This window comes from Tauraco erythrolophus, chromosome 4, assembly GCF_009769465.1.
Source record: "Tauraco erythrolophus isolate bTauEry1 chromosome 4, bTauEry1.pri, whole genome shotgun sequence".
NCBI classification, from domain to species: Eukaryota; Metazoa; Chordata; class Aves; order Musophagiformes; family Musophagidae; genus Tauraco; species Tauraco erythrolophus.
Window position 1 is genome coordinate 76,914,885 of NC_141468.1, and position 118,555 is coordinate 77,033,439.

The 118,555-nt window shown below is 43.1% G+C and overlaps 2 protein-coding genes across 4 annotated transcripts; both read right to left on the reverse strand.

Moving 5' to 3' along the window:
• Positions 1-21,637: 21,637 nt before the first annotated feature.
• PARVG (parvin gamma) lies at positions 21,638-46,939 on the reverse strand. Its single transcript, XM_086611211.1, has 13 exons — positions 46,774-46,939; positions 39,951-40,049; positions 39,382-39,446; positions 36,304-36,406; positions 35,088-35,228; positions 34,555-34,670; positions 32,730-32,785; positions 31,838-31,860; positions 29,809-29,870; positions 29,627-29,695; positions 28,393-28,494; positions 23,731-23,803; positions 21,638-21,879 (listed from the first exon to the last, which is right to left on the reverse strand). The coding sequence occupies exons 2-13, from the start codon at positions 40,024-40,026 to the stop codon at positions 21,800-21,802; spliced, it is 966 nt and encodes a 321-aa protein (XP_086467337.1). The 5' UTR covers positions 40,027-40,049; positions 46,774-46,939; the 3' UTR covers positions 21,638-21,799.
• Positions 46,940-52,340: 5,401 nt separating this feature from the next.
• Positions 52,341-113,475, reverse strand: PARVB (parvin beta). 3 transcript variants are annotated; one of them, XM_086611207.1, is made up of 13 exons: positions 113,353-113,475; positions 90,051-90,140; positions 87,327-87,397; positions 76,320-76,422; positions 73,506-73,646; positions 72,513-72,628; positions 66,890-66,948; positions 64,966-64,985; positions 63,211-63,272; positions 61,424-61,492; positions 59,114-59,215; positions 55,672-55,744; positions 52,341-52,494 (listed from the first exon to the last, which is right to left on the reverse strand). In XM_086611207.1, exons 1-13 carry the CDS (start codon positions 113,465-113,467, stop codon positions 52,418-52,420), a joined length of 1,098 nt encoding a protein of 365 aa, XP_086467333.1. In that variant the 5' UTR covers positions 113,468-113,475; the 3' UTR covers positions 52,341-52,417. The 3 variants fall into 3 exon arrangements, with proteins under 3 accessions (XP_086467333.1, XP_086467334.1, XP_086467335.1); XM_086611208.1 differs by lacking the exon at positions 113,353-113,475 and adding an exon at positions 99,947-100,051; XM_086611209.1 differs by lacking the exon at positions 113,353-113,475 and adding an exon at positions 91,478-91,498.
• Positions 113,476-118,555: the final 5,080 nt, after the last annotated feature.

Below are 118,555 nucleotides of genomic sequence, written 5' to 3' on the forward strand. Positions count from 1 at the left end.
TTCATTTTGTTTTCCACAACTTCAGATAATACACATGAACATACTAAAAAAGATATTCTAAAAATCAAAGAAGCAGGCAGCCTTCAGTTGGCATGTGTAAAATTGAAGGCATAGAGGGAAATCTGAATTCACCTCCCTTATACATATACATGAATACACAGTCTTTAAATACCTGATCACACACAGGTTTTCCACAGGCTGCCTCTGGAGGCCTCCCTACACAGGACACCCAGCACGGGCAGCCCTTCTGCTTCCACTGCCTCTGCCCCTGGCTCTGTTCACTGCCCACTGCTCACAGTTTCTTCTGCAACCAGAGCAATTAGCTTTCCTGTAGGCTCTCTGTGACATTATTGCCAATGGTACTGTATCTATTTTTAAATAAATAGCCTCTACCCAGTGAACGAATAAAAAAATTAATATACGCACAGACTCCAGCTATGCTCAGTGTGTCTGCAAATTCAGATACCAGGGTCTCAGATCTGGATGCAATTAGTGATCACCCTTGAAAAGCTGGCTTTACATGACCAAGTATCAGATAGGAATAGATTTGGGCAAGGATCAGCTGTTTGTTCGTGGTATTATTATTATTACTACCACTACTACTACTATGATGCCTTAGTGGCCAGAGCTAGGTTTTCCATAGATATAGATCAATATTATTTTGCTTATCCAATAAAGAAATACAAAATTTTTCAACATGAAAAAATTAATTTCCAGTCAACTTGCACTATTTCTTTCAGATAGAAACAGCCTATTTAATTTTCTATCAGGACAGTTATTTTACAGACCTTTTAAATATCATTTAGGATATGTCAATTTTAAAATGGAAATACCATTTCATATTAAGAAGTCAGTAAGTTTAATTTCAGAAATCATGGAAACAAAGCTCTTACAGGATTTTGCCATGAAAAAGGCCAGAACTCTATCTCCAGGGCAGAACCACCACCCTGTCCTGATTAGGCAATCATCTGTTCATTCACCGCCCGAAAAATGCACCAGGGTCACGAAAACCGTAACTTCTTTTGCTGAAGTTCTATGGCAAGCGGAAAAATGTTTATCTGTAGTTTGTACACATGTTAATTGGGCGAGATTTCTCAGCAAATCCCTTACTTCAAAGATTTAAGAGCTTTTCTTCTTAATCCCATTTTGGTGCATATGTTGCTCTCCCCTGTAAATTGCAGCTTTCTGATGAATTCTGCTGTTTCTCATAAAAAGTCTTGGCTAGTTCTGTTTTGAAGCAATTTTTTATTTTATGGGCAACATCTAAATATTAAACTCTCAGAACAGAAGAAAAAAACATATCACAGTTCTCAATAAAGCCACAGCACAAGACGGCAGCATATCTTGATGTTTCCATCAAAGCAGGCTCCACAACTTTCAGCACGGGTTTCTGATACTCAGACTCTCTTCCGTGCCTCAGGTGACCACAGACTCGGTGCAAAGGTGGTCTGATGCAACTATAAAAACTGAAGTCAAAAGACTCTACATTCTACCGACCTGAATTTCACTGCCTCTTTTTGAACCCCTGTTCCAAAATTTCACTACTTTCACAGATTTTTTTCAGAAAAAAAACCCACATTGATTTTATATATAAAATATCAATTTTATGTATTTACACACACATATGTATAAAATATATATATGTGTAAAATACAAGCATGTATGTATAAATAAATAAACAAATACAAATCCATGTCTGATCACACACAAATCGCATGAAGGGCATGCCGTGGATTAAGTGTCACGTTCACCCCAACCTCTAAATTAGGAACGTGGTCACCTGAATGACTGTCAGGATTCACCAAACAGACCATCACAGTGATCACAAGTGCCTGAGATTTCTACCGATCATTACAGCTGTGAGGAGACCCTGAAAAAAAGACCCCAGAGCCATTTTCTGATGTCTGGGCCTCCCGGTTTAGGAGTTTCTGAGATTACAATGACATTTGCCAGTATTAAAAAATTTCATTCCTCCTTTCAAGCCGTTTCTACACAAAACTGCGTCAGAATAGAGCGCTAAACCAAGATATTATTTCTGCAGCATACTTATAAATACTCAGTTCCGTAAGAGAGCAGATTCAGAAAGCATTCCAAAGGATTGTCCTCATTAAGACATAAAACATCATCGTGGAAATATGCCTGTTGCTGTTAAAGTGATTTCCCTGGATTACAACTGAGCATACGCCAACGAGTTGGAAGGGTTCCCACAGCATGGGAGTGAAGTGTTTGAGGCATGCAAAGTTACGCTTTAGCACATGTTCCTGCCTAAATATACTCAAAAGGGAGTCCTTTTGGAGATGGAGAGAAAGCGTTATTGATACTACTGCAGAGACAGTAAGAAATCATCATTTGTTGAATACCAGCAATAGCTCTCACTCTTATTCAAGTTATATGTAAATTAGAAACCTACAATCAAACAAAAAGTTAATTGAATGCAAATGGTTTCTGATGTTACCTGAAAAATCTTCAAAAAAAAAGTCAAAAGTAGTAACTTGAACTGCTAAGATCCTTCTGAAGGTTTATCAGTGCATCTATTTTACAAGATAAGCAAACTGAAGTACCTGGGTTTTTTCACTAATTTCCTGCAAATTAGCAAAGAACTCAGAAAGAGCTCGGTCCCTGGGCCCTTGAGAGTTAACAGGAACTGAGAAAGGATTTTTTTTTTATTATATCTTTCTCACTATAGAGGCTGAGCACCAGACCAGTCAGGCAGCATCCTCAGATAATTGGCTTTGATCGTGTTTGGATTCTTTTTACATTCACCTCTGCTAATGCTGTAGTCAATAAGCGTAGAAGTCTGTTTTAAGCAGGTATTGGAGAAAATATCTATTTGCATGATAAATTTGGTGAAGTATAATGATTAGCTCAGCTATAATAAATGATTGCGATTCCAGGCACATTTCAGCCTCACTGCCAGGGTGATTTCACTCTATAGAACAGATTTAGTCTTCTGCTGCACTAACAAAGAAAACAGAATAGAAATGAGTAGAGGATTAAGCCACTGTAAGGCCTCAAGGTGTCTTATAGCAATCCACTTCAAAAATCCCATTTCCAGCTAAATTAGCTCTAATTTCATAATTAAATAGTCAATCACAGAATTTCATTAACAACAAACATCCCCTGAAACCCTTTTTTTTTTTTTTCTTTCTTTTTAACACTCCCAATTGTTTCTCTTGCATTTATGGGTTCTCCTCCATCGGTTGGCAGGTGGCAGTATCACATGCAGGATTTGAATTTCTTTCCCGCTGTGCAAAGTCCTTAGCATCACATCCATGTGCAAATTTGACCCACACAACCAGCTTATGTACCACAAGGGGCTGTTTGTCTTCTATTGCACAACCCAAAACCCTCTCATGGGTATCTGGGTGCAACACATGAGTATTCAACATGGTGCTCGCAGCTCCCTTGATCTGTACTGCAACATGCCACCGAAAACAGTTCTATCAGAGCAATTCTTGTCCCATGATATAATTTAATAATTCCAGTTACTCTTTGCTATTCTGAGAATACATGTTTTATAGCTCCTCACCTCTTAGACGTCTCACTTGAAGTACAAAGTCTCCTGTGAAGTATCAATGAAATCATAGCAACAAAGTTTTGGAGAAAGGGGCAATAGTAAGTTAAAGTCCTGACAGGACTGGTTTCTTAAGAAAAATTAAGCCAGCTAAATGTGTCGGGCTTGACCCAAGAAAACCTAAAAAGCGTGTAAAGTAACATTAAAGACAAACAGCGGAGAACTGCAAAGAGGAAGTGGAATGGAAGTAGGTAAAAAAAATTTTGATAAAATGTCAGATTAAAAGAGAACAATGGTGTAACTTACCCCATGGAATGGCATTGCCCCCCTGCCTCAAACATTTAGCACAGAGCAGCTCAACAGGCTGTGTCAAAGAACAATTCTGTTGTGGTAGGGTAAAATGTGAATACATATGTGTATATACATATAGGGGATTTGTATAATTTTGTGTTCTGTGGTGAAATCCTCTAAGCAGGACACATTCAGAGCTGAAAAGCCCTACAATAAGCTCAGTGAGTAGAAGATAGGTGCTCTTAGCATCGTTACTTAAAAAATGTTGGGTAGGGTACACAATCAGTGTAACCTGAATAAAAAGTAGATGGAGAAGTAAACACAATAACCCTCTGTCTTCAACAGGTTCCTAATAAATAACATGGACATAATATCCATGACCTACCTTACAGAAAAACTCTGCAGATCAGCTAACTGGCATTTCTGAAGCACTTCAGGGGTCTCAGAAAAATGAAATTCGTTACGTAAAATGCTTGTGTTTGGGAATTACTAAACAAATATAAAAGGTAATAGCGAGTTTGGCAGCGGTTATCCACTCCAGGGAGTCCTCCATCCTTGCCATTTGGATACTGAAAATAAGGACTGTAAATGGGAGCAAATGAACACACTTGTAACAGAAAAGGAAAATGCACATGGTAATGAGCCAGAAAAGCCTCAGCAAAGCCAAAGGGAGCAGCAATGTGTGGCTTGGTGACTGCCACAGCATGGCTGAAAAATTGGCCTCATACTGTGCCAGGAGGAACCAACTCTCTGGAGCTGCCATGGGCCCCAGAAAAAGGAGAGTGTTGCTGACTAATTAATAGAGTCGGCTCTCATTCCAGAAGGAGGATTTGAACTGGTAGGGGAAGCTCTTTGAGTCCTCAGCAAACCTCCAGCAGTAAAATGTGCCAAAAGAAGAGATTCTGCAATTCCTTGCTGGAAGGAAGTTGTTCTTTGGGATTTTTCCCTCTATCCAGCAAGGCATTGAGTCATAGTCATCTTCCTTTGTCCGTGGGCTCAGGAATCTGACCCTGAAACAGGTATGCAGAGCAAAACTGCCTTTTCTGCTGCTCTTGACAAAGGTAAGCCAAACAAACATGAGAAAGCCTAACGCAAACAGGGCGATCGGACTGCACCTTCTCTGCACTTCATCATCACCGTGCCCACTTGGCACGGCTGCTCCTCAGCATCAGCTGTCCCTCAGCCCTACAGACAAACTGTGGCCCACCACTTCACTGTGACTTGCCTGAGCAGGCTGTCCTCGCTGACCATCCTCACTCCGGTGGGGATGTTCCAGCAGCTGTGGAAGCACCACCTTTCCCAGGACACGTTGCAGACTGTTCTGATGATTCACCTGTTGATAAAAACGACGCTTGCTCAGAAAAGTCCCTAAAGTAGGGCTTTAGCAAGCTGTAAGTAAAAACAGTTTCGAGCACATAGCCATTTTCTTTCCAGCCCAGGAGACTTTGGGCCACCAGCACGCCACTCACCAGGTGGCAGAAGACTGTCTTCCCGTGCTTCCGCCCACTTGTTTCCACTCTGTGCTACGCAGATCCAGCAGTAATTGGCTTACTCTTGGTCACGGAGAGTGACACTGGTGCAGCTGAGGTGGCCCGAGTTCCCTACACAGTGCAATCAGCTCTTATTCCTCAGTTCTATAGAAGAATAAGGCAATAAAGAGGAACACCATTAGGCTATAGTCCCTTGTCCGTAGTCTTTTAGGAGCGTTAAGCCACCTAGAAGGCAGTTCACCTTCCAGGCTGCACAGGAGGGTCTGAACAAGCACTCCAGCACTGCCCAAGCTTCAACACTATGTGGTCCATCCAGGGAGTGCGGACAAACACAAGGGAAAATCGGGACTCCGTGTACTACCTGGCTCTCCCGCACTCCCGGTGTTAGCGCAGGGTCTGCCCTTCACATGTGGGCCCTGCGAAGGAAGTTGGCGTCTCCACCACACCGCTGGTTTTCACCAGAAGCCTCTGGTTTTTTAAATGAAGAACAGTCGCAACTGAGTCACATTCATCCTGCCTGTCCTCCTAACACCCTTCTCTTCTGGAGCACCAGGTTTTCATATCACCAAGCTGCAAAAGCCTCAAAGTCTAGTAGAAGCAAGAAGACCCCCCCCCCACCTAAGCCTGAGTCTCCTTTTCCTGCTTTGAAGTCTCCTTCTGCAATGCCACGGCTCCACTGTGCTGGACCATTCGGTTCAGATATGTGCATCCAGGCAAGACCCTTGCTCTTGTCTCCTCGGATCTACAGCCCTCTCTCCCTCTCCTACTTTTTTTGCTTCATCAGCAAAGAACAACTGTGTGTTTACTGGCTGTCTGCATCATTTCTTCCAGGAGCAGCAGCCTCCCAGCCCCTTCCTCAGGCATCACCAGCCATTGCTCATGTTTCTGCTCCCCCTCAATACTTGTCAGTTGCCAAGACCCTTCAGAGAAGCTGAGAAATCAAACATGGTCCCTCCATGTTGCCCTTTCGCTACTGGAATTGGCCCAGAAATATTAATTTTCAGCACAAAAATCCCCTTTAGAAAAATTTTTGACCAAGAGTTTAAGAGCACTTTAAAAAGAAATTCTTTGTTTAGAGGGGGTTGCAAATCAGTTCCCTTTATTGAACACCTGGGTCATGAAGGGAACAGGCAGCGAGAGAAGGGTTTTTTATTGAAAGAAAGTGGAAGAGCAGGGGGTGGAGGGGAAGGAGAGGAAGGAGACAAATGATCAAAGGTAAAAATAAAGCTATTTCACATGATTTTACATTACTTTTCCTTTAATAGGCAAACAGCATTTCGAAGTAAGTTCTCCTTCAGGAGCCTTCATTGAGAGTGCTCACATTTCTGTGACACTACCTGTAAACAGGTTTTTTTCTTTTCCAGTGATTTATAGCTAGTTTATTTATTTGCGATATAGCAGTTTAGTTGCTCACTTAAACTGGCTTATGGCTTCGTTCTTTTAGTTTTTATTGCTCTAGCATCAACTGATCTAGAAATTTGCAACGGGAGGGCAAAAGCAGCAAGTTACAGCCTAAAAAGAAGCCAAATAAACCATTTAATATCCACTCATAAATACGAGAATATCCTTCCTTTCCACACCCCTGCTATAAAATGGAAATATTCCTTACTAGCAGCTATTGACCATAAAAGGTGCACTTTGGGTTCAGGCTTCCTGCTTTTCTGAAGTATTAACATGACAGTATCCTTTCGCTTCACCACATCCATTTGTGCACCAGACCTCTGGCAGAGCACTCGTTTTTCTGATTCAGAAACAATTTTCCAGCGTAATTACAAGATGTTCTCCATTAGAAAGATATATGTGTATGACCAGTTCCAGATACATTGGCTTTTCTTCTTATGTGTAAACAAAATCGCTTTGCGGCCAGCCATCCTCTGAAGCTTGATGCACAAAGCATTACTCACCACTGCTTTCTAAGAGACACAGGCAGATGTTTTAGACTTTGGCCAACTTGAGAGAAAAAAAAAAAAAAGTAGGCACATGGGAAGAGGGCTGCTAGGTCAATGTGTGCTACACTGCTTCTGTTGTGGCTGAAGTTTGTGTATCTACTGCTTTCCTTTGCACGGAGACTCTGGCACTTCCGTGTTGTGAAACGTTAATCCCATGTTGATCTCTCTCTCTCGTAGGATTTTCACTCTGCGGGGCAATGCTGCGATCCACATGCTTCCCAGAAAGAAATCAGTAACAATAAGCAAGGCCTCTGGTGCTGTCTATGAAATGTTGGGCGCTGCCCTGACATCTGTGTGTGGTCAGGACTTGGGTAAAGGAGGTAAACTTCATATGCATTTCCTTCTGAAAAAGGCTGCTTCATCATAAGATGTCTTTGTCCATCTTAACTGATGACAGTTTTGCAGAAGAAACAGATATCAATGCAGACGTAATTTTGACCTCGTGGTAGAGGTCAGGAAGCACAGTTGGACATCCCATGTGTTTAATGCAGTGGAAATATTCCTCTAGGATGTGAACCACAGCAGCAAAAAAAACCCCGTCATGCTTTGGCAACACCTGGCTAACACAGTTGAATTCTTTTTTAACTAAACAGTTGCTTACCAGGAAGAACTACTGATAACAGGGTCCACCTCAAGGCAGTGAGTACCTTTAGGAGTCTTCAAATAAGGCAGTAACTGCATTAAATTACAAGTGCTTCTGTCCTTCCTGGATAATAAAGTGCAAATCTCTTCCAGCTGAATCTTCTCTCACCTTCAGATGTAGGGAAGAAAAGTTGCAGATCATCTTCCAGCAGTCTGAAGAAGAAAAATATTTGTGGAAAAATAATAACACCACGCATCTCTGCCCTAAAACTAGGGATAAGTCTAAAGAAGCCTAGTTCTAGTCAAACCACCTGTTGCTGACCCAAGGCACAAATTGATAGGAATCAAAATCTGGGGTCTTTAATGGAGTTGGTACCAACACACGACCATCCAGTGCAGAACAGCCATGTGATGCACTTGTGATGAGACTCTCAGCCGAAGCTGTAGGCTGTCCTGTTCCTTGTGCCATGTAAGCAGTGCCGGAGGCTAGGAAGAATTCCCTTGGAGGATGTACACTGGACAGCTACAATTTTGGTTGTTGTGCTCTCGCAAAGACTGGTGTGTGCACAGCGCCAGGGCTCACCTCAAGCACCGAGACTGGGTCCTGTGCCCAGTGTGGATACCAACACACCTACATCCTTCTACGAAGTTATTTGAGGTATCATTACCAGAGGATTGTCTCCTAAAAAAATAGAGGCAGAAGTTCTCAGGAAGTCCTTTCACATCTTCTCATCATGTTTGAGCTCTTATAGCACCTAGAGTGGTTTCCAATACTGGGAAGTTTGAATTATCATACTGAGGCTAGATCTTGCACCCACAACTTGCACAGAGCATTATGCAGCTGGGTTGTTGGACTACAAAATACTAACTTAGACCTCGCTGGTGCTCTTCTTGATTTATGGAAAATTTTTACGTTACGTCACTCCCCAGTGTGAGTGCTAAAACAAGGCGGTTTGTTTCAGTGTTTTACACCTTAGCTGCTCAGTACCAATAAGACACAAAACCTCAGCCTTTCATCTGCAAAGACTTCCTTAGCAAAGCTGCAAGTTACAAAGCTCCCATTGCCCGTCTTAACCATTCTCTTGCGTGATTTTTTGGTGATGAACTATCTTCAGATTATTTATAAAGACGTTTCATTTACCAAGTCCATTTCCCCCAAGCAAAGAAATGTTAACAGAGAGCCGGGATGAGAGCAGAGGAACAGAAACCCTCGTTCTAGCATCACCACAGCACCTGGGGTTGAAATAGCTCTGAGGGAGGGACAATTCTCCCTCTAAAATACTGACAGAGGCACAAAGGAGGCGAGGTGCCTCTCTTCAGCCCCACAGAAGCTCTGGGAGAAATTCAGGACCACAGCTGCAATATCAGAGATCCCTCTTTTTGCATCACCGCTTCTTTCTTCCTCTGCCCCCAGCCCCCCATAGCACCAGAGAGGGAAGGACAAGGCAAAGCCAGGCAAAATTTAAAAATCTGTAGCCAGCTTCCATACCTTAGTGTATTCATTGGAAGTATGTAGGATTAGATGCAAAGCTTAAAGTGGGAAAAAAACCCAAACTCCAGGAAAAAAAAAAAAAAGAGGGAAAATGGCACACAAATAACTTTATAACGGCATTAGACTCTGAGTGGGAAAGAAAGGTTAGCAGCTTTTTTCCCCTCCACACCTTTTTTTTTCCCTTTTTAAAAAGTATCAAGCCAGTGGAGTATCCTTTGAAAGCAAGTAAGCCTGGATATTTCCATCAGGAATTACTGGGAGCAAGTTGCTAATGCTATTATATTTTCTAGACTCATTATCTGAGATTCGCTCTCTCTTGCCCCCTCACCTACTTGAGGCAATCGTTGAAGAACGTTACTGAAAAAAATAAAATTCAATCACCACTTCAAAGGCTTTTTCTTGTCTTTTTTTTTTTTAAAAAAAAAGAGAATACAAAGGTACCACTATCACAATGGCTCTCCCCATGGAAATTATTAGAAATATACTTCAGAAATTGGAATCTGCAAAACAGAAGAAAGAAAAAGTGTGACCACTGTGCCTCAAAAAAAAAAAATCTGTAATTGTGTCAATGGGCTTGCTTAGACTTCACAGTATTTCCAGCCTTATGATTTTCCCAAGCTTAAAAGCATTTATCTCAGCAGGTTGCAGATCTTTCCGCTTCTGTCTTTATTATGTGTAGTTGGACTGTCTTCATTTCTTGTTTGCAAGAGGTTGTTTTCATAGTCTGGAAGTCTGGAGAGGGACTTTTTACAAGGGTGTGTAGTGATAGGACAAGGGGCAATGGATTTAAACTGAAAGAGGGCAGATTTAGGTTAGATATAAGAAAGAAATCCTTTACATTTAGGGTGGTGACGTACTGGAACAGGTTGCCCAGAGAAGTTGTGGATGCCCCATCCCTGGAAGTGTTCAAGGCCAGGTTGGATGAGCCTTTATCTTTACGGTAAACTTGGTATTTCTCCCCCACCCTCAAGAAAAAATTTTTAATTTAGCCTGTGTTTGTTCAGATTCTTGCTTCACATATCAGAAAACGATTACTGAAATTTCTTATTTACTGGATTATTCACAGTTTAGTCATTATGTCCATTTAGACACTTTAAAATGGAATTTTGTACAAGATTTAGCATACAGAAAGCCACGTGAGCTCACATACACACACCCTCCATGCACAGTGTCAGACCCTAGAGATACCCAAAGAAAGAGCATTTTTAAATGAAAATTAAGAGAGCCTAAAAAAACTGAAAAAGAAGTTATTTGACCTGGTTCTGTGCGCACCCATCAAGACTCCCGAGCTGGTGGATGTCCCCCACACTGTGTACCAGGAAAACTCCCATCCAGATACACTCCAGCTGGCTGGCTCCCCAGGAGCACGCTCAAAGTGCAGACCCACGGCGGTTCTGTCTAGGAGAGCTGGTTATGTTTGGAAACTGCTCCATGTTCAGTGAGCTCCGTGGATGCGCCTGAGGCTTTATAACAGATGCCTTTACTCCGGCTGAGCCTCGGGAAACGTCCCTCCCTCGGCAGCCGCTCACTGCAGAGCAAAACAAAGCACACGGGCTTGTGTGCCGGAGGTAGAGACTTTTGGAAAAATTAAGAAAAAAAAACAAAACAAAACAAAAACAAAACAAGGAGAAAACAAGATGCAATAACTTTAAGAACGGTTTTAGCAGCCAGGGAAGAGAGTTGCAGGGTTTCATTCCAGGTCTCCGAAGCAGCAGAGCTGCTCCCCGGCGCAAGCAGGCGTCGCAGAGCGCTGGGCTGAGCCCAGCGTCTTCCCTACAAGCCGACCCAACAATGTTAATCACATTTGTCAGTTCCTGAGTCAGGAAGCCACATCAGGTCACCCAGCCAAAATCGAGCAAGGACTCGGGCAGCGCACTGCCCAAGGGATACGGTAACCACACTCACGCCTCTCCAGCCGCTCTCGCCCCAGCACCTGTCCTCTGCCCCCATCCGCTTGTACAGTCAGGCCCACAGGGACCCCCAAGAGCAGCAGCATTTCCCTGGAGTCACCTTCCCCCTGCCACGGGGCCATCAGGGCACGCTTTCCTGCAGAGACCACCGCCAGCCATACCCACCAGCAGCACATGGCAGCTCCTCACCATCACTGCTGGGCAGGACACGAAAACCGCCTTGTCGAGAAACAGCGGGTTTCCTTGCTGTGGGATCAATCTTGTCTGAAAAGCACCTTATTTTTGAAAAAATAAACAAAAATCCTCATCGGGGGCAGCAAGCCAAAGCAAGCATTAAGACACATCATCACAGAAAGACAAAGATGAAATTAATTCACAGCAATTGGTTTACCAGAGCTGTCAAATCACAGAAAGAATAATTTCAGAGGTGCGTACTTCCAGCTATTAGTAAATTTTCCACTACACTAAGTCAGGCTATTTGATGATGGATTTTGCCATTTTTGATTATCAATCAGTTAAAACCCACTCCCTTTCCTTGGGAAGTACTTGTTGTCCACAGTCATTTCTCAAAAAATAATGCGAGCGGGATTTCCATAAACTGTTTGCTTCAGCTCCCTGATAGACAATTAATTCTTAAACCACTAATACTGGATTTGCTTCTGTGCTCGGATGAGAGGAAATCCGAGATATCAGAAAGTAATAAGAAAATATCCTTGTTCATGCTCAAATACCCTTCGCTACATGCAAATACGGCTAAGTATGCAAAGAGGCTGCCGCTGAAAAGTCAGCACAAATGTCTGCAGTTAATCAAAAATAGCTTATGAGCAAAATTGAAGCGAACATTTCATGCTGCTACTAGGATTGCAAAGGAGCGTTTCTCGATTGGACTGGCTCCAGGCCAGCAACAAATGGATTTTCTAGAGCCACCAAGTTTATAATAGATTTTGTTCCAGAGGAAAGTTGTGAGCGGGAGGTGGGTCACCTCCAACACGCATGTCCATAGCTCCCCCCATAGCAGGTCAGCACTCGGGTGCCCACGCTCATCCCACCCTTCCTTCCATTTGCGTCCCATGGGTGAAGTCTGTCACTCTCACAAGCACTTACGATGACCCTGCTTGACCTGGGAGCTGCTCTGGAAGGTGTCCAGCCAACATCCCCTGAATGGCAGACTACCTATTTTGAAAAGGCTTTTCTGAAGTGCTCTTAAAATTTGGCTTAACTCCCACTGAATTCACAGCCCAGTCAATGGTGAGCGTCTTGAAAAAAAACCACCCACGGGACCCAGAAAGTACAAAGTTTGGACAGTGTCAATGCTTCCTCTTGGCAGAGGGAGGAGGAGGGAAGGCATTGCCTACTCCAGCACCCGGTCCACCTCTCCTCACACACAGTTGTCTCTGAGAGACCTTCTTCTCTTATGTCCTCAGTACTGCATGGTCACTTACTCCTGTGCAAAGCCGCCTGTGCAGTACCACCGTTATGTGCTGGCAGCACTTCAAACCACCCAGTTTCAGTAGGAATAAACTAATAAGGAGCAAGGCAGTGAGAAGTCATCAGAGAATAGTTTTCCAGTATGCTCAAGTAAGGTTATTTACTGATGGTTTTCTATATGCTTGATTACCAATCAATTAAAAAATTTCTTTGGAAATACTGGTTGCTCCTCATCATTTCCCCAAATGATATTGTCGTGAGCACATTATTTAAGTGCCAGCTTATATACGGGTAGGACCCTGGCAAAGACTCAGGTCTGAGACCACCTTACTCAGGCTCTACGCCAGCAGAAGCAGTAAAAAATCAAGACCTTAGTTGCTGGTATAAACTGACATTAGAGCAGACTGTGCTCAGCCTGCCGGTCACTAAACTCATTCCTCTAAGGGATCCAAACTGGAAGGTTCCCAAGCCCCCGGCTTGCTTCTGCTAGGTCTAGGTTTGGGAAGATTTCTTGCCTGTGCTACTGTGTCCTCCTGCGGTCACCATCTCCTTTGAAGATAAGACATGAAGAACTGTGACATTGCTGAGAAAATACGGATCTTCCCTGTGCACCTTCCAACCTTCCCCTTTCAGTCCCAGACAAGCATTTTCCTCCTCCAGGCCACCTGTGTCCCCTTACTCACCTCCTCCAGGTAACACGTTCCCCTGTGATGTCTGGTAGCCCTTCAGCCCACTTGCCCCATTACCGTGCCACGACTCATGTCTGTCACGTCTGCTCCTCACAGAGATGCTGATTACCCCCCCCTCACTCACAGAACCAGAATCGGCAGTCAGGCTCAGCTAGAGAAAACTGGCAAACCATGATTAATAACGAAGTCATAATAAAACCATGCCAGCTGGCAACAGCATCGTCTGTCGGTGGGCTGGATTTGCGGGGAGGGAACCTGCTGTCGTCTGTGTCTTGAAAAACTCGGAGTCCTGTAGGAATTGTGTATGGTGAGGACGCCAGCGCACCTCCTCCTTCCCCCACCCTTGTCCTTGCCAACACAAGTCTTACCTTGCACCTACAGACAAGTCACAGCATCTGACACAGTGCTGGCCACCAATTTGGCCAAGGTGGTGACTGGACTAGTGGTCTGCAGAAGAAAAAACATGAGCTTTTAGGGCTCACGCTGAAGAACTCAGCAATACTACTGATTCTCATCCTCAGAGTTTGGCACAGATGGGTACACTGAAGACACACCTTGGCAAGTGGATTTCACATGCAAGATGTGCAATGAGGCAATAAAATGTGAAACATGTATAGTGATTCACAGCTACAGATTATGATATTTTTTAAAGAAATTGTCCATTTTAAAGATGCTACCACCACTTGGAATCACATACAACCACAGTCTGCAGGACCTTAAGCTCTTCAGATATCATCTGTAGACACTATACTGCGACCCGCTCTTTGGGATGCCCAATACATTAGCTCAGCTTTATAGCAAGCAGGTAACTTGACAATAGTTTCATGTTGTCACCCAACCAACGAAACTAGAAGAGAATTGCAAGAACAAGTCACTTCAATGTAAAGCCTCAACCTGCTTGTTGAGGTCCAGATGACAGCCCACTCCACAAAGTACTTTTGCTGGGATTACTCTATGATGTCTTCGAGAAACTGTTTCAGAGAAGAGAAAAACATGCAATGACAGACAGAGACACTTAAAGAAGCTAGTCCTCCCAAGGATCCCTTTGTAATATAATCATAATGCTTAATATGATCAAACTGTACACAGATATCTTTATTAGTACTTTAACATCCATGTTTGTGTATGGTCAGTTCTTATCAGATTAAACAATACTTCGGTTTACTGAATCTGTCTGATTACAGCCGGTACCAAATCTAACAGACGACTATGTGTAGATGTTAAAAGTTGGTAGAAATCGTATTTTTCTGCAATAGATTCTGGGACTTCTGTGTTTCTCTCATTCGAAAATAAAGAGAGGAATTATTTCAAAAAGTATATGAAAAAGAATGAAAATATAATTTTGTACCAACTGGAAGGAGATTGTGGCTTTGGAACATTAATCAGTTTCATGGATTTCAGATTGCTTTTTCTACTCACACATTCAAGACTCCTTTCCCCACCTCCGCTCAAGAGAACAAGTAGGGACACAACTTCTAACATATTTTTCTTATTTAAGAAAACTTTTGGTATAGCAGATGACATAAAATGTGTTAGCTGCCTACTTTTGCAGAGATGCACAGTGAACTTCAGTAACATGCTATGAGCTGAATTAAATTGTCTGCCAAAAGCAAGCAAACTTTTCTAGACAATCTGTTATTTGACACACTGCAACCAGTAAAGCCTGTTGTACCATCTGCTCTGTATAAAGTGCACGGTACGTGTTTTACATGGTTTCTAAACTTAGCAGTGAGCCAGAGTCAACATTTCTGCAGAGGGGATCCCCTATAAGAAATTCTGTCAACAGCTCTTGCCCTTTCGGCTTCACGTCCAAGATCCTAGAAAATCCCTTTCCATATAGACTTTGTTGCCCCTCCAGATGGAGTCCACACCCGCAGGAGAACTAAAAGACTTCTCAAAGTGTATCTCACTGGTGATCCAACAAATAACTTTAAGGACTTAAGAAAGCACTGAGACCAAACTTGTGGCTCTTCGAGTTCCATAGAATTACCAGGATGCAAGGTTTACAGGTATTTACATATAGAGATTGCATGTTTAGACTTCTCTTACCTAAGATAAACGAATTTGGAAGAGTCTTGGGTGTGAGAGCTGTACTCCTCTTGTCTGTGGTGTAATTGCCCCAAAAACAATCTCCGAGCTTCGCCTTCAGAGTTGCCCAGCCTTCTGTCACTGCTTGCCATTGATGAAGGCCATCAACATGGCGAGATTTCTTACAGAGAAGTATGTGCACAAAACCTGCTGAGCACACGGAGAGCAAACCTGAGGTGTCACAACTATGAGGTATGTCCTACACATACCTAATTATCCCTGCACACTGCAAACCTGACATGTCCGGGAGAAGTTACGCTACTAGACATGACAATAGAGCAGAGGGCACATTCCCACCAGTGAGAACTGGGAGACTGGTACCCAGAAATCCCACGCACAACCACAAAAAATCCCAGCATATAATGACTGCCTCAGAGGACTCTTCTGCTGGAGTTCTCAAACATTCAGAAATTTTCAAAACCTCTCTATTCAACATTATCCTGCCAAAAAGGGAACACATCCAGGAAAACTATACACACGCACAAACACACATATATATATATATCTCCTAGCTGCTTTGCATCAAAAGGTAAAATGGGGATGGAAAATTAGCTCATTAGTGTGATCTGGACGTATCTCTGCAACCCTAACATACTGGGCCAGTCAAAATGCTGCCTTCTGACTTTTTTTTATTTTTTTATGTTGGAGAAAAGACAAAGGAATTCTTGCATACCACTGAGAAACATTTAAAATTCTTATACACAGCAGCCAGCTGGTGTTTCCAGATTTTTTTCACAGCTTTTTTGCATTGCAAATACGACTTCTCTAGAAGATACCCTCCCAGCTCTGAGCACGAATAGGGGAAGGAGCAGGCGCTGCCGAAAGGCAGCTGTTTGACCACCTGGACCAGCAGCACCAGGAGAGCACAAGAGGGAGGAAAATTTGGGGAGCAAGGAGTCAGAATGCCAAAATACTGAAACAGGGGAAGAACACATAGAAAAGTCAGATGCTAGAAGGAGGCTATAATTTGAGGTTGATTCCTTTTTTGCATAATTTTAGTTGGTGTGTCTGTAGAATAACCTGACAAAACACATACATCTGGTTCCACTGAGACTTCCTTATATTGCTAGGACAGCATCGTAACTTAACGTGGTCCAAACTATCTAAACTCTTTTCTCTCACGTAACAGAAGTGCATTCTTTAGATGCATTTAAGGTCATGCGATATGCTTGCATGTATTTCTACCAAAAACATCCATGCTAAGAACTACTTTGAAACTTGTGGCATTTTTACTGTATACTTTTTATTTTTCCTGGCTTTTGGTCCCTAAAAGTCTGGCTAGTGCTATGATTACAGACTTTAAAATATTTATTATGTTCTCTGGCCTGGGGTTGGCAACCGGATTATGGGACAGGTGGTCCTGAAAGATATCCAAGCCCAGGGACAAACTGATCCACATCACCACCCTGGACATTTCACTGAAAGTACACACTGCAGTTTAGGATTCTGAGACACAGACTGCCTTGGTATGAGTGATCACTGAATGTGATGGTTGACAATTTTCATTACAATAAAACGCTTCCCCAATGGGAAAATCTGGCTTCAGAAAGAAAAAAAGGGGGAGAGGGGGAGTTAAACAGGGAAAAGATGAAAAAAAGATGGAAAAAGAATATACTCACATTACAGTGTAGACATTTCAGTCCATATATTTCATTTACCATCACGGGCACAACTCCGCAGTCAGGCTCCATTTCCCAAAAGAAACTAAATCACCCAGCTGCCGTGGAGCACGTGCTCCCTACAGCGTAAAGAAGAGCCCAGCGCAGGCTGCAGCCCTCTTGCAGGAGATAAAGCCTGGGGGGCACCTGGGATACAGGTGAAGGGGACAACATGATGCACCTGAACTACAATTCCCCGGCATTTCATGACAGCAAGATTTTAGGACCTACGTTTAGATAGTTCCCACCCAGGCATTCAGCCTCTGTTCTACAGTTAAAATTAACCAGTTTTTGGCCAAGCTCCTCCCTTCCCCTCTAACATTTATCTGTTATTTCATATTATTTTATTGGTTTCTTGCCAAGGTGTGTGAAATTCAGTGACTACAACCTGAGCGAGGACATGAGTGGAGAAAGTCCTTAAAAACATCAATTCTAGACAGTGGCTGGAGCAGAATGGCTGATGGGACTCCAGTTGTAATGGAATGACGTGGCAGGGAAAGGGTTAGAAATCTGGAGGTGCTAAGGGCAAAAGTCAATGGCAAAGGTGCCCTGATGCACTTTGTTCAAATCTGAATGACAAAGAATTAGAGGTGGTTTGTTGTGAGTTTTTCATTTTAATATTCCAGAAAGTACAACTGGCTGATGGAGAGGACAGGGGGTACAGGGATGTTCCAGTCTACAATACTGCCCCTTTGATTTCACTATCTCTAGTCTCAAAGCTCACCTCTCTATATATTACTCTTTGTGTCCTGCTCACCTTGCCACCATCCTAGAAGATTTTGAGTAGCAAACCCATCCACCCACACAACAAGCAGAAGGACTCATACACACTATTTTGTTTCCGCCAAAGAAATGCTTTCATCTATTCTTTATTACAATATTAATTGACTAGAAAAAAAATAAAAATCACTTGTATAAAGACTCACAATGGCTTTTATTCTTCAGGGAAATTTTAGAAGCCTGAAAGAGAAAGAACTGCAAGATCCCTTCACACAGACACAAACATACACATACGCCCTTCAAGCTCATGGAGAGGAAGAATTTGAATTAGCTGCTTTCATGGCTTGAAAGCCTAATTGCCAAGGAGACTTTTGGGAGGGACTGTGGGGATGTCTCCCTGCAAGAAGCAATAGAATAGAAACCATAGGAAAAGAGGGAAGGGAAGGGGGAAGGGGAAAGGGACTAAGAATAGGCTCCACCTCAGGGGAGTACAGGTGCCGCTCCCACTCATCAAGCACATTTGGGGTGCCAGCATTTTCCCTCTGGAGTTTAAGTGGCCAGTTCCCAGAGAGGCACACCAGCAAGGTCCTGGTTAGAAGACCGTAGCCAAACAAAGGCATGAAAAAACAGCAATGTAATCCTCCTCCCGAGGAGGAGAAAGGGTTTTGACAGCAGGCACAGATCCCCAGTTTGCTTTCCGAGGCTTTACAGCCAGTACCTGTCTCAGTCTCTTAATCCCACTAACAAAACTTTCATGCATCTGCTGCGTCCCTTAAAGTCATGGTGGTAACTCTGCACCTTCCACCTGCGAATCTCTCTACGGACCCTTGCCGCTCAACGTCTGGAAAGACATCTTTATAGTTACGAGGCCGTGTATTTGGGAAAGACAGGACAACAGAACAATGACAGCAAGCAGGAGTTAGAAACACCTCAGATCTGTTGCACGTCCCAGCTGTTGCCTTGCCACAAAGCCACTGCGCCACCAATCTTGGAGGCAAGATGACAACAGAAGCTCCTGGAGGGCTCTTCTCTGGCTCAGAAATCCTTGGGCCATGTATTGGTTATTTAAAAGATAAACAGACTGCATGTTCTTCCTTGGAAACAGAGTATGATGCAGTCAGTCAGTGACTTCTCTGGAAACCTGAGCAGTCATCGCAGTTAAATTTGCACAGCTGCACAGCACCATAAAAAAACCAACACCTTGTCAGTCCACCACACTTTTCCATCACAAACAGCTTACTATCTAGGATTTAAATATGAAAACTGTAAACTTAATTATGTGTCAATGAACAGGTTTGCACAAAGAGAGTTTAGTTTATTCAGAATATCATAGTTAATTTGCCAGTTTAAACAGTAAGTGGCTTTGGTTTTCATTAACTTATATTTATAAGAGAAAAGGGCAACAGGTTATCTTGATGCAAGGCAAAAGTGACATCTGAGAACAATAATATACATTTCTTTTTTCCCCAGTTTCATACTGTTGGAATATTCTTTTTAGCTCTGTCACTTTATATTTACTATGAAAACTATGCCAAGTCTGTGACTACATCTCAAATGTAAATAGCACACTTGTATATTCTACACCAATACATGGAGTGGGTGCCTGTATGATGGATTCGTAAAATTCTGTAGCACGTTTTAGAAATCAAACGCAGGCTCTTTATCAAAGTGTTCAGAGACATCAAGCATGTTACAAACTGGCTCGCAGCATAAAAAACAGATTAAAACATTTGGTTTTGGTCTCACTGTATTTTTGATTCAAGTACATTAGCTGTCATATTTCCCCCTGTATGTTTTCAAAAGAATAACTTGTTCATAACAGGTTTAGGCAAGCTGGTGTTGAGAAGGGAATATGATCTTTTCTTTTATTAAATATCAAGAACTAGACTTCCCCTAGCAGGAATCTGCAGAAGTACAAGCACCAGATTTACTTATGCCGGAGGCGCGGACCACAAAACTCAGAACCATTTCTATAAGCAGCCATAACCATCCACCCACGGCAGCACCAGCTAATCCTCCCACCACTTACTTGTTCATAGCCTCTAGGTTATGCCTAAAGCCACGCACTGGAAATGACTTCTGGTCACCAGCACCAGGGAAGAGATTCAAGTTGGCTTCCTTGATGGCAAAGGCCACGCTGCCACTGTGTCACCACCAAACGCCCTCCTGCCCCCTCGCCCCAGCTCTCCACAACCCACATCCTGGTTTTATCTGCTCATTAATGATTAATTTTACAATCTGCTTGCCATGTTACAGCAAGGGCAGCAGGGATCTGTAAAGCATGAACAAACTTCTCAGGTCTTCCAGTCAATTGTTCGAAGCACTTAAGGAATAAAGCAAGATATCTACGGAAACTTGCACATGAAAAAACAACTTATTTTGTTACTTAAATCGTTCAAAACGGCACACGCAACTAACACTTGCTAGGGAAGAAAGCTGATCGTCTTGTAGCGCACTGGCACCACACATTGGATTTTTCTCTGTAAAAACATAACAACAAGGTAACTATCGGTGCAGAAAGGATTAGGCTCAGGGCAGTTTGCAGATCTCTTTCCTCCAGCAGCTGTGCAGTATTACCATTTTCAAAGGCAGGACCAGAAGACTTATCAGCATTTCTATCTAAGGATCTTTCTTAGGCTGTGTGATCCAGAAGTAGACACAACAAATTCTCATCTGTAAATGTCAGCACTTGCACTACACGAGCTCTGGTTTCCCCTTAACACACAGATGGAGGACCAGAGCAGAGATCAAATGTCACAGTCACTGACGACAGGAAATTAAACCAGTTTAGATGGAAGTCAAAATAATATCAAAACATCTTTTTTTTTTTTTAATTAGATCTCACGCTTTATGCAACACAAACATGACATAATTTTAAAGTCAAGATGGAGGTTTTGAAGGAGTTCTGACTCAAAACCTCTGCGAAAGACCGAGTATGACAGGCTAACATAAATTGTGGCTAGCCTCAGTGCATCCAGAGGGAGCTGCTGCGATGCTTGGGGATGGTGGCTGGATAAGTTCAGATAAGACAGCCTCCAAGGGCTTCGAGAGTCCCTGCAGCATGGGCACCCACAATGGCCTCTACTTCTACTCTTACCTCTCTCCAGAGGTAAGAGTACCTACTATCCACCTCTTACCGGAGAGAAAGCGCAGTCGTGTTAGTCACTCCTATAACCTGCCTGACACAGGAATCGGCATTCCCGCTGGGCAGACGTTATGTTAGGGTTGCAACAGGCTGGAGTTGGCCACAGTTTGGCATTAGCTCTGCAAGGGCAACTTTCCACAGCTGTGCAGGAGGCCCCTCTGTTACGGCACAGTCTCATGCCACCATGTTATTCTGAGTTCCTTTCCCATATTCGAGCAGGCAAATGGCAAAGCTTTTATCAAATGCTTGATAAGTTCAGATTGCATTTCAGCTACCTATTCATTTGGTATTCATTTGGTGCCCAGTTCACATCCTCTTGTGTGACAATAGCTGGCCACCTGTGTAAAGAAGGTTTTGAACTTGAGCTTCAAGTGTGTCTGTAATCTTCCCAGATGGGTCTTTCACCTTTCTAGTTTCCAGAGTGAATCAGAAGCAGGGAGGCTGCAATAACAGCTTCCAAATTCGTCTCCAGAAGCAAAGAATGCAGAGTCTAGAATAAGCACAGATTGCACTTCTTTGCAGCATTAGGGGGGCTCAGAGAGGACAAGAGACGGGGCTGGAGGGAGAGCTACAGCCACAGAATTACACAGTACGCTGGCCTTGGGCACTGACATACTTATAGCTACTTGTAACAGAAACCTTGCACGGACACGTACTTGCACATACAACGTTAACACAACATTAACACAAGCATCAAACACAAGCACATGCAGATGAACAGTGGCAAACAGAGCTGGGAATCCAGAAATCAGTCCATGACATGCTAGGGGGGAAAAAAAAAAAAAAAAGAAGAAAGAAAAAATAATAATTAAAAAAAAAAGCCCAAGCTCTTGGCCTTGCTCTTCATGTTTCTTTGGTCTTGTATTTGGAATACAAGCAATAAAGAATCCGCATTGTAGCCTTCACATCTCCGTTCACAATATCTGTGGATATACAAGAAACAACAAAACCAGATGTGAAGTATTAGCAAATCCTGGAATAGAAAGACACTGCAACTGCCAAAGACAATCTTCCACCTTTCCCCAATTATAACGTGAACTTAAACAATCTAATTGTAACAAGAAGCAACTCAGAAACTACAGAGTTAGCAAATGATTTATTTATTAATAGAACTTATGGAAAAGGGACCTTCACTTCACTTCCATCTTGCTGAAAGACAGGATAAATAATGCATAGTAAGAAACAATTCTTCACTAGCAGAGAACAGAGCAGATAATTTAACAGGACTTTACAGGTTTAGTTCTTTATTCTACAGCAGGAATCATGTTGGGAATTACCTGACACTTAAAATTTTTTGGTTGTAATGCTTCCATCATGTTTCGCTGCTGTTGGCTGTTTTATTTTTCTCATTTAGTTTTCAACTTCCGTGTTCTTGGCTAAACAAACTGCTCTTGTATTTAATAATTGTAATGGAAGAGGGTAACTGATTTAGAGGGTTTACTGCTCTTCTTACAGTGCTGCAAATCACCAGGAGAAAGACTAACAATGAAGCACCAGTAAATGAGATCCTTGAGCAGTCTAAATAGTATAGCTCTAATAAGTACCCCTAAATCATATTAAACTCAATCACTAGCTGAGGATTTTCCCAGTGAAGCTGAAGGACCTGCAGATGTTGGCACCAATATTTCTTATACTGATTAACTCTGTATTCGAAGCAGTGCAGAATAGGGAAGGAAAGAAAGCACAGGCTTAACTCCTTTCATACAAAAGGTGGATCTCAGCATGGAGACCTGAGCTCACGCAGATTACTCTTTTCAAAGTTAACATAAATAGCTTTCCAAACTCCTAGCTCTATGATGTATGGCAAGAATCCCACAATTCATGCATGCCTGTTATGCAAACTGCCAACATCACCAAAGCGTCAGTGGAAAAAGAAAAGAAAAAACAGAGAAAGTCTTAAATTGTACCCTTCCCTCTCCATCATGACATGGGTTACGTACTAAACACATGCACCCACTTGCTTATGAATAACTAATGGGGGAAGAGAGAATGCTTACTATTTTTAATAAAGATTCTATTTCCTTATTCAACAACATGCTTTTGACAGGGAGAGGTTACGCGTCCTGCACTTTGCAAGGGGTCAGGCTAAGCAGTCACAGGACCATGCGTTAATGTAGCCATATCCCTCACTCCACCAGGAGCTGGTCAGTTTTTTAATTGTAAAATTGGACTAATACAAAGGAAACTTTTTTTTTTTTGTGGTGAGGCAAGAGTGCAGAACACAAATGAACATTAACTCAGCGATGAAAGCAGTTCGAACTAGGCAGAACAGCAACTTAAAACCTATCTATTTCACATAGGGGTGAAGACTGACCCACCAGCTCTTCTGGGTTTGAATAGAGCCTTCAGCATTTCTGATTTTCAGGACATACTCTGCAAGGTGTCTTCCCAGATGAAACAAGCTTTTTCCTAAAAGCACTAAAACTTTTTATGAGACAGGAAAATAGATTTCCCTCCAGCTCAGCTTCTGTAATTTCCCTAGGAGCCGCCACGGTTTTAAATCTTTAACAAATACTGACTTATTAAACAGTTTAAGTTCAGTGTAAAGTTACTAAACTTCTAACAATCCAGCATTTTTGCTATAGAAATAAATATCATTCAAAACAATTCTCGGCTTTATTGCTATTCATTCTGAATAAGGAGCTATGGGGCGGCCATTAAATGAAGTGTTTCCGTGTCACACTGCAGAACCTACTTCCTTCAATCACCCTAGCTTTTGCTAAGCCAGGATATCAGCAATTCTATTCCAGACAAGTTTGCGTGCCATGACTCACCTTCAGAGTTCACGGAAAAATTCAGAAGACCTCCATCTTTCAGCAAGTCCAACGCAAGGTTAACGTTGTGAAGCTGTTGGTGAGAGAGAGAGAGATCAATATGACAGAAAATTCGAGGGAGGTGACTCTGCCCCTCTACTCTGCTCTTGTGAGACCCCACCTGGAATACTGCATTCAGCAATGTGGTCCCCAGCACAAGAAGGACATGGAGCTGCTGGAGCGGGTCCAGAGGAGGGCCACGAAGATGATCCGAGGGCTGGAGCACCACTGCTATGAAGACAGGCTGAGAGAGTTGGGGCTGTTCAGCCTGGAGAAGGCTCCGGGGTGATCTTATTGCAGCCTTCCAGTACTTAAAGGGGGCCTACAGGAAAGCTGGAGAGGGGCTTTTTACAAGGGCGTGTAGTGACAGGACAAGGGGCAACGGATTTAAACTGAAAGAGGGGAGATTTAGATTAGATATAAGGAAGAAATTTTTCACTCAGAGGGTGGTGAGGCAGTGGAACAGGTTGCCCAGAGAAGTTGTAGATGCCCCATCCCTGGAAGTGTTCAAGGCCAGGTTGGATGAGGCATTGGGCAACCTTGTGTAGTGGAGGGTTCCCCTGCCCATGGCAGGGGGGTTGGAACTAGGTGATCTTTGAGGTCCCTTCCAACCCTAACTATTCTATGATTCTATGAAAATACTCTCCATCCAACGGTGCAATGGCCAGGAGCTTTTTAAAAGCGTTTCTCTAGGAGCTGAAGATACTGATTCATAAATATGTACTCTATTCATCTCCTTAGTTTTGATGGAGTGCTCTTCAGAATTTCTACCAATTATCATATAAAATCGGATGTAAAAATCCATCTCCAGCAAAACATATCCCAGGAGGTGGGCAGAAGAATTCATTTATTTAAAAACAGACCTTGCGTGTGAAAGTATTGTGTTAATCGATGTTTCCATGGGGAAAACAGGCTAGATTCATAACTGGATCTAATAGACACATGGAATTTATTTCTTTTTTTTTTTAAAAAAAAAAACCAACGACCATATGCTTACCACATTTAGAACAAAAAAAAAATACCTAAGGAAAAAGTTGTCTATATTCCATTCAGAATTACAAAGATTGGAAATATTTTGATCAGCTGTATTTGTGAGCTAGAAGTTTATGCTTTAACATATGAAGATGTCCATACACAACAAAAGTAGTGGTGACAATCTTAATATTACTCATGAGAAGTTAAGCACTAGTCTACGAATGAAGGCTGAGGTTTTTCTCTGATTTTTCCTCTGTTTTTTCTCTCCCTTCCCCACATAAAAGCAGCGTCACACACATATGCAGCAGTCATGAATGTTTTTTTAAAGTAACATAACATCCCATTACTAGCTTCTAGCAGCTTAAGGCCAGCTGTTTACTTGCCTGGTTATTAGCAATCTCCCTTCCTCTAATGAAGTAACAAGACCTGAAGGAACTTCAAATCGTCTCTTTATACACTCCTCAGGCTACCAAGCAATTTAGCCTTTGGGAGACACATGGTAACTGCTGCCGTGCCGTTCCCTGTTATCTCCTGACAACAAGCACAGGGGTGCCCCATGCATAAGCCAAGCAAAAAACTGCGTGCTCTGAAGTGAAGCAATAGATTTGTGGTTTACCTGGTTCTTCTGGTTTACAAGTAACTGAGACTGGCAGTTTGGATTCGGGCTTGTTTTCTTCCTCTGCCAGTCAGTAGCCAGGAGAGCTTAAGCTCATACAGATGTACACAATTTTCTGATTGGAATTAATAAATCAAACGCTTTCTTAATGAACAAGCATATGTAAAAGGGGCACAATTACCTCTCTGTAATGCATATGAGATTTGCCAGGAAAGATAACATGCACATTTCAAAATAAATCTTCAGACAGAAATACTGATAATTACCAAAGGCAACCTAGAAAAATAAGTTGTTTCATCCAGCTGTGCTTCCAGACTCAAAAGAGCTGGACAACAGGACAAGGATAAGACAAGGGGCAATGGCTTTAAACTGAAAGAGGGTAGATTTAGATTAGATCTAAAGAAGAAATTCTTTGCTCTGACAGTGGTGAAGCACTGGAGCAGGTTGCCCAGAGAAGTTATGTATGTCCCATCCCTGCAAGTGTTCAAGGCCAGGTTGGATGAGGCTTTGAGCAACCTGGTGTAGTGGAAGATGTCCCTGCCCATGGCAGGGGGGGTTAGAACTAGATGATCTTTAAGGTCGCTTCCAACCGTAACCATTCTATGATTCCACGATACAATTCTCTAGGAATCACAATCAGACAGAGGTCAAGACCTTTGGGGTATTTCAGCTCTGGGCCTCTTTTGGCAAAAGTAGTGAATTCCCACAGTTTTGATAAGCACAGGGGACATCACCCATCACCCGACTGCACAAAGTTCACTCCTAATTTCACCCTTACCTATTTTGTGATTATATTCTTGGTCTCAGAATACACACCCTTCTACACACGAGTGCCCAGAGATGGATTTTTCTTAACAGTTACTCTTAAGCATCATTTTTTGTAACAAACATCAAAAAACCCTCCAACCAACCTACCCATATGCAGTGTTGTCTTCTTGCACCTGTAGGTGAGTCAGCTTCCAAATTTCTGCTCATGCATTCTTCATCCCTCCTGTCCCCCTAACGCGGGCTCCTGTCCTCCCTATTTCTTGTTTCTATCTCCTCCTCAGTATCACTGCTTCCATCCCAATCTCCCCTCCTTGTGATTCATGAGGTGTACGAACCAGCTTTGAACCACAAGCTTCGAGCTTGAACGAAAGTTGACGCACCGCACCAATCATAGGGGACGTTCCTATGATTGTGGTTGTCACCATTTTTATAACACAAACGACGTGTTTTAAATCTCAGCAAAGGTTACATCTTCATACTTTACTGTACCAATTAATGTCTAAAATGACAGGGAGGTAGAAAGCACAGGGGAATTGAAAGACTTATTTTTATGTACAAATGACAGTTGAACTATGGTCGCTCAATATTTTTAGTTATCATGTCATCCCGCTTTTCATCTTGTAATGAACAACAGAGGAGAAACAAACAGTAAATACCACTTTGGCAAACTGCTCAACACTAAGTCCAGTACTTGAAAGAAACTTTGCTAAAATGAAATTACTAGCATGTAGAGAATTGTACTGAACCAGTACTCAACTCCATTAGATTCTCCTCTGAGGCCAGTGACCAGCACTTCCAGGGTAAGAACTAGAAAGTCTGAGCCCTGATTTGTATCCGAAATGTAGGGGTATCTCATTTCTCGAAAGAGATCTGCGAGGCTTGAATAGGTTCTCTATGAAATTTTAAATTAAAAAAAAAAATATATTCATTGACTTCCTCTGAATAAAGTTAATGGAAATGTTAAAAATTTATTTCCAAGTCAATGGGACCGGAGCAAACAATTTTGAAAACTGAGTGAAGGAGAAGAAAGAGAAGAAAAACAACTGCAAGGAAATGCATTGATTTTGTTTGATTCAATGCTTCAAAAGATATTTTCCCCATTCTGAATCATCTTATATTACAAAGATCTGAATTTTCCTAATACCTTAAACAGTCATCAACTGATAGCAATGAATTTTTGACAAAATTTGCAATTGAGTCTCAGATAATTGTGCTTTTAAACATTTTGAGGAAAAGCTCCACAGGAGTATCTGTTAATTAACATGGGACCTCTGAGAATTTTCATTACAGACAAACATTGCCCAGGGAGATTAACCACAGTGAGGTGAGGAATTAGAGGAAAGCCCTGTCTGTGCAGGGAAGCTGTAAAGCAAACCACTAGAGGAGAGATTCCCTTCTCAGGCAGCTCTCAAGCAAAAAGATTCTGACATGTTTCACCTTCAGAGATGTAATTGAATATAACCCAGGAAAAATTGCTACGGTTTCAAGATTTTCAAAGCTACTCAGTGACCCAAGCGAAAAATCCCTACCCACACCAGAGACAATTTGAAAAATAACTCAAATATCTCAAAACTTATCAACATCCTAGATCTGAGGAGGGGGCATTTACACCAGCAGCCCAGCGCATGCTACCTTCTGGCTGACGCCATGTTCTTCTTTTAAAGTACCGATAAAATCTGCCTGGTAGAGGTTGAAAAAGGAGTCGAGCAAGTCTAGTGGGGTAGGTTACAGCTCCCAGCTTTGGGGGAGGAAAAGATATAAATTCTGAAGAGCTTCCTAAGCACAGAAGGGGCCTTCAAAATGTCCTGGTCATGTCTTGATTAAGGTATAATTTTAGGAGAGCTTGAAGAAACCTATAGAGATGCAGTTCTGCTATGCAAGAGGTGTCATCCACTTAAAAATGTTGTTTGCAGGACAGACTTGTAGGAGAGAGCGTACCAGTGCCCCACCACACAGACCCTCTGTATTTCACCAGAAGACTTCAGAAGCATGTACCTGCCAAGCAAATGCAAGTAACAATAGTTTGCCTCCCATGAGGAACAAACTAATTTTGAAGAAGACACCGATCTGTTCCAAGGTATTTTAACAGCACCGAGTGCGTACATTTGTACTGTCCCAAACCACTATCCTGCAAACACTGTCCACGCATATGGCTTCACACACAGCAGCAACAGTTAAAGCAAGAGTCAGAGCTCTTCACTGACATACAGAAGCACTAAATACACAAGACGTTTGAAGCCTCAAGCTTCAATACAACAACCTACCATCTCCGTGGTGCTGGCTGGAGTCAGGAAGAAATCTCTTAAATTCAGAAAGTAGCCCTCCAGTTGTCCAATTAACAGAAGTAGGATAACTCCATCTGCAAACTAGATTAAGAATGGTCTGAATATTATTTATTACATTGACTTTAGTAAACCGCTCCGATAAATGCCATTCTAGCAATAAAGGAATTTAAATGATACTCTGGCAAGCAGGCAGCCTAATGACTCAGCTCCTTCAACCCCTTCTACAGGGAACTTTGTATATAGTTACATAAGGCTCCCAAATTCATATTAGTAAAAATACGACCTTGTAAAAGGACAGCTATTAAAATAAACTATTTCAGATGTGAAGAGACTTCAGACGACCACGAGCGACAAACGCGTAGCCATAAATAAAAGAAAATGGTGCCCAGCACCTGAGATTTACAGCAAAACACTTGCAAATGTTCCTTTCTCACAGTTGCCCACCAGGAAAACCCGAAAGAGCACCGGAGCACAGCTCTGCTTTTCATCCGCGTGGTATAAATCTCAGGGACTGCCGTTGCACTGAGGTTTTGAGCGCCTGGAGCACAGCAAGAGCTGTGGGCTGATCTCCCCCGCGGTTATCGCGTACGCGTCTGCAGAAGTGGGGAAAGAAAAAGCCACGAGGGATGTCCCACAGCTCATTTGCCATCGCTGGCTCGCTCCCCAGAGAGGCATGGGGAGGATGCTGCATCCCCCTGGCTCCGAGCGAGCCATCGTCTGCCCTCCCCGGAGGCTTCCGCAGAGGAGGAGGACAACCGAGGTCCGGTTGTGCCTCTCTTCACCGGTGCCCGGGAGAGTGATCCTGAGGTGCCTAACAAGCACTTCTCTTGCAATTTCATGGACTCTGAAGAAGGTCGACGTTCAGAGGATGAGACTTTGAAATGTAATGAAAATCAGGCCTTCCCACCATGAAGCAAATCCGGCATTAAAAATCACTAAGCACCAGCAATCAACTTGGCTTTCAGTTGAAGTGTCAGAACACCTTTATTTCCACCCCGACAGAAAAGAGCATCCACAGGAGTTGGGCAGACTCTGAACATTACTCCCTGTAGCATTACAAGGGCAGCATTCAATACAAAGCTATATTTTTTCATTACTTATTAGCTTCAGAAACTTCAGCCCACTATCTTAACCCAAAGCTAGAAATAATTGTGAGAGGAAACACTCAAATGTCTGACAAAACATGGTTACCATGCAGCTTAGAGCAGGCTACCTGAGATTCAATGTCTTTCACATTTAATCCTAATTTTCCGACGTGCTGGTTGACAAATTGCAAAAATACCTAAAGAAAACAGAAGGGGAGGAGAGGGTGGAAGAAAAGAGAACTTTTTTCAGTGAAATAATGAATTACATTTTACCTTACAAATTTTGATGTCTATCTAGAAAGTAAATTACCTTTTTTACAGCATCCAGTTTATCTGGAGCACGGCTAAATAATTCATCAAAGGCATCATCTTCTGTATCAAAACAACATTAATTGGTATTATTTGCAATAACTGTAAAATCAGAGGTTTAAAGTAGCTCCAGAAGGAGAAAGGTGTTCACACTCCACAAGCCAAGGAGAAAAAGAGTGGTAGGGAGATGGGGAAGAATCCTGCTTTTGTATTTATCAGAGGACAGGGTGACAGGCTTCCCTTCAGCTTGACTACCTTAGAGAAAACAATTTACCGCATTCAGCTCTGTAATTTTCGCCTGCAGACGTTCTCAAGATTTGTGCTGCCACCAGTCTGAGCAATGGCCGAGTTTCACATCTCTACAGTTTATCTCTTTTCAGTTACGTTTTTTTAACTCTGAACCTCTGTGATAAAATACTGTACACAGAGAAGAAGAGCTATACGTTTTACTGCTCTCCCCCAACAGAATTGTCCGTTACACCAAATTTGCAGAAAAACAGCCACCTTCCTTTAAAAAAAAACACAAACTAGATACTGGGTTTGGAGACACTGCCCTTCCTCTGAAAACTCATAGACCTCAAAACTGACCAGTGCTGCCATGCAGTTCAAACGCAGGCACCGAGCCGGTGCCAGCAGCGCCGCACCAGGCAACTTGCACAAGTTTAAAGATTTCCAAGGAAATGAGATTCATCCAAGTCCCTGTGAACACCCACCCTCACCTCCATTTTCTGCCCAGGTTCAGTGAGAACGGGATACACCTCCTCACGGTAACCCAGCCACAAGATTGCTCTGGTTCAAGCATGGACAAAGCATTTGAAACACCTTTAAAAATCAGGGGCACTCTGGCAGCATAACTAAATGGAGAACCGATTCCTACTGTGCAGGAAAGGAAAGGCAGCTTTGCTTAAGGAAGATTCCTCCCAAAAGCCAGCGCCAGAGAAGCCTCCGCTGTGAAAGGGTTTCCTGGGGTCTCTCCGTTCTCCCTGTTAGGAGGCTGCTGCAGAAGCAATGCCAGGGAATAGGTGAACCCATCAAACAAGTGACTGAGCAAGCCTGAAACCTGCCACGGTCTGGCAAACTAGAGAGCCCTCTTCAGGAGCCATGCTTTGGGATTTCTCCCCTTGTTAAGCAAGCGGAGTCAAAAATAGAGCGACCGAGCATTTGGAAGAGTGAAATGCAGATTTCTCCTCCCAGCAGAACCAGCCCACTGGAAGAAACATCTGATTACAAAGGGTTGTTTGGAGTTTTTTTTCACAATTTCAGCCCACGTTAGAGACCACTCAGTGGAATAAGTGATAAATACGTATTAAGTGACCTAGTTTGCACCTCTGTGAAAGATGAAAACGCTAACATAAAGGGCACAGCAGAGAATTAAAACAGTTGTCTTGATTCACAGGGGATGCAACGTGCTCCTTTGGAGCAAAGAAGAGCAGCTCACGTTGAAGCCTGAGCAGTACCTAGACCTTCTGCAGGCTCTGCGCCCGTGGACACTTTTCACCTCAAGTTTTTCACTTCCCTCAAAAACCCTAAGGGTAAAAACTCTGGGGATGTTGGTTTTACTGATCAGACATCTATAATCAAGTACCAGTAGATTTCAAAATCTCATTTGCAAACTGCAGAAAGGAAACTACACTGAAACTAGTAGCAATAAGAAGCCCAATTCTCAAGCCATTATGCTCATAAATAGTTCCAACAGTGAATGACATCAACGCATAAATCCAAGACATGCTTTGCCCCCAGCCAGGTCTTCTCTGTTGGGTTATCAATGCACTTTGCATTTCTTGTCTCATCTCCCATCTGTTGCACGTAGTCCATGGGCAAAGTGACCATACAGTTTCCAAACTATATTGTGTTGATACGAATGCACATTGACAGAAGACATTTGGAGAAAAACACTAGGAGAAATCCATGAATCTCCATTAACTCCAGTGGGAGCATACTGATTTTATCATGAGGTAAGAACGCATCAGAACACGGCGCACAACAGCATATAACAGTGAAACGCTGAACTCTGTGACGCCAGTACTTACTTGACTGCGCTTCCAAATTCTCTCTGAAAGTGCAATAAAAAGCAAGAATTAGAAAAAACCACTCAGCAGAACTAATCTTAGGAATAAGCAAAGATTATTCGGGCCATCAGCTATCTTGCAAAGCAGGACATGTAGGACAAAGCACTATTAACTTTATGTCAGGGTAACTTTCTGACACACATTTAAGTACACAGTCTATCTGCATAGGTCTTGGAAGTATATGAGATTGTAACTGGCCCACAGACAAATGAACATTTATTTTACAAGCCAAATCTATAATATCCTCTTCCAATAAGCTGCTAATAATATTACAGTTCAAAGATGTTCTACCTTATAAAAGATGATAGTAGGAAAATCTGTTTCTAGTTCTTGGAACGATACTCAAATTTTCTCAATATATAAATAGTATCCTACTCCTGAACTCCTTTAATAATGACAGTACTGAGTACAAACTCAGCAAGCTCAAACCTTTCTTTCACAGTAAAATAAGAAAAGAACTGTCCCTCTTTAATGACACAACAACAATAAATTAAAAGTAGATTTAAATTGCTGTGGCTTTAGAAAATTTCCAGTTTAATTTTTTGTACTCAATTTTTATTATTATATTTGTTATTATATTCCATGGCAATGACAAACACTAAGCCTCAGAAATAGTCATACACATTATTTTAGAGAAGTTTATATACAGAGTAAAGAAGTGTATTATACCATAATACTGCATCTGAAGAGGAAAACAAAAAAGAAACCAGACAAATACTTTGCATGCATATGCATGCCTGGGTTTATGCTTTTTGTCATCGTCATGATCTCAGCTATTTTGTCTAAGGGGGAAAACACCCACAATATTTCCTTTCTGACTGACAGTGTAAAAACCAGATATATCCCCTCTTACTTGTTTTCTGTGATATATTCCACCGCATTTGCTGTCTTTAATCCTCTGGAGGTGTTCTGTTAAAAAGATAATAAATATTTTTCGGTTTTTTTTACACACAAAAAAAAATCCATAAGCATTAATGAGGCTTTCATGACCTGTTTACTGCCTTAAATTATCACCAGAGGGCATTTATTCAAGAAGTCCAGTACAATTAGTACAGGCACTTTGAGAGGTTGCTGCTCCCTTCTGCTCTCTTCTACCACAAGTTATCTACTTCCCCATCAGAGGAAGCCAAAGGAGAAGCACAAGGTCTCTCAGCTGGTGAAGTTCAGAGGCTGGCATGTTCACCAGGAGACTTGATGAACGCATCAAGCTGCCTTGGGCAGGCAACTATTTCCTTACACACCTCACTGCTTTAAGGAATCTTCAGTTTTACAGCACTGGAGGTGGTCACCTCTGCCTTGTAACAACCTCACACCATGGCCTGCCACTCATCGACGAAGCTCCCTGCAGAGGACTTATGTTTTATGGGTTGCTTAGATTTAGGTTGGCAATTCTTACTACTTCTGAAGCCACCTGGGATCTTGGCTTATGTCCTTGTATCTTTGTTCCTCTATATAAATCTTAGTACTTCACAATATATCCAAAAAATGGTGTTTCAACCCAACCGACAGTCTGAAGAGACAGGAGAAGACAGGCATGCCCACTGCTTTACTGAGACATCTGGCAAACATCTCTTATCACAGAAAAGCCTTCAGTCTTTGCTGCTCTCCCCTTTTAGGCACTGAAACACGCCCTCTGTTTCCATACTGAGTCAACTTATTGCTGAAGAGGAGCCCACCCAGCCTCACCGGGGCAGAAGCAGGTCCTTCCTGAAGGCACGTGTGGCAGAAAGGCCACCTTTGGGCTTCCTCGACATTTCCCCCTTCCTGCCCTCCACCCCTCTTCTGAGCTGTGCCTTCAGGGGCTTTCCTCACTTTTCACCTAATGATTACCATTCCCATCGGGGGCACCAATTAGACACCAGAGAGACCACTCCTCTGCTGGAGCGCTCCGCTGGGACGGGACCACAACAGCTACCTTTGCAGAACCAAGCCCCAGAAGAAGCTGTCCCTCCAAGGCACTTTTAAACCTCCTGAGTGACACACGTAGCTCAAGGGCATGCTTCATTTCAGCTCCAGTTATGATCCTTCAAAGAGGGAAGAGTGCTGGGTCGTGCCATACAGACCGCGTGCTGGGCTCCCAACACCGCTGAATTGCAAACTCTCTGTTAAAACTGTAACACAGCGGTGCTAATTTTTGCAATTATACCCCTAACTGTGAGATATTTTATGTTCTCTTGAAGTCCCAGAGTTGACTATAAGAAACAAAACAGAGGAAGAAAGTATGCAGATTCAGCTTGTAAAGAAAAAATGCCAAAATGTGACCCCAACAGAAGGGGAGTAAAAACTCCCTTCCCCTAAAGAAATAAATTCTCAGCATTAAGCCAGTGTCATGATTTATGAGTGCAGGCTTCTATTTTAAAACACTTAGAGATAGTAGCAGCAGAATTTCTTCTTTTTATTCTTTACAGAGATAACAGCTGTTTTCAGTTTGAACCATTCCTTTTTTTCATCAAGGAGAAAAAACAGCATAGTGTTTCTACCCTTTTAAAGATACAGCATCTGAACTGAGAATAAAATGATAGTCTAGTCCTACAAACTCAGAAATTAAAAAGCACAGTTCACAGAAAATACAAGTATCTCTTTCACAGCTGCTCACAGGTTTCTCCTGAATGCTAAGCAAATTAGTCTCGTGAAAGGTCTCTAGGATCTACTGTAACAAATACTGAAGCTATAATTACCTCAATGGTGATTGTTTCCACTTGAACATTTGAAGGCATGGCCAGATTGGGTTCAAAGTGCTTTGCTATTGCAACCAGAAGATGCAGCGTGCTCAGTAAGTCCTTTGTCAAGATAGCTATTCCATGTAAAGAAAGAAAACAACGCTTAGTGTGCAAAACAAGTAAACCTCACTCTAATACCATAAATCCTCCCTGTGCAGAGGATCCCAAAGTCATGGAGGGCCATAACACAGGTGGGACATCAGATTGGGGTTTATGTAATATCACAATTCAGCAACATCACATCTTAAAAGTTCTTTTTGAGAGACATACACACGGACCCTGAGGGCTGTTAAGCAGTCCACAAGGCACTTGGAGGATGCAGCTTGCATGATCCAGCCAGGGTCAGATATTCCTGTCTCACTTCTGATTCAACTAGTAATTGCAAAGAGGTTGCTTAATTACTGCTCTGGCACCCCTTTGCCTCAGAGCAGCCTTATAGAAGAGGAAGCCCCGTGATGGATAATTTTCTCCAATTTCACTTCTGCACCTACATTCCACACTCCATTTCAGCTGATTTTCTTCCAGTTGCAAACATTTAGCCACAGCTTCCAGAATCACAGAGAGTTTCTGTCGCTGTTTTTTTTCTGTTAATGCGATCTTGTCAACATCCAGCTTGAGAGATCCAAGGTTTTCTTCGACAGCGAGCCCACAGGAAGGAGGAGGATGTATTTTAACATCACCATAGGAAAAAATAAATCAGAAACATAAAATAACAGCAAAGCACACAAAGTCTTGTTTTAAACGTTCAATGTCACTTAATAGCTCCCACAGACCCACATCCCACAGCTGTGTGCCTTGTTAAACTCCTGTGCTCTCTGAAAGCCTCAGTAAAATCAGGGAAGCTCTGCAAAAGGGAGAGACTCAAGTAAATGACTCAAGTAATTCCTTGCAGCATCATCCCCCAATCCTGGCACTCCACGATCCTCCTTTCCCTAGTAGAAGCTACAGGAATCCAACACGTGAATCTTTCCTGTAGATAGTGTGCAAAGGCAATATTAACTCATGTATATAGAAGAAATCCCATCTCGTTGCTTAGGTAAGTTAACTGTGAAAATAAGTCAATCCTGTTTACGTTGCTGCCCCCAGCCTTGGTGAAAAGGAGATATGATTTCAAAGACATCCCCAAAGACAGTGAAAGGGAAAAGAAAAATGAAGTAAGGACAGGAGAGACAGAAAAATAGAAAGAGACCAACAGGCTGTTCCAAGAGGTCACATTTTTACACAAGCACCCCATAGTGTAGGGATCCTCTTAGATTTTCATTAGTTCCAGCCCAGTGTTTTAGACATAGAACTTTTTAATTTATTTTTTTTTTTTTTAAAGCAGGGAAAAGATAGAAATTATAGTGCTGATTCCACTCAATGTTTCTGGTAGCATCGCAAGTGACCTTTGTGCTCCTGGCTTATGAAGCCCTCCTTCCCCTCAGAGGCACTGTAATTTCACACTTCAAAGTTAACCTTTTTATTATGTTAACTAGCAGGGAAAAAGACTTTCTTAGAAGAAAAATAATTGTCTAAAAACAATAGTGGATCATCAGGTATTTGTTCAGAATTGCTATTATGACAGATGGTTCGCAGTGCAGTGCTTTCTCCGTTAGCGAGAAGCGAGACTCCAGCAGATCACTGCTATTGCGATTCCTGAGGTTTATTCTCTGATCTGGAAGTTCCTCCATCATGTGTTTGCGAGTTAAACTCAAAGCAGCAGCTTACCCAAAAGATGATGAAGTACCAGTCCATCATACAGATCTTCTTCCAGACTTTTAACTACGATGTGTTCCTCTTTCAGAGTTGTGTTAATCCAGTCAATCAAGAACTGCAGAGAAAAACAAAGCAGCTGGCAATTATATTCTTGTTGTTTAGACAGGATAGCCCTCAGTGCTACGCTGTGTTTCACCCTTCTCCTTAGTCTCTTATCTCACATCTTGGTTTGCTTTCAGCCTCCACTTCCTCGTGCTTTTTGGTTGTTTTTTACAGGGAAGTTAAGTATCAGTTAGTTCTCCCTAATTTTCAAGAGAACGAGACATCTCACAAGTTATATTCCTATGAATTTTGTAGAAATAGTTATACAGGTGGAGAGACAGACCTTATACCACTTCCATCAGGGAAAAGGCTGCAGAGCACAATTCCAAGCCCTGCCTTCATTGGACATCACAGAATTCACCCAAATTCAACCATCAGACAAAAGTTTGTAAGCAAAGAGGCTTTACTCATTCTGTTGGTTGTTTCTTGTAGTCATCCATGTTTCTAGCACTCCCCCCTTTCCTCTCCTATTTTCGTTTTCTTTTTCTTTCTGCAATTTTGTACTAATCTGTCTCCAAATACCTTTTTCAGGGAAAAAAAAAAAAAAGGCATTTTGTTTATTGTGCTTTCTTACATGGCATTCCTCCTACCGCCCTTTCCAATATCCCTCCTGCCTTTGCAAGGGGAAGCTGCTCAGGAAGCCAAGGGCTAGCTACAACTGGAAAGGAATCGTGTTCCCACTTACATCCCTTGGCCCCGCATCCCCTTCTTTGAGCATCATGCTCCTGTAATTCTCCAACACAGGAGGCCAAAGGAGCTCCTCAGCACTTCCCCAAGCATGTGTTTTATCCACATATGTTGATAGAAAGGGAAGATGACCTGCTGGAGCAGAACTGAAAAGCAGTAGCCCCAGCTGGCTGTTAACAAGAACCTCTCCAAAGAGAGATGGGTATTGCTTGTATTGCTATTATTGCTACTCATGAGCATCTGGAGTTTGTTGGGTGGATAATATCCTTCTCACTTACTGTAAACAGAGGAGAAAATTCATAGCAGATCCCTGCAAGTTAGGCAACATTAACAAAAATGTAAAAAGCAGTTCGAAAAAAAACCCAAACAAACATATATCTCTGAGATGCTTGAAACTGCACGAGAAACAAAAAAGCCTGGCACCAGCACTTGCCTGAACTGAGAAGCTGTCAAAGTGTTTGTAATATACTCCCTCAGCGAAGAAGTAACAAGAGTTTTCCGGAGCAGAAAGCTGTGCTCCTCAGCTAATGCTGGCAGGTTAAGACCTGGCGATGCTTTAGATGTGTGAGGGACAGAGCAGTACCCCAAACGTAACGGTACAACCAGACAGAAGTTGGAAAAGCCGAAAGCGCTGCTGAGTGCAGATCTATGAGATCCCTCGTTTACTCTCTCGGCTCTAAACAGCCACATCCACAGCCTGCAGCTCACACAACTCTGCTCTCAGAGCAGTTGTTGGGGCCCCGCTCAGCTCAGAGCCCAGCCGACATTTATTGTCACTACAGTGAGCCATTTCACATTCCTCAGCTTCCCAAAGCCACCTCAAAATGAAAATGCAGTGGAACAGAGTCTTTCTCCCAAGCGAGTTTTTTTGCTTCCCTTATTCTTCCCTTGAAGATACCTCCTTGTCCCCCCGCTCCATCTCAATCTCTTCTCTAGAGGAGCCATGAACTCTTTGGATTAAGAAGGCAATCAGTGGCACCAATGGGTACCCAGAGGACAGTCTCCCTTGGGACCCAGTTTCCACCTCCCCATCATCCAAAGAAATGAAACCAGACAGTGAAGAACATTGTTTCAGGAGTCTCTGGCAGAAAATGGATTAAGCACTTAAACTCACAGAAATCTTCATAAACTGAGGAAAGCTCCTCATTTTTGGCACTCCGGAAAGAACAAATTCAGTGTCTCTGTAGACAACGTAATTGCCTTTTGCAGCACCACCTTTCAGATTTTCTCTTTTGTATAAAAATGTTGTGAAAGCTTGACACAAAAATTAAATCTTTTTGATCAAATGTGCATGAAGGTTTAAGGAAACGCAATATAGAAACACACATATTTATGGATTTATGAACGCCATATAATACACACATCAGCACATAGCCTAAGCTGGTTCTCATAATATTTATAGCAATTTTAGTATCTCCATAACGCAAGAAGCGCTGGTCTCATAAGAGACATGCCACTTTTCATCCAGGAAGTTTCAGTATGCCAGCCTTCCCCTGGGCTGTGCCATTAGAGAAACACAGTGACTGAACGCACACGGGAGATTTTCAAAATTACCTGGAAATATAGTACTTTCCCGTGAAATAGGAATCATCCTTCACAGTTACCACAAGCAGACAATGTACCATAAAACAACTTGAGAGCTTCTCTCTTGAATTCTTGGTGACTTGCACACCACCCCTCATCCCTTCTCCCTCTGCTCTATGCTATCGTCATCAGGCTGCATCGCAGCTGAGCCAGCTGACACTGGAGGTAAATGACAAGACAGAAGACTGTTGCAAATCGGCGCAGCAATCCTAAAACTTGTTATCACGGGATCAGGGCAGCAAACTCGCACGTATCAAACATCTCTTCTTAGTCACGGCAAATGCTGACATGGGTTTGCTTTCGGCCACGGACTACTGTTCCAGCTGGATTCTCATTGCTATTACACTATCATTACAACAAAGCAGCAACTGAGTACTTCTGGTGCGGCTCATCCAAATGCCCCAAGTTTGGAGATATATCATAGAAGAAACTCAATTTTTAAATCTACACTCCAGTTCACACACAGCAGTGACCACTCTTGGGTGACGCAGGCATTTGAAGCTTGGTCCTGTACAGCCCCAGCTGCCCTGGCGCTGGGCTTCAGCAGAAGCTCTGGTTTACTTGTGTGGAGGCCAAGCAAAAGCAGAGCTCGTCCCCATCCACAGAGAGTGAGGGACTGGGACCAAAGAGTAGGGTAATTTACAGGGCTGAGCATTAACACAACAGGTTAAAACAACTTGAGGTGAGGGTTAAACAATATAGTAAAAGAAACAGTACCAGTTTTAATTCTTCCAATTTGGGATTGTTGCTTGAGGTTGGTTTTATGAGTTTCTTCTTCTCACCTATGAAAGGAAGCAAACAAGATCCACATTACAATGATCAGATATGACTAATGCAAGTTCACTGTAAAATCTGCTATCAGTTGAATATTACCCAATATTGCCATATGCAGAAACACTGTCATTTTTTATTTTAACTGACTCCTTACGAGCGATAAAATGGTATACTAGACTATTAAGACTGCTGTTGGAAATTATCTTCAATGCAATTCAAATCAGTATGATCTAGATGGACAATTCTGGAAAAAAGGAAAACAAACTTGGTTAGATCCTTATGTCTGAAATGTAAATTTCAGTTAAAGAACCAGCTAGAATTTGTGTTGCTTCTTCACGATCTGCCTCTAGAGAGTCAGTAGCCAAACTACACACACAAAGCTTACTCACGGCTGATAAAACCATGGGACCACTGCTGAAAAATATACAATTCATTTGTACTGCACATTTTCTGCTTGGCTGTTCAGGTCATTCTTTGGGCCTTTTTGCTGTCCTGGCTCATGAAATACATACCTTGAGCGATGACATTCTCAGCTAGGAATTGATTAAGTGCATCAGGCTGTGTAAATACATTTAAATGTGGATCCATTGTCTTTTCTCACTCCTGGTAAGCTGGTAAAAAAAAAAAAAAAACAGGAGAGAAGGAACATGAGTAAAGGCATGTAAAGATCAAAATTAGTGTTAAGAAGAAAACAAACAAACAAACTGAAGGGTTTTTTTCCAGTTACTATTTCATGACTGGTGGATTGCTTTAAAAAAAAATATCTGAAAATGCATTTAAATGTGTGTAAAGAAAAAGAACTTAAAAAGAACTTTCCTTTTTTCTGTTAATCATCAACATGTAAGAAAAAAGCCCTGAAGTATAAATCTTGCCTTAATTCAATCTAATTTCATTTAATCTGAATTAGATTAGTAAAATTCTGTTTCAACTGAAATGAAAAAGCTTTCAGTTCCTAGGCAGTAAGAATATCTGCTATTCAAATGACCAATACTTAAGAAGTACCAAACCAAGAATACAGTAGTTAAATTACTGAGAAAAGCTTATAAATATAAGCCGTTTCTTTTGTTAGACCAGCTGGTAGAGCCGTGAGGAAACAATGACGTTTCTGGGTAGACAATCCTATCTTCATGTTAGATTAAGTTGCATGGCTTCTCAAAGATTATTTTTTTTATTTTAAGTACAGATTGGAGAACAACTTTCCTTCCCAACCCAGGTGTCCTCAAATAAAAGCAGAATGACAATATACCATACAGTGGTGAAAATATCTCATCATCAAACACAAAACTATAGGCGAGGTTTTCCAAAAAAGCTAGGAGTTGTGTTGAAGGACAGCAGAAGTCAGAGAATGAAATGGGCTTGTTGGAGCTGGTTGGAGAGGCTGTATAACCATATATATGTGCTGTCCTAGCAAACACCCAGCTGAAGTTCATCTCTACCACCAGCATCTACAAATAAGAGGCTGTCAATGACAACTCCCACTCTTCTAGAAGCTGTGACTCAAACCACAGTGCAAGTGGAGATGAGTCTGATTTTTAACCATGAGCATATAAAGGCTGTGCCATGCTGCCTACACAGACAACACAAAAGAAAGAGCCAGGCTCTACAGGCAGCTTGCATGGTAGGAAACATTCAGTTTAAGTGCTTGCTTTTGCAATCTTATTGTTTGTGTAAAGGTTTTTCAGTCAAGTCCCACAAAACTAAAAAAAACCCACAGGATGCTTTAGCTTGGCAAAGACTAAAGCTCAATAAAAAGTTACAGATAGCAGAATCTCAATAGCCTCTTTTAAAAACTGTATTATAGAATCATTTAGATTGGAAAAGACTTTTAAGATTGTTAAGTCCAACTGCAAACCTAATGCTGCCAAGTCCACCACTAAACCATGTCTGTAAGCACCACATCTACACATCTTTTAAATGCCTCCAGAGATGGCAACTCCAACCACTTCCCTGGGCAGCCTGTTCCAATGCTTGACAACCCTTTTGGTGAAGAAATTTTTTCTAATATCCGATCTGAACCTTCTCTGGCACAACCTGAGGCTGTTTCATTCTCCTAAGTAAAAGGAGGATAGGATGAGAGGACTGACACCCCCCTCGCTACAACGTCCTTTCAGGTGGTTGTAGAGAGTGATTAGGTCTCCCCCGAGCCTCCTTTTCTCCAGGCTACACAATCTCAGTTCCCTCAGCTGCTCCTCATAAGACCCTTCACCAGCTTCATTGTTCTTCTTCGGACACACTCCAGAACCTCAAAGTTGTTCTTGTAGTGAGGGGCCCAAAACTGAACATAGTATTCGAGGTGTGGCCTCACCAGTGCCAAGTACAGGGGGACAATCACTTCCTTCATCCTGCTGGCCACACTATTTCTGATACAAGTCAGGGTGCCGTTGGCTGTCTTGGTCACCTGGGCTCACTGCTGGCTCATATTCACCTGGCTGTCAACCAACACCCCCAGGTCCTTTTCTGCCACGCAGGGTTCCAGCCACTCTTCCCCAAGCCTGTAGTGTTGCATGGAGTTGTTGTGACCCAAGTGCAGGACTTGGCACTGTTGTAGTTTAAGGTTTTTGCTTTGTTGAACCTCATACAATTGGCCTTGGCCCATCGATCCAGCCTGTCCAGATCCCTCTGTAGACCCTTCTTATCCTCGAGCAGATCAACACTTGGGCCCAACTTGGTGTCATCTGCAAACTTACTGAGAGTGCACTCAATCCCGTTGCCCAGACTGTTGATAAAGATATTAAACAGAACTGGCCCCCGTCGTGAGCCCTGGGGAACACCACTTGTGACCGGCCGTCAATTGGATTTAACTCCATTCACCACAACTCTTTGGTCCCGGCCATCCAGCCGTGCAAGAAGTAAGATGGCTCTTTATTAAACCAAATGTATGTTGATTTTAGTGCAAGAAATCAGAGCTACATACTGCAACTACAAATAAATGGTTGTCTGCAGAGGTGAAGGGAATTACAGCAGGATCACAGCTCTGAGCCCTAGATGATCATGGCAGCATATGGTTTGTGTCACAGCAGCATCTGCACTAGCATGAGTAAGAGATCTCATCCTACCTGACAGTCCTAAAATCTATGAAAGCCAGAGCAGAGGAGACAACAATATGATGACCAAGACGACTTCTTTCATCCTCCTGAATAATCAAATCTCAGCTGCCGCTGGACAGAGAGTAGCCGGTGGGAGGGACTGCTGCTCTGCTCTCCAACTGGGAATGCTGCCTGTTTGGGGGTGGGAAATGCTCTCCCTTCTCTCTGAAGTCCACTCCTGCAGGGCCACTGCCGTAGAGGGGAGGCTGACTCTTTTTTTTCTTTTTTTATCTGAAAGTGAGATGCCTCATGTTAGAGGTTCACACAGGAGACGACTCCTACAGTCTACCCAAGACGTCCACATTAGGAGCCCTGTCCCTCAAGGCTCCCCATGTAACGAGTGGACATAATATCGTTAAAGTGCAATCCAGAGCATTTAAACAAGGATCTAGCCCTGGCTTACATTTTGCAGTTACCACCTCCATTCTCCTACCAAAGAGATGACCTCAGCTGCTACCGCAGGTGCCTGAAGTGAGAGGCTGTGATGACCCAGTCCTGCAGGCACAGTGGAGCAAGGCAGTTGCTGCGAATGCTGTTGTAGGCTGTTCACAGAAGTTCTTCAAAGTGGCATCTCTCTCCTTGATAGCTTTATATGCCAAACAGCGTGGTGCTGCTCCACAGGCTCTCTCACATATTTATCTTTATTAAAGGCTCCAGTCAAAGTGCATTATGAACGTGTATTTTAACACGGATTTCACCAAATCAAGAATATCAGTCAAAAATAGCAATTGGATGCTTCTGCATATCAGTTTGGTAAAACAAATTAGGTACCAAATTCGCAGCAAGCCATGAGGGAAAAGGGTCACCAGAGAATTAGCTTAATTTTGGCGGCTGCAAAAAGGAAGGATGTCTCTAAAAAGGTGCTTGGCAAAATAAGACAGGAGAAAATTGAGTCATTTAGAGCCTGAGGAACAACTGGATTATCTGAGATAAGACTGCCCAGATGCAATTAACTGAGAGAAAAAAGTTAATTAATACAGAGCAACCTAAGGACAACTTACTTTTAAATTAGTTTTCTGACAGCTGTTATGCCTTGTGAAGCCCTGCTCCTAAGTCCTCTGTAATCATCTACATAAACCACAACTCACACTAACTCAACACTGGTGCAATACTCAACTTGCGTATCTCTTACTTCCTTTGACTATTTACACATCGAAGTGATGTGTTGCATGTGGAGTCTCCTTCTCTGGACATGTTCAAAACCCGCCTGGACGCGTTCTTGTGTGATCTCATCTAGGTGGTCCTGCTCTGGCAGGGGGATTGGACTAGATGATCCTTTGAGGTCCCTTCCAATCCCTAACATTCTGTGATTCTGTGATGTGTGCTGCCTGCCACATCCTTGGTCTCTGTTTGGCCAAGGAACCCAGACATCAGAAGCCACTCTTTAAAATTTGGAAGCCTGTAAGAAAAGGCCAGAAACTAGGAATTTGCAATAGCGTAAGTTAATGTCCTCTAAGGCCTCAGTCCTGTGCGTCCTACTCAGTCAGAATGTTACAATTGCAATAGTGAGTAAGTCCAGCTTGCCTGGTAACCCAAACCCTTAAGGCACCCAAAAGCAGAAGCTGGGGGCGGGAGGGGGACCAAACCAAAAAACGTGAACAGAGCAAGCATATACCGATACTTCCCTAAACCACTTCAACAGCCTGCAGCTCAGCCTTCCTAAATCAAAACTGGAGTCCTGGTAATTAGAAGCTGTCAACACATTTACTTCCCACGAGCTTCCCATCCACCTCCTGAATACGTGTATCTCCCACCATTCCGCAGCAAGGAGCGAAGAGCACACACCACCTCTTGCTGCTCGCTCCGACCTGACACCTGCCACCTTCCCCTGAAGCTCCCCGTGACACACAGCACAAAGGAGACCAACTGATTCACATTCTTCATGTCGTTGTGTTACTACTCCATCTTACCGCTGTATTAGTATCCTACACCCTCAACAGTCACCTCTTTCCAAAACTGAGGAAGCACAGCCTACATCTTAGTCATCCTTCCCAGAGAAACTGCTCCGTACCACCTTTGGCTGTCCTGGTCGCCCTTTCCTGAACTCTCTCCAGTGCTATCACAGCCTTTTTGAAGCGCTGGGAACCAGACCTGCCCAGGTTTAGAGATGTGCACCACAGCGTTCATGGTGCTATTCTCTATTCCTCTCCTCCTAATTCCTAACGCTGTTTACTTTTTTGCTCGCTGTTGAGCACCCAGCTGGCACTTTAATGGAACTATCTATTATATCCCCAAAATCTTATTCCTAAACAGCAACACACAACTCGGAGCCTATCATTTATCTGTAGAGCTAGTATTGTTTTTCCCCTCCATGCGTTTCACCTCGCATTTATCGACATTGATTTCCCAAAGCCATTTCAGAGCCTGAGAACTGCAGTTCCTTAGCATTTAATAGACTCATTGCTGATTACTAATAATTAGCATTCAGAAGCAGTCCTTCATGTGGCAGGCTGCGTTTCTGCGAGGCTTGGTCCTAGGCAGCAGCCTTTCAAAGAAAAACATACTGCATGAACAACATAAAATGGAACATGACTGCATTTGGACACCTTCTTGGGGTTAGCTGTTTCATGAGCAATAGGAAGGGATGGAAGACTTGGTTCTACACGCAAGCTTCCATGTTTGCTGCAACCAGCCTCTGCAGCCCATCGTTCAAACTTGCTGTTCAGAGCTGTGCCTGACATGCTGGTTTCTCCAGCCGCCAGCACACGTTATTTATCAGTACTTGGAGAAGAGATGGCTGTAGGAGATAACTGCTTGAATACTGATTGTAGAGGCATTTCATGATGACATTTTTAAATAAAATAGAGGTTTAAGTATTGACTATTCAAATGAAATGGCATAATTTGGCCCTTCATTCTCTGAGAACATCATGGAAGTACAGGCTTGTCTGTTTCAAAGGCAAGAGGTGTTTTACTTCTCCTGTGCCACCTGCTGAGGCAGCCAAGCGAATTTTTCTTAGGCCAAGGCTTTCGCACAACATTGCAATGCCACAGCTACCGATAAAACAAGTAATCTCTAGTTGGGTCAGATCAGCTCACTTTTCCTCCATGAGTCTTCACACAGTCTGGCTCCCAGATATCCCTGATATCCGATATAAAGGATTAATGAGCATACAAACTAGCTGTAGACTATACACAAGGCACTTACTGATGTTATCAAATTGTTTCAACTGTTTTATTTCCTGTTTGAAAAGACAAAAACCCTACTCTGCATTAGCTCCAACACACTTCCCAGGAACAGTTGTCTAAATAGATCACACAAAGGAGGGAACAAAAAATCAAGTGGGAGTGTTAATATTTCTGCCTTCAGAAAACAAGAGTTAAAAAATAAATAAGAAAAAAAAAAGAGAATATGCATTGTGTGCTGTTGTGGTTTAGCCCGTCCAGCAACTAAAAGCCACACAGCCTCTCACTTGCCCTCCCCCACCCCCAGGGGATGGTGAAGAGAATTAAAGGGGAAAAGGGAAGGAGACCTGTGGGTTGAGATAAGAACAATTTAATAATAATATATGAATATATGTATGTATAATAATATAGACAAGCAAGCGATGCACAGTGTGATTGCTCACCACCCAGTGACCAATGCCTGTCTCATCCCGGCTAACTATCCTGAAACACGTAAGTTCCGACACTGCAATCTCGGATGAGTGAGCGGCCCGAAGAGAGAGCGAGAGCAAGATAGAACTCAGAGTCCAAAAGTGAGAGCCCCCGGAAGAGCAAAGGCCCTTCTTTCCGGTCAACCCTCATCTATACACTGAGCATGACGCTGCATGATATGGAATATTCCATTGGCCAATTTGTCCCCCAGTCCTAAGTCTCAGTTCAAATCACAAGGGGACTTGTGGACCCTTTGTCCCAGCCATGCTCCTCCCCAGCCTGTTGTGCTCCCGCACACCAGCAAGAACACAGCAGCTGAATAGTCCTTGATGTCTCAGTGCCAACTACAAACATCAGTGCACTACCAATGTTCTTCTCATAACGAATCCCAGACTGAAACCAGAACACAGAGCTCTTCTAGCTGCTAAAAAGAACTAACTCTGTCCCAGCCAAAACCAGGACATGTGCAAAGTTTTAAACTTACTTTTACTTCCTTGTTTAGCACCTGACCTTTCAAGAGCCGTTTTTGCTCATTAGCATGAGAAGAGATGTTGTCTTAGCAAGAACAACCCGTGTGGAAACAGAAAATCTTAGAGTTAAAAAAAAAAATAATTTAAAAAAGCACCCAAGAGAGTCCCTTTTCCCAAACTTACTACTCTCTCCTTCAGCAATTCTCCAGAAGCTCTTCCAAGATCTTCTCACAGCAGGCGCGATGAAATGTATGGGTAGAGGGGACTGATCCCCAGGCTCGGAGCGCCCTGCGCCGAAGCTGCAGCCTCCCATGCGGGGCAGCGGGAAGCACGGAGCAGGCGGGAGGGAAGTTGCACCGCGCAGTACCAACTCCTCTTAAAAACGAAACCACAGTCGTATCCGGAACTTAATTGTCTACGCGCTCGGTCCCTGCTGAAGACTAAAATAAACAGAAATACAAATGCAGGAAACATGCAACCCCACAACTCCTGAAATACTAGAAAGCATTAGAAAGATACGGTCACTCCTCCATGGTACTGCCTGGCATGACCGACCGCGTCTGCATCCGGGGTGACTCACAGTGCGCTTTTTCTTTACGTGTAATAGTAAGACAGCCAACAACAGACAAAATCATCACACTACGTTACACCTTTTACTCATGGTCCTTCGAGCACTTGATAAAGCAGATCAGGACTACTCTACCTACCTGGTAGAAGGGGAAACCTCAGCAGAAGGAGATTAGCTCATTTGTCCTTAGAGAACTAGTTCGCCGCACCAGGGCCCAAAACACTCATCTGAAACCAGTTATCTTCACTGGGCAGTGCTGCTGCTCTTCCTTCCCTTTTCCACCACTGATTGAAGAGGGAAAGCTCCCTACATGAAACCACTTTCCCTTGACGCTTTCTTCAGGTACCAGTTACATTCGTTAACTCTTCCGAAAAGCAAAAGCAGCTCTGCAGTCCTCCACGAAATCCCCGAATGAGACAGTGGACAGCCACACTAATTCAGCTGGTCTGGTTTAATGCTGTTACGGGACTGACTCCTGTGTTTAGCTCCATGCCATTGACAAGAACGGAGAGTTCATCATGAGATAAATGGAATAAAGGAAAGTGAGTTGAAAACAGATTTCCAGCTGTCATGAATTCTTAGTAACTGAGAACTTAAAATCCTTAATCAAAGGGCAAACTTAACTATTTTCTAAGCAGATAACGAGCACAACAATACATCAAATCAGCAAAGACCCAGAGTACCTTCTTACCTATGCAGAAGTGTGTGGCACGGGCTACAAATTTAGTCAGTAAAAAACAAAAGGAAGGTGGTGTTGGAGGTGCTGTTGGGAACTTTGGACAAATCCAGTTTCACATCAGCAGGCAGAGGGAGCAGGAGAATTAAAACACTGGGAAATCCATCTGCAATTACTAGGTCTCTCCCTACTTCAACTGGCAACCCAAAGGACTTCTTTCTTGAAAGCCTTGTTCACAATACAGCACATCAGTGCTAAAAGAACAAGTCTGAAGCACATGTGAGGGACAAGGATCTTTTTTCCTCCAAAACCTGATGTTGCCACCAGTGCATGAAGTACCCAGTCTTCTGTAGAACGGCACTAGTAAATTCTGTATCAGAGCTGCGTTTGATTTCATGCCCATCTCAACCCCCAGAGTCTTTCTGTACATTCCCAAAGCACACTTCATGCACTCACACACCCACACACACCCACCTGGTCCTCACATAAAAATAGCCACTGAAGAACAATTCAAGGAATCAACAGCACTCCCACCAATAACAAGTTCTGATAACGCATTTTCCTGCTTCTCCACACAGCCTTGCTTTATTGGAGAGCCACTCCATTCTCTCTCCATACCAGAGCAAAAGGAAGCACAGAGCCATTTTCAATGTCACTCCAGACTTACCCGGGCTTCTGGCTTCCCACGTGCTCTGCATACACACACGGGACTGGCTTCAGCATGCCAGGCTTCGTTCCTGTGCTGCTGCAGAAGAACTGGGCCCTAAGTCTTCTAATAGTATCAGAGAGAGTAATTCAGTTACTTTTCACCAGTACCAGCACTAGAAAACTGAGATCACTGCTTTTCTAGGTCTGCACAGATCATCATATGTCTAGGACCCTTGATGAAGAAGATAGCTGAAGCTCACCTTTCAGAAGTTCTTCCCGCAGACTTGTCCATATAGCAAAAAAGAGATGTAGAAAACTGAGTGATCATTATTTATTTATTTGAATAAATAGTACAACTGTCACAAACCATGCATAAGACTCCTGCTGTGATTTTTAGCAAACGTAGCATTGCATTGTAACTTGCTTACAGTACACAACTCTTGTCCCAAAGCTGGATGTCTCCAGCATATGACAAGTTCAGAATTTTATCTGCAAGGCTGGCTTTTAGTAGCTAGAAATACAGAGTAAACACAGTTAAAAACAGTAGAAAAGACTCTTAAAAATACATTAATACTGAAAGCACTGGGGTGTGAGGAGGAGGGGTAAGAAATCCTGTAAGGTATAAACTGATTTTTAAAAAAAGTCTGCCACTGTTGGTTTTTTATCTTGAAAAACAGGATGCAGCTTAGGAGTATCTGGGCTTCTGTGGTAGTACAGCTCACTGGAACTAAGCAGGCCAAGCAGATGCCCTAAAGGCAAGTTGTATGGACTGGAAAGAGACAGACATTCATTAAGTACTTACGAATGTGGAAGCTTTAATGCTGCAAAGCATTCAGCATTCCAGATGAACTGAACAGGATTCAGACCTACCCCAGTGGCACCCAGGGAACATATCTACAACTCCAGTCATACAAAGAGTTAACAAATAACATTTTTAGCATTGACTTATCTTTTTGAGAGGAAAAGAATTAAGTATCATGCATATGTAACAGAAAGGCATGACAAAAGCAAGTGTTTAGAGAAGCTTTACCTACATTGCTATTCCTGGAAACTGGACTGATTGGCATGAAGCTTGAGTTCAGTTAAATCCACCCTGCTCCCAATCCGGTTAACAATAAATACAGCGTCTGCAGGAAGAGTGATCTGGCTAGACAGCAAGGAGCCAAGGAATGAAAAATGTATTTTCCCTGTGCAACATTCACCTACAGACTTAAAAACATAACAAAACAGGGTATGACACCTGCCCCCAACCTGTTCAGGGCATCAAGCCTGCAGTCTTGTCCGACAGGGATATTAACATACGGAATGCTAAAAGGGACTCATGACTCAGGTTGTAGAGGAGGGACTCGGGCTTCTGCAGAGTGACCAGATACACGTATTTGAACAAAGTAGAGACTCCTAAAATTTGATGTTATGTTCACATCTGCTCACACGCAAAGATGCCAGCTGTATAATCCCATCTCAGAAATAGCCATTCCCCCTCCAAAAGTCAAACTGCTCTTATCAATCTCCTCTTTTTATTTCCTGTTTGCTTTTGATATTAATATTGTTTGTAATTTCAAGAATCAGATTCTCTGGAGGTCCTTCCCAGCAACTCAGAGAATATAAACAGTATTGGCACTTCCACATCACCTGAAGGGAGGTAGGTGGAATGACAGCTCTTTAACAGACTTGTTTCCCACAAATAACACTGCATTAAACGGAAAGTTTGAGAGACTTCTCAGTTCAGTCACATTCCAGCCTCATGATGCCCCTGTTTCACAGCACAAAAGTTAGACCAGTTTCATTAACTCGCCAGGAGAGCTGACCCACCAGGCCTTAGTGCCTCTGCAAGTCTCCTCTGTAATAATTGCTAGTGTCGTGGTAGAGTCTAGTGGCCCCATCTGAAACTCAAGTCCAATTGTCCCAGGCTCTGCGTAACTAGCGAGAGGTCAGCTCTCTCCTAAAGCACAGGCAAGCAATGAGTCCCCACAGAACCTTAGAGAGTAGGTGAGATCTCAATTTTTCATAGAAAGAAAGGGCAACTTCCTTCCATCTTTGTTTTGGAGGTGTGAGGGAAAGTGACCCAAATAAATCAAATACTAGAACTCAGAACCCAAAAATACGAAACAAAGCATCCGAAGCCCATTTCTCTCCCTTTAAGATTAAAAAATTTTTAAGGAGGGAAGGAGAAAATCCCAATTGAAAAATTATACCATTCAAATAACACATTTCCTCTTGAACTCAGAGGGGTAAATAAAGTTTGGTGTAAGAAATCCATCTTTAGGGAAAGAAGATGCCTACTTTCTACAGGACTCAAGCGAGCCCATGGAGCAGAGCAATACTACCTGCTTCTTCTCTGAGGCACTCTGCCTACTGTTTCACACAAAATCATGGCTGTCCATAGAAGAAAAGCTGCCACTGCGATAGATAAAAGCAGTAGTCAAATCTCTCCCCTACGCACTCCAAGGAAAGGAGTGCTATTATATGCATATTCCACAAATAATTTACCCTGGAAATTACAATCCCATCTCCTTCGCACAGCTCTCCCCCAAAACCTGCTCAGATGGCTCATGCTCCAGCACAGCCTCCTTAGACACACTGCTGCACCTAGCACGTCACAGCCAGCAACAGCTCTACAGCTGAAACCTGTTAAGTACTAGGAGATATCTGGAGTTTACCGGATAAATCTAGCAATTCTTTTTTAAAACAGATTCCTACTAGAATCTATAACAGCTTAGAAGACTACAGGACTAGGCCAGTGCCTTAGCAGAGTATTTCTTGGGATGGCACAGGGCAACTCGATGAAATTAGTTTGAAGCATGACTGATCACCGCAAAGCTTCACATTTGAGTGCTAAGTGTTTGTTGGCTTGCACTATGTACACCACCTGTCTGGCACAGCCCAGTGTAATCCACAAGTACAGGCAACCTCTTAGGTACAAAAGAATGCAGTTTTACTCTTTAGGAAAGAAAATACATAAAACTCTGCTTATAAAAGTCTGACTCCCAGAACTGTACAGCTGCCAGTAACTCCACAGGAATGAATCGGACCCTTTAACTCAGCTACACGAAATGAAGTGTCAGCCTTTAAAACTGCCAAGCTCATTATTCCTCGTGTTCATTTCAGAAAGGACTGTGGGCAAAAAAGCATTAATCCAGCCCATGCCTGTTTCACCAGCTCCTGACTGACCTGGATGAAGCCACGTGCTTAATGGATGACAGCGGCTCTACCAATCAAATTTCTCCTAGAAAGGAGAAAATAGACATCGAAAGATTAGCTCGTCATCCCATTGCAAGACTTATTCTGTGTAAACACTGAATGGAAATTACACTGAGTAGCATGAAGTAAACACAAAAACTGAAGCTTTTGAGATCAGCTTCAGATAGTGTCTGTAATTCCGCTCAGCCTCACCCACCCAACAGAACATACAAAACCTTATTTAACAGAAAAGACTCAGCTTCTGAATAAATTCCAATGCTGATTTTCTATTGCTAGCTTCTGAATAAATTCCAATGCTGATTTTCTATTGCTAACACTTAAGCCTAGAAAATCATCAAATGCCAGTTGCAACCAAGGAGTATGCAAAAGAAAGTCTATTGTAGAATTAAAGTGTCCAGCCATGAGGAAGGTCTCATCTTTTCCCTGCTTATTAAAGTAGTTAGTGGTATATTTCCTTTATCAAAAGAAGATTTGCTGATCGTAATAAACAACAGGCTCAACAGTATCTTCTGGTAAAAGTGTGAAGTATCTACACATTTTCAAGTGACCTAGAGAATACGCATGCATTATTTTTAGTGGGATTGTCATACACACAGTTACAGAGAGACCACATCAACTGTAGAAAGAACGCATGAAGTATAGCATAAGGCACAACGGGAGAGTGCAGAGGGTGTGTTTATTGTAATTTCTGCCTAAGGAGGTTGGAAGGATGGAGATCTCAGCAGCTTCCAGGATCATTCAACATTCTTGTACTTTGTGAACAGGTTGTATAGAACCCTGAGGGTAGATTTCAGATCCAAGTTGACAACATCTGTGGAAGAAAAGGAGAAATCCTTAATTTGCTTTTTGTTCTCCCTCATTCGTCCTCCAAGGAACAAAACTTCCCACATCTCTGAACTGGTGGGATCCACAACAAAAAACAAAAATCAGAGTTCTGATCTCCCCAAGTCAAGAGACACTTTAAATGTCTCATGTGATGCACTTCAAAACACCTGCATGATAATACGGTCACAGCTAATTTCTCTGGGAAACGGAAGAAAGCTAATTCCCTTCCTCATCTAAAATTGGGTTACAGAGAAAGTCTACTTCTGTCTGAGACGTGGGATAAAGGCTTTGGGAAATACTACCAATGACTTTGCTGGCCACAGAAGCAGCAAACAAGTAGCCACACACATCATATGAGATACTGAACCTCACACATCTTCTACAACTCTGCAATTATATAGTCCACAAATAAACAAAGCCTGAATTCTCTAAGCAGACTCAAAGGTTTCTATTATCTAATATCCCTTCTTACCATGCTGCTAGGCAGGGAACAGGTCTGGAACAACTTTCAACAAAAAAACTTTTCTGCTAGCACCTCCCAACCTACTACTCTAATAAAATGTCAGGAAATAGCATAGACGTGTAATCCAGGGACTGCAGGGGCAGGCATAGCACAGAGAAAGTTAAAGAGGTGGAAAGAAAGGTTGGATATAACATGTGAGAAAGGAGGAGGAGGAGGAAGCAAAAACTATACAGTAAACGATATATATGGAAGCAGAAGTAAGGAAGAATAGATAATTAAAAAATCATTCAAAGAACTCATAAGACAGCAAACAGTTAACAAAGTACAATTAATGTGAGATCCAGGAGAAACACCTACTGCCTGTTTTGAAGAATCATTGTCAGGACCTCTCCACCCTTCCCTCTCACTCCATACTGGGTAACGCACTAACTCCTGCACTTCATCTGGTATTTTCAGTAACCTCTCAAATTTTTCTTTCTACCCTTTTTCCTGTATTATCTTACATATTTCGTTTATCATTTTGTATTTTGCATTTGCAAAAGAATGTTCTCCTGCCCCAAAGAAATGAAAGATCTTAACTGCTGTGAAGTAATATACCCCGAAAAAAACACGTGTCTTACCTGGATAACTGAAATACGAAACACATTTCTAATTTTCCAGGTGTCACAGAAAGTTGCTTACTACCATAGCATTCTCAGTAAGGTAAGAGCCAGAATCAGCATTGGCTCCTCTGTACCAAGACCCAGTTCCCTCAGACACTGATTTAAAATGTAAATTTAGTCACAGGAAACAACACTTTGCAAAAGCCATGCATTTCTGAAGCTGGGAAATCAAGGCAAAAGACACACTAAAGTAATAAACAATAAAGTAATAAACTCTTTCCTGCAAGCAGTGCAGAAAGTATGGGCTATAGAAATAAAAGTTGTGATGTTCTGCTCTAGACAATGTTTTACACGAAAATCCTACAACTAATTCACGAGACATTTACTACTCAATTCATGCTAAAGGACATGGATTCACCTAAAAGGTTTTCCAGCCTATTTAGGAAAGAACAATAGATCAGTATGGCATTAACAGAGTGCACTATAACCAAAACTTTCTGTGAGGCATCAGAGCCTGTGACAAATTCTTGTTCTAAGAAACACATATTACAAGACTGTACTGACTGTCCAGATTCTACAGAGGATTCGATGAAACTACGGTTACAAGCAAAGCCCAAGATGTTACTGTCCTCTCCACAGGAGCTGCTTTTCAAGAGCAACAGTCAGTTTTACAGGTAATTCCAGTCACACAGACACTATGCACGCACACTAACTCTTAACAGCTGTGAAATACTGCTTCTGGGAATGTGTACACACATAGAAGAGGAAGGAATACACACAAGAAAATGCACATTCTGCAGCAGCAAAAAGGAATTTCTATGAGATAATTTGGCTCTCTAACTTCTATTAATAATTACATTTTCAACCAGTAAAACCCTTAAACATATTCTGCTGCTTACTGAATCTAGACATCTTGACCGGAGCAAACAAAAGATCTGCTATAGTGTTCTACTGCTCATGATAGTGTAAGGACATAAGATAACCGTATAGGAAAGTAATCTCTTCTGTTAGATCAATCGAAAAAAAAATATCAAAAAAAAAGGACAAGCTTTCAACTAGAGAAGTCTTCTCCTAGGTTTTTATCATTTTCTCTTTCTTGAAACAGGCTTACCTGGTCTCCTACTGCAATCTCTAACTCTTCCACTCAAAAAACTGCCATTCCTGATTGTGCTGTCATATTTCTCCAGTTTCCTTGTCCTCCTCATATGCCCACTGACTCAGCTCCAATACTCAGAACACTCCTTTACTCTCCCAAGTTAGTGTCTTGTTTCACCAAAATCTTTAGGAGCACTTTCCGTCCCCAAATTTAAAAGAACAGCACTGACAGGATACATAGGCATTTAATATTGTCTTTTGCCTTTTTTCCCCACTGTAATCGGCTCCACTATTTGTTCATCTATTTACTGTTACCACTTTGTCTCATTTTAAGTCAGACTGAATGTTTCCTGGGGGATCCTCATTTTCCTTTGTTCTTCTATGGAAGCCTCTAACACATTTGTAGTTTGTAACACCAGGAATAAAAATTGCTTATTTAGCAGTCAGAGTTTTAATTTCTCTTTTTTTCCCCAGTGCAAGCAACAATGCAGACCTCATCATTAATTAATTTCAAGGTTCAGAGACTTTAAAGGAAAAACTCAGTTTTTACACTTTTCAGTTTTGACTCTCAAGTTCATGTAAGTTAAGAAAAGAGTTCACTACCAGTTCTCCTAAAGAAAAACAAAAGCCTTTCCATTATCTGTCACTGAAATCCAATTACAAGAGTCCAAACTGTAAGACTTATGAGAATTAGACCATGAAAAGCTTCCTGCTTGGATTGTTATTGAGAATACCAATCAAATTTATAATACAGCACTGAAGAGCACTTGGATCATTCACTGAAGCTAGTCTTGTACACCTCAGTGAATCTATTCCAAGCAAGAAACACAGGTAAGGATATACACCAGACACAGACAATGAATCCTTTGGAAAATTGTCAAGGGGCACGTTTACAGCTCTACTTGGTGGTACTACTGCTACTGTCTTCAAATGGAGTTGCACTTGAAATGCACCTGCTATTATGCCTTTATATACAGTTTAAAGCCACACAGCACGTCCATACCTTCAGGGCGAGCTTTCGGTTTCTTCAGTCCTCCGTCTTGCATCAGCTCAAAAGCAAAGGAAACGTTATGGACCTGAAAGAGGTAGAGTGTTTAGAATCTCAAAGTTATATAGGCATTAAAAACCTTTAATCAAATTTTAAAAATGCTTTATTCTCTCTATACTGGACATAGAGAATGATAATTCTATTTAAACAAATATTAAACATTTACATGTTTAAGCATGGCAGAAAGTACATATGAGAGACTAAGAAATGAAAGCTTGTATGATTATAGGGCAAATATTCACTTTTTGAAACAAAGGAAGTAATTAAAGATTTCCAAATTTCAAGTGTAAAAAAGTGAATGGTACCACATGAACCAGGAAACCCCATTCAGTTCCAAACTCGGTCTGTACGGCAGAGACCAGAGAGCTCCCAGTAACAACTACGGCAGAGCTGCATTTTGTTGAGTTCTTCCTGCCTGTACAGACCTCAAGGCAAGAGATCTCTTGCCATCCAGGCAACAAGGAATGTAACAGAAGTGACATAACTGAACAGAGATGAGAAAATACCTATGGGTGTGTAAGAAAGAAGAAATAAGGACACTAAATGGAATTATTTTCAAACAACATTCGTCTTTTCTGCAATATTATCAGTTGCATATCAAGCAACATCAACATTTCATCATCAAGGAGCCAGGCTGCTTGTTGCACGACCTTGTGCTAATCCCTTAGTCTCTAAGTGCTTTGGCTTCCTCTACTTGAAAACAGAGATAAAAGCCAAATTAAGTTTCCCTAATGAAGCAAACGCTTCAAAAAATGCTTGGTGGTGGCTGTTCCTAGACAGATTGCACAGTGAACTTGCAAAACGAGCTAGGCACAACGGTACAGAGCAAGCTTCCTGAACAAGCCAGCAAGGATCGTATGTGAACAGAAAGTCAGAGGAAAGAAAATGGACAAAAGGAAAAATGCAAGAAAGTGGGTGTCTTCTTGTAGTCTCTCCTTTGAGGAGCGAACACTATGGTTTAAAGAGATCTGCACAGCAGTTTTTTCATCCATGCTTACTGAAATCTAAGCAAGGTAATTTGGATTATGAATTCTGCGCGTTTTTGTTACTGCAAATGACAGTTCTGGAGATACATAGCAAGGGGGAGAGATCTAATTAAAGCTACTCATCTTGAAAATCAGGGAGTTAGGCGTACAAAGCTCCCCTACAACAAGGACGAAAGGCCCCTTTCACTGGTGCTTATTGCTCAGGACTTTATTAATCTCTTGTTACCTGCTACAGTTCCTCCTCATTCATTGTGACAAAATCATTCACTTTCCAGACAAAAATGCTTTTCCCTTTCCCAAAAACACAGAGTCTACCTCTCCTTTGATTTACAAATGCTCTTTCCTCAAGGCAGAGTCTCCAAACAAACCCACACTACTTCAGGAATACTGGGCAATCTTTATGAATTTAAATCATTAACAACAAAATTGTAACTGAACGGGTGCTGGCCACAACTCGGCATCCTGCATTTCTACAAGGGTGAAAATTCAAGGTACTAAGATAAAAAAACAAGAGAAAGCTCTAAAGGAGAGCTCATCTGAGATGTAATGGATAACCATTTTCCCCACTGCTCTATCAAGTTCCTGTGCAGTATACAGCATTCAAAATGAACTAATCCCCATCCTATCCACAAACTTAACACCTAAAGAAGTCCCTCTTACCAGAGCCTGATTTCCAGCCTTTAGGGACCCTTTAAGCTACCAAATAGCAACTAGTCACCTCCTGAGGAAGTCAACAAACTCTATATAACCTATAGAACCAGAAGGCTCTGCACATTAGCCTGAGTCTGTAATGGTGCTCATTTGGTGCAGTTAATTTCTTCTTGCAATGCTGATATCATCCACTCAGGCAAAGCTGGGTTATTCTCCCGATGATGAAGTCCCATCCCTCAGAGAGCATATACTTTTGCTGTCAAGCACCCCTCAGGAACAATCTGTGCTGAAGTCGTTATGAAAATCCCACCATTTTAAACAGCCTTTGCTTTACAAAGCATTAGATCTTTTAACTGTTGCCAACGTTTCCACTCCTGACCTAGCCACCTCCTGCTCCAGCTCAGCCAACACAGTACTTCCATCCCCTCCACTGCAGAACCTTGCAGAGTAAAGAGCAGGTGGCAGATGCATTGCTCCAGCACAATCAGGCTCAGAGTAGTCTGATACTAGGCACAAATGCACATCCATCTGTGTATAAGTCCAGAAACAACTGCAGATAGCGGCAAGCTTTTGGTTACGACAATAAAATGTGTTAAGCAGTGCTCTGATCATTAACACTAGGCAGGACACAGGACAATGGAGTAAGTGTTGGGCTAAGAGTAAGACACTTGTTTAATCTCCTTCCATCTCTGATAGATTGTCTTACTCATAATCAAGGTAAGACTGCAAAAAAATCCACTCTTCTTCCTCAAAGCTCATTTTGTCTGAGACACTGTTAGGCAGCAAGTCTTCACTCATTACCATACAGAAAGAAATATTCAAAAAAGACAAGCTAGCGCATTCTCTCAAAAGCTAAAGTCAGCAGCGCCAGCAATGATCCTGCCAGGAAATGGACATAGAACCAGAGGTCTGTGCTCACAAATTGACTTCAGACAGGCAATTTTTCGCATGCTCCTTCCCTGGCAGAATCAGGGCACCCACCTTGGCTTTAGATCAGCTCCAAAACATGTTACCTGTGAGCACTCAACATATAGTTTCTAACCCCAGATCAATCAAACATCATGGCCCAGGTACCACCTCTTCTACTACAGTATCTCATTTACATATCAAGTAATGATATTTATTCACTTGGTTTGCAGGAACATTAAGTAAACTACAGAAAAGGAACTAATGGACATTAGGCAACTGATACTAATGAGATGAGGGGGCAGATTTTAGGGATGACATCCTGTGACCTTGGGAAGAAGCTCCATCTCCATGTCAATCCCAGAATATAGGATTCAGCTAAAGCAGAGTTTCCCACCTCTCACCTTTTGTCTTTCTTGCCTATTCACACAGTACACACTAGGCAAGGCCAGGTATCAGCTCTGCTGTCTAGCACAATAAGGCATCCCTGTGCACAAAAACACTTCAGGAAGTACTACAGTTTAATAAATCACTTTGATTATGCAAAGTACTATACAGTACAAAGCAATTCTTAATGATATATTCATTAGGGATATTCATGAGCTTCATGAGTCGTTTCATGCTAGTAGCAGAATATCTTTCTTCCTTAACTATGGGGAGTTTACCCATTCGTTTCACAAACAATTTCTAGTGGTGTTAACTGTCAAGTGTCACAGCCAGTGCATCTTTGCTACAGCTCCTGAAAAGAATATATCAGGTTCTGATTTACTGGGCACAAAGACAAAGGACACAATGATTGGAAAATATCATGTGGTAACAAAGCAAAAAGAACATAACCCAGAGTTTCTACCCACCTTTTGGTCAAAACTTTCAGGTGTTAAGTAGAAATTGTGAAGTGGAACAAAATAGTCTTCAAGGAGACCCATGAGCAAAACCAAGTAAACACCATCTGCAAACTAAATAGAAATACTGATGACATTCCTAGGCGAAAGCATTTGTTTTCAAATAAGCATTCATAAACAAACAGGACAAAGAAAGCTTGGCCCAAATTATGTACTTTGATTTCTACCGCTGCTGTTTGCTAGCACAGAAGTGTAAGATGGTTCAGGAGTCACAGACTCCTCCTTTCAGGCACAGTAAGGAATCAAAAGCAAGTGTAACAAGCATTTAGGGTTCTGTTTCATCAGCTCCCTGGATTCACCTACACCCTTACAATCACCAGCGCAGCTGAGCAAGCTAAATCAGTCTTTTCTTAAGAGCCTGTTGATACAGCTGCTTTCTTGTCAGTTCTCTAAAGAAACGGAAAAAAAAATACAGGATACAGGCTTTCTCCCTACATCTGGCAGCATTATTTCCCCTACTCTCATTTCCTGAGCAAAACAAGGAAGCCCATCAGCTATTGCTTTAGCATTAACCCATGCAAGATCATGTGCCAACGACTATTTAAATTACTTACTTACAGTAAACAGCTCTAAGCAGAAGAAATGGAAACTGATTCACCTGGTAGTTATCTACAATTTGTACTCTTTAGTTGTGCAGAGCATTTGGTCTGAATAGGCAGGGACTGAAAACAAGATCATCTTTATCTCCAGCCAGTTACCTACTTATAGGCTACAGAATACTTTCGGGTGAGGTTAAGAGTATGTATGTCTGTTCTTGCTCTTCCTCACGTTCATTTTATTTGCTTGAGGAGTCTTGCCAACTTCACTACAGTATACAACAAAGCTTTTTCGATTTTTAAAAAAAGAGGCTTCCTGGGAAACCTGTTTGCAGATCATATACTCCCAGTCCTACTACTACAGTACCTGGACATTTCAACAACAATCCCTCCTAAATTGCATGTGTTGGGCATTCAAATCTCTGCCCTTAATCAGAACTTGAAGTTAAGTCTTCCCCAGGCAGGAAGTTTAACTTCACAAACGCACTTTTTTTTCCAAGTCAAAATAGATTGTTCACAGTTTCAGTAAATACTAAATAATACACTAAATACTGTCAGCAATACTCTTCAGTATTCCTACTAGATAAGACGACTACTTAACGGGCTAAGGGCAGTAATGTTCTATATTTCTAACAGACTTCTCACTTGCGATCCTGATATGGCATACGTGACATTCTCTAACCTTTTCAAAAATAAATTGTTGGATTCTTCCAAGGCATTAAACAACAATTTCTTGTGACAGATCAGATCCCTTCACCCACTTATTTCAGCAAAGCTATAAAATAGCAGTGAATGACTGGTATTAAACTAAGCCAGCCTCAAACCAATTACCCATACTCCTGGTATTATTCTCTACATGCCATGCCTATTTTTCTGCTGAGACAGTAAGATAACCATCTCTCCACAGTTCAGTGAACTCTGGAAAGAATATCTGCTTCATTCCTGAAAACTGCTTAATTTTATCTGTAAAGTGAGAACTACTCCACAAACACCGAAATTCACACTTACTTAAGGTTTCCAAGCATGTTCGGTACCCAGTTCTGCGCCAGAGACAGAAAACTCCTCAGAGCAGACGGTGGTGGTTGACAGTCACCTCCACCAGCTTTAAACAAGCTAACCTGGATGCCACTGCAGTATAAGAGCTTGCTGAGAAGCAAGCACAGTGCATGTGCTCAAAAGATTGCACGGTAAAGAGGAGGATATGAAGGCCTTTGCTGCAACAGCAAAATTGTTTCCAGTCCCACTTTGATGTGATCAAAGCTAGCACTGATACCTCTATGATGAACTGCACTCTGCAGTCCACACTCCTCCCGAGAGCCCCAGGCAGCCACAGCTATTAAGAGCTTATACCAGTTCATCACGAGCCCTCACAGCTAGAAGAGACATAGCCTACCATCCACCCACAACTATAGCAGCTGCTTTGCAGCGCTCCAGTTTGATCTCAGACAAGCTGCCCTAAAATTCAGCCATATTCTACAGCCACTAATATGACCCCATTAAAAACCCAAGAATTTCACCTTATAATACAAATCAGCAACAATATGAAGTATGCATAAACATGGGTAAACAAAGCAAGCATCTGTCATTGCTTCTTAAAAGACAGAGCCCTGATCCCATAAATTAACATGCCCAAAGATAAACCATTCCATGACAAGGTTTCATGGAGGAAGGGCCTAGACCTGCAATTTATACAGTTAGATTATATACAAAAAGACAAATCTCCTACCTGGGTTTCTAACTCTGTTACTTCCAAATTCAGTTTATTCAAGTGTTTGTTCACAAAGGTGATCAGAGACTATAAAAGAAAACATCAGAAACAGTGATGTTGGACACTGTGGTCAGTGCCTATGTACAAGGGTTAACATAATCTCTTAAGACATTTTTTTAAGCTTCATAAATACGCATGTGTGCTATTTGCTTTTGCATAAATAAATTTCAGTACATAAAACTGAAAACAACTCAGTTGTACAGTCATTTTTGTTGCACCATATGCCAGGAGTCACCAGATGGTGCTATTACATACAGCTTACCAGTTGTTTTTCCTAGCACATAAAGCATACTTCAGTGTCGTGGGAAAAAAGCTGTGATGACATTGGTTCTTTTGTGGATTCTTTGTGAAGATGAAGCAAGCATCTTCTGCATCTTAGGTGCATTTACTGTCCACGCTAATCTCTTCAGGTTCTTGGAGAAGATCCACTGCCTGAGAGTGGATCAGCAGCACTGAGCTAAGACTCCCAAGAGAAGATGCCAACAACACACTGTTCTGCACACACCTGTTCCTGGAGTGATGTGTGCAGATCAATTAGCAAATTACAGTCAGGATGTAACCCAGGTCTGGTATTTCTATTCCCACAGGAAGCAGACCTGCAAGATCCTGCTACTAAGAGCCAGATACGTGCTAATGTATTGAAGCACAGAGATCTGCCAGGCTGCTTACAACACTTCCAAAAGGGACACAGAGTTGAGTGTTAGCACCTTCATTGCATGGATAGAGTTAACTTAATTCTCTATCAATTTTTAAAATGCTCTTCTAGAAGATGTTTCAGACTGGAAAGAGAATCTTCCAGAGACTTCAAAGCATTATTTTAAATGTATACATTCTCTGTTTCATACGAAGTGAAGGAACAAATTACAACACTGATCTTTGCATACTACTGTTCTAATAAATAGCTAAACAGTCATGTGGGAACTACTTAACGGAACAACGTGAAGTGTCTTCCTTATGTTTTCTCTAAAGCTAACAAGAGCTGCAGAGATCAACAGCTACTTTACCTCTCCACTCCGCCTAGCACAAAGAGCCATGTCAAGAATATGTCTGGGTAGGTGAGCTTTGCGAAGATGCTCATCCTCAGAGAAGAGACCAGAGGACCATATGACTTAGTGTTAAGTAGAAGAGCCCTGGGACAAGAGCAACTCTTCTGTAAAAGCTTTATATTTAGCAACCTTATTTATGGGTGAATCACATTTCATGGTACTGTGGAAAATATCTTCCAGTTGTGGAAGATCATCTTTAGTACAAGAATGGGCTGAAAACCAAACAGCGAGTGCTTTTTGGGGAAACTGAGACTGAAGACACATGCATGACTCCAGTTGCTCTTGAGCCTCTCAAAGGGATCACCACTGCCAGCTGTTCATTAGCCTACAGCCCAGCCCCTTGTCACTGGAGGACAGCACTTGGGATGTAAAGGCATGTATGACTGTCCGGTCAGAATGATCTGTACCACTGAGAATAGTTTGCAGAGTAGCTTTTTCTAATCTGCATCATTTTGATTAAATCTAGCAGCGTTACCTAGAAAAGCCTTGGACAATAACACAGAGTAAGGAGACAAGCCTGACCAAAGCCCATGAGTCCAGGTATCACCTGGCTTTGAAACAGTGATCTCTGGGTAATAAACACCCTTTTTCACTATTTCAGAAGCCTCTTCTTCTGTTTTCCAGATGTTTCTGGATATGTTTCCAAAAGCATAAGAAAATAGGCAATGTGGAAAATAAAACTTGAATTTTATTTTCTACCTTTTTAACTACGCTGAGTTTGTCTGGTGCATGATCAAAAAGTGTGTCAAAGGCATCGCGCTCTGGTTTTAGGGGAAGAAGAAGAAAATTAAATAATAATTAAAAATTCAAATACACTTCCAACAGCCAAGTATGCGAAGCAGGTTATGTGTCTCAAGCATAAGTCTTTCTCGGAAAGCCACATAACAGAGACTCATGCTAAAAGTTGTCACCCTGTTTTTGTGTTTAACTAAATGCCAAAGCAGACTCCCCTGGGAATCGCAACTGAAAATAAACATATCGTTCACTGATTTCTCTTTTCTACCATTCATAATTAGTACATAAAATATCTAGGTGGAAGAAAAATTAAAATGAAACATAAATTTTGACTATGCCCCAATCCTAACTTAAACAATAAGTCACTGAAACATCACCTGGTTTTGGTGCATTACAGCTACAGTGATAGCTACAGTAGCATCAAAGTCAGATATTCATTTGGTTAATTTAAAATTACTGGTAGTACCCTTGACTTCAGTAAAGCTTAAAAGTGAACATGAGAGAAATCTGATTCAGCAGTATATGAAGAGCAAAGCTTACATACAGTATGAAGATTTAAATTATGTTTAGACCTTCAAAACACTGTATAACACTATCTAATACAATCTAAAATCTACTAAATTGACTATATTAGTGCAACATTTCATATTGTAGCAGCTATGGGCTGACTGAAATTTTCCAGACATTGAGGTTTTTGGACGACAACTGTCATCATCAGGTAAAACAAGAAAAAAATTAGAAATCTAACCAATTGCAGTTGCATTAAAAAAATAGTTTTAAACAGTTTTTCAAAGTTCAAATCCTTTTTATTTACAGAACACATTTTAATAGTTTTCTATTGTTAAATAAACAAACATTCATTATCCAAATTCCTTTGGTATCTGAAGATAGGTTATTTAGCCCCTACAGCCCCCTGACATTACTTATTTTCCGAGTACCTTATTAATTGTTAATGTAGATACTCTGCAAGAAGGGAAATGGTAGTGTTCACATATTATAACTGGGAAACAGAGAAACTAAATTACTTGTTCTTCATCACACACAGTCCTTTACAGGAGCACACATCTCTTCAGTGAGAAGAAGTGACTTAATGCCACCAACAAAACAAAAGGCAAAAAGAGAAGTCTCAGCAGCAACACCAAAAGCACTGAAATTTGTTTAGAAGACCAGACCTACAGTTGGTAAGGTCTAAACTCTAAAAATCTAGTGAACATGGAGGAAATAAGATAGTCCATGCAAAGGAATTAGAGAGGGCTGACTGGTCAATCAAAGCAGACAGACAAACAGAGCTTTCTTACACCTCGCACCTTTGCTTCAGTAATTTTCATGCATTCATTTATATACAAATGAAACGATCATGTTATGAAGAAGGTGTAACTCTTATTGCCGGGGGTTGCAAAGAGTCTTACTTGAAAGCCACTAACAACAGTACTAGGAAATACTGTCCTGTGCAGCATTTTCGCTATCCATTACTTACAAATGAAAACAAATCAACAGAGACCAGTCTAAAGAGCACAAGCGGTATGCTGGATGACCTGGTTCTACTCATAATGCTCCACGTCTGCGTGGAGTAACAAAACCTGCCCCCGCAATACATTCCAGCCCTGAGGAATTGCTCAATCCATTGTCTTCAACTGCTGAAGGAAAACAGACAAAATTTCTGTGCCTGACATAAATTTAAAAAAAAATAATAAATTCAGAGTCGACTTTGTTACTTACCAAATCTTCCCATCATCATCCTGCAAGTCAGAGCATTCAGAAATATTGGGTTAGTTCATGAACAAACACTTTGAAAAGACAAGATCATGGGCTTAATGGGCTTTTTCCTGCAAGATGCCGAGGGCTAACCATTCCTACCAAGTCAGGAGGCTGAGCATGTTGCTGGCTAGACCCAACGTGCTGCAGGAATGTCCCCAGCAGACCACCAGTGATGGCAGGAAGACAGATGAATGGAAATGCGTAATTACGTTTTACACGTAATTATGATTTCTTATGCATAACTATTTTTATGATGAAGAGTGAATGAACAAACGTACTTCTGTGTACAGTTTCCACAAACACAGTCATCAGACGCTATACCACACAGCTCAGAAGAAGCAAGGCTATCTGTCTCACTTTAATCTGTTTTCTCCAAAGAAAGAAAACATGCCTCATATCTGGCTATTACATAAATGCAAGTGCCATGTATGAATTATATACATAGCCGGTGACATCACCAGACATATGCAGATGTTTATCAGCTGAGATTCAGGCCCTGATTTGCAGAGAGGAATTTGAAAGTATTCCATGAATGACGGATTCTGCTGATCACTGCATTTTCCATAGCTATACTTCTATCTGGGTAGGCAACACATTAAACAGTAAACCTCTTAATATGGTGCATTATTAACTAACTTAATAAAATACATGTATAAACACACATGCAAATCTGTAAACAACTTTCTTGCTAAAAAACATCTAAGCCCCACTCTGCAGATTACATCTTACTAACCACATCTGAAGGGGAGGACAAGCTAACTACATTGTTCAAGAGCACAGGAGTAAGAGGAGGAATTTTGGCCCACGAACCTGAGGCAGAGCTCTGATCCTACAAAAAACACTATGAGATCTTTAATGTCCACACAGAGATGTTATGATCTCATTTTTGAGCGTTTCCATCTGAAAGATCTTCCCCGCTGAGCTAGCCACATGGTACTTCATTTATCTTCAAAGTCATGGAAAGCTGAGCCAACTCTACAGGGAGCCAATACACTGATCAACTGAAGGAGGGCTCATGTCAGCCCCTCTTAGAAGAGTTGCCTTCAGGCCACGCAAAGGAAAATCTCAGCTTTTATTTGCAGCCAAAAAGCATGTCTAGCCTTCTCCTTATAAAAAGGACTGCAAAACCATAAAGCAAAGTAAATCTGTTGCAAAAACTGGAGAAGGAAGAGGTTTATTTATTTTACTTTTGCTGAGCTCCAGTCCTGAGGCACTATTGAAAACAGAGATCATCTCTCCTTACAATTTCAATAGGGTATCACTTCAGTTTTGAGAGGTATTTCAAAGAACTACCTTTTGTCAAACTAATTCTTTCCCAAAATATCTATGTTGGCTCTTCACTTGAGAGAGGCAACAGCACTAGGCAGAAATTCTTCTTAAGAACTTCTTCCTAGTAAGAGTAACAGAACACTGGAACAGGCTGCCCAGAGGCTGGGGAGTCTCCTTCTATGGAGATGTTCAAAACCCACCTGGACACGTTCTTGTGTGATCTAATCTGGGCGGTCCTGCTCAGGCAGGGGGATTGGACTAGATGATCCTTTGAGGTCCCTTCCAATCCCTAACATTCTGTGATTCTGTGAAATTAGTGATATATGGCTACCTTCAGAAGGCTAGGGGAGGGGGGGTGAAGGCCCACAAAGTCACTTTGAATGAACTATTCAGTTAAAAGTTTCTGTAACACAAGAACATCAAGATGACACTTTTCTCCTTTGTAACGTATTTCCAGAGACCAAGTTATTTCTATATAGTTAAGAAAGCACCACATTAAGGGATTTTGTTAATTTAGCAGGGGCAAGGGGAAGATGAAGTCTCTCTTTCATCTTGGTAAAGGGTCTCACACCATGCACCACAGACATGCTCTGAAGCTAAGGTGTTCTGTGCTTACTCTGTCGTAGTCGTCAGCTCCTCTGTAACATGAGTGGTCTGAAGGAGCCCTTCGCGTTTCTGGAAAGGAAGATGGAGTTAGAAAATGAGATGGCATTAATAAAGGAGAAGATCATTAGAGGCTCTGGAGCATTCATTATCTTTTAGAATCCCAGAGGAGAAAACTGGATAAAGTGTGCTCGCTAAGTTTTGTAGAGGTTAAAAAGCTGAGACAGGAGGGCTCAATCCCAGAATAGTGGCATTTATCAGGCTGACAGCCAAATGGCTGTTTGGGAAACGTACATATGTATTTGCAGCCAACAAACTCGCTAACAGCTCTCCTCCTGAGACCAGAGTCAACATGGTGCCTGGAACACAAATTAGAGAGATTTTGTCAGCCCTGTCTTAAATTCCCCAAGGGCACTTGTTCATGTTACAGTGTGAATAAGGAGTCTCCTACCCCACAGAGAGTTAGCATGCGGTAAGAGTTTCAAAACAGCTTTATAACAGCTTCCTCGGCTCTGTTAAGACACAGCTCCCTGACACAGGTGGGGTCAAATGTTTCTGAGCCTCTCCAGACTTTTGGAGACATGGCATCTGCCTCTTGGAGGCTTTTACCTGAGTCAAAACCTTTCTTAATATCTCTACGGGTCTCTTCCAGAACTATGGGCCTTATGCCTGAACAGAGAGGAATTTCTCTCCTCCCTTCTCTATGCTTAAAAAGCTGACACAAAGAGCTCAAATCACAGCAGCCATCTAGGAACCGGGTCTGTCAGAATGACTTACAACAGGGTCGATAAAGCTGCTAGCTCAGGTAAGCAGGGAAGCCACCCCTCCGGGCACAAGCTCCGTACACATCTGCCATCTCAATCATCTTCACCAGCTGAACCCCAAGCAAGAACTTATTAGGGAGAACAGCTTTGAAGAGAAACACATCCCTCCCCAGAAGCAATCTAAGAAACAAACCTGAAATCTAAAAAGCAGTAAGAACTCCTGCCCTTCCAATCCCTACTTAACGAACGAAGGCAGCGTTGCTTGCTCAAGCCACCACGCAGGGAGCCTGGCTGAAAGCAGGGTGGGAGCCGTGGTCTCCCACGGCCGGGCTGTCACAGCACCGTGCCCTGTGCTGGATGCTGCCAGCTGGCCCTGTCTTCACAGCCCCTCAACTCCCTATCACGCACACATCTCATCCTGTTCCCCCAAGGGAGCCACGGGAACGGCGCCAGAAGGTTTGGTGAAACACGCCAGGATGACAGCATGGATGGAAAAATGAGGAAGCATCTGACAGGGCAATGTTTTCTTGCATACAAAACAATGTTGTCTTTATTCTATCCCACCACATCTCTGCTTTCTTAACGCAGGTTTCTGGACCTTCCAGGCACCACGTGCCCCAGGGAGAAGATACTATAAACTGTGAACAAAAACTCGGTATGTCGTGACTAGTGAATAAGGCCTCCAAACACCTGATAAGAAAGAGGAATGGATGCTAACACCGGCTCCACAATAGGTGGAACCAGCAGCATTTCTGCGTAGCTCCCTCCGAGGCAGCTACGCATGCTGCCCACACAGCAAGCCTAGGTCCCTTGGCTTTGCAATCCGAAAGCAAATGTCATTCTTTGATAAAACTTTGATTCCTTGCACACCACTGCCACCAGACACGTTTATCCTTCATCCTGCCTCGCCTCTGACCTTTCAGTCTGCAACTCAGACTACAAGGGAATTACTGTAAAAACACCTCAGATCTCCCAGCTGTGCCACGGTGGGACACGCTGCAGTAGTAAAAACGAGACTGAGGAAAGTGAAGTGCAAAAGATATAGGCTGCCCAGGGAGGTGGTTGAGTCCCCATCCCTGGCTGTGTTTAAGAATAGGGTGGATGATCTACTTGAGAATATGGTTTAATGGGGATTAGGGATGGTTGGACTCGATGATCTCTAAGGTCTTTTCCAACCTAGAAATCTATGAATCTATGAATCTATGAAGATGGCAGTTCCTGAGCCTTGTAAACACAAACAACGCAGTGAGCCTTAAGAACCACTTCTACACACTTATTTCTGAGAACGCTTTTGTTTTCCTGAATTAGGGTGTTTCTTCACCATGCTAGTTTACATTTCAAATATCAGGCAGTAGAGTCAGCTGGAAGAAAAATCTCAGGATTTTCAGTTCTCACTGAAAGCATGCACTGAAACCACAGTTTCTCTCCTTCCTGTCCTCACTGAGAAGGGCTGGAACAATAGGCACATGCTGAGTGACACCAGTACTAAAACATGCATCAACTTAGATTCTTAACTCAGCACTTGGAGCAGCTATCAACAGGATCTTAACTAGAAGACCCACCTAAACCCTTATTCTGTAACCTAAACCCTTATTCTGCCAGGTACCTCATGTATAATTTGGACTTCTATTGCCATGGTTACAAAATATTCTATTTTGCACAAAAAAAAAACCACCACAAAAACCTATTCTGGAGGTTGTTTTCAAAAGGATTTGAAAGTAACTAGGCTTCAGGAACTATACTCTTGAGATGGGCTACCTCATGGTTCCCCTTATAAAATAATGTAAATGAAAGTGTTTTTCTGCTGAGTTGGTCTTGCAGTTGTTCTAGGCAATATGGACAGACAGACAGACAGGTAGGTAAAGGTTCTTCCTGCCAAAGAAGGTAAAGCAGAAACTCCTCTCCGAAACACTTGTGGGTTTCTGAGCCAACTATACAGTGCAGGACCAAAAAAGGATAGTGTATTGTTTGACTGATACAGATTCAGCTACGGATCTTTCTCAGACACTAAATTAACTATTTTTATTAAAAAAAAAAATACAGCACCTTAGGAAAGTCTCAGTCTGCCATCTCAGGATGCTACGGGAAGGGAAGAATTTAAGGGAAGGGCAGAATCATCATCAGTCTGTGGAGATCTTGATAAATACTTTCCACATAGCACACTGCTATCATAATGCTACCTCATTTTATGGAGCAAGACACTAAAAATTAGAGAAGAAAAAGCACACACCACTTACACAAGGCAATAAGGCGTTCTGCATTGCTCTGGGATGGGGTATGGAAACCCAACTTGGCTAAGCAGTGTGACTCTTGCCAATCCAGTGTGACTCTCTTATTTTCATAGTGTAAGCACAGCCCTTCTGAGCAAGAAGCACCTCAGGCATCTGCTCAGTGTGAGGACAGCTCAACAGTTGATAATGATCATCTCAAGTGCCAAAGTCACCCATGAAAGTGAGACAGACTTAACCAGTTTTGAAAATTTCCGTGTGGGCACATTCTTGCACAATACTCCCACGACATCTTGCAAGGTTTTCTTGCTGCGGGGTCAATTCTGCAAAGCTTGCAAAGAAGTCACTTAAACTGTTGATTAATCCTTTTAATGCATATTCAAGCTAGAAGAGGCATTTAAACTAAAACCTCTCAGAGCAGATATGTTAATTGTGATCTAGTTTGACAGAATCCTAATCATTACTGGGATCTGTAATAAGAGATTATTTAACAACAAATTGATAACTATAATAATCTTCTTAATAATAGTTTTCTTACTTGGATTAGGAACACTATTAATCCCATTACCATTATTCTGCTTGTCATTAGTATAACAAAGGCTAAATAAAATCCATTTAAAGAGATCTGTGTTACTGAACCAGCATGTACTTTTAGACTAGATTATGGATGCTGAACTACAAAAATTCAACTTACCAAACTGTAAGGCAAAAGTTAGTGTTCCAGAAAAAACATGCTTCAGTTTATACTGTGTCTTGCTTTCCATTTAAATAAACAAAGTTGAAGAGCTGCAAGCTCTTCCTAGCAGCAGGACAGGGGAGCTGAAACAAGCCTCCTCTTGCACGGGGCCAGCTGAGGTAAGGCTCACAACCAGCCGTTGCCATAACCATCACCAGGACTCCAGGCTCCAGATCTAAGAGGAAGAGCTTACAGCCTCTTGAATTTAAATTATCTCTAATTGTACCATTGCTCTGACACCTTCAGGTACTCCCTTGGGGACATGGAGTTTTCTTTCTCTCTTTCTTTGTTTCGCTAGTTTGGCAGCCTTTCATCCTACCTTCACCTCGGCTTTGTCTAGTCTCAAGATGCAGGGACTCTGGTGAACCAGATGCTCTCAGTAGGTGTCTTCTTTATATCTCTCCAACAGGAAAAGATGTGAAAACACATTCTCCATAGCCTTGCCTCTGTTACAGAGATGGAGGGTCCTGAAGCTTGAACTAAGGACAAGGAAAGGGAGGCTTTATCTCTTTACCTGAGGTTTTTTCCTGACTTATCAGTTACAGAAGACACTTCACTGTACTGGGGAGAAGGAGATTTCTAGCATAAGGGTGTCAGAGGACTGTTGACCACCTTATATTTACAATTTTCTCCTTACCTTTCCAAGAGAGTCAAAAGAAATCTAAAACAAAATTAGCCTCCTACTTACGTTCATGTTTTTATACTCGACTCACCGTTCTTAAAATGAAAGAACTACAGCAGCCTGAAAGCAGTTCAAAATCACCTCTTAAAGATAATACACAGATCTATTGCGAGCCAGGGAGTATCCATCAATTACTCATTTACGTCACACCCTGTACCTCTAGAGCATTCAGGTAGACAGCCTGGAAATGCCATTATTTAAATGCAAAGCCAAACGAGCCTTGCCCAATCAACCATCACGCAATCATATCTTGTAAGGGGATCCAGATTTCCAAAACAGGGTCTGAGATCACTTTATCTTCTTTATTCTCAAAAGGCAACCTACTACAGCCTGTAGAGAAAGCACTTCCACAGCCTGCTGCCAGCAGCTGAGCCTGCCCTGCAACAACAGCGCTGAGCACCACAGCAAGCAGTCAGGGCAGGATCAGAGTGCCAGCTGGAACAGCTCTGCCTGGTGTTTCAACAGCTGTTGAGAAAAGCTGGGTTCACATGCTATAGACCATATATAGACCACATATATAGACCACAGGAGCTTCGGTTGGGACAGAAGGCAAGACAAAAAGTGAGACCACATATGGTCTGAAAGTAAAGTCTTTGTAGAGTGAAAGGAAACAGTCAACACCAAGTGGAGAAAGGAATAACTAGAGCAATATCTAAGGCAGGAGGGAAGAAGTCAGGGTTCCTCAGGTCAGATCTCCATATCTAAGGAAAGCTAACAAAAACACAAGGCTGTGAAAGAAATGATGGAAGTCTATTAGCATGCCAAGGAATACAACATGCCTAAGTCTGCATAATAAGTCATAGGGGAAAAACATCATCACTAACAGGATTCCCAGACTAGGGAGATTGTATTTGCTGAAACTCCTTTCTGTGTTGTTTGTGTTTCAATGGCTTCTCTACAAAAAACGCATGGCAAAAACCATTTACTCAAGTGCCAGAAATTACAGACACAGCTCTCTCTCACACAAAATCCCATCATGTGTTTTTAGCTTGATATTGCAGTAGCAAACAGTGGACCCAAACGTATTAGAGATGTGATGTTCTCGTGATCACATTTAAGCACACCAAAAATGTGTTCCCAGGACTGGGACTCACTAAACAACTGTGACAAGAATTTTCTAAATGACAAGAGATCAGAGTGCAACGGACGGGAGCAGCCTAATACTGCAAAATCAAGTGATAAACAATGATTGTTCTGATCGATTTCCCTTCTGAGTTCATACTCACCCGTACAACTACCACTTGCACAGACACATGTTCAGGCAGTCGAATGGGAGCTCGGAAATGCATTGCCAAAGCTACCAGAAGGTGAAGAATGGAAATCAGATTCTTGCCATGGATTGCTGCAGGGAACAAGGAAAATGAAACAAATAAAAGAATACTGAGGCCTTATTTTAAACAAACAGCTCTGGGAAAAAAGCGGGAAAAAGGCAGTGAAAAATGTCTTTGGTGAACATAGTATTTTCTTTTTATCCTTCTTCCTCTTTTTCCTAAATTAACAAGGCCTACAATATAATTTTACAGGTAGCAAAGCCTAGATTCAACCCTCCCTTTAAGTTACATGCCTAACTTAGGAGCCCAAATGCTTCAGCTCCCTCTCTAGGCAATCAAGACAGGCAGACTCAATCACTTGCCTTCCATTGTACTGGGGAATACTAGAGAATTCTGCTTTTAGCAGACTTCCAATGTATTAACACAAGTCTTCCTGGCTGTAAGAGATGAACTCCACTCACTACCTAGGTGAAGGGACTTCTCAAATTCCATTCTCACATTTGGATTGTAACAGCCCATGCTTGAACAGAGGAACTTTCTGCTCAGCCTGCCAGAAGCTGCATCCTCCAGCAAGATGCAGGATCCTTTTATTCTCACTGTGGTGGCCTGAAGGATTAGGCCACCCTCTAGTACTTGAATAACTAACATATTTCTCATATCTGTAGGGATTCAAATTCAGAAAGCAAACAAAAAACTTTCTAATGAAAGCATATCCTTAAAGGAACAAATTACTTCAAATATTCCATAGCCATGTACATCTGTCCTTAAACAGAGACCACAGAAGAAGGTACCCATTACAAACCATACATGAATGTGGTAACACCCTCTACACAAATAAATAAATAATTTTTAAAAACACACTGCATCACAGAGCATATGATAAACTTCTCAATTATTATACCCTCCTTGTCTGTGAAACTGAGACAGAAAGCATAACAGAGTCCTTACAGTCAACATTCCACTTGATTGTCCAGCCATGGGGTCGGAGCAAATCGTGGACAGCTTCCAGGACCGTCTGCAACTTTTGTTTCTGACCAATTTCAGATTGCGTCACTTCTGCCACGTTCAGTTTACGATCAGCCAATTTTTCTGTATTTGAAAAAAAAAAAAAGAACAAAAGGAACTGGCAAAATCAGATTAAACAAGGGCCTGTGTGGGAATAACGAGCCCAGAGCCTTGAGCAGGGTTGGACTCTGCTAGAAATTTTCCAAGAGAACGATTTTCCTCAGAAAGTAAAATAGCTGAAAGCAAAACGTTCAAAGTGTATCAATTCCTATAAAACCTGTGATAGAAAACTGGTAAGGTCTGGCAGAACGTGCTTACCAATCAAGTGTCCAAACATGTAACAACTTTCAGATAGGCACCAAATCAGTGTTAATATTTATTATACCTCCCATTCTTGTTCGCTGCTGAAAAGCATTTGGCACAACACAGCCTTCACTACATGAGAAATCTGCACGGGTTTAACGGACTTTTCTAATAACGAGTTAATTTAGGACAAAAAAGGGGAAATATTGTGTAAGCATTTACTTCATCTTGAGATGCTTTATTTCAGGTTAGCTGAAAGTATGAATTTAAGCTAAAGTAAACTTTGCCTCCTCAAACCATCAAGAGTCATAGACTCATGTGACCCACAGATTTGTACTGGCTTAGAGGAACTAATTTGAAGAAAGAAGTAAGTTGGTACAATCTTGTCATGTTGTTGTGACATTGCCACATCATGCTTGATTACTTCCAGAAATGAACTAATGCAGGAAATTTTGTAAAATGCCATTACTAAAATTTGAATTCTGTTTCTGTAATATAATTATTTGTTGCCAAAGTCACAGACGAGTTATTCTTCTCTTCCTCTGCATTATGGCATTTGCTGAAGACACAGGAGCTGAATTTCTTTAAAAAAGAAAAAAAAGAAGAAAGAGAGCTGAGGAAGGTGGGGTAGAGTCCTCCAGCCACCAGAGCAATGGGAATAGCTGATCTCTTTTCTCCCTCCACCCTGCAGAATAAAATGGTCAAACTCACTTTGCTGTTGGGACTATGAGGTCAGGATTGGTTGAACATATTCCAATTATATATTATTATTACAGTCTTTAAAAGAAAAAAACATACTTCACCAAAACTGTTTTCACAAAATGAGACGGGCTTCAACTCTAAAGATTCTTTCAGAAACATTTCAGAGTTGTCAAAACCTGTTATTCCAACAATGCAAGTGTTTTTGTTCTCAAGTTCAAGACTATGTTTCTTCTGGACTTTTTACCTAGCTGAAGATATATGTATATCTATTTTTTTAAAAGTACTAGAAATACAAAAGTACTTTAATAACTCAAACAGAAGAGACTTGCAGGTTATCAACTCACAAATACTTCGAACATTTTGACTGTTTCTATCAATCTGCAGTACGAAATTGTTATCAAAATCTGAATACTATTAATGGGAAAAATGTTTTTTAGCCAAGATATCTCTGAGGTTTTTTTTTTTTCAAACGACTGCCAAAACACGCAAATATTATTTTAAATTATTTTAGACGTTTAGATGTTTTTTTAAAAATTATACTACAAGATTCTTTTTTTTTTGGTCACGTGTTACGGCTCCTATCCATTCCCAGCCCAAGCTAGCTGCCAGTCAGCAAGCAGAAATTTATTTCCTTTCACCCTGACGCTGCGTGTCCCAAGCCACTCCTGCTTCTCTGAGTGGCACTACTTGCACCTGGATAAAATGAACTAAACAAGGAGCTCCATCTCAATCAGTCAGACAGCCGTTTGCTAATCTCTTACTTCAAACTGCTTCAAAATAACCTCACTGACAAGTTGTTGTCTTTCATCCTTGGTGTATGTGCGCCTATCAAGACAGATCTTCTCCAAACATCTCTCACACACAAGGAATGATAACTACTACTTTAAATGCAATGACCCTACTTTGATAGCCTTTCCTCCAGGCACCAGAAAAGAAGACTTGCACAAGAGAGGGCTGACTTCATTCCAAGGCCTCAGGAGCACCGCCACAGGCATGGCATGCTTTGCTTCTTGCATCAATGAGACAGCACAGAGATGGGTAGATTCAGTAATATAAGTCTTGCTGAAGAAATCAAGACACCACTGAAGAACAAAAAATGATTGGGGCTGAGCTGTGACAGCTTCAGATCAGGGGAGAAGCATTTGCTCTCCAGTCAGAGGCCCAACAGGAAGAAAATGAGGAAAAAACAGCCCAGTTAAAGCCTTGGGCTGCAAGATGTACGTGCCCACCTTTCCTGCTGTAAGATAGAATCACAATTGCTTAACTGAGTATATCCCTTCACGAATCATTCACACATAAGTGCACATTATGAGTATGTGTCTGCTGCCGTGCATTCTCTTTTTCTCATTTTTTCCCCTAAAAGTAATCCTGTCAGGACCCCAAAAAAGCTCTCAGCCCAAAAGCTTTCAAAAGCAAACTATACAGACAAAATTTTAGACCACAGGGCTTCTGCCTTGTTCCCCACTGTAAACACAAATCTCTTCACCTTTCTCTGTTACATATTTCAGGTGTCTGGACTATACTCAGTCCATGAAACAGACACTTAGGAATCATCTGGATTTCCTCCCCTTTCAGCAGACAGCCAGAGAAGAACAGACGGAGAAGCTAACGCTGTAGCTATCAGTGAAACAAACTGTATCCCTGGTCAGATGGTGAGTTACTGTACAGACCTGCTGCTGTCTGCAGCTTTGGAAGAGATTAACTTTGGGCCTCCTCCAGTCTTTGGGGCCACCTTCTCCTGTGTGAACTCACCGAGCAGCTTTTGCAGCACCTGGCCATCATAAAGGTCCTCTTCAACTTGTTTGACAATGATTCTCTCCTCCACCAGCACATCATTAATCCAGTCAATTAGAACCTGGAAGTACAGAAAAAAGAGGTAAATGTCTAAAAACTACTGAAATTGCAGGCAGTAATCAGGAACACAAAACAGAGCAAGAGTAACCATATTTATGTATTTCCAAGAGAAATATCAAAGAGATGCCTCTACTCTATTGTTTTTAATTCGGGTCTTGCAGCATGGCAATTTTAGTGCCCTCTGTTTTTCCTCATTAAAAGTCTCCTTATTGCACCAAATCTAAAGCAAGTAGCAACTAGCAGCTTTGCAACAATCACTTTCACTAGTATTTATGTTCTCCCAAGTCCCAAAACTCCTGTCTTACCTATTTTATGTGAACAGCAGACACATGACAATAGTCCCATGCTCTCACCATGATCTCTACCCTGAATAGATGTGAGTGGTGTGCCAGAAAGAAGAGCTTCAGACGGGAAAGAGTGAATGTTCCTATTAACAGGAGCTAAACAGACTCACTAGCTAGATCCCTGTCATTAGCAACAGGACAAGGCATTTTATCTTAAGCTATTGCAGAATACAGAAATCGGGAATTAAAATTTCGGTCAAATGGGGCTGATAACTATTCTGCAACATATATAATAGCCCCTATATGCTGACTACCATAACCATAAAAATCATTCAATCATCTGCAAAACAGGAATGAACATAAAGAACCTTTAAAAAGAAAAGGAACTGAGTTAAGTTTTCCAGGTGCCAAAGATAATAATATTCAAACAGTTACAGGAAAAACAGCCTTGACTGTTTGAAGTTGGCAATAGTGCTTTACTCCAATTTATTATCTGGAAAATTAAATTACTTTCATGAAAATAATATAGTTCTGTGGGAAGAGATGCAATGTTAAATCCTTAATTCTATAAGATGAGAAGAGTATTGCCAATCATAGACATGCAAAATTCATTAACTAGAGCCACCTAAAGTAATGAGCCTCATTTAAAAATTCTGCAGTTTTTAATTTGCTTCATATGAAATTGTGGATTCTTTAAATTCACTTTCTGATTAGATCCCATACTTCTGCCTCTTCTAGGCAGTCATGATGACTGTGAAAGTTTTAGGGTTTTAATATGAAAGAGACTGTGAAATACAAGCAACCAAATGAAGAAAACACAGACAGGCTTGCACTAGAAAACACCCACCTTGGCAATCCTAGGAAACACGAGGTTTTTGAATATGTTGGTCACAAGGACATTTAAGTCATTCAGCCTGGCTACTGAGGTTAAGTGAATCTTTAGTACTTCCAAAGCATGCTGAAAATGTGCAGGGCTGAAACTCAGCTCTAAAAATAGCGCAAGTGGCAAATTGTAGCTAGGTGATAGAGCAACCAGTCAATTAATGGAAAGCAAGGATCAGCATCAATGCTCACATATGCAAATCATTTTGCCCTATAAGCTGCCCAGAGGGATGAAAAAACCTTAGTAAGAAAAATGACTCCTCCAAAGAGCTTTCTTTCAAGGTAAAGCTTTTCCGATAAATTATTCACTAGTCAATATCAGCAACTTGTATCAAAAGCGGTCTTCTCTAGAGCAGGTAAAGGAAAAGTGGAGGTGACATTTTAAGACAGATGTGGATATACAAGGATGTGCTCTGCACCAGTATTATTGCCCTACTGCTCCCCTGTGACCTTGCAGGAACCTTATCTATCACTTGGGCCATTCCCTCTATCAGATGGCCTCCGCCACGTGGTTACAGCTACCACCACTGTTCCAACACATGTCGCCAAGCTGTTCTGTTGCAGGATCCCTTCTGTGGATGGCCCAGAGTCATGACCATACACCAATATGGTTAGAAATCATGCTCGTTTACTACAAACAACACACAGGTTATATAGCAGAACATGACGTGACACGACTACATTCTACAATTGGCTTGCTTAGCGTAAACACACTCTCATGGGTTATAGTGATAGGGCAGCGCTAGCAGACCACAGGTAATAAGCTCATCCCTTTAGTCTCCTCATTGCGGTCATCGGAGAGGCATCCAGGAGGTGTGCATCTTGGCAGGCTATCAGTCTACATTTCCTTTTAAGGCCATTGAGTTAACTTGAAGGACAAAAGTAATCTAGTTGGTAACCTTGTGCTCTGGGGCCCAAACAGGGATTGTCCATACCCGAGAGAATATCATGGCCAGTCTCGGAAAGGAATTCCTCCACACTGTTCCACACCCTTACATCCAACTAATGCCATTTGTTGGGCAGGAGGACCATACAGCTTCTCCCTCTCCTTCCCCTGCCTCGTGTTCCCCTCCTGCAACACCTTCATGGCTTGCTATGCACATAAACTGACAACAGCACTTCTGCTCAAGCAGCCCAGCCTGCTGGCACATCCACTGCCCCTGGCACTTGGGAGTCCTAGATTGAAAGGGGTGTTGCAACACTGTGCTCTGGCAGGTACAGTCATCCTCTCACACTGGCTGTGGTCACAGGAGCAATGCTGGGAAGCCTGTCTCCTGACACATGCTCCAACATGCCCAGGAAACCATCTTGCTGCTATGTCACACAGCCTGATACAGATGAGAGAGAGAGAGAGAGAGAGAGAGAGAGAGAGAGAGAGAGAGAGAGAGAGAGAGAGAGAGAGAGAGAGAGAGATCTCACATGTGAGCAGAGAAAAATGTCAAGACAATTGCTCTTCCTGCATTCACCCTCTAGACATTCTGAGGATGCCTCTTCAGTAGTCTCTGGATCAGGTAAACTCTCCCTGCCCAGTCCTTCTCCTCTAGATTTAAAGCTAGAGTTTTCAAAAAACATTTCAACTATCATCTGGCATAGGGTATCAAACCTTTGGATTTCCTTTGAAAAGCTCAACCAGAAGCAGCTCATCAGAGATTACCATCCAGCAAAAGTTAAACACAAGACCGCCTAAATAAAACTGTTCGCAGAGCTCTGCTCTGCAGGTGGGTACCGTGACCACATTCAGAGAGAACACTCCAATCAGCTATTCTTGCCTCTTTCAATCTTTTTCAGGGGATAGAGGACATTTATGGGAAAGGGCTGGAGAGAGAAATTAGACAAGTCAGCAAAGGATTATCACAGCTGGAAGACAATGAGAAGAGGGATATCATCTTTAACCTCAAAAACCGTTCACCAGTGATACAAAGAAGTGAGTCCTATACAACAAGACACTTTCTTGTCCCAGACCATCTAGAAAGAGATTTTCGAAGCCTGCCAATAAGCTGACTGCCCAGTTCCAAAACAAGTTTGACACACAAAGATATCAATAGAAAAACAACTTAAGAAATCGAAGTCATAGAAGATTTGAGTCTTCCACGAGATTTACAGAGTAGACTTTGAAAAATTACCTGAAGTTCATCTGAAATTATAATTTGATAATCAGATCCCATTACAGTCCCTATAGGAAGATGCCAGATTTCCCAAAGTCCTCAGAAGCTTTGTTAAAGGAAGACTCAGGGTGCTAAACCATTTGAAAACACCAATAAACATTCTATTTCATCTGTCCAGTGCTGAACGGTAGTGAAGTGAGAATCTAAAAAATGTCAAGGAATTAAAAATAAAATTCTGGAAGTACCTTCTAATGTAGGAGACAACATCCCGTTTCCAAGGGTGTAGGTACACAGGAATCACAAAGTGGCTTTGGGTACAGGGTGTTAAAAAAGGAAAATACTTACACTATGCGCTACTTAAACATTTCAGAGAAATTTAGTACTGAAAAACTTTTGGAAAATAAGTACATAAAAGCAATATAAATTAAACAAGGTCTAGCCATAGTTATTTCATTATTTTAATAGTTCGGCACCTGAATGGAAGAAAAATATCCCAAATAACATTCTAACTTCTTTAGTATTCAGACTACAACTCCAGCTCAGCTAGAAAAAATAAATTTGCCATTTATATTTAAGGAAAAAAAAATCCAACTAGTGATGTTTATGTGGGTTTTTTTTTAACAGCCCTTGAAGACTGGCATGTGCTGTAATTAAAAAACAAACAAATCAACCCCAAAAATCTGCTGTCCCACCTCTTAATTTCCTGATTGTGTCTTAATTAGGAGCCTGGAAAAATATTTTTCTACAGATTTTTCTCTTTTTTACTTTTTTTTTTTCAACTTTTACAAGGAAAGAAAGCACCATATTGCTTCTTGAAATGATGAATATGCAGAAATACTTTCTGACTATCTGCTTCCAGAAAGTCACCTCTTCAGTTCTTTGTAGTTACTCCTTCATGCAAAGACAGAAGAAAATATTCAATCACCTGAATGTCTAAAACTTTAAACAGCTTCATAAAGCCCAGAGTACTTGGTGAAAAGCAGACAGAAGGTGCAGAGAGAGAACTGTGCATGAAAACATGCTTAACTTTGATCTATCTAGTCTCTCACTCCTCTACCTATTTCTTCATTTCTGTGCCTGCACTGCATACATCTGCAGTGCAATATTGCCTTTTAAGCTATGTTTGCTGCATTAAATAATGGGTGTAAGAGAAACACTGCAGGACTAAGTGCTTTGTTGTAAAGCCTGTTCTCCCAGTGTCAGCCCTAACACCTTGCCTCTCCTTACAAGCAACTTGGAGACTCACAAAACAGCATGCAGGTACACGGAAATGTTTGTTAGCTCATTTAACTTGTCACACATTCATAAAAAGCTGCTTTTCTATAGTCTTCTCTAGTATTTGGGATTAGCAGCATGATTTTAAAATACAATATCCCCATGTCCTCAAAACCATGCCTGCCCTTTCACCCGTATCCATACTCATACAAAACATCTCTGAACTGTGTCAAATGCTCAGACACACACGTTTGTAGTTGTAAAAATTCCAGCAGTGCTTTAAATTCTGACCCATCCATTTATCATACCATTTTTAGGATGCACGCATATGTCAGGTTAAATGAGCCATGTTCCATTACTAAACACTGGGCTGAAAACTGAAATTTGCCATGAGGCAGACAGCTGAAACAAGAGAGTGCTCGAAATCTAGAAGGAAAAATGAGTCTGCCTGGCTGATTTCGTTTTTTTACTTCATGCAAGATGGATTTTTACATGAAACTTCACCAACTCAGTGAAGTATTTTTGTTCAGCAGGCTGGCAGTGAGGCACATTCAGAGTTAATCTGCAGAGTTCAAGGGCATAAGGACCCCACAGTCACCGCTATACAGTCATGAATGAAATGAAAAACAAGACAAAACACATGAACACATCTGGCACAATGGGAAAACAGGAAGCCCAGTCACCAAAAACAGTAAAGAAAGAAAACCCTGATTTCCATGACCCTTCTCCCCCGACTTCTGGGAGAATTAGGAAGCAGAGAGTATGAAAGCTTGACAGTCTTCAGGGTTGAGCATGGAAATTAACACCAAAAATTCATATTCAGGCCTGGAACCTCTTGACTAAGCACAAAGCACTGGCAGCCTGTAAACAAAGAGAAGGCTTCTTGTTTTCAAAAGCAGACCACAGAGCATTTAGGAAGCCCAGTTTCATCTGGTCACACATGAAACCTTACCAAAAGGACAGTGGCTTCCTTTTAGTTTTCTCTTCACCACAGCGAATTTTAAAAAGCCATAAAATTAGACATGCAAAAGGTGATAATTTCTAGGACAGTGAATGACTTACTACAAATTAGAATGTTTACTCATCTCAGGCCGTATCTGGAGCAGCAGAGTTTGGATCTGCATTAAATTTAGATGAGGTTTTAAAGGCCAAAAGTTGTTGCATTATCAGCCGACCTTACAGAAGTCTTTGCAGGAAGGGAAAGCATCTTGCAACTGTGACTTGCTGTCTTTTGCCAAGGCAAGGCACTTTCATATGGGATCCAGTTCTTAAAAGCTGCTGTTCTAAAATTTTGGATTCAATTAGTAGAAGCTCTTCTTCATACTTTTCCTACTGAAATATATGAGAAAAACCCTAGGAAATCTGCCATTTATGTGAAATGTTAAAATATCTTTTCAAAGTCTCTGACTCAATTCCTACAGCCTATTAACTCTAATTATGTTCAGCATGACAACCAGCAACGAAGCTTTTGGAACTTCTACCCTTCAGTCGTATCCGAACCTTTACACCCCATACACAAAAAACCTACACGTGAACAACAAGGAAAGCACACATAGATCAGCCTCCTGGGTTGTTTTTTTTTTTTAAGTATTCAAAAGAAAGCTAGAAGAACTCCCAAAAACTCTTTACAATTAGTGACACGGACCAACTAAGGGAACTTTATATATAAATGGAAACTGAATTTTGAACAGATTCACAGTAACATATAGACTAGAAACCTGACTCTGAAGTATACAAGAAGAAACAATATATCACAGGACACCTCTGTATCCAATCCCAAAACAGCCCAAACTTAAAATTCAAATGCTTACTCTAAGTTAGTTGTGCACTTGTCACTTGGCAAATACTGGGCAATACGTAAAAGCAGCTCATGCATTTCAGACAACACAAAGGGAGTATTTTGTGAATAAATTACTTATGCATATATATAAATAAAATGATAACTCATCTCTCTTTCCCTGATCTGAATTTTCAGCTTTAGATCTGTTTAGCCATGTACCAAACTGTGATTGCACACAGAGCAAACGAAGTGAGGGAAAAAAGGCTGCTGGCCACAGAGAGAACTTAGCTGAACACGTCACTTCATTCTGACAAACTGCGGCCAGCTATTTTTAGAATACCGTCAATGATGAAAACAAACAACACTTTGAGGCATAATTCTAGTTCCTGATCATTTGTTAATCAAAGATGATTAACATCTTTGTTGGAGACATGGACAGTGGGATCGAGTGCACCCTCAGCAAGTTTGCAGATGACACCAAGTTGTGTGGTATTGTGGACATGCTGGAGAGAAGGGATGCCATCCAGAGGGACCTTGACAGGCTGGAGAGGTGGGCCTGTGAGAACCTCATGAAGTTCAACAAGGCCAAGTGCAAGGTCCTGCACGTGGGTCAGGGTAAGCACAAGCACAAGTACAGGCTGGGCGGAGAATGGATTGAGAGCAGCCCTGAGGAAAAGGACTTGGGAGTGCTGGTGGATGGGAAGCTCAACATAAGTCAGCAATGTGCGCTGGCAGCCCAGAAAGCAAATCGTATTCTGGGCTGTATCAAAAGAAGTGTGGCCAGCATGTCAAGGGAAGTGATTCTGCCCCTCTACTCTGCTCTCGTGAGATCCCACCTGGAGTACTGCATTCAGCTCTGGAGTCCCCAACAAAAGAAGGACACGGAGCTACTGGATTGATTCCAGAGGAGGGCCACGAAGATGATCCGAGGGCTGGAGTACCTCTGCTATGAAGACAGGCTGAGAGAGTTGGGGCTGTTCAAGCTGTTGGCCTGGAGAAGAGAAGGCTCTGGGGTGATCTTATAGCAGCTTTCCAGTACCTAAAGGGGGCCTACAGGAAAGATGGAGAGGGACTTTTTACAAGGGCATGTAGTGATAAGACAAGGGGCAATGGATTTGAACTGAAAGAGGGGAGATTTAGATTAGATATAAGGAAGAAATTTTTTACATTGACAGTGGTGAGGCACTGGAACAGGTTGCCCAGAGAAGTTGTGGATGCGCCATCCCTGGAAGTGTTCAAGGGCAGGTTAGATGAGGCGTTGGGCAACCTGGTGTAGTGGAGGATTTCTCTGTCCATGGCAGGGGGGTTGGAACTAGACGATCTTTAAGGTCCCTTCCAACCCTAACCATTCTATGATTCTATGATTTTCATATGCACAAGAGGACTTAAAGCAGGTATTTTAGCATCCCCAACTAAGCAGCCTTCAACAAGGGGATTCACTGTGTATTTGTTTCAATAAGAGTGAGGAACGAGGCTTTTTGTTGTTGGTTGGTTTTTTTTTTCCTGTTGGTCTCTCTATGTTACCACAATGCTATACAATCTGTCTCTCCAGAGTTACAAGGGCTCTGTCAAAATCACTTCCAAACGCTCACACAAGCTTGCACTGATAAAACCACTATGCATATAATTCCTATGGCATGAGGCTAGCAGAAATTAAAACAACATTTTGTGGAGACAGAGATATTAAAGCAGTGTCAGCAACAGATATCTCTGCTGCTTCTTTGCACTGAGATCCATTTACCCAACCACATGTGACTGACAGAACAGAAACACTCAAAATCAATGATGGCAAACCATTGGCATGTCTAACGCCGGTGTTGAAAGAGATTTGAGCTGGCACCAACGCAACGAAGTCACACTGCCAAATTTCAAAAGGCATGAGGCTCTATTGCTGCTATTGACACATTCCTCTCTGAGGGGACAAGAGAGAGAACCACTTTGAACTATAAAAACCTCCATCTATTCAACTCCTCACTCTTTGCTGGTCCATGGACATCTTTCATTTCAAGCTCTGTGGGGCAGGCAGTTTTTTCTGTTGGTTGCTGCTGTATAGCACTTAGCACAGCTAATTCTCATCCAGCACTGGGGCTCTTGGAAAACATCATTAACCACTGAAGAACAGAAAACAAGGCACAAATTGCTCATTTTTTTGCATTATCCAAAGTCTGTTGCATAAAATAGGTTTTGCCAACATAATCCAAACCTCTCCCTGCCTTACAGATTCACACCAACATAGTGTTAAATATTTCTCTAGCTGAATCTCTGTAAAAACTCTCAACTGCTGAGAGGTATGCAAATGATTAGCAATTACCTAAATTACATAATTTTCAAGTTGGCACTCTACAGGACACATCTCTCCTTTGAGGATGATCCCAAGGAAACAATCTCCAGTTACATGCTGTTCCCTGCACCAGCTGCTCCAGTTCAATTGGTAACACATTATTCTCTCTTCATGCAAGTGTAAACTGGAGTAGTGAACCAGAGCCTGATCCTGCAATGTGCTGTAAGCACTCAGACACATGCTTGAGTGCTGCTCTGACCCTGATTTTCATTCCTCCTGCAGGTTTTCAGGTTTTTAGACTGGAAAATATAACCTTGCTAGACTATGACATCCAAGGAAGACTTACCAACTCTCATGAAATTCCACAGCAAAATTCGTACAAGTATAGAATGGTTTGGGTTGGAAGGGACCCTAACGATCATCTACTTCCAAATCCCCTGCCATGGGCAGGGACACCTTCCACTAGACCAGGTTGCCCAAAGCCCCACCCAACCCGGCCTTGAACACCTCCAGGGATGGGGCATCCACAACTTCTCTGGGCAACCTGTTCCAGTGCCTCACCACCCTCAGAGTGAAGAATTTCTTCCTTAGATCTGACCTAAATCCACCCTCTTTCAGTTTAAAGCCATTGCCCCTTGTCCTGTCACTACACGTCCTTGTAAAAAGTCTCTCTCCAGCTTTCTTGTAGGCTCTCTTTAGGTAATGGAAGGCTGCTAGAAGGTCTCCCTGGAGCCTTCTCTTCTCCAGGTTGAAGAACCCTATCTCAGCCTGTCTTCATAGGAGAGCTGCTCCAGCCCTCAGATCATCTTCATGGCCCTCCTCTGGAATCAATCCAACAGCTCCATATCCTTCTTGTGCTGGGGACTCCAGAGCTGAATGCAGTACTCCAGGTGGGATCTCACAAGAGCAGAGTAGAGGGGCAGAATCACCTTCCTTGACCTGCTGGCCATGCTTGTTTTGATGTAGACCAGGATACGGCTGGCTTTCTTGACTGCCAGCGCACATTCCCAATTTAAAAGCAATTCTGATCTCAGTATCAAGTCTCCTGCCTCACAGAGTGCATCTGGTTCCTTCACCGCAACAACTCTGGATCAGCTGAATTATTCATAATATCGCTGCTCCACTAGCAAAGAAGCCGCAGTACATTTTTTAAGAGTGGTGCAAGACCACTGTACCTTTTGAGAGAATTAATGGATTTAGGTGCTAACAAAGACAGAATGTGCAAAGTCACTTAATTTAAAACCACAATGTATTCCAGGTGAATTACAATAACAAAGAAATTTGAGCACAGCTCCTCGCTAAACTCAGTTTGATGTGGTTTTGTAATCCTAAACGTGTTATTGCAGTGTTAATAACAGATCCCTGGGCTTGTTTTAAAGACGTACCAGGTAAGCAGTTTGCTGAGGCATTCTGTGATGCGTATGTGTGCAGCCAGAGTGCACAAGGTTGCCTGAAAGGAACGTGCCACAGCTTGACCTCCCGTCTGGATATGGTATACAGTAGCCAAAGTTGTCAGATCCACCCAGCTACAGCTGCATTGTTGTTTCAAACAAAAATAATTTTACAATGATAAAGAGGAAGTGTATTAGGAAGCATAACACAAGCACAAATGCTTTTTGGAAAGAGATCCCATTTGTTCAGAATTGCCAGCCCTTCTCTCCCTGCTCAAGCTTTCACCGTTAACCTCAACGACTTACTGTATAGAAAAGGTCTTCCTAAACACTAATTCCTCAAGACTGAATCCTCCACCACGAGCACTGCCGAGGCAGAAAGCCACACCTCACAGCAGCACAGCTGGGAACACCACTATCAACACCTTGGGTACATGTCTCCAGTGACAATACAGATTTGGGACAATCTGGCCCCTGCTCTAGTACACAGGATAACCAAGGATTTTTCTTCTTTAAAAAAAAACCAACAGAATACAGGGCAAGAATAATGTCAATTCCAACTTTCCTATAACACCAGAGGTCTCCTTGTCCACTACCATGCCCTTGCTCATCTCAGTCCTGAAATCTCACTAATGCTTTCCAAGCTCCTTCCCTGTTTTCATAGATACAGGGGATCCAGGTTTACACGCAGTGACTGCAGGCAGATTCAAGCTAAGCACTGATCCTTGCTGTGATAATCACAAGGATATAGGAGGACAATGGAGCTTTACTCCCTAACTAGCACAAGTACTCTGACATTCAGCCTTTTCTTGTTTCACTCATTGCTTTTAGCCTTACCTTGATGACATCAGTTTCCACAGATATACTTCAGTAATGAGATGTATTCCTCAGTTGTATTCTTGGTTACGAGCTTGTAAATGACATTGGCTCACTAGTTAAATTGAAGGACAAAACAGTGATTTCCTACCTTGATCAGTTCTTTGAACTTGGGGTCTTCTTTTGAGTTAGGATCAATCATAGTGCGTTCCTCATTCTCCTCTGTCCAAGTAAAATGGGAAACTTTAGTCAGATCCACTTCAAACATACCCTGCTGAAACACTGCAACAATTCCTAAGCATGAAGTGGCCTGTCAGCTGATTGAGAAATGACAGTGCCTAGTCATCATCTTAGCAAGGGAATATCCAACGATCAAAGCCATAGGCATTTTTAGAGACATACACAAAGACAACACAGCCCTAAGTTCCCTAAAATAAGATTGTTTCCACTGACCTTCCCCAGCTCAGACTCTGCAGAACACAGCAGGAAAATCACCGTTCTCTATACCCTGCGGGGCATGTTAATATCAACGTGCCAGAAAGTGCAGTCAACTACTTTTCTCTCTATCCTCAATTTGTACTTAACTTCTATTTTAAAACACCTGTCCCAAATTACACTGTCTTGAAGAATATACCGAGCTTATGGCACTACACTCAGTGCAACTGCTGAGGCTTGGGCTGACAGTTTGTGCTTTCGCTCTCTGGTTCCCTGAAACTTGGTCATGCATGTAGCCCTGAGTGCATGAACTCCTTAACCTCTGGTTAAGCTGCAGAATGAAAATTACCCCAATTTAAATCAGCTGTACTTGTGAGAGGAGGAAGAACATAAAATAGAGTTCTCGGGAGTACAGTCTTCTTTTTCTTCTGTTCTGTGGGATGGGCAGATGTGAGAAATGCTCTCCAATAGCCAGCAGGACAATCACAAGAGGCATGAATATAAAGAAAAATTTTTAGAAGGGACGATTTCATACAGAAATGTTGGTGGCAAAATCAACTTGAGCTCAGTAAGGCTAGCAACCAAAGCACCTTTGGCAAAATTATCTTCGCAACAGCATGTATGGACACATGCATGTTCACGTTACCGTAGACATGGATACCACTATGTAGGAAGCGGCTGGAGCAAGCCTAGTATTTTAAATTCTGATGCTTGCTTTAAAGTAATAGACCTCTCTCTGCACCCTTCATTTTAGCTCCTTTAGTAGCAAAGTGGCAGTTGTGATCTAGGTTAGATGTGTTCCTTTAAGTGGAGAACAAACCCTGGCTACTACACAACAAGAACACAAGGATGGGTGACAGTGCCACAGCTACACGAGGGGATCCCCATCTCTTCAGCTAAAATAATTATTCAGAGACCCCATGGATTTATCTTTAGCTGAGTCTAGACAGGCCATATGGAGTCCTATTTTCCTAGTCATTTCCCAATTCCTTCCAGCATGACAACAAAGGAGGGGGTATGACAGTAAGACCACAGGTCAGGCCATTGCCACATTGCATAGAGGAACCCTTTCCAACAACAATCAACCTACAGTAACTTCCTATTGCAGTGCTAAGACTTCACTGCTGTCAGATGGGAAACGCCACACTTGCACATCCTAGAGACAAGACAGACTATACCATCTAACTGGGTTACTTTACACTCACCTAGACATTTGGGTTCAGTATTTTCCAGGTCCCCTTATCTTTACTAAATATAATAGGACCCTGCTATCTGAACATACTTGACAAATTTCCACAAACCTAAGAAAAAACATGAATTCTTTTGCTGCTTTTTTTCCTCTGTTCCTTTACTTCCTCATTACTCCAGGCAGTCTAGTTGTAAGGAAGTGACACCCACTACACACCCAAAATACTGCTAACTGAAACCCTGAACAAGACTTGACCCCTATGCTTCACCACAGAACGTTGCTTAAGGTTCGCCAGTGGTCACGTCTCTGCATGACAGGCCTTCAGGAGTGGTCCCGCATCTTCTGAAGTCATCCCCCCTTTTAGTGGTACTCAGAAGAAATCATTGGAGTCACTCCTGATCACTTTTTGCTATTAAATTATGCTGTTGCTCTTGCAGGCACTCAGAGAGGGCGGGGAACAGAGAGAACGGGAATTTGAATATTTACCTTCTTTCTATAAAGCATTCCTTGTTTTACATACTTCTATCCTAATCACATTTAATCACTATTTTCAGCAGCCTAAATGCTCATCTTTTCATTCAGTTTCAGGTCTTATTTTGCTGTACTGTCACGTGCAAAGAGGCAGCAGTAACACAAGGTGGAACATGGCACCCACTAGTTAACAACAGCATAGTGTGCACATTGAGACGAGGCAGTCTAAGGGTTCCATTGGAATCAGGACATACAATTCTGCTACAGACTTTCTGTGGGTTGGTGCTTTTGCACTTCAGAGAGAGAGAGAGAGAGAGAGAGAAAAGATACCACTTCCTTACTGAAGAAGGATGTTCATGAGGACAAATAAAAACTGAGATCCACTTGACCAGTGGGTTAATGGAACTGAAGTAACTCCTAAGCAGACAAACTCAGCAGTTATTTTCTATCTAAGTCTTTGCAAATCTCAACCTTCTATTTGCTTTCAGGGTGACCACAGAAGAACTCAAATCCTCTGCCAATTCATTGAAATAATCAATTTTCCCATTAATTACCTTGCTTAAGTGTATCTGCATAGCTGGCACTGCTCTTTAAATTTCATTTTAGCCCTTCTAATTTCTAGTCTACATGTGACATGCAACAGTTCCTCATTCTCATGCTCAATTCTCTCAGTTGCAACTGAACAATCTACATTCAACAGTAAAGCAACGGATATGCGGGTCACAGCAGCCACCTTCATTAACAACCGCTTAGTCGAGTTCTGTAGCGTGAACACTTTACCTAATAGTGTGTCTTCTGGATGGATGTCCACGGTGCTTGGGTTCATTGGTGCATTGATAGCATTTTTCCCTTCTTCTTGGAGGTCACTCACTGAATAGAGGGGAAAAAACAGAAAGAAATCTGTAATAAATGCAAAGTTTGCAGATACATAGAGGTGGAAGAGGGTATTCATAATAAGAGAAAACATCTGGTAGATCCATTTCAACACAGGCCCACAGTTTATGGAATTAAGAACTACAGCCGCAGCGGAAAATAAAATCAAAGTAACATCCTTTTATAGCTTCTTATTAAACTGAACCACCATACAACTGGCTGAAAATATTTTGCAAGAAACCCAATTCTGTGGTAAGAGCAACCTCAGCGTGCCTGTTTCTCCAGAAGGAAGAGATGTGACCTTCGTCTGCAGGATGGTCCAGATCTAGAGCAGACAGCAAACTGTAAAGACAAACTCCTTTTCTGATAGCACCACCATCACTAATCAGCACCTTTTCCAGTTGCAGAACTCCAGGAAATGCAACTTGCTACTGGCCTTATTAAAAGTCTCAGAGAGTCCCAGGGAGACCTACTAAATAACGATGAAAATGTACTTAATTCTAGGATTGTCACTGGCTAAAAATAGATGTAGCATGACTTGGTGAACACAAACCTGGAATTTGTGATTTCCAGCTCTTGTCCTAAACCTACAACTCTCATTTAGGAAAGTCAGGAAAGTACTCTTCATCAACAAAATCGATATTAAAATACTTCCCTGCATTCTGCCACATGGGAGGAACTGAACTGGAGGACAAGTACTGAATAGTTCTTTAGTATCTTCAGAGCTTGACAGTGAGAAAAGTACTAGCAATGCTGTAACATCTTCACACTCTCCAAGGCACACCTTCCCTTAAACTCAGATAAGGAATATTTATTATAAGCCAAGCTACTGAAATGCATGCATTTGAAATAGGAGATACAAAGACACAGTAACAGCTCCATCTATTCAGTGACAGTTCTGCGTTAGCATGGGCTAAGATCGTTTGTGGCAGTATTCGTGGTATTGCAGTCTCCTCTGGGAGAGATCCAAGTCCCACACTCTTTTCAGGGAAAAAGCAAGGACTTCCAAATAAATTAGGTCTGCTAGACAAACGTTTGTGGGGAAAGAAAAGGAGGAACAGTTAACTAATAGTCACAGTGTGCCAACAAGCACTTCCTTCAAGAACAGTCACTATTCCCCTTTCCCATTGGAAAATCAAACCACAGGCTAATCATTTGCATGCAGTCTGCAAAGATTACAAAATCCTGCATCAGTACTTGCTTTTTTCCCCACTTGACAGAAGGGGAAAACACAGAGATCCTACTGCCCCACAGGAGGACAGGGAAGAAGAATACACTACAATCCCCACTCCTTCTCTCATGGATACTTGAAACAGGCACTTAAAACAACTTACCACATTTCTGAATTGCAGTTCCAAGATGTTAGTTAATTCTGGTTCACAGCATGATATTGAACATGAGTAAAATTCTCAGTTATGAAATGCTTTTCTTATGTTCTGCAAGCAACAAACACCAGTCCTTACGACTTAGAGCAGCCGGTCAGAGCTAACACAGCACAAAGCCTGGGGGAAGAGGGGCTGCCAGCAGCAGGCACAGCTTGCTTTTGGTATTGCCTACCTTCTGTGAGGGGAGGGGAACAACATTTCCAACTGCAAACAGAACACAATGTCTGCAGGCTGAGATTTAACCTCCTGAATAAAGATCGTTATTAAAGAAACTCTTAACTACCCCTTTTCTGCACTCATTGTCATTTTCTTGGAAAACTCTCCAAAGAAAAGTCAGAGAGCTAAGAGGCCTCATACAACAGACCAAACCAGCTCTAACATCATGCCTTATCCAGCCCTGTTTGCATTACACCCAACTAGAGTTTTCTCCTTTGAGCAGCTCCTACGTTGTGATGCCAATAGGAATACAGCCACCAGGAGGCACAAGAAAAACGGTGCGGAAACTAGACATTACAAGATTTTAAAAAGCCTGCTAGGACTATAAATGCCCAAATCGCACTTAAATCAGACTCCTTTTGAAAGTACGAGGCATGTTTCTAGATGTAACTCTCTCATCATTACTATTGCATTGCTGTCATTCTGGGAATGCCAAGCACTCAATATGGTCAGGGCATCGCTGTTCCTAACACTCTCCAAATGCAGAAGAGCTTCCAAGTTCCTCCAAGCAGTGAATACACGGTACTGTCTTCAGAGAATGCTATATAAAGTGCTGCATACGTTTCAAGCCAGAATACTTTTAAACATTTTATTATAAAACTTTTAAATACTTTTAAAAGTTTTATTCCCAAAAGTTCAATTAAGATGATACATTTGTTCTTTTTTTTTAATATAAAAACGATCTCCACTCTTCCTAACAAGAATACTTTGTTTCTGAGCAATTTACTAAACGGAAAGAAAACATTATTACGAATTTGTGTATTAAGCCCCCATCCCTCACGACATGAATAGCCACATGAAATCCTTACATTTGCCTTCAGATCCAGTGCAGCTGGGCCAGATCCCACAGGGCAAAAACATCCTCTCCTATCGCTACTGGCAAAGCACGGCTATGTCAGCAGAAAGCCTCCCAAAGCCTGCTGCCCAGGGAGAGTCCTGCTGACAGAGAGCCCGCACACAGGCAGACAGCTTAGGAAGAGATTCTTGCAACAAAGGTAATGTTTCCTACCTCCTTTTCTGCGCCTCTTACACAGGAGCCCTGCCATTCCGGCGCCAGCAGCACAAACAGGTCGCAGGCGAGCTGCATGGGCCGTCCGAATGCCGAAGGAGAGGCAGCAACTGGATAAGGGGCTGCCACCTCAGGACTGCCCAACCTACGTTAATTTGGGCACGGTGACACAGGAGGAGGCACTAAGATAGCCTCCCAGCTGCTGGGGGGAGGTGGTGGGGGCCAGGAGAAAGGACACAGCACTTGGCCGTGGACTCCCAGCCAGGAATCCTTCCCTATCCTTGCCGCTTCTGCGGGTAGCCAAGTGCCTCCCTTGACCTGCTGCTGGCCACCTAAGAGCAGGCACCTCAAAGATGGCGTTTTCTCTGCAAGGAGCTTCCAGAAAAAGTAATCTCCACCTCTGGCCAACGCACAGTCGGGTTCCCCACTATGACAGCTTGCCCCAGGAGCACACGGGTTCACAGAGCAACAGCCAGCAGCCGGAGAAGCTATTGCGCTCAAGAAGGTAAATTTGCCAGGGTATTCCCAATACCTGCTGCACTCCAAGACCATTTCACACTGTGCTGGAACAAATGCTGACAACTTTTTCCCTGCTCGCTGCCCTCAGTAGTCACTTATCACTGCTGAGCAAAGAAACAGAAGCAGGAAAAGGAAATCGAGCCACAATGCTGGAAAAAACAGAGAACCCATGAACAAGCAAGTGGAGGCACTTAAGAATACAAGTCAGGACGGAGCAACAGGTACGTTTCTGAGAAGAATCTGATAGGTGTTTTAACGCAAATTTACAACAGAGAACGGCTTTCAGCCCATGCTTTCACAAACCCAAAGGTACCGTAAAAGATTGTGGATATTAATTGATTGACAAACGCCAACCTCCTCGATTACAGCAACAGTGGCTTTGCTGTAGCATTTATCCTTACCTCAAACAAGCCATCCATGCAAGAGGGTATTTTACTTGTAGAGCACGGCTGCGCTTACCAACTAGCCTGTTGGGCAAGTGCCACACGAGGTATTACCACTTCTGGACTGTTCTCCCCACCTGCCTATTCACAGGTCCCCTTCCTGTCCCCCTCTCTTCCCCCTTCCCTTCCCTACAGGAAATATCTTCCCCTGTTGCATTGGCATAGTTCTTTGCTCTCTAAATTAGATGTGTGTAAAATATCTTTCTCTAAAGCCTGATCATTTCATTTTATAGATCAGCCAAAGGAAACCTGCAGTGGAGGAAGACGGGAAGGGGTAGATAATTTGGGACAGGCTGGAGTAGCATCACTTAGTCCAGGCTGGTTCACAGTAGAACCTTTCCTGTATCTGGTGCCCCGGTCTGGATCGTTTGCCCCCACCTGCACACCATGTCATGCCAGGGCAGAGAGCTCCCTCAGACATGCCAGCAGAACTCGTACGAGCAGCCGGAGCACCCAGGGAATGCCTGGAAAAGAGTTTGCCCCTACCTTGACCCACAACACTGATTCTGCTAAATGGTTACAGCCTTAACATAAAACTTGCTGATGGTCTAAATGTCTCAGCTGTGAACTTGCACAGGGCAAGTCAGGTGTATCTACAGGCACAGAAAAATGATGCCTTGGAAAGATACCCGGCAGAGTTAGCCACAATTTCTCCCATATATCTGCTATAGCCTCCCTCCATTCTGGCTGGAGTTGTCCTTTCCGAGCAGATCCTCGATTAACAGACAGCACTAGTTCTCTGAACCACTTCAGCCAGCACTAGCCAAATCCAAACGTAACAAGGGACAGGCAAGTGGCCAAGGCATTCAGCAAATGAGTATATCCCTAAACCAGAAATTTAAATTCACAAGTAAAAGGTCACTTCTCTACTGGTCCCCAGGAAAGCAGCAAGGGCTCCTGGCAGCCTTCCGATGTTTTAAGAGTCTCCTGGCAGTGTCAGCAGTCTACATGATTTAGTCACATTGGAAGCTGTGCTGGTCTTTCAAACAAATTAATATAATGAGCGGATCACATACACACATGCTATACAGCACTACATCTGTAAGCCAGGCAGGCTGTCTCGGTGCAAGGGATTACACGCAAACTGCACAGAAGAGGAGCAATTAGCTGCAGAAAGTTGGAAGCGCCAGCAGAGCTGTCAAGGATTTCTCACGAGTCAGAAAATGGCCTTTAATATCAGCAGGAGCACTATAGAAAGAAGAAAAGTCTCCGTTTTCTCCTTTTTACAGGAAATAGCAAGGTGATGTCAACAATTTGGTCCTTTCTACTTTCACTCTTAATAATTTTAGTGCAATTTTAAAAGATATCAACAACAGCACAGTTCACCTCTTACGTCTTTACCATTCACTGCCTTGTTATTAAAAAATTGACCGCAAGCCTCTGCCTCTTACGAAAACAGATGGCAAATGCTACTTAATTTTAGTTCCAGCTATTTCTGACTGCAAAGCTGAATCCCACCCCACAGAAAGCAGCAGCTGTCGTGATGCTAATCACGGGTTTCAGGATACGCTGCTTTCCTTTGCATTCAACCAGTGCCGAGCTGGCTCCGCAGCACTGCCTGACCACAACTTTTACACAACGTGCTTTCATCTCATCTCATCTTCCTAACTTTGGAAGCTATCAGACTGTTTCTTTACTCTTGGCTCCATTACAGACAATTTGTTCAAGTAACTTTGTCATCCTCTTTGGTCAGATCAGCACACAGAAAGGAAACATGCAATGACCATGTAACACGAACTGCACAGGAAGCTCTTTTCTGCCCACAATGTCTTATCACTTCCCAAGTTTCCTTGCTCTTCCCAGAGACAAAACCGCATGCAGCTGCATTTTTTCAGTGACCCACCTGCTTGCAACTCATATCCTAAGAGTTCAGATAATCACATGCAAAATAGAAAGTCCATATTCAAGACCATTCCTACTCCACTCAAATCAGTGACATGACCTTCATTCACTCACACCTCAGGTGAGACACAGCTGTGGGACAAATCCCCCTGAAGAAGCAGCCAACCCTTGCATAAAAGATCAAGTATCTGCCAGAGCTCCCACTTCCCACATATGGTGTCAGATCAGAAGGCAACAGGTCCCCAGTGGATAAGGACCCTGCAGTGTCTATCTCTTAACCTGCTCGTCTGTTTGTCTATCACAGCCCAACACACACATAATTTCCACCTGACACCTAAAACGCTTTCACAAACGAGTTGTTTTCAAAACTGTAAGCCTTCTAGGAACATTTTTTAAAAAGTTTTACAAAAACTGGTATTTTCCAAGAAAAATTGTTATACTGAAAGATTTCAAACCAGCCCCAAACGTAGCGCAGGCTGATACACTGAGACTCTTTGTCTCTTTTCCAGAGACAAATCACACACAACTCACCAGTCTGCTACTGCATTACTAATCACTTAACATTTACAAAAGGCTCTGAGATCTTTTGATAGAGGCCACAGAAGAAAGACAAAGCCTCCATTAATTATAATAGAGAATTAATAATCACAGGCAGATCAAAGGCAAAGACTTGATCAAATCCACATAGAGGCACTGTATCAAGGGACGGCACTCAAAGCAGAACTGTGGTAATAAAGGAAATTATTTATATGCCTCAGTAGGCAGACAAGGCACTCCCAACGGTCAGGATCTGTCACTTAGAGAAACGGAAAGACCTAAAAAAAGGGAAGAGTAAAGCTACTGGCAAATTTTAGGAAAAGGCTGTAATAATCCCTTTGTTTCGCTGCAAAGATCAGGCCATGCTTGCTTATATGACAGACGTGTTAAACTTACACAGATGAGTGTCTATTCTGTGACTGCCAGAACAAAGATCTTCCTTTTACTTTCTCCAGGAGTAAAATATGAATCTAGCATGGTAGCAGCATATCCAATGCTTGAGTCAGTGCAAAACGTTTATGAGAAGCTGGGGCTTGGTTTGGTTTTGTTTTGTTTGTAACGGTGAAATACTGCTTTCAGTTTTTTCTCCCCTGAAAATTTTTACTTTTCTTTGAAGCTGTTTGGGGTTTTTTTAAAATTCTGGTGAAAAAAGAATTTGCATTTTTTGGTGCATGACACCTGTGTTGGCATAGCCAATATTAACGCCACTACAGCTATCCCAGCCAAGCCTTGCACATGCACCAGCCTTCCGGAGCAGAGGAAGGGTGCGTTGGGGCAGAACGGGAACAGGCAGAGAAGCAGCAGCCTGGGACAGAGAAGCCCTGAACAGACCACAGTGGCCACGAGCGGCTTTCAGCACGGCCACCACTAGCAACCGGACACCAAATCAAACAAAACAAGACTCTGCAGTTACTAAGCAGACAGATCTTTGGCCAGTTACGTGGCCCACTGTGGTTCAGCGTCAAAGCTGAATCCTACAAAATTAAGTTGCTGTGCGCCACACTAGTGCTCTGCTCCAGCTCCTGGCAGGGCGCTGGGAACGCGGGGAGGAAGGAGGATCCTGGGCAGCCGCGGACAACACAGTAGCCAGCAAAGCAGGGCTGGCTACCGCTGCTGTTACACTGCAGACATGGCTGAACAGATAGATCCCCCCTCCGCTATTAATCTGACTCCGATAACAACTGTCACAGGCAGAGCTGACCCGCAGCTGCCTGGGCATAAATAGGCAGTGACGAAAACCACCATGAACCAACAGTACCAACACAGAGCCACTGTACGTAACATTCAGGTCTTCTTTCCAGCAGTTGTACTGATGCCATTCAAGCCTCACAGCTACCAAAGCACCAAGCCAGAATTCTATCTCAGCATTTGGCTCCCTGGCTGGTTTAGTCCCTTTCTGCTCAGCTCATGCAACAGGTCTAACACCCACTTAGTAAATACTTACATAGGAATCCTTCAAAATATGCTCTGCAAGGCATAAAAGCAAGATGCAGACTTTGACAGAAGCTGACAGAGAGCTACAGAGTTAAAACTAAAAGTCAAACTTGGGATTCATCGTTTTGCTCTAAGTCCCTGTTTCTTGTTTCTTTAACTATTATCTTAAGCTTAAGTTCTATCTTTATCAGGCAGGCATCCGTGCTGTCAGCAAAGGGATGCTCCAGGCTTCGCCTCCATCCCCAGCTGCCACTTACCACTTCCCTTTTGCTGGCACTAGTGGTTGCAGAAGCTGTACTACGGCACAGAGCAGGGACAGAGCGTGCCTGAAAACTAACCAGATAAGAAAGGGAAAAAATATAAATTCGATTTTCAATGTGTAGACACACAAACGCTGGCCAAAATAAAGCACAACCCAGCAGAAATAAGAACGTGGACGTGAATGACGTTTTAAGGTATTTACAAAATTACACGTACAAAAGCAAGGTTTTCAAGTATGGAAAATGCCGCCCAGCAGGATACTGAGCTGACACACGGACCCTGTCAGCTCTGCTTCAGTCTCCCTATATTGACCTTACAGCATCAATCCCACAGCTTTGAAAATGGCCTTTTTTTTTTTTTAATCACATTTCCTCATGCCTGAGAAGTGTGTGTATATTTTTAAGCAGCTCCCAGCAAACGGTTCTGACATTTTGTCCTGCCTGCCCAAAATGGAACAACACTCCCCTTCATGCAGATGAGCAAGGAGAGATCAACAAGCTGCCTTCGCTACTCGTGGAGTGCTGCGTTACTCCCAGGATACACGCTGGCTGTTGCAGCTCAGCGTCGCTTACACCTCATGCACACTCCAAGGTCTGGAACCAGCACCTGGCTGGGATCAGGGCCCTGCGACTTGACATGGTGTATCCATTCATTTCAGGGACGTGAGATTTTTCTCCCCCGTTTCCTGCCCCTTGCACTAGCTTTTGCGCAGACTTGTTAATAAATGGGAAACGGTTTCAGGTAAAGAAGGTTCCAGACCCTTGCATTTTTATTTTATTTCTAAAGACAAAAATAAAACAATCTCTAAAGCGTCTACCCCTTACCCAGCTGTCCTAAGCACTAACGTAATACACACATAAACTACACAGCTTCTACAGTCCAGGACATGAAGTAGGCATACCTTTGGCACTTACGTTGTCCTGAACTTATAAACAGATGGCTTCAATCCCAGAGTTTTTTGACAGGGAAAAACCCAGGCTGCTGCCTCAAACATCACAAGCAATAACTGCAGCTTGAATGGACCCTAAAAGCAACTAAGGAAAGCTACACTCCTCCCTCTGCACACAAATTCTACTTGAAAACAGGGAAAACACACTTCCTCAGCCTCCCCCAGTTACAATTCCATCACAATATACAAAAGGTCATTCCTTCCCACAAAGCAATGGTGGAGGATTATGTTCTCCCAAGCATACCACACGAGCACCTGGACAACTTTCACCTGAAAGACGGATGTGCAGTCAAATCCGCCTGATGAGAACCAAGGGAAAGAAAAAGTCTGATAAGAAGAGGAAAGGACTGAAGGATCCGCTCCCAGTAGAAAAGCCGCACGGCATTTTAAATTTCCTGCCATCAATTCTCCATGAAATACTGTATTCTACTATACAGTGCTTAGTACTCTTCAAGGCTGCTGTGTACTCTTACAACCAAAGATGATGGGCACCAGCAGGCAGGGATCAGCACGTTCACAGCCTAGGAACTCAGCCTGAGACCCCAAAGAAAAAGGTTGATTTCCACAAGATGCCAAGCACCAAGACTCCTTTAACCAAAAGCAACTCGAGAAACCAGAATCAGCTCACTACTTAAGGTATCCATGTTTGATGAGTCTGGCCAGAGCGAATCACCAAGGCAGAGAGAGCAGAAGCTGTCAGAAGCAGAGCTAAGAGCATTGCCCTGGAACAGAGATGGCTAGTCTGTTCATTCAATTCTTGTCTTCTCCATCATGAAGAAATCCAGGAGAAAACAGCACTTCAGTTTACTGCCTCCTACAAGCTCTATCTCTGATCCCACATACAAATCTGTCTGCACAAACTTGATCAAGCAAAACACTCGGCATCAAAAAGGTCACTCCTGCGGCTCGTGGTAACGCGTTTTACAACCGAGCTGGTTTCCATCTGTCCACTGACTCCTTTTCACTTCCTTCTCACAGTTTGACACTTCATTTGTAGGTACCCAAATGAAACCCCCTCAGTTAATTAACAGCCCAAACAGCTTTACCTGCTCCAGCTTACTGCTTTCCCCATATCCTTTGCCCCCCTTTCCAAAGGCATGACAAGGTTAACAACCACGACCAAAAGCAGTCTACCCCACAAATATGAAAATATTTGATGTTCTTGTTCTTCTGAACACGTCAACAGAAGTACAGAGTAACAGACTCACTTCTGAAGGCAATGATGGCAGGTGAGCACAAGGAGTAACAGAGAGGGACCGTCTTCTCCAGCTGACAGTACACAGCTCAACAAACCAACTTCACTGGAAGTTGGAGGCTGGAAGGAGGCTACAGCTATGACTTGCAATACAAAAAAAGTAATTTTTTTGCTTGTGCAACATCATTCTACAGGAAGAATAAGCTGAGATAAACGATCCTGTAAACCACAAAAAGCGCTAATCGCTGGAGTTGCCCGAACATCAGCCAAAAAAACAAAGGAAAACCCTGAAAAATGCTCATACATAGCAACTATATCTGCAACACACATATTGAGGGTTTTCTAGTAAATACTAGTCTTCAGTTTAACAGAGCACAGGACCAATGGAGGGACAGGCAGTGCTCCAGCCTAGCAGCTTTAGCTAAAACACTCAACACACAGTTTTCAGAGTACCATATACTGAGGATGCTCATGCCCAGCTCTACCTTTCCTGGGTTCTACCTGCATCCAGGACAGTAAAGCAGTGTATTGAAAATGAACTGAAATATCTAACTACACAAGGAGATGCTGCAAAATACAAAGAAGTTTTCTCAATGGTTTCCAGACAAGTCATATGTGGAAAATTGTTTTACTTATTGCTTTGAGCACCAGAGGAGCCTGCCAAGACAAGCACTTCAGAGATAAGTACTACAGACCTCACAGGAAAAGAAAGTCTGAACTCAGAGCCCACGGTCAGATAAAATCCAGTCCATAAGAGGAAGGGGCAGTGAAGATAGTGGCTGCCATAAAAGCATTCAGATGTTTAGCTTCGCCAGGTTTAAGTAAGAAATAGACACTACCATGTCCTAACAGAGCTGCAGAAGACCATGTAGAAAGGGTGGAGCCCAGGCCACTGACTGCCATTCCAGTCCAGTCTCACAAACGCAGTCCTCAAAGGATGACAAAACGCCACTATGAAACAACAGCCAGCCCAAGAATCAAATCAAAACAAGTCCAAAGCACAAGAAAACATCACATTTCACCAAGTATCAAAAAGACCTGCAGCTGTTATTATTTGTTTACTTAGTCAGCACAACAAAGTTTTATATAATGTGCAGCTCTAGCTTTACGCAGTCTCTCTTAAAGCCTTTGCACTGATAATACCTATAATAATAACTAGACAAGGTGGTGTTTCAGTGTGGCTAGACATCTTAAAGACTTTCAAGCTCAGCTACTGATCACTCCCAAAATAGCCTTCTAACTACACAGCCTCTCCAACTCACCCTCACTAAAGCAGCAGCCCAGCAGAATCCGTGCTTCCCTCCTCACTAAAAGGTTAGACAGGCAAAAAAGACAGAAAAAAAAAAAATTGTACTCTTACTAGTACCTCAGTGCAAAACCAGCAAAAGGACCCTGATGAGAAGCACAGCTCTGCTGCACACCCTTGTATTCACATGCTCATAAATCATTAATCCACAGACTTCACGTTGTTTAAGAAATGTCCTTACTCCAGCCTTTGAAAGGTCTAAGCTGCCAGGGAGCCACGTAAAATCATAGGATAATTCAGGGTGGAAAGGACCTCAGGAGGTCTCTAGCTGAACCTCCTCCTCAGGCAGCCATGAAGATCTTTCTCCTCTTTTTCTTCATGGGGATTAGTTATGGTCTATTTACTCTTCCAATATAATAGATATGAAATCTTTCACACTCCCAATACATCTCTGCAGAATCAGCTGGCCAGCTATGCTGCAACACGCCAAATCACTCAGCCTCCCTGGAACAACAGTGCCCATCTCCTGTTGTTCAGCACAAAAGTGGAATTCCCCAGCTCAGACAGTTTCAAAGTAATTGTTTGCATTCTTGGAGAAACTTCTTACCGACCACTGGATCATTTGTTTAGCAAATGAAGGAACACAGTGAGGATGCCCTCTACCAAGATTCTGGGTGGTACGGCATCTGCACATAATGCCATTCATGGGAAGAAAAGTCACTCACTAAAAATTACAATTTGTTTTACCAGCTTGCCCACAGAAAAGAAAATCCATGTGTTCGCCGTCAGTTAAAGAGCAGATGGAGAAAGACTTTTTACCAGGTGCTGAACTAGCTTGGCAAATGTTGGTACCTGCGATCTGTTTGTTAACACATAAATGACAGGAATTAAGGCATCGGAAACATACAGTTGGAAAGACAGTATAAAACAAACAAACACTTTAAATGTCAGAGTCGTAGCTTGGTCAAGCATAGCTCTCTAGCCTTCCTACTGCTCTCACCACTGATGTCAGCAGAGCAACAGCCACCACAGTTTGGTTTTTCAAACTAAATGATACAAAGCTAAATGATATCGAGGATCCAAGGTGATGATTTAAACTGTGGCTCCTCGCCTGTGTTAATGCAGCTGCAGAACAAGTGGGCGTTTTCAAGACAGTGGTCTCATTAAGCACATCAAAGTGGTCAAGAGGGAAACTATTAGTCTGAATCTGTATGAGCAGTCAGAGGAAAAACTTGCAAGCACCCAGACACATCATGGAAACAAATAGATACCTTTCTCCTTCAACCATACAGCAGAGTGGATACTAAGGCCAGTCCCTCTTCCCTTCCCATTACCATCTGTCTCTCCCTGATGAGAGACCCTCAAAAAAACCCAGCTCCACAGAGTGAGAGAAATGTTGCTTAGAAGAGCCTTCCAAGGCCCAGCTTAAAGCCAGACTATCGCCACATTAGATGAGGTCAGTCGTGACTGCTTCTCCCCTTCCACATGCCAAAAAACCCTATCAGCGTGTGTGGCAAACAGCATCAGATCTGCTATACAGGCAGCAGATCTGGTTTGCTCCTGGCACAGCAGGACCATTTGCACCCAATTAAAATCCAGTTTCCCACAGACAGGGCTCCATTATACACGCTTACTTAATTAGCTAATTAGAGTCAAGATCCCTGTCAGATCAAATTCACTACAGATCCAAGATATATCTATAGTGTTGGCATTCTTGCAGCCTGCCTAATTTTCCAATGGAACCTATTCACTGTAACAATACTGGGAGCCATACACAGGGAAGAAGGCGAACAGTAATCCCGAGGGACAACTTTATAACCCTATTCCTGAGGAGGAATATTAAGCAGAAAATGCAAGCCTGGATGCGCTGGTACTTTCTCCTACTGTACCATTTCTGAAGACAATCCTGTCAATTTTGCAAAGCCTCTAAATCCATCTGCTGGACTAGGCAAGCCAGAGAGCAAACAACACTATTCTATTTTAAAATTACAGAAGAGTCTGCATCTGTTTAATAACACACATGCATACATCTGCCAAACGGTTCTAGTGGAAAGACGCTTTCCCAGGATTACACATTTTTCTATTTAAAGACAGTAAAAAAGACACCGTGCCTCTATGCAGACATCAGAATAGCTCTCCTTCTCATCCAGCTCTCACAGTCACCTTCCTTACTCCAAATAAATTGTGTCTGCAACCATCTCAGCTAATTAAAAATTAGCAATAAGGCCATATGGCAGCTATAATGGAAAATACACTATTTCTTTTTTTCAGAGGATTTCGTTATGGTTCAACCACATAATGAAAGAAGTACTAAAGATGGAACTGGAATTCCAGGAGCCAGAACAGCTTGCTCGTTTTACAACTGAAACGCAGCATACATTGAAAAGAGATTTTATAAGAGTTTATATCTGATCGCCAGACAGGTCTCAGGGATTATAAAGAAGTCTTTTTTAACAATCACTGAGAAGCAAAACAGAATTCCCAAAGATCCTGTTGCTCACCACTAGCAAAGCCAAAACCAGAATCCCATTCCATGGCCTCCCCTCTCAGCCTAAGGGCTCTGGAGAGGGGTCTGCAGTGGGTGCATGAAAACGAATCGTGTATACAGGATTTATAATTAGAAGCTTTGTTGTGTGGATGTATGTTCCTCCGCGAGGAAGTGACAGTGATTTAAGGGCCCAAAGAGTACGGAGCCACTGCTCTAGGCCAGTACATGCTGCCAGGTGTGCATGTTCTCTCCACATCTGGTTTTCACAGCAAGACTTAACCAGATTCAAATTACAAAACCCTAAAGCCACATATATTAGCCATAGCACTTTTCCAGCTGAACTAGACATACACAACAGGAGTCATGAATTTTGGGTTGCTGCTTTCTACTTGGCCGACAGAAGAGTCTAACTTAGGACACCTATACCTGAGCAGGCTGAATACACTTCATCCTGCAGAGATCACTTGGCCACTGACCCCACCAGTTGCACAACACAGGGGTTCCTGTTCCCACTTCCCCTCCATGCTCAAGCCCACCCCCAAAGATAAACAAGGGTCACTGTCACGCACGTTGAGAACTGCTGGTTTAGATCCCCCACACATAGCCCCTCCTGCGGTGGTGGGGACAGCGTGCACCACCGCCAAGTGGCCTGTTCTGCAGCAGAAGCCCCAGGGTCCAGCACTCCTCCTGAGGGGAGCCTAGAGGAGTTCCCTGAAAAGCAAGGCTCTCCCACTGCTCACCCTGCCCCTCCTTCCCTTCCACTTCCCTGCTCCTCACCACAACACATACCACGCTCCCCTCCACCACCACCCAGGGCGAGAAGTGCCTACAACAATGACCAGAAGCAGGTGGGACAGCACATAAAGCAAGGGCCGGTCCACATATGCCATACACACCCCGGGGAAAACCTGCCACGGATGCACATACTTTGCAAGTTACAGTAAACAACTCTGACAGCTGCATCAGTTGATTTTACCATGCCCTGAGGAAAAAAATAAGGTTTCTCAGGGACGTGTATATACAACACATTTCTCCGAGCAGACAGAGGATGTATGAAGGAGAGGATAAGCAACTACTGAAGTCATTACGCAAAAAAACTCAATCAGAGGGCTGTGCAGAGTGAGGCATCTTTCAGTGGACACCATAACAGCTGATCAAAACAGAGCCCCTGCATGAGTCACATCCAGTGTGCAATGAGACAGTTGCTCCTTCTCCGGAGCCATGTGGTTGACTTTCAAGTTTCTGGCTTCTACAACAAAATACTCAGATTCTGTTAGCTCAAAGAACTAGGAATTTTGCTGAAGTCATGATTGCTGTAATGAGCAGAGGTCAGCACAAAGAGAAACCTTTGGGAAACCAGCCTTCCCCTCCTTTTTTCTTGCTGGCCTTCAGGTCTCCTGATACGACTGTGAGGAGATCAAGGGCTGGCCCATAGCCTGCTGCTGCAGTGAGGACCTTGCCACATCGGCGTAAGAACACAGACAGGCTGAAAACACTGAAAAGGGAACAAGACTCCAGCAGCAGCAAGGGTGACAAGGAGCACAAACAGATGATGCTACAGAACATTATCCTCCTTACAATACATGTCAGTGTCTCTGTACAGTCCTATGTCTGCGTCAAGACATCATGTCCCTTGAACCCTGACACAGACAACCTCCCAGGTGTGTATCTGCAGACCAAGATTTCTAGTGGTGCCCAAGAGATTTGTACACTCGACTATCTTTGAAAATTAATAGCAATTTGGCATCCAAATCCTTCATGAGCAGCTTTGAAGTACCAGCTACACTGCCACTTCCACAGCTACAAACCCGAATCTCCTCAGCTGTGTCCACGACACTTGTATGAACAAGGTAGACACACTAAATTTTCTTCCCAGCTGAACAGTAAAGCTGTAACTGCTGAGAGACCAATGCCTGCAACCAGCAGACTGCCTCACACTGGTCTTGCCACAGACCACATAACCCTGGATCTCTTAGCAACAAGTTGTGCTGACATGCTTTCTCAATGGAAAGGGCTTGCCAGCTAATCTCCCAAACCTCCCAACATCAAAGTACGATCCAAAGCTCAAAGCAGTACATTGGAAAACTCCACCAGCTTCATCTGTTTTCAGATCAGCTGGCCTGTAACAGTTCTCAAAGCACATAAAAAGACACTTAGCACTCTTATGCATAACTCCACTAACCGGACTCCCGCACTGCCGATGTGCAAATCAGTAGGACACGTTTATATTAATAAACAGATCTTAAATATCACAACTCTTAAATTAAAAAAAAAAAAAGTATTTAAGTCAGTATGACAGAATGCATTGCAGAACACAGTCTGATCTCCCTGCACAGATTCACCAGTGGGACTGGTGGGGGGACTGGATGAATCTCCCCTTCACACTGTCCAGCAGAGAGTATCTGCTCAGACTGCGTAAAGTCGTGACTTCGCAGCTCCCCCCGTACATATCAGGTCCATGTGCAGCCCTCCATACATCAAAGTCTCACAGGACTCACCCACACGCTCCTTAAAAACAAGCAGCCAGATGCCAGCTTCTGGAAGTCTCTCCCAAGACATTAGTATTAATAAACCCTTTAGAAGAAATCAAAATAAACAGATATCACTGAACAAGTGCCTTTAAGTAAGGGTAGACTCATTTTTAAGGAGAAAATGGGATCCCTTTCCAAACCCTTGCATTAGTCCTTTTAAGAAATTCTAAAATCTGGTTTTGGAAAATTAAAAGCGTTGATATTCTCCTTGTTAAGGTTTTGTGATGCAACATAACAATGTTCTTACAACGAATCTTACATTAATGACTGCAACTCTGAAAATCAAACAACTTTAAAATGTCTGTTTTTCTTAAATAAAAGCAAGCAATTTTCTTCAATCCACTACTGAAGAGCTACAGAGCTATTTCACACATCTTGCTGCATCTGAAAGAGAACTGTGAGCTATAATTCAAAACTTCTGTCTCACCAAGAGACTGTGCCTAAAGCCGCGATGGGCAAACCATACAAGCCTAGCTGCAGTTACAGGAGAAGAACATGGGGTTTATGGCACAATTAATTAAGGATGATTCCTGGGCATGTAAAGTTCATTTTGGCTGAGACACCGACACAAACTGTTTTCACAGTAGAGCTTTTGCCAGAAGAGAACAGCGTCAGAACCCAAACTGGCACTGCTCTAGCAAGGAAAGACTGAAACCAGACCTGGTCAGAAGTATGTCTGAGCCCTACAGGATTAGACTACACAGGTTCCAACTGGAAATTTAGGTGTCTCTGTGTTTAAATTAGTAGTAAAAAGTATAATGAATTGAACCTGAATTTGTATATGTCTTCACACAGTCCTTCTATGGATATATACACGTCTAGAACAGTATGTAGCTTCGATATGATGATATGCAAATTCCTCTCTTAAAAAGCAAGTAATTCTGCTTAACCAGCACCCATCCCATCTTCTGTGTGGATATTTCAGCAGCACGAGCCCGTTACGGTGCACAAACACGCTCTCCCAGCCAAGTATCCTCTCAGGCTGCAGTAAACATACTTCCGTGAACCAGGACAACAGAATTGAACCCTACATACTTCGTATTTGTCTCATTGTCTGACTTAGAATTCACTGCCACATTACTACAAGCATGGAAAGTAAGTTAAGATGGGGATGAGCTCCAACACCAGCCTACTGAAATGAAGAGCCTTAAATATGCATTGAGTACCAGGTCAGGAGATAATAAGAAGCACCCAGTTGAAGCTTATCTCAGATGGCACCTCAAGGATCTGCGAGAGGCAGATTTGCTTGTGAAGCTTCCTGTTGGGTGAGAAATACCACAAGACAAGCCAGCACCCTGCAAGTTACCTGGCATTTCACCGCTACTCAGAAATGCAGACACGCCCCAGGACAAAAGCTAGAATGCAGACACCACATCAGTAGCACACCACCATCCTGATCTTTCTAGGCACCAGGTGAATGCTCAAGTCCCAGTTCTTCCATATCACAGAAGTCAGAGCAATTAATCCACCAGCACCAGTTCATAAAGTAGTATACATGGGCACAGCCAGCATGAAACACAATCTGCAATGGCCAGGAACAGTTGTGACCAGGATAGATCCCGGGCATGAATAATACCACTGACATGAGTGCCACCTGCAAGGTGAATGAAGATTGAGTTAAGTGTGCGTTACAGCTTTATATCTTTTTAGGATGTATTGAACAGGCATCTTTCAGCATCATTTTAAAGCTAAATACATTTGTTACAAGTCTCAAGCAGCCATTAGCCAGTGGCTAAAGCAAGGGTGCAGCATACTGAGATGGAAAAGTTAAATTTTTTGCTGTCTGTTTACACAGATACACCTCTGGAGACTGCATAACAGACAGCGTTAAAAAGAGATTTTAACTATTTCAATATACCATATTCAAATGAAATATGAGATCCATTTTCTAAGCAAGTCCAATTCTCCTATCCTGTTGTGTTCAAGGGGATGCTTTACAGACTTGAGATGTGCTCGTCAACACAAAGGCAATGAAGTAGATCTGGCTTTGAACCTCTTTTCCCTCCAGAGAGCAATTACCCGCACAAGCAGCCCCATCAGTTTCAAAGGAATTATAAGAAACCGTTTCCTACAATTTAATTCTGATGTTGAGTTTATTTCCTCATGTTCTTCCCTCCAGAAAGCCAAAGTGGATTGGGCAGTACGAGCAGTCCCACCTGAACAATTTGGAGACGGGTTTTAGCATATGTAGAGCTGTGGGAAACGGGCAGATTACGCAGCGCCTTTGCCTAAGGATCACGGCACCAGAGGGGACTCAGGAAACACAGTTTCTTTCCCTGGCTTGCCAGATGACGTTGAACAAATCACTTCATTTCCTCACCCTCCAGCTTTTCTCCCAGCAAAACACAGGCTACAACTGCCACCTTTCTCTGGGAAGAATACCTTGCCACCTAGTGAAATACGTGTCTGCCAAGCTACTGACCAAACTGGTGTGCCCGCAGCCAAATGCAACAGCAAATTTCTCACAGCCACGCCGCCACTCTGTTACGATGAGCCAAAGACCCCAAGAACAAGACTTTAGCCTCCTTTGATATGTGTAAAACCTTCATATTATTCAGCTGCTGTTGCAATAATTCTGCCCTCTGCAGCACTGCCATCTCTCACCTTCTCTCCTCCCTTCCTATTGATTTCATCAGGCACAATAATTTGTTCTTTCCTGGAGCCGTTTCCTCACCCCTGTGCCCACCCTCCATCATGTCACTGGGAACCAACACTAAGCAATTAAATCTGTTGGATTTCTCTCACTGACTCCTCCATATAGGCTATATATACACACACAGATACAATAATAGATTTATTTAGCCAAACACCTGCTGCCCAAATCTTTCATACAGTGTATTAACAAAGCCTTGCAAGTAGGCAAGGAGCGAAGCTTGCAGCAAACCCGCTCCTTTATTTCAGTACAAAGACATCACTCGGATCGACAGGAAAGGGGAGATTGCTTTTTTAAAGTTCCTTTTACAGATGGAGGTGAAGCGCAGCACTATCTGAAACAGTATCTTTTACAGGGTCAGAAAAGAAGCTAAGGCATCATCTAGCTTACAGACTATCCTGCTATGGGCCCTGCCAGCACCCCAATAGTTTCCTAAGGTATTTAAAGCGGATTTTGGAGCTCCTGAACAGATGTGCTGAAGTTTAGTAACCACATTACAGAGGTGGCACATCTTGAAAGCCCAAGATACCCCAAGACAGAATCATGCTGTGGAAACATCAGGCAAACTTAAGATTTTTGCAGATTTCCAAATAGCCTAATGCAAGGGGGCAGATATAAACCAAGGGGTTGCACGACCACTGGAACAAACACATCCCACTTTTCTAAGGCTGTGTGTCACAACTGATTCTAACATTGAAGAACGCAGTGCTCTTCCCACAGACACGTCCTTTCTCCGGCTGTTTCCCTCCCACCTGCGATCTCTTCCAGCATGCAAGGGTTGAGCTCATTTGCAGGTTTTCCTGCGGGGGGACTCCAGTGAGGTCTTTCTATACTCATTGGTTACCCACTTGGACACAATCTGCAGTCATTTAATAATCCTTACAACCAGTAGTTTTCTCTCAGGGGCATTTTTAGCCAAACTATGGGTTAAAAATATTCCTGGGAAGGAAGGGGAAGGGAGGAGCCAAACAGACAGTGAGATCACCCACCCTTTACTTCCATAGGAAACCAGGGTAAAAACGGCCCCCCATCAACATCAGCGGCTGCTGTTTCTCTCAAGTCAGGGCTGCCTAATAAGTCAGTTCAGCCATAAAAATTCAGAAACATAAATATAAGGTGTAATAGTGTGAAGCAGAAGTTTGAGGTAGAAATTCAAAGGCTTCCTCAAACAGTTAAGCGATCTGTAGAATTTGATATAAAACGCTGACGAATTTTACCTGAAACCTCAACCCTACCTCACCTACTAGCACAAGCTGGCAGAGCACGATGTCACACCATACCATGCTATGGTAAATGCTTCAAATACTGCCACGGTGAGCACCACCAGCATGCCCAGGAACCTCACTCATCCTCCTGTCGTAAAGCAACGGTATGGGCTTACACTGTCTGCCTTGATAAGCCTAATGAACACTCCTCTCCCAATATAACCTCTCTAAAAATAGACTGCAGCATGTTATAAAGTAGTTAGCCAAAAAATATTTAAATTTAGTTGCTTACGGGTCAGTAGCCACACATCATGGTTATTTATGATATGATTGAAAAAAGAAAACCGGGTAAGTAACCGACAAAAACTTTTTCAGCATCATTGTAAGGATCTCCGAGCTGCGTGGCTCACAAATTATGCACGAAGATGAAAAGGATTAATATAACTGGATTACAAGTCCAGCACAGACTAGGTTAAAGGTCACTATATGGACATAGCTCAGACGGCGACAGCAGGCCCGTATTTACGCTACGATACAAAAGACGGGCAGCGAAAGCAAGGAGGATATATAAAGAGCTCTCGGGCTGGCTTGCTTTTCATGCTCTTCTTGGAGGGAGAGGATGCAAGAACGATGCTTGGTTGTGGCAAATCAGCAGCCAACGCTTCGATGTGTTATTGCGGAGAGTAGTTGCAGGAGTGGGTGACGTTTACTCTGGGAAGTCCACTCTGACCTCTGCTGGTCCCCTCAGAGAAAGCCAGCAGAAACCACCTGAAGGGAGGGAAACTCCCAAGACAGAGCAGTTCCCAAGCACACAGGAAAAGTTGACCACATGGCTTCTATACAGTCTATCAACTCACTCATGGAACGCCTCTCAGATGAGCTTCCAATTACTTCTGCTTCACACTCACATACGAAGATTTAGCTTCTAGCCATGAAATTTGCTCCTGTGGCTGCCCTGGTCCTACCACAAGCCATGGACCAGCCTCTCTCCCCCTGGTGTGGACCCCACCCCACCACCCTGTCACTGCTTAGCCCTTGGCCCCCTTCAGTTTCACAGCCAAGGTCTGGACAGCCTGCATTTGAGAGCTACCTCACAAAGAAAGCACAAAAGGTAACAGGGCAGTAAGCCCTTTCTCCTTATGACGCAGGGCCGCAGCCGCCTGCAGCCCCGCAGCGTGTCACACCCAACGGATGGCTCCATGGGCTTGCAGGCAGTCCTGCCTCCCTTCACATTGTCGGACTGGAAGGAATACTGAAACTAAAAGACGAGTCGCAGGTTTCAGTTTTCCTCCCACCAAACTGACAGAACCGTGACCACGCAGCGGTTCCCCAATGAGTACTGAGGGCACTAACCAAAATGAGCCCTTCCACGGCTACGAGGAGCTGCGGCCACAAGAGTAGGCAAAATAATGGGCAAACAGCAAAACGAGCGGGTGGCCCTGCCTGAAAGAGGTCACCTCAAATACATGGCCTAGCCATGCCAAAATTTCTCATTTAAGAAGGGACACTGCCAACCTGTTTCAGCCCTTTGAATGAAATACACTCTTTCGGAGCGTGTGGTTGGCATCCTCCGCTGGAGATGAGTTTTCTCCACCATCTTCCTTCAGAAGCAAATGAGATCATCAGGAAAGCATGACCGCTTCTGCTGCTCCTCAGCAGAACCACTTCAGAGAAACTTGATTAAAAATAGATAATAAAGGAAATACCAGTAAGCCACACCAAAACAGCCAGCAGAAGGAAAGGGAAGCAATTTCCCTGAGCCAGGTTTTGAGGCCAATTATTGTATTTTTAAATACTAAAAAGCTGTCTTCTAAACATTGCTGGCAATTATAGACTCAATATGGGTAAAACATGTGCTCGCTCAACAGCCAGCTGAAAGGAGGCTGAAACTCAAGTTACATCCCCACCCTACACCCATCAGACACCAGAACAAAACCAGGGCCAGAAAGTCGAAATTGCATTAAAGTGTAAGGCAAGGGCACCCAATTTTCCTGCAAGCAGATGGCAGCAGCTTGGGGATAACATGGAGGAAGAGTCTCTCTGCAGAAGCCAGTGTTTGGTCTGGTCACTCAGGGAAGCAGAAGAGGACAGAGTACGCCGTCCTCAGAGGAGGCAACGCTCAGGAGAAAGGTGCACTTTGTGTATACAGGGCTGGACCATCTTTATCAATTCTAGCGGCAAGACGCCGTCTCCCTATCGACAGCAACAAAAAAAAAGTCATGTTGCTTGAGAGTAAACAGTGCTATCTCCGCACAGCCGCTGGTGTAAGCCGACCGCTGCGAGATCACCTCGCACACGTGCCCGCCGCACGAGTAGGCTGTGCCAGGGGAGCAGCGCCAAGGTGGATCTGGGCAGAGGTGTTTGCCCTGCGCAGGGGCAGCGGTGGGGACCGAGCCGCCCCGACGCAGGTGCCGGTCCACTGGGCTCGGGCTGAGGGAGCTTCTCCAGGCTCCCTGCATGGAATGGGAAGGCTAACACCTCCTTGCCCAGCTGGCACCGATGGTGCCAGCAGCGACAACCCAAACAAACACATGAGAAATCCTGGTGCTCGAGAGCTAAGTGTTTTTGCTGAATATATTTGGTTACAAAAAATCCACTCTGGGCAAAGTATCTACACCAACATAAAACCTATGGATGAAGCGGGGGCCTGGAATGAAACACGGGTGGATTTAATCATTCCCTCGTGGCTTCCTCAACTCTCAGACTGGAAGAAACGACACCCACGGTCTCCTTGGTCTTCAGAAGTTTGTTTCACAGCAGAAAGCGAGTTCGGGGGTTCCCCTCCCAGTAGCGGGTGGACGCACGACAAGGGGACCCGGGAAGCGGCGGTGGGAGCGGCCAAGCCCGCAGCCGGCCCCGAGGACACCGGCCGAGCACGCCCGATGAATGGCCACTCCATAGCGGCGTGCAGCGGGAAGCGCCGGGCGCTCCCGGCGCCGGGACCCCCCCGCAGTCGCCAAGCGCCCCTCAGCCGCCCGCCCTGGGCGCTCGGGGCCCCGCAGGGCGCACGGAGAGCCCTCCCGCCGCCCCCCGGCCCAAGGCGAAACGAGGCCCCGCGCTCCGCCGGGGCTGCCGCCGCTCCGGGGGCAGGGAGCGGGCACGCCGCCCCCCCTGCGGCCCCCTCCGCGGGGGCTGGCGAACAAAGGGGGTTCCTGCCCCGCAGCCTGCCGCCCCCCGCACCGCCGGCTTCCCGCGGAGGGACGGGACAGGACGAGACGGGACGAGGCGGGGGAGCCGCTGCAAGTCACGCCGGTCGGGAGCACTTTCCTTCCTCCCCTCCGCGCGGGCGAACTCACCCTCCTTGGCTTTCTTCTTCCTCGCCAGGGTCCCGCCTAGCTTGCCCAGGAACGACTCGTCCTTCTTCATCCTGTGGGGCCGCAGCGTCGGGGATCGGACGGGTGCGGCGGACATTGGCTTTGCCGGGGGGTGACCGGGGGAGCCTGCCCGAGCCCTGCCCTGCCCGGGGGCTGAAGCGGCTCGCGAAGCCGAACAAAGCCCGGGAGCGGGTCAATCACCCGGCCAGCCGCGACCGAGAGGGGAGAGCCGGCAGCGGGAGGCGGGGGGTGTGCGAGCCGGCGCCGCGCGGAGGGCAGGGGGCGGGCTGGGAGCCGCTGCCGGCGGCCACAGCGCCCTGCCACGGCCTGGAAGTCCGCGGGAGGCGGGGGCGGGCCGCCACGCCGACCCGGCCCCGCCGCCGCGAACGCCCCCGCGCCCGCCGGTGCTACCCCGCGGCCGCCCAGGGGCTGCGGGGCGGTGGCCGCCCTGGGGAGTTGCTCGGGGCTAACGCCGAGCCCGCGGGCAACCGGGCAGCCTCGGGCAAACATCGAAGTTTCACCCGTGGAGAGACGCGCGTTCCCTTTTCGGTGGTGCAGGAAGGGGTCCGGGGCGGGCGGGGCGCGGTGACAGCCCGGCGGGGCTGCGGCACCCCGCGCCTCGCACCCCGGCGGGCGCACGGGGACCGGGCGGGACGCAGCCACCAGGGCAGAGAAAAAGCGCGTTAGAAACATCGCAGGAACGCGAAGCCCCGAGCCCCAGCGCAGCCGGACCAGAGGACAAAACTGAGGGCGAACGCTGAGCGGGTGCCATTTGTCAGGGCTCCGCAGTTTCTTGCTGGCTACGTTCAGATTTGCCTCCTAATTTTGCAGCCAAGCACCTCTTCTGACAGACTCGCCTGCCTTCTCCTCCTGGCGTGTTGCTGGTTGGGTTTGGCATCTCCCTTGCAGTAAGGTTGAGGAGAAGGGGGCCACTGGCTCCATGTTCGAAAAGGTAACATGTCCTGAGGCCCTCAGGCACCTCGGAGAGGGAAGCCACCACCGCCCGGGTCTCCGAGCCCCGCCACCACCGTAAGCATAGTGTTACGCACACAAAAATGTCCAAAACTGGAAGGTTGGTTTTGATCCCACAGAGAGAATGTCTTACTACTTATCATTTTACAGCACCCGGGAGCGTGATAAGGTCTTTGCGGAATACACATTAAAAACAGATCCTGAAGAGTTTATAGTGTTGGGCTCTGATCCTGCAAAGCCTTATGCACAGGCTTAACTTTAAGCCCCTGAAGTGGTCCTGTTGAGTTTAATGAGACTACTGGGTACCTAAAGCCATGCACAGCCTTTGGCCGGGCTCCTGCAAGCAGCTCCCTGTCAGCAGCCCTCGCCCCAACAAAGAATCGCATTCAAATCAGCACAGCTTGGCACAGGATCTGCACACCCAGCTCTCAGGACAGATTTTCTCACTTGACCTGACACAGAAGTAACACTACACAGCAACATCTAGAGCGTAAGATAGGAGAGATACTCTTCTCAGTGTGTAATTTCACAAGAGATTTAACCCGAGCTAATCCCCTCTGTCACAAAGACCTATTCTTGTCCCTCACCTCCAGCTGCTCGTTGCTTTTCTGTAGGCACTTAGGCAACTAGTCAAAAAAACCCCAACAAACCAAAACTGAAATCACCCTGTCCAGCTTTCTGGTGTGACTGAGCATAAAGTCACCCAAGTGCACGCGCCAGCAGAAGGGAAGCGGAGGGAACACGTGACTGGGGCTGGGAAGACCCTTCTGAATGACAGCGTAGATTTCTAAGAACTGAAGATTATCATGAATTTGCAGCCTGATAGATGATGGAATGGTGACTTATTTCGAGTAGACATTAATTCTTTAGGGATTCAATTCTAAATACATTCCAGAGGGACCACTAATATTTTTAATATTTTATTCTTTTTATGATGATGTTCTCAGAGAAAGGTGCTAAACTGGACTGACACATTTTAATCCAGTTTTGCAATTGTAAAGACAACACCAAAGAATAGAAGGGGCACTGCTGCCATCAGTGGTAGAACAGTAGAGAGGAGATGTTCAAATGCTTTTTGAGAATTGCTACGCATTTCAGGAGCAGGCAGCCCACCGAGGCACTGCAGGGAGCTTTAATCAAGAGCCTGTAACTCACCCTGCGGTCACAGTCCCAAGGGACCCACTGCACCCAGCAACTATTCCACCTGGTCTCTTGAGAATATGATACTATGCAAAACAGGACAGAGCTGCCCTAAAATGCAGGGAAAGAAAAGCTGCACAACACTCAGCATTTAATGAAAATGCCTTTTCATTAAGTGAGACAGAAGCAGCGGAGGATTCTTCAAAATACAAACCCAGAACAGGAGAGTGTTTGAGCTGGAATGTGGCTTTTTGTCCAAAGAAGAACACAGCCCGCAATGGAGCTTGATTTGGCCCGAAAGCGTTTTTAAGAAAAGAGACTGTGTCTTGCATTTCTGTGTAAATCGTTTCTAAACACACAGATACTCTTAATTTACCTATGTTGCATTAAAAAAGTCTGTATATTTTTGTATAAAATCTGTGTATTTTTGTATACAAATACTTTGCTTTTCCCTGTTGAAAGTAATATTTAACACAATAGCTAATGAAAGATTCCAGAAAACAATGCTTGCTCACCTGTCCCTCTAACGGAGTTTCTTCCTGCACTTGGACACAGGCTTGCCTTACAGGCTCTGTTCCTGCTGCTGTTTTGCAAATCAACAGGAGGGCGGCAAACAGACAAATACTGTTTCAAAGCATAGACCTGAAGGGTAGTCACAGGTTTGGAGTAGAACCTGCAGCTACTTTTAATATTCACCTTTAATGGATTAAACGTTCAAGTTTATAACATTCCTCTACTCAAGGTGCCCACTGCTCCAGCGCAGCGAGGTAAAAAGTCGCTCACAGCACCGCTGTGCATCACTGGCAAAAGCCACAAGGAAATGGGAGTGCTGCTTCTGTGCCTCTGAAGTCCAGCACTGCAGGGAGCTCAGACCAGGGTTCCGCATCGGATTAATGAGCAGCATTGCCACATCCATAATGTTCTCCAGCCCCATACTGCCATTACGTTATGTGTCACTACATCATTTAAACCTCTCACAAAACAATATATACCGTGGATTTTAGCACAATGGTCACTCTCACTGGCTGTGCAAGCAGCACTGGCTGTTCCTGCAAGCCAGGTTTCTTGTGGTCTTCTCCGCCAGCCAGGCTGCCGAGCAGTGATCCTGCCCTGCTGAGCTTCTCCATTCAGGAGCCCTGGGAACATTGAGCTTAAAAATTGATTAGGGACAAATAAAAATCTCAGGAAATCCTGGACAAAGCCTCCCTGAAGAAAGTATGACTTTTCTAAAAACAAGCAAGGCAAAACACAAAACTGTGACCGCACTATGCCTGAGAACTTCAGGGAAGACAGCAAGCCCCGGTGTAAATTAGGGCAGTCCCTCACAACTGGCCCAAACCTGAGTGTGACATATGGATTCACTCTAATTGATCATAGAATCCATCATGGAAACAATTATACTTTTTGCAAGGTTGTGTAGTAATAGGACAAGGAGCAATTGATTTAAACTGAAAGAGGGTAGATTTCGATTAGATATAAGGAAGAAATTCTTCACTATGAGGGTGGTGAAGCACTAGAGCAGATTGCCCAGAGAAATTGTGGCTGCCCCATCCCTGCAAGTGCTCAAGGCCAAGCTGGATGAGGCTTTGAGCAACCTGGTGTAGTGGAAGGTGTCCCTGCCCATGGCAGGGGGGTTGGAACTAGATGATCTTTGAGGTCACTTCCAACCCAAACCATTCTATGATTCTATGATTCCATAAAAGGTCACTATTTTGTTTGTGTAAAGAGCAGTGAGAATTATTATTACAAAGAACATACAAAGGAGGCATACCTTGGCACCGTTGCACCAACAGTGCATTCTGCACATTTTCCAGCTTCCAGTAGGTCTAGCTCCCAGACAAGACAAGACAAGTGGTGCCCACCTCTTGCCAGGGTACAGTAACCTACAACAAAGGCTCCAGGCACCTGAGAAAATGAGCTTTGCTGACCAAACCACTCATTCAGCCCATGTACTGTCTTGGAGGGGTGCAAAACAGTTTAATTATGACGACTCCCATGCAGCCCTGGTATGTAAGTGGCACTGCCCAGAACGAAAAGAACCACTTTGTCAAGTTTGGGAGCTGCACAAGCAGATGATGCCAGAAATCTTTAAGGGCTCATGTGATAAATTGGTGTTCGGATAAATATGCCCTATATTTGCAGTCTAATTTTCTTTTTAAGTATAATTTGTTGCTTTAATCATTCATCAGTAAGGTATCCTCAAACTTACACAAAATCCATTTTCTCATTCTTTCCCAAAGTCTCTTTCTCGTGATTTCAGAAATCAATTTCAATAAGTGGAAATCCTGTTTAAGACATTGGTTATAACCTCAACTTCTCTTCCTGTTTCCTTGGCAGGTCCCAAACCTGCCAATGAGTTTTCAATTCTGATCTGGTTTTATCACAGGATATGAAAGCACCCTGTGATCAATGTCGCATGGAGCATCCGGAAGGGATTTTATAAGGGTCTATCTGCACTAAATGTTTAATGCTTAGCTGATGCAAGTTGCAGTGACTACACAGTCTTGTTCCACATCGTCCCAGCTCCGTATTCCCATGTATTGAGCACTATGACGTTCTTACATGCTCACTTCTTCCCTAACCAGCTCAGATTTTCTTTAAAGCCTACTGCTGCACCAGGACACTTATGTCTTGCTTTGTTACAGAAATGTTTGCCTTAGCTCATAGATAACACTGCCTTTAAAAAGCTGTGAACTTTACGCTATGCTGATTTTGGAATGCGTAGAAAACCTAAAACTTAAAATGGAGCAGCTTGTTCTTAATTAGACAGCCCACTGCCCTAGCTTTAGTTAAATAACCTCTTCCTTGCAAATACTTGATCTTTATACCTCACAGCAAGATAAGCCTGTCTGTGTTTGCCCATAAAGGCGACGATGATGATGATTTTTTATTGATACCGCTTCTTCAAAAGAAAAATAAATCCTATTTTCTGAAACAACAGTGTGTTGCCCATAGCAAAGGCTTTTAGACTGTGAGAACTTAGCAAGACTGGGATCAATACCAATACAAATCCGCCTCTCACTTAAATGATTTTGAGGTTTCAGGCTATACCTAATGAATGTTTTATGTTGAT

Excerpts from the sequence above, each read along its gene's own strand:
- PARVG (XM_086611211.1), bottom strand. The coding sequence starts at position 40,026 with ATGGATCCACATTTAAATGTATTTACACAGCCTGATGCACTTAATCAA. Across the intron at positions 34,671-35,087 it reads GCTGAAATGGAGTGTGGAAT|CTATCTTGACAAAGGACTTA; the intron begins GTAGGTGCAGAA and ends TACATGGAATAG. Across the intron at positions 23,804-28,392 it reads CAGCCAGCACCACGGAGATG|CTTCACAACGTTAACCTTGC; the intron begins GTAGGTTGTTGT and ends TCTCACCAACAG.
- PARVB (XM_086611207.1), bottom strand. The coding sequence starts at position 113,467 with ATGTCCGCCGCACCCGTCCGATCCCCGACGCTGCGGCCCCACAGGATG. Across the intron at positions 87,398-90,050 it reads TCCAGAAGACACACTATTAG|AGGAGAATGAGGAACGCACT; the intron begins GTAAAGTGTTCA and ends TTACTTGGACAG. Across the intron at positions 76,423-87,326 it reads AGTTCAAAGAACTGATCAAG|GTTCTAATTGACTGGATTAA; the intron begins GTAGGAAATCAC and ends CTGTACTTCCAG.